Here is a 135,739-nt window from a genome sequence, read left to right on the forward strand (position 1 = left end):
CATCACAACATGATGGCCTGTATTGCAGGAGATTGCAACAGCAGTGTACGGACTCGTATCGTTCTGTTGTTTATCACTGCTTTTACAGCAGCTATGGAGACTTCTACATACTGCCATGTGCCTTACAGAGAGGGCAATGCACTCCTGCTAATACAGTTTAGGATCTTAGAGTTGTTTTTAGTTTTGTAAAAGAAGAAAAAAAAAAAAAAGAGTGCTTTTGTTCTTTTTTTGGACCCATTTTGGACTGATCTGCTGCTAGCTACGTGATGTGTTTCTGTGGTCATTCAGGGACTTGTTTTTGTTCTCTACTTGTGTCTCATGACGAATGACAATCCCTAGTCAGAGACCATATTTTACTATTTGTTCTGAAGACCACAGATCCCTTCTGACATTAAAAACCCTTTGTACAAACTTCATTGCAGTGTGTGAGCAGAAAGTTATCTTTGTTGGTTGACTGAATTGTGATATTAATAGCAGGTAGCTTTTAAAAGAGACACTGCGACGCATATAATTTAACATGTGTGATGAGTGCTTGTGTTATTGTGAACACAGATCTAAAAGGTCATGGTACACAAGTCCTAACTACAGTGAATCAGTAAAGTAGAGGTTTTCCATACTGTTTTTGACATGAACTGGGATAGAAAACAATAACACAATATCAAAATCTTTATCGATTTTGATATTGTGGCTGACTAAGAAGATGCCAGAGTAGTTAGTGTCATTTGAAGAAAAGTGGGATTCAAGTTTTTACAATCAAACTGGTGAAAAATGCTGAATAAATTGTTTGTCTTGTTAAGCCATGTCCCATGTTCAGATAATGAACTGCAGAGGGAGACAGAGTTCCAAGTTGCCATACGTCCATTGTCACTCCTGAGGAAATAGTGTTCGCTGTAAAACAATGCAAGAACTCTCTAAATGTGAAGTAACTGGGGTTAAGAGCCGTGTAGAATATGACCCATGAATACTTAACAGGCTGATCGACAGTGTTAAAGGAACTGAGATAACATGCTCTCTACTGACACACTGCTGTTGACTATATCAGCGCATGGCCATGGTGACGTCCAAACATGTTTATCTGATGTAACCCTCCTTTGGATGAGGAAACCATTAAGAGTGCCAACACAGAAATGAGGTTTTCATGATGGAAAATGGGTGTGTGTAGGGTGGAGGCACAACTCATTGTACTCATCAATTGGGGACAGATGTTCTTAGAAAAGTAGGACCAGGAAACCTCCAGTACACACTTATATTTTTCCTGACTTTGACTGTGGAGTATGTAAAGTGGTGACACTTGAGAAAGGAAAGAAGACCTTCTACCCTTTCCTTCTGATGAGCAAAAGAGTCGTCATATCGACTGAATTTGTGAGCAAGAAGACAATGAGAGGTCTACAACTGAGGAGACACATGTTTATTAACATTATATAATCTAATATAAGCAGCATAACTTTACATTCAGTACTAGAAATAAAGAGAGGGCCTCAGAAAAGGCACTCGTGACTATTGTTCTTCAGTAAAAGTGTTTTATTGGATTGATTAGCAGATAACATAAAAATACATATAACAAAGACAAGCCATCCAGTGCTGTTTACCTTGATTAATATCTAAATATGCTGGAGTATTTGAGAACAGGAGTTTATTGAATGTATGCAACATGCTTAGCTTACACAATGACATACTGTATCCCAGAGCATCCATGCACATCTCATGGGTCAAGAGCTTAAGAAAAGATGCAGCACGTACGCAAGCATTGCATACATTTACCTGATACTCTACATGTTTCATTGTTCTCTGCAAAAAGTATTCAACGTTCACATGAGTGTTTATCTTAACGTCAGACACCAGCCCTCAGATGATGTTGAACTCGCACACGGAAGCCTTTTCAGCTCGGCAGCTCTCATCGAACCACTTCCCGTTGGCTGTGGTGGAGAGGATGCCACAGTTCTGGCTGCGGCCTCCGTCCGGCTGCAGGGTGATCTCCGTCTCCCAGTTTTTGAAGCGCACGCTGGAGCCTGATTGGTCCACCCACTGGCCCTCGGTCACCATGTCATTGACGCCCAGCCAGATGTGCTCCTCTGGGCCGATGCTCTGACGTACGTAGTTGTAGAGCTGGTCGTTCTCGTCTCCTATGAGAGGAGTGCTCAGAGTGCCTCCCTTGGCGATGCAGTCCTCGCTGGCTGCGTGGAAGGTCTTCTTCAGCGGGTCAGCCAGGAAACACTTGCCGAGGACCTTGGTGCCTCGCAGACAAACTTAGAGGGAAATGAGGAGAAAGTCAGTGTGGCTCAGGTGTTATTGCTCTCCATCACTGGAAAGATGTTGAATTCTACTATATTTTGGTGCTGTTGTCCTTCTATTCTGATTCATTAACTAAATAGTTAAATATTCTTTCCCATAAAATGTAATTGTGTGATGTTTATGACAAACGTTTTTTCCAGGACAAATACCTGTGTGTAAAGCTTGCTGCTCTTTCAGCAAATTCAGCTCTTGAACAATGTCAGTAATCTGTTTCTTCAGCTCCTCAATTGCAGCACTGTTTGCAGAGTCTGTTGAAGAGGCAAAACAAATGCGAAATGTATTCTAAAGCACAACGCAGTCGGTATCGCTGACGTGCTCTCACATAGTAGTTCAGTGTGGTTATTCTCATTACTGGACATTACTTTCATATCCAACGTCAAGTTAATAACCTACCTCTCTTTCCAGTTCTATTCTTTGATGAAGTCTGCTGCAACGTGCAGCGTGCCAGCAGGAGAAGGCAAAACATCAACATGTGAGCATCCATAACACCTGGAGAAATACTTTAAATCCACCGTAAAGAAACTGTTGTTGCAGCAGCACAGAAAAAGCTCCTCACAGCTCTGAGCTTTGGCCAGACAGAGGATGTGGTGTTTTACAAGCCCGGGGTGGCGGCACAGAGTTGAATGAGGAAATCTAATCTGAGAGAGAACAGATGTTTTACAGATGTTGGTCTTGCTTTTGAAACGCTGAAGGGAGATGGATGGTGAGCAGGGCTTTGCAGAGTTTAACAGACAAGCGTGACTCAGGTTCCATATGTTTGTATTACAGCAGTCTGTGGTTTCACATCTGTTACATAAACATACTTCCATTTGTTCCCTCATCAATTATCTGCGTCTGTCATGTACCACTTTATGAGCAGCAAACAGTTCTGCCTTTTCTTAGTTGCTTGCTAAGTGAACGGTAGGTTTTTCCTGTTGTGACTCTGCTGAGGGCTCCGACAGGCCAGAGGTTGGATGTTTTGGGGGTTTCTCCCACAGCACTACATCTGGATCTCCTCAGTGAGCTGGACGAGGTGCAGCTGACACGTGGCAGAGACTTATATAATGAGACTGTTGTGAATTTGAAATCCGTTTACGTTTCATCCATGTTCTCTGTCAGGCTGGTCTTCACTAGAGAGTTTCAGTGATCTCTGCCAGCACTGTCCTCTAAATGTTTAGCGACCGCATATTTCACTCTGAATACACACCTCACAGCCAAATAACACATTAAAGTGATGCAATAAAGATATGCACTTCCAAACATGAGCAGATACACTCCATAATAACACAGGTTTTTATCTTGTATTCAAAGACAAACCTTGATAAAGAGAGTTTAGACTCCCTCTTTTTCTCCTCAATATTTATTAAGGGTCATTAGGGTCACTTACCTAAATCCATCGGTATTTAAATCATTCAGGGAAAGCCTTGTTACTTATACACAAATGCAAATTACTTCAATAGGTTGAGTCGATATCTTCTGTAAACATGTAATATAATCAAATCTTTAGGATCAAGGCTGAGTGTAGATTCGCAGGCTTGATGGTGTGAGCGATGATCCTGAGACACAGAGATGGTTGTTACAGCCAATTTTGGAGCAAAGATCCAAAATGTGGCAGAGAGACGGGGAAGACCCAGGTTTTATAAACCGAGGTTGATGAGACTGATGAAAGGCAGGTGTGCTGGCTGGGTGGTTGACGAGCTGATGAACCACAGGTGAGTAAAATAGACCTGGAGCTGAGTAAGGAAAACCACTCACTCACACACACACACAGGGAAAATGATGGAACCTTTTTTCTCCAAAACCCCTGATTTAGTTTGTGTGTATATATATATATATTGTATATTACATTTTGTCAATACAAAGAAATTGTATATATCTCTAGAATAGGGCTTTATTTTCCCTCCTGATTTTTCACTTCATACTACTATATAATGATTTGTCTTGCATGTTATTAATATTTCTGTTACAAGGCTTTGATTCCTCATTACCGTGTGTTTATTGTTTGCATGTCTGTTATGAAATAAATGAAGTACATCGAGACAAAGGTGCGATTTCTATCAATATATTTGAAAGAAAATATTTACAAAATAAATTAACAATGGAGCAGGTTTCTGCAAGTAGTCCAGCAATTTGACATTCATTGAAAATAAGTCATTTATAATGTACAAAAATTCAGGCGAAGGCAGTTTGCACATATACAAGGATACATACAGAATAACAAGCTGCCCCGTGCGCAGCAGGCACGTCGACGCTCGAGTCTCTGATTCAGAGATCCAGTCAGCGTCACGAAAGTACAAACAGTGCATGTGTCACAATTCAGTATTCACTCGAATGCATAGTTAGTTAGTTAATTCATTTCAGTCCTAGCTACTTCACTCTGACCATCAACACTTTATCTTCCATAGAATAATAATGATGACGTGTATAATGTTCTGCTGCTACATGGAAGGCTCTGCTTATATGATAGTTTTACATTATGTTTATGCAAACTGGTTTAATTTAACTAACACATGTATTTGTTATTATTACATTATCGTCGATGCATCTGTATCCTGTTCCTTCCCTCTGACCCGTCTCATGCGCTGCTGTTATACTTATTGGTTTCCTCCTGGGGATCAATACAACTTTACTTTACTGCTCATACTTTACAGTTTTGCTGCTTCAAAAGCTCTTCTTATAATTCTCTGTTACTGCAACTTCAACGTGCTTTGTGCATTTGTTCACTGCTCATAGTTAAGAACCACAGATCAATACAAAGCCCTTTGCATTGTAGCGCGGATCTTTTAACCAACAAGCAGAGCTCAGTTCCCAAACAGTGCAGCCTCTACGTTGGGATATATTATCTGGGTATTTTTCCTATATAATTAAAATAAATTAAGAAAAACACTGGAAAAAAAAAAAGGTCAAAATTCACAGGAACACACAGGGTCTGCAAAATCACAACGCTCAACACAAAATAAATACAGCTAAGTGAAGAAGAGAACACAAAAAATAATAATTTTGAGGTAAAAACATGCAAGAATAAATTAAGTGTGCTTCATGTCTTCAAACAATACAATGAGTCCTCTTCATCCTGTTGCCATGGTCCCTCTGGTCTACGTTGGGCAAAGCACTGTAATAATAGTAGAGATGAATATTAGCAGAGATACGAGTTACCAGGGATGAAGCTTCAGCATGAGAGGATCAGAATACATTACAAAGTGGGAGACAAAGAAAGGAAAAACAAAAGAAAAGTCTGAATGTGAGCACATCAGCTATTGCTGATGGCAAACCTATGTGTGAAGTAGGGTGGGTGAGGATAAATAGTTGCAGATTAGAGAGTGCTAATGACTAACGAGCATAAAACTGTGTCTTGAATGTAAACTGCAGGCTAAATAGAGCCTTAGTGTGTGTGGCAGTGAGTCCTGACACTAAACGAGGGATCAACAGTCACCGTGTTGGAGAGAGAGAGAGGTGGTGTGAAGTGAAAAGGAGAACATCAGGGTCTGACTGCACTACAGTTCAGTGGTAGAGAGGGGGCGCTCTCCCAATGTGAGCGGCAACAACCACGACAGTGCACATCACGTGAGAAACAAACCTCTCTGTCCATCGCTCACACCAGAGCTAGTGAGGGTTAGGCAGCGATAAGTCAGATCATAAGAAGTAGAGAAAACAGAACACATGTGAAAGGAGGGACATGAAGAAGAGATGAACGATAGCGAGAGGCCCTGAAGGACCATACAGTACAGTATTTTAATATTATTATCAGGCTGGTTTGCTTCGACCAGCTGATTTCAGAACAGTGTGGAAGTCAATTTGCAGTTCAGACTTGCTTGACGTTGGCATTTTCTGTGTACAATTGTATTTACTGCTGCATTGTATGATGCAGTTACACACAGGAACTGTTTTGAAAGCTTCTCTTGTTGATGCGTTCAAATACGTCTTAAAGACCAGATATACAGTATGTTATGACTTTAAAACTATTAATATTTGATTGTTGTTTCTCCAACAACAAAAACATATAAAAGTGATACTTAACGGCAGCCAACTGTCAAATTTGACATTTTGTAATGTTCGTCAACACACCAACATGAGTTGCTTTCAAAGTAGTTCCTGCTCTCAACTGCAAAGAAAAGCAATGCAAATGTTTATAATGGTATAATAGTGAATATTGTCATGTGAGTGACTTTATAAAGCTGTCTAACCCGCTGTCATGGTACAGAAGTGAAAAATAGAGCCCGGTATTAAAAACACAGGAATTATCATGTAAGAAAGAGCAGACTCACACAATGTTGCTATTCTTTAATTGATTCATCTCTATTTATGCAGGTGGACCTTATGATTTATGATTACCTCATTTAAGATGGTTTGTTTGTTATTTCCTAAAAAAGGATGTTCACTAAAAAAAGATCTGTGGTGCAATAAAAATATTTGTATCTTAACGAAATTAAAGGTAAAGTGATGCCAGTATGTTTTAGTGCCGTTTAAAGTGTCTTTAAGCATTGATGATCATCAGTATAACAACGTGAATCTTATTTTGGCCAGGATAATCGTGACTTTACATTGTCATATCGGGCACCATGCCTAGTGCCGTAACAAAAAGAATAGAAAGGCTCACCTTTGAGAATATAGTCTGTTAAGAGACTGGGCACCTTGTCACTGTCGTCTCTCATGGCTTGTAGGACTGCAAGACAGCAGAAAGGGGAGGAGTGAATGGATCAATCACAGCCACTGAAATACAAGCACTGCTGGTGCAGATGAAGAGACTCACTCTTAGTCAGGATGTGGAGGTCCTCTAGCGACGGAGGGTGTCCCTTTTTCTCATAAGGGATGACTGTGGTCAAATACTGTAAGCCATCATAAAAAACGGAGACAGAGACAGGGGGAGAGAAAGACAGCTGAGATAAATAATAATAATAATAATAATACAATTTATTTATAAAGCGCTTTTCACAGACAAAAGAAATCACAAAGTGCTTTAACAGAGCAGAAATTTAAAAGCATAAAAAACACAATGTGACCATATGGTCAATAAATTACATACACAGAGAAAAAAATAAATAAATAAATAAATAAAAAATTAAAACATTTTAAGAGCAGATCCAGGACATGGGTTGTTACTCAAACGCCAGCCTAAAAAGGTGGGTTTGAACATATGAACATAAAGGCTCTGTCTTGGATGTGTATATTTTTTAGTGCAGAAAACATGAAGATAAAGATCAGCAGCAGAGAGAGAAGTACACAGTAACCTGTCTGTCACTGCACCCGCTTCCAAAAGTGTGCCGGAAGCTGTTCTGAATGACAGAGGAGATGCCCTCCATGCTGAAGCGCTGAGGAGGAAGGAAGTAAAGCGGAGAAACATGAGATGAGAGCGCTCACCAAAGATGGGAAACGATTTCTGGAGAATACAGCGTGTTGGAAAACAAACACAGCGAGAAATACAAGCGTAGTGTGGAAAAGAAAAACCTAAAGATATCACATGATCTCATCAAGAGACCAGAGGTGAAGGAGTAAAGCCCTCACCGATCCGAGCGTCTTCTCCGCGTGGCCCTGCGACGTCCCAGCTCCGCCTTTAAGCTTCTTCTTCTTCTTCAGCAGCTCCCGGTGCTCCTTCTGTCGGTTTTGCACGTCGATGAGCGCAGAGATGAAGCTGTTCTTCACCTCTTTCTCGAAGTCCAGCTCGTCCCTGAGAGCCAGCTGCTGCACCAGCTCCTCTGAGAACATCCTGATGTTCGTCTCAGTCTCCTCCAGACCTTCATTCAGCTCTGCAACACTCAGCGTCCTCACTCCTGGGCCGCACACACACACACAGATGACATTATAAGGGTTCACACTCTTTTCAGTAAAGCTCTAGCTGCTATGACAGACAGGGGTCGCATCATATGATCCTCTATGTGGAAGTCTGATTGAAAAGACGTGCAGTCTATGGCGATAACTTTACTATGACATCATCTCTTACGTGCTTAGAAATGATGACAAACTGATCATAGAATAACATAATGATAAAAACTACCACAGTTACCAGCCAGCAGTGGCTAATATTTACATTTCCTGCACTAAAGTGGGAACCTGCATGAGTTACCATGTGACTTTGTGGGTGTGTTCACAGCGATTCCACGAGATAGCAGTCTGTTCAAAATACTCACGTTCCATAAACTACCGTTTGAATGTTAATATGATCCTGAACATAACTGTTTTATCTGATAGATAGCCTCGTAGTTCTCCTTGGAAAATAGGAAATGTTGATATCATTTTCCAGGACAAGACGAGACTTTCCAGGACATTTGACTTTTGTGTTTTCCTTGACTTGAAAATTGGTTTCCAGGTTTTCCAGGATGCGTGTGAACTGATTAAAAGGGTAAGCCTGCCATTGTTTTAGATTGTTCATATTATCAACAAATCCCATAAAAAGACCAAAACCAATGACTCCAAAAGCTCATTCATTCCTGAAAACATAAACCATCAAACACTGATCATGAATATTTAATTTAAAAAAGGTGAGTAATTTCCTAAAAGGGCCGGGTACTGTAGTTTTTAGAAAACAAACAGAAGTAAATATCATATTTGTTGTGGACTATGTAGGTGCTCTGGTGAGTATTTATGGATGTGGGAAGATGTGTGTGGGATAGAGTCAAAATAAACTACAGCGCCGAGATTCATCGAAATAAAGGAACGTGTCACCCAGTGCAACGGCGTGGCTCATTGGTACGCTTTAGGGCAACAATGGGAGCTACATCAATGAATCACAAGTGATTGTGAGACACTGCAATGAAATCAGTACGGCAAAAACACTGCGATGTGTTGGTACTTTTGTCCCGATAGCATATCACAAGAGCATGTTTGATGATATATTACTGCTTATTGGTTCCTGATCAGTGGACACTCACTGGACTCGTAGCTGGGGCTCCTGGTGGCCCGCTGGATGTCCAGCGAGAGCATCGACAGGTCCGACTGAGAGGGATTTGGCCCTGCCTCCGTGTCAGGAGAGTCCTGCATCATCTCTTCTATCTCCTCGATGACCTGCACGGAGCACCAGCACACGCATCAGAGAGGCAGCACTCAAAATAAATAACCCAACAAGCATCAGTTATTAGGAGGGATTTCAGTTACGTTAAGGTGCCGCACTCATTCATAAGCTTGACGCTGTGTGGCAGCGTCTGGGAAAAACTACACTGGAGACTGATGGCTAACAGTAACTTACCTGCTCTGCTGTGAAGAGGGGCTCCTCTGCGAGGCAGGAGACGATGATGGAGTGCATGTCCAGCTGCTCCCTCAGCTCCTCGTCGTCCGACAGCTCCGCCGTGACATCAGTCTTTCTCTGGCCAGGAACAGGGCCGAGGGAGGGAATTTAATCAAAGCGCTAAACCCTGGCACAATGCATATTTGAGATTTGTGAGATGAGTGGAAAAGAGATTTGGGGGGTGAGGGAGGGACGGGGGCTGGGGATGTAGGGAAAGTGGGACAGCGATGGGGCGGGAGGGGTAAAGTCACTCACGGGTTTCTCCTCCAGGTTGAATGTGAGGACGTGGAGGGCGCACGTTCGAGACTGTTTCCAATCCACCGGCATCACGCGCCCATAGTTACTGGTCAAAACCTTCCAGAGTCTGTGGAGGGACGAACAACATTTCAGTCCAAAATGCTAAATTATACTGAGATTATTTAAATTCAGTTTACTTGTCATAATGAGTACTACTCAGCCGGTAAATACAGTCTGGAGAGAGCTTTCTTGAGTCTGAGAAAATATCCCTCAGACTTCAGGAAAGGGAGGCATGGAGTTTGACATTTACCAGGCAGAGGAAGAATAACAAAAGGTGTTGTTTAACTGCATTATGGGAAATGTAGTATCCAGTGTGAAGGGGGGGGGGGGATTAAATGACTGGGATCAAAACCACGAGAGTATGAGGGCATTTTAATTAAGGGCACTGGTAGTGACTGTTTGTACTAAGACACCACATTAAACACTTTTCGGTATCAAATCCGGAAATGTCACAATCAGATTAAACTGCTTTTATGTGGATGTTTAATCCTCAACAGAGCTTATCAAGTTTGAAATGCCGTAAATGATGACATTTGAAGGCATCACAGAAGCCCAAAGCTAGTGCCAGTGACAATGTTTCATGTTTGTAAAGTGTTTATTTCACTGTGGACACACGGTTTGTTAACTAAACACATTCAATGTCATTGAAATTATTATACTTATATATATTATGTACTTATTTGCAGTTTTTAAACAATATCATCATATTTAAATGTAACATCTGTTATTCTTATTAATTACAGACAATTCATAATCAAAATAGTTGTAGATTAATTTCCGAATGATCAACTAATCAACTAATCATCTGACCGTTTCAGCTCCTAATAATCATCATATAGGATATTTTTGCAATAACAATATTCATGAGGATAACAAGTTGAAACAATTACACATATGGTACAAGTGATTCTTGCATAAAAATCACCAACCAAATTCAAATAAGCAACTAAATAAAAACAAAACTATTACTTTTCAGTCCACATATCGGCCAATATCTGTTTTTAAAAGCAATTTAGGGCCAGACACCGATAGTATGCCGATATCAGTGCACCTGTTTGGTTGCATGTGGCTTATAATTCCAGTCTGTTATTACAGTATAGTAAATCAGACATATGAGTTTTGATACTGGCTTGACAATAGATGGGGGCAGTGCTGTCACTATAAACCCAGCACATCCTAATAGACCATCACGTAACCATTTCTAAAAAAAATGTTATCGATCGAGGAAATTAAATGTCCCATTGCAAATAACATGCCTTTATATGCATTTGAAAATGCAACCTGCAGCAGTGAGTTAAAGCGTCATCATGTAAATAAAGACTAGCCTCCGGACAGGCCGCCGGAAACAAACACAAACTCACTCGTCTTTCTCCAGCAGCGAGTCCTCGGTTATCACAGTCACCGGAGCGATGCTGTCCGTTTTGGCGTTAACATTTCCGAAGCACACCGATAACTTCTCGTCAAAATCGTTCACCAGGTCCTCCATGGACCTGAAAGCGCCGGTGGTTTCCCCCGGGGAGAAGCCGCTGTCTCGTAGCTCGAGGATACCGCCATCATCATCCAAGAGGAGCCGTGGAGCGGCTTCCCCCGCGCGGCCTTTGTGCGGCAGCAGCGTCCGGTCTGAAACCATGCTCAAATCACCCAGAAGCGGCCAGTCGTCGTCGAAATGTGCGACAGGTGCAGCCATAGCCCGGACCAGCCTAGTAGCCCCGGGTTAAGGACGGGTGTGCACCGGGACTGGCAGGCCTCAACATCCTCTCTGAATGCCCCGCTCACTCCCCACAGCGAGCGCGGCTGAACGGGACAGTAGGGCTGCACCGCACCGGGCCGACTAGTGGCTGACCACAGCAACCAGACCGGAGGACCGTGGCAGCACAGCCATTCAGTCCCAATGACAGTTTGGACATCAATATATGTCTAAAGCATAACAAAACTCATAGTGCATCATTATTCATTTCATAAATTGGTCCTATTAAAATATTTGTTTTCATCTTTTTGTTGTTGCTTGTTTCATGCAAAAGAAACAGTCACGAGACAATTCATAAAAACACAAAATAAGAGTTTACACGCATGACAAGTGTGTGTGTGTGAGAGAGACAGACAATGAGTGGTGGTATCAGCGACCCCCTGCAGATGAAGCAGGAACTACAGACCTCGGTCTGCAAGGTCTGTTGCTCGCCCTGGCAACTGACTCCAAACAAAACAAAACAAAACCCTGAGAAGAGGCCTTTACTCGATCCAGATAAGAAAAAACCCGAAGCCTAAATATCTATCTACCTATCCTGTCTCAGGTGAAATGAGCTCGCCTTTGTCGATGCTGAAGAAAACGAGGCGCACTCCTCTGCAGGGCCCTCTGAACGAGCAATGGTAGGTTATTTACTAGCACATCACAGTGTTCCTTAACTTTAGTGTTCAACTGTGAGGAAGTCACACAGGAAGCAGATGCATTCAACTGTGTTTGACCTGCAGGGGCAGACAAAAGGTGCCCATCAGGAGGAACATGTTAAAAGGTAGGTTTCTAGTTCAGCATTATACTAAACATGACGACACTATACTGCACTGACAGGTCACTAAACAGCATCATGGTGGTGGAGGGACTATACAGATTCTATACTCAAGTTAAAGCACATACTATAACAAATACATAGTAAAATGATGTAAAATCAGAGAAAAATGATCACAAGGTATGAAGGTAAGTGACTATTCTACTATAATATATTATATAATCTGATTATCATTATTCATGCATTAGCAGCATTTTACTGGTGTAGTTGGAGCTATTTTTTTTTAAACAGTGTTATGTTAAAGCATGCAACTAGTTATTCCTGGCATTAGTCAGCTTATTGTTTGGTTTTTAAAACATTGGAAAATATAAATGCACATCACATTTACCCAGAGCCCCCAGTGATACCTTCACATTGCTATGTGTGAACAAATAATAATAATAATAATTAAATCCTCACATTTGACAAGCTGGAACCATAAATATTTTGGTACATTTGATGAAAAATTACTTCCTTACATTCATTTTCTGTCATTGACTAACTGAGTTATATAAAATAATTGTTTCAGCTGTTGGATAGTTTAATTTATATCACATCAGCTTATTAGTTATTCATATGTTTGTACGTAAAGTAAAATAGTTATAATGGACTAAAAAAGTAGAATATATCCCTATAAAATGTAGTGAAGTATAAAGATAATACTCAAGTAATGTGCTGTGCAAGTACCACATAAGTACTTAAATACACCAGAGTAAACATGCCACCATTGACTATCACATTACTCTGACAAACAGATTTTTGACTCTCACATATTTGTGTGTTTCTTCCCTCAGAATTTCAGGCTGCGTTGGCTGAGGATGATGATGATGATGAATCCTCTGATCTAACTCCTCCCCCGACCCGTCACACTGCAGCCAATGATGCCGCCACTTCAAAGTCAAAAGCCCCATCAAAGAAAGGTATAAGTTAATACAATGTTTTTTTTATTCCAAAGCAAAGTACAAAAACTTTTAGCTTACCATATCAAAAGATATACATTTGAAGAGTGCAAAGGATGCTTTTACGTACTTTAAGACTCTGATATTTAGGTGCTCCACCGAGCGACTTTGAGCTAATGTCTGCCATGATGCAGCGGGTCAGCCTGCTGGAGCAAAGCGTGAGGAGCCAAGCAAAGGAGATTGAGCGCAAGGTGAAAACACACACCTCCGCCAGATGAGTATTAAACAGTAAAAACAGACATCTTTCAAACATGTCACTTTAAATTCCTTCCAAAAGGATAAAAGGATTTCAGTGTTGGAGGCAAAGCTGAGATTTCCCAAAGAATCAGGTAACATCTACAGACCTCAGTTAGATTTACTCTGAATCTGTAAATACAAGTGTTTGATTGTGTCCACATCGTGGCTGTGTGTGCATTTAGAGAGTACCCATGAGCCGAGTGGCAGAGACAACCTTGAGAGAAGGTGCCAACAACTGCAGGATCAAGTGTCTGAAATGGATGTAAGTTTACTTAATACAACATTTCATTATTATATCTTTATTGTGACGACATCATACTGAATCCTGCCGATCCCTATCTTGCAGAGCTTTCTGAATGACTATGGTCTGATCTGGGTGGGAGATAGTGAGAGCCGTGACTCGGCTGAAAGTGAGCAGCCAGGTATCGTCTCAATCTGCACTCATCTTTACAGGCTGAACACTTACCTTGCACAGAGCTATAACGTCACTGTACTTTCTACATAACTTGTTGGGTATCTTTTCCTTTGCAAAGACGCCTCTGTGGTCAGGAGCTTCTACATGAACTTTGACCTCGTGCTGCAGAGGATCAGGGAGCTGAACATCCTGGCAGGGGAGGGAGAGTGTTTTGTACAGTCGACAGCCACAGGGGCACATTTGGCAAGAAAGGATCCTATTCAACTGGGTCTCTACCGCAACGGCATCGTCATGTTTGAAGGTCCTTTCCGCTCCTATCAGGAGCACAGCACCCAGGTAAGCACAGGAAATCATTTCATATTTTAACTTGGATTCTTATGTGGTTCAAATCAAATCCTCTTTCTTTGGTCTTTGCAGCGGTGCATGCAAGAGCTGATGGACGGGTATTTTCCATCTGAGCTTCAAGAAAGATTTCCAGATGGTGTGCCCTTTGAGGTTTGTTTCTACTTTACTGTAAGCAGATGTGTATACGTGTGACTTTGCTACTTCTTAAAACGTTTTTTGTGCAGGTTCTTGACAGGCGAGATCAGGATTTTATCTCCAGGCTTCCTTGGAATAAGTTTCCCGGCAAAGGACAGGCTACTCGTGGGGAGAAAGATGAATCATCGAATGCCGTCAGCTCTCAATTACCCGGTCTGTCCTGCACACATCACACCGCTACAATGAAAAGTCGGACCCGAGGGGGAGCTTCCTCACTCTTAATTCTCATGTTTTCTTCCGGCCACAGGCAAGAAGTTGAGCACGGATCAGTTCCTGAACAGGTTACCAAAAGTGGTAGTGAAGGCTGGTTGTGTGATTGACGTCAGGGACTCGCTGAGGGCTGTCCTGCAGGTGAGCAGCAAGCAGGGAGGATCTCACCTCATTCCAAGGATGCCTACTTCCCAAAAGCGTTTGTACCTACAGGTCTTGTGTTCTCAGCAGAAAGAAAAAGCCCGTCTGTGCTAGTGCTGAACCTCCACTCACCTCAGTATATGCTCATTATCTTACTTTCACTAGGGTTCGTCTGATGCACAGAGCAGCAACTCTGTGATCCTCGTCGACACACCGGCACGGCAAGTGATACGAGAGAGGTATTCAAAATGTTGTCTTACATTATGTAAGCACACTGATGAAAAGATATATACCATCAGTTTTGTTGCCTAAACCGAGAGGATACGCCAAGGTTTCTAAAGATGTTTTGGAGTAAACTACAAAATGTTGCACAGTTTTAGAATATTTCCATTTGGTAATGTAAAGCATCTTGGGTTTAATAAGTCATTCAGTGTAAGATACAAGACATATTGTACGATGGTGTCAATCTGTGTTCAAATCATTTTCCATCTCTGCAATCATGTAGAAGTTCCAAGTAAAAACAGGGATTATGGGGTTAAAGGAATTACTAGAGCCAAGAACACACTACATGATGTAGAGGCTGATTAGAATACCGATTTGGCCACAGCAGCTGATTGTCAAGACTGTGGAGATTACTGTATGCACTGGTCTGGAATATAGGGCATGTCACCACAGACAGCCAGCACTCCTCAGCTTGTGATGGGGCTCAAATACCAAGTATGTTTTGAATTATATGCCTTACACCGCAGCTGAGTTACACTCCATGTAATGAATATCACATTGGTTGTTTACCGTCACTAGACTGCAGACATCCAGCCCCGACCGGCCTTCATCTGCCCGTGACGTCATCACGCTGAAGGTGAAATCAGAAGACGGGAATCATACTTACATCCTGAAAATGTGCTTCTCAGAAACAATGGGTGACCTGCGACAGCATCTGGACGAACACAGGTGAGGAAGAACTGACAAAGTATCTTTCCGTTAGCTTCCGTCTTTACGACATGTGACACAGGTTGTTTGTGTTGTCCTGCGTCACAGAGGGGGTGGACTCCCTGGTTATGACATCATCAGTGCGTTCCCACAGTGCTGCTTCGATGACGACCGCCAGAAGCTCCAATCGTGCGGACTCACGACTAATGCTACTCTGCTGCTGCGAAAGAGGCAACACCCCCCCCCCCCCCCTTCACTGACTGAAGTCAATAAAATGAACCTATAAAAAGGTTTGGTATCAGTTTCCTTCACAGCGGTCCTTTTTGACTCGTCATAGTAGAAAAGCACAGGTGTTACTAATCACATTAACGATGGCTCAGAACTATTTAAGTGTCCCAAGAAGTCGTGACAGTGAGCCAGCATGCAAAATACCCCGAAACTGACCCCTGACTGGGACTGTTTTTATGTTGCGTAACACGAGTACAGGGATTGCTGTGCCTCTAAATGTGGATCGACAGATCACGTCATGGCTGATACACAATCTGTTTATAGTTGGGATGAAATTAAAAATACATTGTTAGCCCTTTCAGATCACATCCCCGGTCATATTGTGCACCGTAACATTATATTTGTAAAGAATTACAAAAAAAAAGTCTTTGTATTTTTTAAATTTAAATCTTCTCTTCCTGGAAAACAAAATAAGTAAACAACCAATAATATCGTGATATCCATCCATCAATCGGCAGCTTTTAGTAAAGCGGTGTGTGTGTGGAGCCACAGTCCTCTGTAACTCCGTATCAAGATACATTTTAAGACAAATCAAAAGGATTTGATTTAAATCCCTCATGAAACTTTACACCGCTCAAACATTCTGTTCCACTGGGGAACACTCACAGTACAGATGCTAGAAGCTCTGATTTCCGTCTCACTGGGTCTCTAATAAGATCCCTTATTGCAGGAGGAATGGAAATACTGTATTTAAATATCTAAATTAAAATCAAGTTCAATTCAAAACAAAACTAAATGTTGAAAATCTTTATTTCTAAAATATGCAAATACAAACAAGGACAAAAGTATGAAAATATAAACATATTTTTCCCTTTTGCAAAACATTTGAGATGTTAAGGCATGCGGAGCCCGACTTTCCAAAGATACATCTTGTGCTACTCACGTTAAAAAAAAAAAAAAAGGTCCCATGAAATGAAAAATGGCTCGTCTGTCCCTGGGTGTGTTGTTGCATATATTTATATTAAAATCCCTTTCTCTACCTGTAAAGTGTCACCTTTTTTTTTCTTCTTCATTTAAAATGGCTTAAAACTCCATCCAGTACAATGTGATTCAGGGCTGATCCAGCCAGCCCCTCCCACCACCATCACATTGGATTAAAACATGTTCCTCCCTCAATGACTGATGACAATCTTTACACTCATCGGGCCCAACATCGAGTCCAACATGAAACATCAAAGCACGGGAAGAACTTACAATCTAAAAGCCACTTCATGGGACCGCAACACAAGTTAGCTCAAACATTTTTAAGCATATTATTACAGCGACACATTAGGAGGCTTTCACAGAGTTGTCAATGCGAACAATAGAAAATAAATAATACTGAAGATTAATACTGTTTGTCAGTCACACAGTTATCAAACACTTTAACCACTCTGTCAAAATGCGAGTCAGCCATTATCAACCTGAAATGTACAGTAAGCCGTAACGTTATATATTCATCTACACGGAGCAGATTCGACAAGTTTTAACTTTGTTTATCTACCGGGAACAAAAACAGTGTAGGGGCCTCCGGCCAAAGGTTTATCTGCTACATTCAGAGTCAGGGAATGTATGGACTATCCCGCTGGTTAACACGCTGAGACAAAAGGTCGTATTGGAAGAGTCAGCTGCAGCCCTTTGTGGTTCGTCTTGACATGAACTAGCATCGCGGTTGCAAACGTGACAGAAAAAGGCACATGTTGGTGTTCATTCAGAACGAGGCCCGCAGCAGAGAGAAAGAAGCGTTCACAAACACTCACAGACTCGCTGCGTCGACCAGAGTTTCTTTGGTAATCAAACTGTTGTAGGCCCGTTGGTGTGAGAAGCTGATTTGGTATTAACCCCTTCAGTATCAAGTCTTATACTGCACAGCAGAGTCTTCTGTTACAAGTCTTCACCATTTTAAATAATGGTACATTAGTAACATCTACTTGTGGATTCAGTTAAAAGCACAGGTTTAAAAAAAAAAAAGAAAAAAAGTTCCAGTTGATTGTCAACCACTTCTTGGATAATCTCCCTCGAGAAGGAAATTCAGATTTAAATAAATTATATTCGTCGGGACTTCTACACAAATGGTTATCCACGAGAGTGGAACAAACGTATAAGACTGTTTGGTTACTGACAGTATTCATGTCATCATTGGTACAAAATAAAACACACGCACAACGCTTAAGGATCAAGTATTAGAGGTAAGTTATTTTCCGTTAGCCCTTGGACTGAAATAGATGAACTCACCAGGGGAGGGGGGGGGGGGGGGGGGGGGTGCTGAGCTACAGGCAGGCTGGAAAATCAACGTACAGTCAGTCGAGAGAAGTAGAAGCTAAACCATTTGGGCTTTCCTCTGTCCTCATTTTAAGTCATTCTGACATTCAGTAACCGGTCATCAAAGACGAGCCCGTTTTAGACGCTTCAGAGGTGCAGCGGGGGCGGATGCAAGTTTTCCTACGTCACCTGGCTGGCAAGGCTACTGGGTAATGCAGTTTTCTCCCATGTCCTGCGCGTACCGGTCCAGTATTACGTTGCGTAGTTCCTCGACATCCCGACGGAGTTGTTGAGCTTCGACCAGCTTCTTCTGCAGCACCTCTGGACTCATCCAGTCCTCGTCCTGCCCTGCCACTGGTGGAGGCGCTGGGAAAAAAAAACATGACTGATTCATGTTGTACAATTCAATATTTCACAACACTGACTAAAACAAAATCATCACGTTGGAAAAGTTCAATTTAAGCAGTGCTTACATGTGAGGCCGAGCAGCAGGGAGAGGTTGGGATCTTGTCCCTGAGCCCTCTGGGTCAGAATGCTGCACAGCGAGCGCAGGTCACTGAGGCAGGACGCGATCTCTACATGAAGCCCCTGGGTGAGACGAGTCCCGGCGGGCTGCAGGGCAGAGGACGCCTGGTCGGTGCCCCTCTCCTCTGGATCGCTCATTTTCTCCTGCAGGGTCAGATTCTGCTCCATCAGTTCCTGGTTCTGGGCAGACAGCTGAAACGCAGCAATCAGGGACAACGTTATCCGGGGACAGTGTCATTAAGGACTCACCGGCTCTCCTGCCTACCGTACCAACACACGGGAGCTTCTGTTTTTGAATCAGTCTGTTGTCTCACCTCCTTCATGGCTGTGTGGAGCTCCAACACATTCTGCTCTTTGGCCAACACGTCTTCTCTGACAGCCTGAGAGCTGCTCTCCTCCTGGGATATCTGCTCCTCCAAAGTCTGCAGACACCGACGATTAAAGACATCACAAATGTTAAGAGATCGACTATGGAGACTATAAACTGAACAGGAACCACTCAAGTCCTTTAGAGATAAACACCTGGATCTGGGAGCCAAGCTGTTCCATCATTCTGTGCTGCTTCTCAATGACCTGCAAAGAGAAGAATCAGAAACTAATTCACTGGTTGTATTTGTGGTATTTTGGGGCTGCTAGACAGGTCTGTACAGGTGATGCAAGAAGGAACACGATGACATTATTGACAAATGGATCCCCGGGACCAACTAGAAAAGGACACTTTTTGGAAAGGGTGAAGCAAGTAGAAGAGTGTGTGGGACGGATCGTAAAGCTCTGGGTAGCTCTGTACTAAAATGATGAACGTCCCCTACATATATTTACCATTGACCAATGTTTACGGTAGAAAGATATCTGCCCGTTGTGATTGTTGTTCCTTGTCACATGACATGGAACTATTTTCATCTCAGACAAAATCGCTCTCACTTTTGGGCCTAACGCACGTCTACATTGATAACAATGGATTTGTGAACGGCCCCTACTGACGGACCTTTTTGAGTCTCTGCTGCTCCTCTCTCAACATATTGTTCTCTCCTCTGAGCTTCTCCATATCCAGGGAAGGCAGTCTGGCTCCATCCTCCAGGCCCTGCTGTACCCGCTGCTGCATACTGATGAAGACCAAAATAAAAACACTGTTATTACCGCTTGAATTAACATGCCCACTGAGAGGACGGTGCACTGCTGTCGGACTGTATATGTATATGTGTGTGTGTGTGTGTGTGTGTGTGTGTGTGTGTGTGTGTGTGCATACTCGGTGATGGTGGTCAGCAGGTCCCTCTCCCTGCGTTTCTGATCGTCCAGCTGTGTGTCTTTTTCTCGTAGTTGTGAGCGCGTTGTCTCCAGACAAACCTCTAACTCTCGTACCCTCTCTTGTAGCTGAGCTGCCTGCTGTTCAGCCTCCACAAGCTGACAAACAAAAAACACAAACACATGTCCAGGTTTAATGATTTGCACAACTCGGCCCAGTAAGAACGGATGACACTTAAGCAGAAAAGTCCTGACCTGCTTGTTCTGACTCTGGTAATCCTCCAAGGTGGGCAGGTCAGCCAGGTAGCGCTCCAGAGTCTCAATACGCTGCTGGTTCTCTCTCTTCAGCTCCGTCTCTTTTTGACACTTCTTCTTCAGGTTGTTGATGTGCTTGTCTCGACTGCGGATCTGCACAAAGAGGCAAAAGCGGTAAGCGGGACGCTGTAATAACAAGTAATCGATGTTGAACCCATTCATAACTCAAGGGGAGAACATGTGACAAACTGTTGCTCCAAACAGTCACATGTTGGCCTAAAGGAAGCCACTTCAGCTCCTTTCTTTGTTCTTTCTCTAAGAAAATGAGTATGTGAACATCTATTCATCTATTTATCAATAGCATCTCAGATCATGTGGGGAGTGAAGCGTTTTGCTATGTTGTCCTAAAATATCGGCTGTTTGGTACTTTTGTGGCAGAATATGAACCAGAATGTTACAGCGTTACAACATTAACAAAGTACAGAGCCTTATAAGCAGTTTAAAATAGAGAGAAACAGATTTTGCCATTTTAAAAACACCTTCGTGACATTTATTCCCTTCATGTTGCTTTGTGGTCGCTCGCTTGCAACACTGCATGTTAGGAAGATCTGTTAGGCAAGCACACAAACCCTCTCTTCCTGTTTCCTCATCTCCTCCGCATGTCTCTCGCAGGTCTCCTTCAGGCTGTCGGTTAGTCGGCGCGTCTCGGCCTCAACCGCCCCGAGTCTGCGCTCCGCCTCCACTTTCTCCAGGACAACGCAGTCGGTGCGCTCAGTAAACTGGGCCCTCAGGAAGACGTTCTCCCTCTGGGCCTCCTGTGAAGCCGCAGTGCAACAGTTAGGTTTCTGAGGCTCTTGAGGGTAAAATAGTTTGTCGGGATGATGGCGGTGTGACACAGGGGGTTTGTGCCGTCACTAACCTGTAGCCTCAGCATACACATATCCCCGTAAGAGGTTCCTCGACCCAGCAGGGCTCCATGGACCTGCAGCTCGCTTTCTCTCAGGCGCTGCTCCATCTGGGTCATGTGCTGCTTTTGTCTGCATCACGACCAGGTCCAACCATCGCCAACGCAAGAAAAAAACAATAAAGTCATCAATATGGCGGAAAAACAATGTTTAAAAGCACCGTATAGCCCCTGGCTTTAGCGGACAAACTAATATTCAAACACTAAATTTCTCTCCCACCATATTAAATCCTTTAAACGGACTCAATTGCGCAATTTCACAGTATCAAATCAAAATGAAGTGTATCAAAAATGTCATTATTATCAGATAGCCCCAGAATGTCCCCACATGAGCAGTGGAATCATCTAAAAACACTTGCCTCTCAATGATGAGCTCCTTCTCCTTCAGCAGACTCTCACTGGCTTTGACCAGAGCGTCCCACTTGCCAGACTCTGAGTGAGCGGGCGTCGAGTACAGCGACGGGTACTGGCCCACTCCAGAGCTCATGAGCTGGAACAAAAGGACAAACAGCATGCGACTGTTAGAGCTGCATCGTGTGGAGAAAACACGGAGCGCTGATGAGACGCAAAGCTTTAGAAATGTACTGCGTGTGTGTGCTGTTGACACCTTATCTCGGCACAGTATAGATAGTGTATAGTGCATGTAGTACAGGTGTTGACACACACAACTCTAGAAATACGTAAAGCTCTGCTCTGGTGGAAAGATCATCATGACTTAAACCTGCAAGAAGTTCCACAATTTCTTCATTCCATTAAAACCTCCATGAATCGGATTTCAGGTTTGAATATTCTGCCCAGTCTCAGTATTTCAAAATACGTAAAAAGTTTTTTAAAATTGCGTTAAAGTGATAAAGTGAATGCGTCAGCACACAGAACGAGGAAGTCACTCCAGAGTGGCCCTCGGTCAGCAGGTCGTGGGGCAACACTGCTGCAACGTTAAAGAGCTGTTGTGCAAAGAAATGTTACCATTACGAGAGCTTTTTACAAGCTGCAGAGGGAAGCTGGGACAAGCTGTCTAGTGTTGATTAAGCAAAGGATTCCCTAAATTAAACACGTAATAAAATAAACCTGACAACACACCATGCGTTCCTTTGTTACTGTGATGCTGCTTATTGACTGGACAAGTCCTGCCATAGAATAAGACAAGCTGTCTGTATGGCTCCGGGCGTTATTTAATGGAACGTTATTTTTCCAATATACATGTGTCAGAAACTATATTTACGATTTCAATGTCAACAAACAATCGACTCCCCTACATGTCTACTCCAATGGCCTTTACATTATCACAGTGTTTTCCTCAGAGAACATCAAGTTTGTTTTGCCCCCCAGCAGCAGTAAAAAGTGACACTCGATACTATGATCCAAAAAGAGCAGAGAAAGTTATGAAACACATAAAAATAAACCCCCTCTACATTACCCCTGGTGTAGTATACACTATTGTCTTCGTAGGATAAATGCTTACCTGCATTTGTTCCACTTGCATGCGTAAACTCTCCAGTTGCTGCTTATGTTGCTGTTGTTGCTGCCAGCTGGACAGGTCACCACATCTGTCCTGCCGCAGTGGCTCGTAACCTTTGGAGCCGGCGTGCTCCCTCAGCAGAGCCTGTGTCTGCAGGCTGAGAGGGTTTGCGTAAACTCCGGCGGATCCGGCCGCACCGGGCAGACCGCCCCTCTGGTTAGAGGCCTCTGCCGGCCTGGCTTCAGGCAGAACCTTATAGCTGTGCTCCATGCCTCCTCTGTAGGCCTCAGACACACAGTCGGGGGCGTCTCTAATCCCGGTCGTCTGTAATCGGAGTCTGACGTCGGGGCACAGCCCCCCCAACAGGGCCGACTGATTTAGCGTAGGCTCCACGGCGGGAGTGTCAAACCTCTGGCACTCGTCCATGCGCGTGTGATCCGAGGGGAACAGCGAGTGGTCCAGTCCATTGACGAGGCTGAGGTACCGGCTCAGGCAGTCTGGCTTTGGCCCCACGTGATCGCCTCCCACGACGGCCTGAGCGTCCAGGTTGGGCGAAGATGCCGATTTGGAGAGAGAGGAAGACTTTGAAGTGGAGGTTCTGGAGCCAGAGGACAGGGAGTCCTCCTGGACCGAGTACGGAGGCTTAGAGGCCGGGGCTCCGGCCGTGGATGGCATGACATGTGCAGTGGGTATGGGGATCTGACTGCGGATGGGCTGGAAAGGGGGGCTGCTGCTACTGCTGGAACTGCAAAAATCTTGAAAGAAGAAGGAGTCATTGGAAATCACATTAAGAGATAATCCCTCATTTCTCAATCCACAGACAGACCGTGTTAAATGAAATGCAGAATATCTGGAACACTACTGCGGGCTAGTTCCTCTATTCTCAGTCGGTGATGTAAAGTAGATGCAGCCGGTTTATGGGTGGCCTACTTTAATGATGAGGTGTCACCACTGAAAGAATGAACTGGCTCCGAGTGACTGGACCCAGGGAATAGGCTTATAATAGACTTAAACTAAAGCTCTGTATCACATGATTAACTTAAACATATGTTGCTATATAGCATTGAAAAGCTCGTGTTAGTTGCCATATCCGAGTTTACATGTAAAACAATTATAATCCAATGTCTACTCTTGCAATAGAACTTTTTAAGTAGCATAAACTCCCTCAACAACATACAAAGAGAAGACTTCAGAGTATGCACCCAATCCCCTCCATTAAGCATGCACAAAAATGTTAACTGTTAACTGTCTTCATTCAACTTTAGAGACACAGCTAACATCTCCACAAGCCCCAACACCATCAAAAGTTACATAACTCAGATTTGAACTGCATTACAAACCCGAGAGACCGGTTGAAGTCTGGAAACCTTGCATTCACTCGGACGCAACAAGCGTGTTATTGGCTGCGGCATGTTTTCTACAGCTCAACCGCGGTGAGCTCAGCTGAAGAATGCTTGAAATCAAAACCAAAGTCCGTCCTGTGCATTTCTGGACGATACCGAATCGACCTCTAAAAGCCAAAGACTGACGGCGTCGCAGCAGGCGGCACCTGCCCAAAAGGTGTATTGTCCTCCAACAGCCGAACCAGCCCGTACCGAGTTGTGAGCAAAACACACAAACAAGCGCACACAGGAAAGGTTAGGGGTATTTATAGCCCCCCCCTCTCTCATGTTACAGAGTGATCTGTGGGTGCCGCTTATTTAAGCACCTTGCCTCCTCCCACTGTAACATCACACACACGTGTACATCCAAAGTCAATAACCTAGTGGGGCACGTTTTTCCTGCCCAAACCACAACTTTAATGAACTAGAAGTTCTTCGCAACCACAGAAGAAAATAATAAGTAAAGAGGGAAAAATATTATGAAAACAAGATCGAGTTTTCACGAAAGGTAAAACTTCACATATTAAAAAAAAGCCTCCAGTCTCCACTGATTCATCAGGACCGGCTAGAACAAGTCGAAACCATTCGGTAAGAAGAACATTTGCTGAACAGACATTCTTGCCATTAGCCTGCAGCTGTAAATACCCTGCAACTAAAACAAAAACAAACAAAGAGCCTTCTTATTTATACAAACAACTTGTAAAGCTGCTTGATTTACGTCCCAAGTATGCTATATACGGCCCAAGTATGCTATATACGGCATTATGTGCAACAGGTCATTATTGTGGCTAAATGTGGGGCTAATTGTCATGTTGCTAGGCACGGCTGTCGGCTCAAGCGTCAGGACGAAGCTGTACAAGCGCCAGACGCCTGCTTAACAGTAAATAAACAAGGCAGGTGAAGTAAACAGCTATAAATGTAAAGTATCCAAAGAACACATCACGTAAACGTGCAGGATTAGAAAAAGCATGCACACCTGACAATTGATGGATGTTTAGAATTTAATAAGGATCCGACCCACGATTTGCTCCGATGATGCTTCAACCTTGCTTGGCTCCAGACCTTTGAATCTGCCCACTCCACCGAGTTTGAGTGGACAATTCTGTCTGCTGCTTCCACCCTCCTAGGAATGGGTCAACTGACAAGCTGTTCTCTACACCGTCCCTTTACAGGTTTAGGCTACATCCACTCTACTACGTTTCCGTTTTTATAATTTCATTACTGCCGACATGAGGAAGAAGCAAGCCTTTATTGCCGCGATTAGAGAGCGGCGTGTCCAGCGGCACCATCAGCCCTATGGAGCGGACATTTGAAGTCACGGTTGGCTTCTTTTAAGAGGGCGATGTACACAGAACGGAGGACTTTCCTTCTCTTATCAATACTTAGTTTGTTCTGCACAACTATTGTGAAGTTCACAAAGAAACTGTAAACGAACAAAAGCATGAATGCTCTCCAGTGCGACAGAGACTTCAGCCACCGGCAGAGCTACGAGTGAGAGAACAGACGACAACAAAACCGAGAGGAAACGAGTGACCAAATTTATTGACCCATAATTGAGTAAACTTGGATTTGTACGTTAGCATTTTAAAGTAATTTTGATGTGTGTCTGAGAAGGAGATAGAGCAAGACCTGCAGCCTGGTAACTAAGTTTGAAAAATAAAACTTTTGTCTGTTTAAGTACCGTATATAGAGGAAGTTCTTAAGTATCAAGCCCGACCTTTTATTATTTCAGAGTACTATAATACTCATTCTGTAACAAAGAACAAATCTACTTCCTGTTTACACTGGCACAAAAGTGAAGTAATGGACCCATACATATATATATATACACCTTTGCTGTTACACAAGTATTCAGAGTGATTTTGGGTACTACTGACACCAAGGAGATTTTAACCATACCATTATAATCTCCACCACAATGTTTAACAATTGGCAAAAGACAGTATGCGTTAAATGTTCCATTGCATCCTCGGGGAAGCCAACACACAGATGTAACTTGATAAAAATAAACCTTTGACCTGTTAGCAGTTGTTATGAATAGTTTCCAACTGGCAGAATAAATACCAGCTTTGTGAAGTTCAAACCCTACAGTGTTGATGTACTGAAGATGTTTTTTCAGTTTGTGATTGCTGTTGCACAAGGGACCATCCACCCCAGCTGGCCAGTTATTACATGGAACCTCTCCAATACTGCGTGTTGTTGTTTCCACACATTGTACATATGTATTATAGTACAAACACAGGTACGCCCCATCTCCAGTGAGATTTTAAATTCTCTCTGGGGAGACATTCCCATTTAAAATCAATATTTAAAAAAACAAAAAACTTGTTGACTAGATGGGACATTTCACACCACAGGCAAGGTCCAGTTTCCATTTAGCCGTCCAGTCCTGTCATCCCAACACCCCATCCTCCTAATTGCCTATAACTCCAGAGTATTGCAGCAGAGCTTTGGAGCATTTATGGCTGGGACTTTAATCAACCTCCGAAAATCTCCCGAGCAACTATAGTGGATCACCAACACAAACTTGAAGAGAGTCTTTTCAGCCTCAGCACAAATGAGGGGTTGTGGTTGAGTCTGCGGGCCATGCATGGTTTTATCATGCATGGCACAAACTAGGTCTCCACTGACACAGTCTCCAGAACAACGTTACACAACACATGCTGCAGGGAGGGGAAGAACAAGTCAAAGTGATCACCTTCTGTGCTGTCAGATGCCGAGGTGCCAAGACCGGTGTCCCCGCTGTCCGCCGTTCCCGGCCGGTGGCCAAAGCGGCTTTGAAACTTCTCTGACACAGCTGGTGTCTGCCACTCCATGTCAGCAAACCGAGCTGATGTTTATTTGTAAGACAAGACGATGGAAACAGAGGAGTAAATCAACACACGCTGGACTGACATACGGAATACATTTTGACTGCAGAGTGTCAACGTACCGGCTGGTTTTGATTCAATATATCTGTGTGAGGTTGTCATTCCATACAAGACAATGTCACCTGATTGAGATGAGGAAACAAATACATTATATTACAGTACAGATACATTGACAAGACGATTGTTTAAGTTTGCAGTACATAATCTACTTGACAAAAGTATCACTAGCTGAACTCTTGGAATATCTTGATGTAGGTGAGTAAAGCAAATCTCTGACAACCTATTCTTGAGATTCAGTCATCTGAGAAAACAGAGACAGAAGCTGGTGACTGGGACTGTTGAGATGTCCTTGGAGAAAAGGCTCCTTTGTTGCATAATGTATATTATGAACTGAACGTCCGTATTAGCCTTGGACACAACAGCAGTTAGCCATCGACTGATCTGCTCACCTATCAAACCCATCTGCCCCTCATCTCTCTCTCTCTCTCTCTCTCTCTCTCTCTCTCTCTGTTCTGGGTAGCAACAAAAATAACAACATGAGCACATGCTGTAACGTTACATAATGTGTTACACAAACATGTAACGTTAGATCCCAAGAGGCCACAGGAAGTTGTACATTATGTGTAAATATAGGATAAGAGCTGATGCCGACAAGCTGTTTGAGAGGCAGCCTGGCTGTGTACTAATCCTCTTAACTAGCTGACGGTAACTTATAAAGGAAATGACTGCCAAGGCAAGCTATCAGCTAGCTAAACGCAACTAATTGCTAAATTACATTTATTAAAATGTTATGATACGCGCTAAATGCACCAATCGTAGCTACCTAGGTCTAGGCTGCTTTAAATCGTAAACTTCTTTGTGATTTAATCGACATAACATTACATTTAATTGTACTGCGCTGCACCGTTACCCATCTTAGTTATTAACCCATGACAAATCCGTTTCCGTCTAACAAGCTAACAGTTAGCCGGCAGCTAACACAACGTTGCTCGAGTGAACATTAACGTTACAAGTATCTTGTTAGCCTCCGTGCTTACACTACTGCAGCTAAGCTAACTTAGCCGTAGCCGCGGAGTTAAACGCTACTTTACCTTTTGTTTCACATAAATACAGAATGCGGTAACAAATCTCGGTTTGAGGCTGGAAACCGAATCTGTACCATCCGCTGCTGCTGTTGTTCCTCCGCCAACTGAACGGATCCCATCAGAGACACAACGGCCGCTTGTTTCATGTCACCGCGCCGCCCGTTGAGACGCGACGCTTTATGTTGTCTGAGGAACCGTTTGCGGATTTCCTGCCTGCACGGTGTCTGACTCATTACATTACATTTACCGACCACAGCCAACACTCGGGTAGCAGTTTTCGCAAGACTCTTCTTGAAATATTGCTGCTGATGCAGCTAAAGAGATTCTAGTTTTATTCTGCCTTAAAACCACAAACCACTACAGATGCACAAAACGAACGAACCTAACAAAGAGTTGTTGAGTTGGCTGGAAGATCCTAGAAAATAAGACTTTCGAAAGGGTTCAAAGTGTCGTAAATACAATGGTTGAATGCAAAATATGTACTTTTTATTGCGCACGTGCCATATTCGTAAAATAGCAATATAATAACAATATCCAACATAAAATACAACCGGAAATACACATTTCCTATTTATCATTAGCATAATTATCTACCCATAATTTAGACACTTCTGCTTTTCGCTTGAATTGAAGTTCACACCAAACACAACAACTCTGGATGAACGAATATAACCACAAATGCTGACATCCGTTTGTTGTAGGAGGTTGGGTCATTGATGATAACGTTTGAAACACTTAACACTTAGTTTTTTTTATTTACAGTGGAAGAATTACAACTACTTGCAGCATCTGTTTAATTCCGTCCTTTCTTTGTATCATGATATGTTATGCACAACAATTAACTAAGACTAATGCAATGCATTTTGCTTGCAAAAAGGGTGCTGCCTGATGTGTAATTATAACAACTTTGTTGTAACGCCCTATGATTGGTGTGAGAGCACACTTTTTTGGAGGACTTTCTGTACTGCTGTCTGCTGAATCTCTACCACATATATACTTAACCCAGGACACATAAAGTGATAAATAGCAGTCCAAGATGTTTGCCTCATTGATGCTGAAAGGCACACCTTGGAACATGTGTGAACATCATGTGTTTGAGCCCCGGCCTTTATTGAAAATAACAAAGTAAAGAGAGCTGGTGTAGGCTGTGATGAAGAAATATGAGTCATTTTAGAGATTTCTCTTTTGTGTTCAGTATTCACCTTGATGTTTAATCCCCCAAGCTCTGATAAAATGTAAATATATTATTTATCCATCAAGTCTGGTGCTTAATTACTTGCTTTTACACATTTTTGTTCAAAAGTCATTATAATTGATTATCATATAAAATCCTTTCTAGACCGTGTAGTTGTTGTAGCTTAATTGCTTTTGTTTGCCTTCTGTGCTTTTGTATAAATCGTTAATATATGCCTTAGTTTGTAGCGGCTTTTATTCTGAAGTACACACGGACCGGAAATGGTTGATCTGTTTTAGCTCACGTAGCAAAGTTGCGTGATATGCAGTGCGATGAGGGTTGTGCTCATGTCAGAGAAGGTATTATCCTGTCAACAAACTCACATACAGTGCGATTTATCAAGTCGATTAAATGGACATTTCTTGACCGGAGCCTTATGAGTTCAAGGAGAGCGGTGAGATTGCTTTAGCAGTCGTGAATTGCAATTAAAGCGTTGCAAATGTGAACGTTTCATGAAGTGGACGTTTTGTTTAGCTAGCAAGGTATAACGCAAACACGCTAACGGCAGCGACAGGTCTCCAAGGCCCTGCTGCATAGGTAGCTCACGATCCGTGCAGGCTAAAAGCGCCTTAACGGTAAATAATTGTCAGTATTTTGCGAAACAATCAGCCAATTATAATACTGACAGAGATGCAAAGCTAACATTAGCTTATGAACTCGCCTTGTAGGTGTTCGTTGACGGGAGAAGACCCCACTGTGTTTGTGGTCTGTGGTCCAGCTAACCTTATGTGACATGCTTGTGTTGAGCCTGTATTTAAATAACCCAGAATGAGTGTATAATTCAAATTGTTCACCACCTTGTCTTTACCTTTGCTCTATAACTGACATTAACGTAACGTAAAATCACTGTCCTTCCTGTGTTAGTTAACCTTATCATCTCTTCATGTTTTCAAGATATCTTCAGCTTATTCTCGGGGGGAAATAGAGTAAATGTCATCTGAGCTCAGACCCCCTGGAACATCCAGACCCTGATTTATGTTCTGTGGTGTGGCCACCATGACTACTGTCAACATCACCAGAGACATCCTGCACAGGCAGATCCGAGTGAGTAAACAAATGGCAGAACATGTTGTGACGAACTTACAATTTGTCTCTCAGATACAGAAGTGATCGAGGTTGGGCTAACCTGAAAAAAGACTCCTCGACCAAAATTATTGTTTACATTTTTTGTGTGGATAATTTCTTATGCACTGACGGAGACTTTGGCTCGTGTCTTCAGGACAAGAGAGCAGCCGCCTTCCAAAGGTCCTATCATGTGACTGACCCTTTCATCAAAAGACTTGGACTGGAGGCTGAGCTTCAGGTCAGTGTGACAGCAAGTGTGTGTGTGTGTGTGTGTGTGTGTGTGTGTGTGTGTGTGTGTGTGTGTGTGATCAATGTGTCTGTGCATTATCATAACTCACAGTTTATACTGTCTGTCTCAACAGGGCCATACTGGCTGTGTGAACTGTTTGGAATGGAATGAACAAGGAGAGTAAGTCTTGTAAATTGCACCTTAAGTACAATTATAGTCTCTAACCTCGGATCACTGGCTGCTTTACAACATTATACAACTATAGTTTTATCGTTAGGTCTATTACATATCTATAAAGTATTAGGTACACACTGTATATACCACGAAGGCCTATTATGGCTGAGGTGTAGGCCTAAATAAAATGAGTATGCACCACCATGTCTCACTCACTACTCTGTTATGGGATTGGTATTCCTCCCAAAAAATGCTCTTTAAGCAGTTAGTTATTGCCTCACACTTGACACTTCTTTTTTGAAGAAAAAGACAGCCAGCAATGGATTCAGCTCATACATTTCCTGTTGTATTAGACCTAAAGGCTCGTCCCGAGGTCTACAGGTAGTAAGAGTATACAGTGAGGTCTCTGTTGCACATCCTAACATGCTTCACAGTGTACGATTTTAAATGGCATTAGTAATAAAGAGTCTAATCAAATGTAGCTTGACTTGTTCTGGTGATTTTTTTTTTTTCTTTTCAGTTTACTGGCCTCGGGCTCAGATGATCAACATGCCATCATCTGGGATCCATTCAGACACAAGAAGCTTACAACTATGCACACGGGTCATGCAGCAAATATATTCTCTGTAAAGGTAAGCGGGGGCTGATTGAAAGATTGCTGTATTGAATGGGAAGAGGGAAAGTTGGCTTCATTTCCATACACATAGATCATCTAGTCATGATGCGATTCAAATGTATCTGGAAGTAATGTGCTAAAGTTCTCTGCTGGTAAGACACATTGCTCAGCTTCACCCTACTCTTTCTTTAGTCATCAACAATATCTCCCTATAATACAAATGAACGTCCTCTACAATAGGTGGCACTGTTGGCCATTTAATGAGTGTCTTGTTGTTTGATTGAAAGCCGTCTTTGTACACGTTCGACTATGTTGAAGCCGTTCAAGCCGTTGTGAAACATTTTGTCTGTGCTTATCAATTCATTCTCGTGTTTTTTTTGTTTGCCCGTACAGTTCCTCCCTCACTCGGGGGACAGAATTTTGATAACGGGTGCGGCCGACACAAAGGTCCACGTGCACGACCTGAGTGTGAAGGAAACCATCCATATGTTTTCTGATCATACAAACAGAGTGAAACGCATTGCCACAGCGCCCATGTGGCCCAACACCTTCTGGAGTGCTGCGGAGGATGGCATCATCAGGTCAGAATGAAACCACCGCGTTGTGTTTTTTTAACAAAAGTCACAAAGATATCCCGTGCCTAATTTAGCTCCAGGTAAAGTGTTTACTTTCTCCTTGTTTACTGCAGACAATATGACTTGAGGGAGAGCAGTAAGCGCTCGGAGGTGCTGATTGACCTGACGGAGTTCTGCGGTCAGCTGGTTGAGGCCAAGTGTCTGGCGGTCAACCCACGGGACAACAACTACATGGCGGTGGGAGCCAACGGGCCTTTTGTTCGCCTTTATGACATCAGGATGATTAACAACTACAGGTTGGTCAAGTGTCTGATGTCATTCTATGGTAATAAGTATTCAACAACAACTCAAATGTGGCAAATTCCCCATTCCAGGTGTTGACATGCACATGCACACAACTGGGTTTAACCACGTTTTTGTTTTTTTCGTTGCACAGAAAATCTGTAAATCAGAGCACATCAGCAGCTGTGCACACGTTCTGTGAAAGGGAGAAGCCCATCCCAGACGGAGCTGGGCAGTATTATGTTGCAGGTGTGATAAATACATTTGTATTCTAATTATATAGCGATGACATGAGGAAATGGTCAGTTTGAAAGCGACTCTGCAGGATGTGGTTGTATAACATTACGTTCTGTTCATGCTTCAATGCTCCAGGGCACCTGCCCGTGAAACTCCCAGACTACAATAATCGCCTGAGGGTTCTGGTGGCCACCTACGTCACCTTCAGCCCCGACGGCACTGAGCTACTAGTTAACATGGGCGGGGAACAGGTGATGCTTCTCAGAACAAACAAGCAGTGGTGAGAGGAGTTATTTATTTCCGCTTCAGCGTTTAAACATTTGTTTATCTTTATGGTTCTTCTAGGTGTATCTGTTTGACTTGACATTTAAACAGAAGCCATACACCTTCTTACTTCCCAAAAAGTGCCAGTCATCAACAGGTAGGTCTGTGCGTTATACATTCACAGCAGATCTTGAATGGTGCCTCATAAAGATACACAAAGTACCGTATCTCTAGACGTGTTTGTGGTTTCTGAAAACTTTGGCTTCCTTAGCAGACGTACAGAACGGAAAGACAACCAATGGCGTCTCAAACGGAATTTTCTTGCCAACCAGCCATATTCGAATTGCCGGAAGCAAGATGCGTTCGAGGTTTGTCTGTTCACCCTGTCAGTGATCGTTTTTTCTACATCGATTGGGTGTTTGATGGTCTGAGCATGCACACACTTGAGTTATGTTTCCTCTGCTCTCCGTTTCTTTTTAGTTCTACTGAGCTCCCCGCTCACTTGGAGACGATAAAGCAACAAGCTAATGATGCATTTGCACGTCAGCAGTGGACGCAGGCTATCCAGCTGTACAGTTTAGGCATTCATCAGGCCAGCTGCAACGCCATGCTGTACGGGAACCGGGCAGCAGCATACATGAAACGCAAGTGGTAAGCCTCTTTGCATCACTACACGGAGATGATCACCTTCTGAACGCCGTTATCAAAAGCAGTTATCAAGTGTTTGTTGACGTGTGCGATTCGCAGGGACGGAGACCATTATGACGCCCTTAGGGACTGCCTGAAGGCTCTGACTCTAAACCCTGGTCATCTGAAGGCTCATTTCAGGCTGGCACGTTGTCTGTTCGAGCTGAAGTATGTGTCTGAAGCTCTCGAGTGTCTCGATGATTTCAAAGGAAAGTTTCCAGAGCAGGCGCAGAGTAGTGCCTGTGATTCTTTGGATAAAGATATCAAGGCGGCTCTCTTCACCAAGACGGAAACAGGTAGAAAAGAGTGAACTGGTGCTCGGCTGATTTGTTGTTAGTTTTTTTGCATATCAAGAGTAACAGAAAGCTTTTGTTTATTTGTAAAAGTAACTCGACTTTGTGGTAATAAGTCTGATTTATTTTCTTTACGCCCTCACCAGCAGAAGATAAGAAGGCCAACAGCTCCATTCGATTCCACTCCTTCAATCGTAAGGAGTCCATCCCTGAAGATGAGTTGGTGCTGAGAGAGCGCAGCTTTGACTACAAGCACAGATACTGTGGTCACTGCAACACCACCACCGACATCAAAGAGGCCAACTTCTTTGGAAGGTCAGTAGATCTCACTAGGTCACCAGCTCTGTAGCTAAAGACAGAGACCAGTAAAGCTTCCAGTGAAAAGTAGCTTCCATTCATAAATATAGTCTCTAGGAAACTGTAGAGACCAGGTTTTGTTTTTCCAAATGTGATTACGACGACATGTCCCATGAACATGGCTCGTCAGGCAAGTTTGTGTGGTTTCTCTTTCTCTACAGCAAAGGCCAGTACATTGTCAGCGGCTCAGACGACGGCTCCTTCTTCATCTGGGAAAAGGAGACCACCAATCTGGTGAGGATCCTGCAGGGGGATGAGTCCATAGTCAACTGCCTGCAGCCCCACCCCAACTACTGCTTCCTGGCTACGAGTGGTATCGACCCTGTGGTTCGATTGTGGAACCCAAGACCAGAGGTAAACAACTGAAACGGATTCATAAATGCATTTTGACAAAACCTGGGGCACAACCGTGTGTGTGTGTCATGATTTCATTACATAATTCCAAAATCACCATTTACCATTACAGCTGATTCTGTCTCCCTTTCTTACCGTGACACTTTCTCCTCCCCTCTACTGCGCTCTATGACACAGACGGAGACTGAGAACGGGCGAGTGGTGGCGGACATGGAGAGCGCTGCTCAGGCGAACCAGCGGCGCATGAACGCCGATCCCCTGGAGGTGATGCTGCTCAACATGGGCTATCGCATCACAGGCCTGCGTGGCGTCGGCCCGGATGGCTCGGATGACGAAGACAGCTCAGAGGGACAAGTGCAGTGTCGCCCAAGCTAAGCAAACTGTCCGCCATTCTAGAGCATGGATGTAGGAAGCGAAGCTCTCTCCCAGCTCCCGTTTGAATCTTTATTTCCCCCACCCCCCCACCCCCCTCCCCAATCTGACAGAAACATTGAGTGAATGCCATGTCACATCTCTGCACTATGCATCGCCCTCCCCTGTCCAAAGAGAGGACTGGTGGAGACCACTTTGGGGAGAAGAATTCATGGAGGGTGGAGAAGACACCCATCTCGCCCCCTTCAAAGCACCAACCTCAGCCTCTCCCTCCACAGGGGGGGGGGGGGGGGCACCTTTTGAGGAGAGCACCTTCCACGTCACTCCCCAGTTTCTCACGAAGGAGGAGGAGTTCAGCACTTATGCCTCCTCAGGTTTACGTTGGAGAGATGCACAAACACGCCTGCGCTCGGACGACCTGTTTTCAGGTGGGTGTGGCCACACAGTCGCAGCGTCGTCCACGGAGGATCGGATCACAGACTAGAAGACAGTGCTTTGTCGCATCTCCTGTCAGCTGTACAGTCGGAGCTCAGAGTCTTAGGGCCCGCTCACATCAGAAAGGCTGCACACCCCCGAGTCATTAATTCTGAGTTAGACTCTGTCATGTTTTCAGTGTTTATGTTTCGGAGTTTTGTTCACAGGAAGCCTAGAATTAATTGTTGCTCCAGTGAAATGTATTTATAAGCCGGATTTAGTTTATATCTGTCAGAAAGAACAAGTGGTTTCTTCTGCCAAAGGTTGTCATTTCAATGGCCAAGGATTAATGTCTGCTTTCTTTGTTTCCTTGAAACATACTTTTGCCATTCTGTACTCCTTTTAGCCAAAAGGTTTTACTACAATAGATTGTTGACAAGGTCATCAAGATATCTAAAGAGAAAACATTTGTTTAAAAAAATAAAAGAAAAGAGAAAAAAACAACTTTCTAATACATTTTTTTTGTTATAAATAAAGTCCTATTAATTGCAAATGTTGTTTGGCAAATTTATTTTAAATTTTTCGTGGCTAGCTAGCTAGCTGCGTGGCTCTAGCAATAGTCCTCTGCTGCAGTCAGGTGTTGAGTCCTGCTTGCATGAGGCTTCTCTGCCTATAGGTTTAGGCACAAAAGGACACAGAGCCATCTATCTGTTGCTCAGAGAACAGTTCATTGGGTCTTCTTTGCCCCAAAATAGGGTCAAGACTATGTAAAGGGTCCTCAACCACATGCAACACTCGGCTTCCATGTGTTTTACTTTGCTCATTCATTTGAGTTGTTTTTCTTTGAGGAATCTTATGATAACCTTTTGTTGCAAACAAAGTAAAGAATAAAATTATTGAACACCGTGCCTGTATTGTCTTACTTTTCTTTTTCTTGAAATGATCATACAAATGATTAATTGTTTGTCCTTTTATGTGTAACAGTTACACAACAGATACAGCAGTACTGACGCATTATTAACTAGGCTGGAGAGATGTACTGTAGGTGAGACTCTCTAATACCCTGCTCCTTCATCAGTGTCTGCTCTGCTCCCTGCTTTTGCTGACTATTGGGCAACAAATATGAGGACAGTCCATGAGTAGTTAGGAGTGCATCTTCTGCCCCATATACTGCGCAGCAATAAGGTGACCCAGCTTTGGTAGTAGTGGTGGTTACAGTGATAAAGCTCATGGCCGACCGAGCCAAAAGCAACACATGAACACATTCAACACTATAAAGTAGCCATTGTATACTTTGTTCCTTGCAGTAATAACTCATTGCTCTTGTCCTTGGCGCAGTTCATATGTCTTTATGAATAATCATACAACAAATAGCCTAATTAGAAATGCTTAAAACCTCGCTGTACTTCTTAAACCTGCTCACATGGTAAACAAGTACTGCATGCGCACAAATAAACCGTGTTGCGTTCACGGACCGACGGTTGGTGTTGCGTTCACGGACCGACAGCTGGTTCTGCTGCGGAGGCTTCGACTGGCCGCTGCCGCTCCCACGCCGCCTGGCGCCGGCTCCGCGTCACTGCCGTCTCGTGTCACTCTCCAGGCAGTGATGGCGGAGGTGGACGAGACCGAGATCATGATGAACTACCACGGAGACTTCTTGAAAGGCGACAAGAAAGACAGCCGCTACCCGTACTGCATTGTCTGGACGCCTATTCCTATTTTATCGTAAGAAGCTAACACGTGTTATTCTTGCAGGCTTAGCGTGGGATGTTACAGCATTGTTGTTATTTTTGCTAACGTCAAATGAAGTGAAGCAGGTTTATGTTAGCCGCTGGTTGAACCTCATGTTATCTATTTCCTTTCAGTAAATGACTGCATTGAATGTAATGTATTGTATGTGTATTGTGATTCACAATAAAGGGATATCGATGCATTGCTGTCTGTTGGTTGCATCCTGCAGGTGGGTGCTGCCCTTCATCGGTCACATGGGTATATGCACCTCTTCTGGAATCATACGAGATTTTGCAGGATCATACTTTGTCTCGGTGAGTATTGTTTTTTTTGTTTTGTTGCTGTTTTTAAAAACTTAAATGATATGCAATTATTACCTACGATATGTATCAGGCGAGAGATGAGAGAACCTTTAATCTGAGATGTCATGCTGACGTGCAGAGTAAAGCTGCTGAATTGTTAATGAATGGGAGTTGCAGCCATGGCTGAATTCCACAATAACTTCAAGCATAGATGTATGATTTATTGAATAACTCAAAATGTGTTTTTTTTTTTCAGGAAGACAACATGGGCTTTGGTAAACCAACAAAGTAAGTATTGATTAATATATTGTGTAATAATTGTAATTTACACCTCATCACACAGTTAAGTGAATAATATTGCAGGTATTGGAAGCTTGATGTGGACAAAGTTTGTAGCAATGGTGCTGCTACATGGGACAAAGCAGTGCATGACGCCTCTGAGGAGTACAAATGTAGGCCGGTAAGACGATATTTAGCACGGTTGACGCACGTATTTCTGCATTATTAGTCATATTGTAATAATGACTTCTTTTCTGTTTTGTTGAAGCACAATCTGTGCTTAGATAACTGCCATTCCCACGTTGCCATGGCCCTCAACCTTATGCACTACGACAACAGCACGTCTTGGAACATGATGAACCTGTGCGCGCTGTCTCTTATTCGTGGAAAACATGTGAAGTAAGTATTTGTAATACCGTGAAGAACTGTTGACATATAGAACCCAGACACACTTCCAGGTTAGCATCTCATAGAGCATATATTTAATCTGTCTCTCTGTTCACGCATGATAGTGGGCTCTTCTCTTTGGATGGGGACATTTTAGTGTGGAAAGATAGCGACACGGTTAGGGTTCCTCTTCCAGGACAGACAGACATGCAGAAGGTGACGTATACACAAAGAAGAGAGAAGAAGCAGTCGTAGAGGGAAAATATGGTTTGCCGAACAGTTCTGGGCCAAACACACCTGAAGCATCTTGATCACTAACATGTACACATTGGTTTTACATTGCTCTGATGCTGGATGCTAGTGAGCATTAAGAGACATATGGCTTTGAGAACCCCTCATTATTCTCCTCTGACCCACATTGAGACTCCGCTGTTTGTGCTGCCTCTGCACATACACTCCCAGCAGTCTTTTAAACAGAAGGGGAGTCGTGTAATTCATCACTGACAGCGGCGCTCCACCGCTGAAGGTCACCTCACCGGTGGGACTCCCTGCACCGGCTGGGTGGAAAGGACAGTAGGACGCAGGCTGGGGTGCATTCACGGGTGGAGAGAGAGGAGCTGTGGGCCTCGGGGAGTAAAGAGATTGGACCATGTGATACTCCAACACACCTCACATGTCCTGGTCTGTGGTGTTAATGATTACTCCTAACATGTTCCCCTCTCTGTATCCTCCAGCTGGGCTGCGTTCCTCAAGACCTGGCTGCCCTTCTTCATGCTCTGCGGAGTCCTCGGCACGTTCATCCTAACATTCAACCTCCAGTAGTGGAGCGAGAAGTTCAACGGGATGACTCATAGACTTTGGTTATACTCTATATATTATTATTGTCTGTTGACGTGTATTTGTACAGAACATTACAAATGAAGGACTTTGTTGTGTGTTGGTGATGTAGGGAGGGCATTTAAGGACAAACCCTTGTTCAGTTTTGAAATCAAAATGATGTTTTAATGGTGAATAAGCTTCAAAATTCACCATCACTGATTTTCACACAGTGGATTCTGTGCTTCTGTTTTGCTTATTAAGAATTATACGAGTATTACGCCACAGTGGAGCAATACTGTTGAATCCAGAGATGTACTGTTTTTTCCAAGAATAGCAGTGATGAATGTGTTTCCGCGCTGGCTGATGTACATTTCAGTAATTAATCACTACCGAATGGATCAAGATATCTTAATGCTGAAAGTATTCATCAATTATTCGTCCACGAGATATGAGCCGCTACCAAAGATAGAAATGATGTAGGACGCACGTGAAAAATGCCCTCCTTCATTCAATCCTCTCTACTCTGGTGTATAAAGACAAACATGTGCAGTGTTTTCTGTGCATCATTTGTTTCTCTCCAGTCAGTATTTAAATGCGTTGTAACTGTGAATCCCAATGTTGGAATGTTACTAAACCTCTAATTATGAACAATACTACATTACATTATGTATTATTTATTTCACCGGTTTGTTTTTGATGCTATGTACCCAAAAGAGTATTATTAGTTATTGTATCAGTTTGATATTTCTGTTTCTGTAACCTTATTGGTGGCTGTGCTATAAAGCTGAAGTCTCCCCTGGCAGACTGGTGTAGGTCACAGACTGTGGATGCCCTAATCGTCCTCTGCACCTTTAAGGGAACCACGTAACTTTTTCATCCAGCAGACTCTGCGTGATATGAACTACCATCAATTTACGGGAACCTTTATTTCCAGAGAGGAGCAGATGAGGAGGGGTTTCATGCTGGAGCTCTCTTTGTCGCCTCTGCAGCTATTGCTTAGTTAGTAATAAGAAAAGCTCTGTTTAAAATTTGACTTGTTACTTCACATTGAGTGAGTTTGCTTTTTTTCTGCTGTCATTTTAATCTGAATGTTGAATTGAGTATAATTTAGAGATGTGTCTTTTCGCTGTCCGGGTGTTTTTGGGAGTCCTTCTCTGTGCACCGTACCAGTGCTTGGAGTGTCCTTTTGGCTGCCAGTGTTTTGCTGTCACTCGCACAGTAAAATGTGTTTCTAAGGATCTGCTCACAGTGCCACAAAGTATTCCAGGGTATGCTAAGACTGTCATCATCACGGGAAATAATATACACCAGATTGGACCTGATTACTTTACAGATATGGAGAATGTCACCAACATCATTTTAAGCAATAATAGGTGAGAATGTCAATGTTTGTTTTTTTGTTTCATTCATGTATATTGAGCCATATTTGGATAATATGACAAACTTTCTTTATGTGTATCTAATAAATACCCCAAATAATGTAAATTTCTCTGAATGTTTTTTTTTATTTGTTTAATCTGGCAGTACTACAGTGAGTTGTGTCCAAGCATGGAAGTACTGCTAAATGTCTCAGGACAGATGTTACAGTGTTCGTCATCTTCACAGGATTACAGAGATGGCGTCCCACAGCTTCTCTGCCCTCATCAACCTGCGCTTCCTGGACCTCAGTGAGAACCAACTGGCCCTCATTCACCCCGAAGCTCTCAGCATACCTGGTGGTCCCCTTCAGGAGCTCAACCTGAGCCGCTCGCTGCACAACTTCACCGCCCTGACTGACCTCGCCACGGCTCTGCGCTGGGGTGATCTCAGGGGGCTCCTCCGCCTCGACCTCTCTGGGAACCACCTCGCCCTGCTGCCCCCTGGGATGTTCTCCCACCTTCCCGACCTGCAGCAGCTCTTCCTCGCCAACAACTCTCTGGTGGCTGTCTACGGCGGAACCTTCTCTGGTATGAACCGCCTGGAGCTGCTGGACCTTACGCGCAACGTCTTCAGTACATTCGGGGCTGATGCTCTACAAGAGCTGGAGAAGCTTGGGAACATCAGAATCCTTCTTGGGGACAACCCTTACACCTGCTCCTGCGAGATCAGTCATTTTGTGGCCTGGCTGAACGAATCGAGAGCTCAGGTGGACGTGGATGCTGTAAGGTGCGCCTCACCAGGAGGGCTTAGTGACACCCAGCTGCGAGGGCTCGGCGTCCATGCCATTGGATGTGTTGATCCAGTCCAAGCAGAGGTTGCTGACCTCACCCTGCAGACATCCTATGTCTTCCTCGGGCTGGTGCTGGGGTTTGTGGGCATGGTCTTTCTCTTTGTGCTCTACCTGAATCGCAAAGGTATGAAGAAGTGGATCATTGAAATGAGAGACGCATGTCGGGATGTCCTGGAGGGATATCGCTACCGATTCGAGATTGACTCGGACCCTCGGCTGGGGCACAGCTCTGCAGAGAACGGTGGCAGCCGGGCGCGAGGGAATTTAGGATTAGCGCTGCCACGTGACACTTGTATTGTCAAGCTTCCTGCAGACACACAGGTCAAACAGCTGACAATCTCTTCCGCCTGTGAACCTATGATCTCCTAAAACTAGAAGCATTTGAGGAAGATGTATGTGAACATACGGTGTTTTTGAGCTTCCTGTACATCTTGCAGTTATAACAGATACATCCTACCTTAAAAGTGCCTTTGTGTTTTCCAGGCACTAAATTGACTTTAATATTGTATGTTTATCAGACATTTTCTAAAAAATATAATACATAGGCTACATTGAAAATATATATCGACAGTCTATACGTCTCAGTTTTTGTCAACTGTGGTTTCTTAGCTTTTTGGTAGTATCATGACTTTAAATATCTTATACTGAAGAAGACCGCCAGAAACATAAAAGACATAAATGGTAGCTTAATGGCATGACAAATGTATGTAGACCTATACAAATTTAACCCATAGACACCCAGTCAGTTTTATTTAATAAGATTAATCCTTTAATTAAATGTACCATGCATCTTTATTGTGCCAGAATGTGACCTGTCGTACAGTAATATTCAAATCAATAGAAGTTAAATCTACTGTATGACATGCAACTTGTATTTACATGAATTGTAAATAAAATAAACTTTTGATGCATTTAGTTTTCTTGTGCCCCTGCTTTATTGTGACTGCAGTGCAACCACAAGACAACACGCTACACAGACTCGTATTTTTCCCCAGGTAAGGTGGCCCTACTATTTCAGTTCAAAGAGTGGGTGATTAAGTGTTTCCATAGAGGGAAAAATAGGGCAGAATGAAAGATATTGCTTGGAAAACACCTGCTGGCTCTGCAGCTGTGCACCCATGTGTGCATGTCAGACCTAGCGTGTATGTGTGTATGTTCCCTGCATGTGTGTGCAAAGAAAAGACCACGTGTCATATTGCCACGCATAATTTCACCATCAGTTGTTATGTTGCATCACATGGTACCAAATTCCAATCTGACTATGGACAGATTTGCAGCCGTTTTCTTCTTCTTCTTTTTTTCACCTTCTTCTTCTTCTTCTTCTTCTTCTTCTATTTCACTATTTTCATTCCACGTTCCTCATTCCACGGTTTATCCCTCCTTTCCTTCTTCGGTGCTGTTATATCCGCCTCGCGTGACGTCACGACTCACCTGTGGGTGGGTGTAGGATCTGGGATTAGCTGTAGCCGCAGGTATTAGCCAAACATTGGGAGACTCACGGCAACACAAGACTAACACAACAGGAGTTTTATGACAAACTCAAAACGTAGACGACGCGAATGAGCCGTGTCGCGTCGTTCGGTCGAGGCAACCGACTTAAGGTTTTGCAAAGTGTGTTGTTTTGTGGAAGTTAAGTCACCGGGAAGTCTGTGGGCGGTCGAAATCCGTCTTTTCTTTCTCAGTTTGAGGCGCTAGCAGAAGTTTTTCCTCCGTGAGACTTCCGCGGTTTGCTCGCTGAACAAGTTATCTGAGATAAAAGACAACCACCAAGTGTTTCCTCTTATGCGGTAAGTCACATTTAGAAACGTGTAATTGTTGACTGGGTTTTGGTCTGATGTGTTTTTCCCTGCACATGTACTTCAGGCCAAACAAGCTTTCAGAACGCGCGACGAAATGGGCCAAATTAATGCACTCAGGTTTATTTACATTCTCAGACTTCCCGGTGTTTACTCCGTTTCTCTTTAACGCAGGCTGCTTTAATGTGTCATGGTGCGTTTAATACTGCAAGTCTGTGTGGCAAACAAAAAAAGGGGGGGGGAGGTTTACACCTGGTTCACACCTGGTTCTTATTTCTGAACATGCCTCTCCCACACCAGGTCCCAGGTATTCTGAGCCATGCCTGGCCACAGCACAGGGGCTCCCCAGGCGTCCCGCCACCACAAACACCACGTCTCCAGCTCCAGAGCAGACAAGTACCGACCCACTCGGACTATATCCAGAGACATCACGGCCAGCCAAGAGGCCTACAAGGATCCTCACAGGGAGCATCACCACGCTGACCACACCCGGTATTCAGAGAACAAGTATGGACGCAGCAGAGGCCACCCGCGAAACGGCACGGGTCGAGGCTCGGAGACTATAGGATTTATTCCCGGGTCGGCAGACAGCGCGCCTGCCAGCAGACATGCCTGTGGCTCCTGTGCCTCCATGGGCTGGACTGGCTGCAAGGCTCTTATCTGCTGTGTACTGACCTGTGGGTTTTATGGCAGCCGGGAGCCCTGCCTGCCCGTTAACGAGAGCTCCACGGACCACCCCCCTAAAGCAGGCAGTGAGCCTCACCCTCCCAATGGCATAGCTGTGACCAATCCCACGTGTGGCGTCCCTTTGGAGTCCAGCAAGTCTACCAAAGCCTCCAAGTTGCCCGCGAGTGACAGCTTCCGCTACCCGGATGTGCGCATCGCCGGTCAGACGGTGAGGTATCCGGTCGCTGCCCCAAAGCGAACGCGCACGCCCGGCAAGGGGGAAAGCCAGCGGCCTGTCAGCAACACCAGCCTGCTGTCCCGCGAGGACTATGACTTGGATGACCTGAGTGACACGGGCACAGACATTGACTCGCTCATCACCAAGAAGCTGCTGGAGCTTTACGCCCTGCACCAGATCGACCAGCTGGCCAAGTGCACCTCCGACTCCTCGTTCTCCCGCAAGACCAACGAGATCAGCGAGCTCATCTACAGCATCGCGCAAGACTACAACCTGGAGGAGCAGGAGGCCGAGTGCAAGCTCGTGCACGGAGTCATCCGCATCAGCACGCGAAAGGGCAAGAGGAACAAGAGCCATCCGTCGACGGGACAGCGTCCCACTGGGAGGAGCGACGGGACGCTCCCTGACAGTGGCAACGAGACCATGACCAACACTTTATTCAGCAGTGACTGTAAGACTACACTAATCATCACAATTAATTACTGCTGTATGAATATTTATAAGAGGCCACATGACAACCATCTGGCTGCCACATACCAAAACATACCTCTCATCTTGTCTTCCCTAAATGACTCATAGTGTCTGTTGGGATGCTGCTTTTGTCGCACTAATACACCCGGCAGTGACCTAACAATAAATTGGTTAGTCGGAGGCAAGTCGATACATGTAGGCACCATCTCGTAAGACGCGTTGCACAATAGCCGAGGTGACAGTATTAATCTCCAAAATAAGAGTGCATTAGTTGCCCGTTGAAGCTCCTTGTCTGCCCTGCGCTCATCTTCTTGTCTTCTTGTCTCGTGCTCCAGTTCCAGAGGTGAAAGTGTCTGAGCAGACGCCATCGGATGAGCTGGCGAGGAAAATGCGACATTACAGCGGGAGAAGTGAGTCTTTGTTTGGGCTGATGTGAATGCATGCATGAGGTTTTAAGAGTTTGGATGAGGGCCATAATCAGTCAGCACCCAGAGTGCACAAGCGTGTGAGAAATGTTATTATTAGCACAATATTTAAATGTACACAATTAATATTTAGGCACATTTTTATTATTATTTGTATGCATTGTGCAGATGGAGGTCTTTATTTGTCCTCGTCACAGGTGTAATTACTACCCCGGTGAATAAATGGAGCTCAGGTCTTTGCAAAACCATTGTACCCGCTGCAGCTGCAGGCATTTTCTCTGTACTTTCCAGCAACATGCCCCTCTTTTGCCAGAGAAAGCCCCACATTCCTGCCCCCTTTTTCTCTCCATATTACAATCCCTCGCTCATTAGCTGCCGCCTCCTCCTCCCCTCATCTGCCACCTTATACCCACCCATCAATCTGCCTCATTCTCCCCTCCAGCTCAGCGGTCACGCTACACCACCTGCTCCCAGCAGCAGGTCCAGTCACATTAAATACATTGCCACGTTAATGTCCCGTGCTTTCACCGTGTAATTTTCGGGAACGACTTGGGTTACAGGTGGATTAACGTGCAGCAGCCTCTTTTTTTTTTTTTCGTTGTTGTTCTGCGGAGAGAGGCGGTTAAAAGGACGGGGGTGTCCTGTTGCATGTCTTTTGAATGAGGGTACAGCACATTGTGTTTCCACAACTTTCACATGGCGACCTGGGAACGTGTTGGTGTCCCGGGTTCTACATCTGTGCATGAAATAGAACCTCTACTGTATCGTCTTTTTTTGTGTGTTAGGGCTATGTTTTTGTTTTCAGCGTGTTAAATAAAGCTCCTTCTCTCACAGCGTACTCCTCCAACACCGCCACAGCCTACTCGCCCTACCATCATGACCCCGAAACAGACTCTTCGGGTGCTCCTCTTCTGCTCTGAAGGGTGACACAGACACAGAAGCACCTGTACTGACAAATGTAGATGGACAATGATATCCTTCTGCTATTATTTTTTTGTTGCTGTTACTGAGTGGAGCACCTTTTGGCCCCGGGCAGTGGTACTTCTGCTTTTAGTGGTCCTGCTAGTGGACTTTTTTATCTCTCCAGCAAAAAAAAAAAAACACAGAGGAAACAATTGGTCGTTGTTTGTTTTTTTTACACATGGAAAGACATTGCTGGTTGTTTTTTTTAATGTATTTGTATGCACACACATTTTAAAGTAGTTTTCAGAGAAAGAAACGTGACTACACTCCATGTAATCTCAGCAGTGAGGCCAGAGGATAGAGACTGATGGTAACGTAACCGTCCTCATTCTTCTCTGTGGTTGTTTATGCAAGCCATTGTGCATGTACCGTGTGTGTGTGTGTATATATGGGCTTTCTGATGTTTACAGTCCTTGAAAGCTTGTTTTGACCTGAAAACTGCATCGTTAAGCCATATTTTGATGTACATATTTTTGATGTCACTGTTACTCTCTGGGTTTTTACACAATTTGTGGCATTGACCACAGTTTTTTTTTTTATTCACAGATAAGTCCTGTTTTTAACAAAATAAAAAAAGCTTGTTTATGCCTTCATGTGCATTCAATAAGGAAATACCGAACTCGTGTGGTTTTCATTTTAGCTCACAAGAAATGTATGCTAAAGCATCCTACTAGCTACTTTTCCTCTTTATCTCTTTGGATTATTGTTGTCAAGCTCATCTCCCCGAGGTTACTGTGTTGTGCCAGGACGTCTTCTTCCGCCCTCAGCAAAAGAAAGAACCCGTTTGGCTGGTTCTGACAGAAAGGAAATAAAATCCTGGGGTTTGTCTTTGTCATTTATTGCAAAGGGGAGAATCGGTATGCAAAATCAGGAACTTAACCTGAACTTTAAGTCAAATTCATTTTAACTATATGAACCAACAATGTATATTTTAAGATATATTATCGTCTTAAAAGTAGTTTTAATATGTAACAATGTGCATGTAATAAGCACCAAAGATGAAAAACAATGTGAAGACTTCAGCCATGTTTTTAAACGGCACAATAAGGCAGATAGCTGACATCAAGAGAAGGATTCTCCAACACTCTTGAAACCGTGTAATTTATACTCAAAATAGGTGAAAAATGTTCTGCTTATTTGTAGAACATAAAATCTACTCGACTAATCCCAGAAAACAACAAATTCTTCCGTGCCAAATGTTGAGCCTGTGGTGTTTGTGTTGCGCTGCAGTCGCCCTGTGTAACCCCGTTTCCTCTGGCTCTCTGCCCCCGCCAGCACATTCCTGTTTTACCTGTATGAGGTGTCATGCAAAAGCTCACTGTTTCACAACTAGCATACCACAGGCTGGGACGAATCCACAGGGCTTGTTCTATATCAAATATCTAGCCTGCAGATTGTTAACAGTGCGCTGGGATTTGTTTTTAGGATAGTTGATTCAGCGTTCACATATTTCATCCGCTTTAGTGCATGCAAACTGTGTTAATTGTTTTGTGTAGTGCTTTTATTTTGTTAAACGTTTGTGTATGTGACAAATAGATCAGGGCTCAGGTTTAGTTCGCTTGGGAATGCTTCTGTGGGATTATAGTTTCTCAGAGTAAACATGTGACTTTCACTGTTTTCCATGAGAGGGAGACAGAGCACCTACTGAGATAACTCATTTGTGGTCATAATAGAAACATGAAAAGGGGTTTTACTTTCCTACAGTTCTCAGTCTCTCTAGCTTGGTGTGAGGTGATCAAACGTTCACATGATCATGAAATGTAGAGAGAAAAATGATATATCACCGGTGATATGAAATGCAACACTTACCGTTGGTTTCAACACAGGCTGGAAAAACATGAAGGTGATATGCTTTCTCATAATAAGTTGTATCCAACACTAACAATGACAGACTGTCGCTAACTGGGTTTAAAGCAAGCGTTAGCCCTACATTTTAAAAGCTACTTCAAAATTTGTGAAAAAAATACTGTTGGCCCATTACAATGTATTCTCCCTTGTATGCTTCTTTGAAGCTGCAACTCATACTATTGAAACAACTTTTCAAATCACCCATATTTTCATTGTTTTTAGAGACAACTCTGTTAGATCCAGGGAATTCGTTGTGACACATTTGCTAGGTTTGGTAACTCTGGCGCCATTGAAAGGAATTTAAAATACAGAGGCTTGAGCAATACTTGGCTGCACAACATGTCAGTAATGTGGGACCTGCCAAATGAGTTGTCAGAGTGTCTATATCCGGTGCAGCACCTGGTACTTCAAACAAATACTCTGGCTTGCTGTGAGTGTTTTTAAAAGAATGAAACGGGTCTTCACTGTTACGTTCATGTACAAAAATATATTTATTTGAAATGTTCTGGTATTGCAGCATTTATTTACAACATTGAAGCAAACAGAAAAGACCTTCAACATAAGAGACAGTATATTTTAAGTGGGCACAGTCTCTGTTTATGTGTTAAAGGTCAAATCTTTCAAGATTTTCAGACCTGAGCTTCAACGTGAATATAAGTAATTCACAGTCTCTTGTTCACCAATTCCCACAGTTTTTATTGGCTATTGTAAGTGCTTTTTTTCTTTAGCAGTCCACTGTCAGGCATTCCTCCATATCATGAGGAACACATTGCTTGCGTTGGTCAACGATAAGTTCTGCATCACCACAGTGAAAATCATTGGATTCCACCTTCTCCGGGACAGTTATAGCACACAGAGTCCACCGGTCCTCTTCTATCTGCAGAAGAGCATGTCGACCAACAGCTCCAGCAGATCCGCCTGGCCCGTCACGGGCCGGAAGAAGAGTTCAGCAATGAGGCTCGGTGTGATGCTCTGCAGCATGGAGGCTGTGAGCAGGATTCGAGCAAAGCGCCCCTGGTTCCCAGGGTGAAGGAGCTGGACCACCTCGCTGAGGGCGTGCTGAGCCTCCTGTTGCAAGCCTTCAACAAACAGAGCTGCCTTTAAATCTGGGACATCTGTTGGATGTAAAGACAAGGAATTAAATACTGAAACATACATGTACAATGCAGCTTTTGCTGTGTTCTTCCAGCAGGGATTGGAAATTTACTCTGAGAGCCAAGTGTTCTCACTTCTACATCCAACATCAGACGTATACATACCTGGATTAAATATTGTGATCCCTTTGAGGTATGCGTACTCCTTTGGACTCAAATCCAAACTCCAGAACTTTTTGAGGCAGGACTGGAGTTTGCTGACACCGGCCATGGTGGGTGGCTCCCTCTCCATCTCACATCTCTCCTGACGATTTAGGAGAATCTTTTTCAGCATGCTGTCAGCGGGCGTGTCCGTCACCTCGAAGTCCACGTGCTCCTGGGCCAGACCCAAAATAAAGAGCGGCGCCCAGCAGCTTTTGAGGAGTGAGAACTGGTCGTTTGTTGGCATCTGGTTGAAAGCAGGTAAGTTCTTCATGAAATGGACAGTTTTGACCAGAACTGCTGATGCTTCCTTGCAGATCTCAGATGGCCTTTTCAAGCACACGGTCCGTCGCAGCTCACAGTTGCATCTATGAGCCATTGAATTGTAGTTGAAGCCGTTTTGGCTTGGTTTGCTGTTATCCATTTGGCTCAGGATGTTGTAGAGGATTGGATTGGAAAGCATGTCGCTGTTGGTTGCACAATGACACCTGTTATCCATTTTTATAGGCTGTAGAGATCGATGTAGTTACATGTAAGAGACCTCTCGACGGATGGGCTCTGCAAGAGCTTGTGAGTACTGCTGCTTCCTCCAGTGTCCCTGTATTTATAAGACCAACCCACCCTGCTAAGTGGACCTTGACATGTCAATACACTGAAAAACAACCATGCAGTCTGCCAGGTGACTGACGGAATAACCCTGGGAAACTGATAAGCTTTCCTCAATGAAAATGAGCTGGCGGAGTAACGCCTGGAAATCAGGAGGGTTGGGCCTTATCTTGTAGCCGGTGTCATTAACCCAGGCAGTACCAAGCTACCAAGGACTGCAGAGGCAATTAGCCGCACACTGTGTCTCTGCACACTGCCAGCTCACACCTGGAGAGCTGGAAAGAAGCCAAAGCAAGGGCATTAACCTGTAAGTTATGTCCTCAGGAGGTGTAGCAAGTTTTGTTTTGTTTTTGTTTTTAAAATAAATGTATCCGATTGTAATCTCGGAACAGAACTGGAATTTTTAAAACCTAAATTGGTGGTATAACACTGCCCACCCTCTTTTTTTGATTGGTTTGCCTTTGATATTGATAAAATGAATTAAAATGCAGGCTTTTAGAAATACTACAGAGGTCATTAGTCCCTCCAAACACCAGAGACAAAGAAGAAATAACCTTTAATTTAAAAAACAAAAAATTTAATAATTCAGTTAATTGTTAATTTATCCTTTCTGTATTTAACTCATAACAAGTCAACACATTGAGTCTTACAAGTTGATCCCCACGCTAGCAGCTCTTTGAGGCTGTACTTAGACACAGTGCTGCTTTGAACTAAATGTTAACGTCATAATGCTGACATACGATGGAAATGATGCTAAGCAAATACATTTCTTTCAAACCATTTCCACTGTGTTAGTTTAGCATATTAGCTTGCTAACATTTGGTTATCAACACTAAACTCAAAGTACAGCTGATGAGAATGTAATTAGGTATACATCAAAGTTAAGATTGAAAGTTGAAATGTATGATTTGACATTAAATGTTATTACAATTCAGCCTAAGGGGGACGTGAGTGTATGTCCCAAATTGAATTGCAATCCATCCAATTAAAAAAATAACAACCTCGTTGTCGTACTGAAGGAAACTTTATTGGATCCCCAAAGTCATCAGGATTCATCCTCTGGGGAACATGACCAAAAGTGGAACTGGACCAAAGTGGTGGACAAAACTGTATATGGTATGCACATTAATAACAAAACAAAAATGGGGGTGGCTGGCTGGCTGATAAACAGACCGATACCACTGAAGGTCGTCAATTTAGTTAAAATAATGTATAAAGGCCCCATGATTGAAGTGCATTTTACATTGGAAACTCCTCAGTTGTGTTAATGCTACATTTCGTACAGTGATAACATTAGATCGATGGTCATATAAAATAAAGGAATTCCAGTTTATGGCGTCTGTAACAGGCGGTACAATGTTCCGGTTGTCATTTAAACGCGTTTATCCTAATTTGTTATCTTCCCTGTGCCTGGCACGGAGGCTTGAGGCTGATAAGGTAATGAACTTATACTTTATTGTTGTGAGAAATAAACAAACTTCTCATTTTCAATGACAAGTTATTTCGGTTTAGACATTTAGCACCACGAACCAACTAAATGTTTTCCACATTGTACAGTAGACAGGTGACAGGATACATTATCATACTTTTGTGGGGACACCTGCTGCACAAGCCAAGAAGCCTGGAAGCATCATTATTGAAGTTTCAGAGGAAGACCTGAACCACAGAGCAGCAGGGTCAAGGACAGTTCATAGAGTACATGACTGCAATAAAGAAATTACAAGCCAGACATCACTGGCAGCACCAGTCACCGAATGTTTGTTTTACCTCATCGGTCTCTTTACTTATCCCTTCAAAGGATTATCCAGAATCGGTTACATAGCCTCCTTTTCTTTCCTGGAGTGATCTCATTATGATACACGACTACAGTGATTATTCATCATAATGGACCTCTGCTTCGAATGCATGATAAAAAAAAAAAAAAGTTAAGTTATCTTCGAGAATGCGATCCGTTCAGCAAAGTGACTTGTAATACCCTCAGAAAGCTCTCAAGCTTCATGAAGCAGGCAGCCAGTTGTAAATGCTTGCGATAAGACTTGTGTTTATAGACGTTAGGAGCAGGCAGAGACGGACACGGAGGACAGACGCTTATCTCCACCAAGACTGTAAAAATAAATTGGCCTTCAATCTATAAGTGGAACAACTGCTGTATTCTGAGATCAGGCATGGGAAACCGATGAAGCATGGTGTAATGGCTGGCACCTTTAGGAGGTCTTAGTCTTTCAAAAAAAAAATTATTTCAATACATACAACTCTAAAATGTATGAAGACACTTGACTGTAATAGCATTATCAAGTTGAGACTAAAATAATAAATAATAGGACGATCAATACATGAGTTTGAATATAATTGTGTCAGACTGTTTGCTTTTCTGGTAAGGTTTTCTCCCAAATATTGACTTTTGCTCTTCCTCTGGTTCTACTTTTCCCAGGTCGTTGAACTCTTGTGCTTGACACCGTGTCTGGTCCATGACACTTAACCTTGACCAACTGCTAATACAGCAGAGGTTCATTTGCCTGACTCTGTTCTCAGAAGTTCATTAACCCAGAGGGCACAGTTATTCGTTACACCGTGGCGCGGGGTCATTTCAATCATCGGGGGAAAAAATTGTTTGATTTTCCTGGAATTTGAAATGTTCACATCAGTTCACATTTTTAGTTATTTCAGGTTCAAATGATATATTTTATTAACTTACAAGACACCACACATTTAAACAGTATAAGCCAGATCCAATCCAACAAGACAGTTTGAATGATTTTCTAGTCGACAACAATATTCAGAAATTGCTGAAAAAACGTAAACACATCAATATAAAACTGCCATATGTGTACACCACGATATTTCATGGTTTTGAAATGCAATTTCTCTTTCTTCTTTTTTCCCCCTTTATTTATTTTTATTTATTTTTTTGCATTGAGATACTGTACTTCTAGACTGTGCTCTGGTGTTGACTAGGTAGTACTTTGAAAAGCATAAGCTTCATACTGACGAACAAAATGCTAAACTTCAATACTTTTTAGGCACTGACCAAGAAGTGATGCTACTGAAAGTTGGCATTAAATGATTGGTCAGATTCTTATTTAATTTTTAGTTATCCTTTGATTAGATTTTTTACACTATTTTTTTAAAAGTTCTTCTACGGTAGACTTAGACATTGTAGAATGTATTTTGTTCAATAGAGGGAAATATTTTTGTTTTTAATGATTTTTATATTCTATATTCTCCAGCACTGGTATATGAAAAAAAATGTAAACAATACTGAGTGCCACAGTTTAATTGTAAATCTTTATCTCCATTTTATGGATGAGGCCAAAACTCCAGTGCAGTGACCCATGATCTGGTAGGTCTTCTCTTTCTTGCTCAATGTTTTTTTTATTTGTATTTTATTTTCCAGAACAAATCGATATTAGGTGCATCTATTTGTGGGACTCTGAGTGCCTACCTGTACACAGCAGGGCTCTCGTGTGTATGAAATACGTGTTTGAAAGTTGAATTCTTTCAGTATTTTACCTGCACTGATCTTTAATAAACCTAAATTGATATTGAATTTCTGACTTAACTCATACCTTGTAAAGAAGTTAAAAACACAAGTAAAAACACACTTGATAATTAGCATGGACTTCCACAAGCCATATTGGCTATGACTAACGCACAATAAGTGTGTAATATGTGTAAAGTGATGTCAGGGTACAGTTACTCCACTCTGGTTTTACTGCCTATTACTATCAAACACAATGATAAAAGCGGAGGTGAAGGCCAAAGGAAGAGTTAGCCTGGGTTAATGAACTCTGGCTGTATACGTTTATTGATTCTCTCTCTGAAAGAGGTTAAAAATGTACTAATGTGAAAGATTTGTTAACGCTTCTTAAAAGACAGACTCAGCCTTACTGCCTTTTTGCCTAAATCAAATAGATATGTCATTTAAAAACAGAGCCAGAAATGCTGTCTTTTAATTGTCATTTGAGTCTAACAGTTTGATTTCTCCTTTTAGCATTTTAACTTTGAATCGTATCAAGGATACAGGGATCACTATCAATGTTCTGCTCAGTGAGTTGCTTGTTCAAAATTAATGTTCATTTCCACAGCTGACCATTGAGAGGAATCTCTCCTAAAAATGCCTGTACTAAGGATTTGACTATTTCCCCCCTTTGTACAAAGGTTTTTTTGTTGGTTTGTTTTTCCTTGTCAGGGAGCTTTTGGGTCTTACACCACTGATGTGCTCTATAAAGCCTATAGTCAGACATTGTATGGGCTGAACTGCTCTTTGTTTATCCGTGGATGGACATCACTATCACTCTATTTCAATCTCTGCAAAATATAATTTTTTGGGATATCAGGGATGTTTTGACTGGACTGCAACAATTTCATGGTGAAACAACAATGCAACAACAACCCTCAGAGATTATATCCATGTTTCATTATTTGGGATATATGGCTCGATATTAGAGATAGCATACTGTCATGAAAGATAAAGATATAACTAGAAATCGAATCATTATTTTTGAGCATGGAGATAATGTATCTTCTATCGGTAGCCTTTATATTTTAACATGGAACTCTGCTTGTCTTTATTCGTTTTGCTGTAAAATGTATGATAATAACACATACAGTCTACTCTATAATACATGCAATGTCTATTTAAAGATTTTCTATATAACTTCCATATAAAATAAGCGAAATGGTCATACATACAACGATATAATAGTGTAATATAAAGAATATGCTGTGGAGTAGTAAAGAAGTTCCCTGTTAGTAATCGTCGGGTAGTAACGTTTCTCTAACGTCTCAGGAAGCGGAAGTGACGTAATTTCTGAATGTCGTTCTGATGACGTTTGCTGTCCTAAAAAAAAAACAATCATGGCGGACTCTGAAGCCTTGTCCACCGTGTATTTAGCAATAAGCAACATTCCTGTTGCTCTACGCTCCGCGGATTTGAGGAATTATTTCAGTCAGTTCATAGAAAGTGGCGGTTTTCAGTGTTTTCACTACCGACATCGACCGGAGGTTCTCAGGGAGACCGAGGTGTCCGAGGACACCGTGTGTAGCGACGGTGAAGAGGGCAGCTCCAAGTGTTCAGAGGCTGACCGCGTAACGTTACCGGTAAACGGCTCCAAGTCTTCGGAGGCTGACCGAGTAACGTTACCGGTAAACGGCTCCAAGTCTTCGGAGGCTGACGGCGTAACGTTACCGGTAAACAGCTCCAAGTCTTCGGAGGCTGACCGTGTAACGTTACCCGTGAAGAAGCAGGCGGTGAAGACGTGCTGCTGTGTCGCCTCACTTCGTGCTAAAGATGCCGACAGACTCGTCAGGATGTATGCGGGGAATCACTGGATTGACCCGAAGGGGAACTGGCTGGCTAGTCGTTGTGTTATTAAAAGAGTAAAGGTTTCACACGACCACGGTTAGTGAAACTTTACATACCGGTAACGTTATAAATAGAACTGTAGGAAGACTTAACGGGGATAGGGGACACATAGACCGTGTCGTTTTGTCTGGATTTGACATATGTTTGTTGTGCCATGTTAACGATTTTATATCCACCAAATGTTTGATATTTTCCCTTAAAAAGTGAGTTGAAGATTAAATACATTATTATAGTTGCAGCTGTGTAATTTTAAATCAGAAAATTAACTAATTCATAGACCTTTTTTTAAGTCAAAGTGAGAGAATTGTGTCATCTGTATCATGGCTTCCTTCTGTTACAGCTTATTACTACAGATGTGTTGTCTTTGTTGTGTAATTGTGACATGAAGTGTTATTGCTGCTTGTACATCAAATTGTTATTTTTTTTTCTTCCAGATGATGGGTCATTCCCCTACAAATCAAAGCACGAGCAGCGCCACCGGGTGTCCTTAACGGAGCGTTTCACAGAGGCGGACCTCAAAAGTTTGTCCGAGCTGAATCCACCAGCTCTGATGCAGAATGGGAACGTGGGGACACCAGTGAAAGTCTTCCTGCAGCTCATCCAGTCCTGCCGACTGCCTCCTCGTCTCATCCGCAAGTTGGGCCTCACTTTCCCCAAGACCAGCTCCAACCGGCGTTACGGCAATGTGCCTTTCCATTATCGGGACACCTGGACTCTTCCAGCCACAGAAGAGACCGTGTTAACGGCTGCTGGACATGAAATATCAGGACCGGGCACTTTGGCTGCTCCGTTCTCAAGACGGAGGAAGCTGTTTGATCACGCAGCAACAACAGAGACGGATGAGCCACAGAAAGAAGAAGAAGAAGAGGAGGAGGATGCACAGTCAAATGCGGATGATGTGGGTTTGAATCCATTCATATTTATTTGTAAAATGTAAAATATAAATGCACCCCAACATCCCTTCTCTGTGGTTTGATAATCATTCATCTTGTTGGCTGTAGGATGATGATTGGTGTGAGGAGTGGGAGCGCCACGAGGCTTTGCACGAGGATGTAACGAGCCAGGAGCGATGCAAAGAGCGGCTGTTCGAAGAAGAGATTGAGTTGAAGTGGGAGAAGGGCGGCTCGGGCCTGGTGTTCTACACCGACGCCCAATACTGGCAGGAGGAAGAAGGAGGTATGCAACCAAAACAATCGTGCAGTTTTCCACACTGAGCAAAGGAAGCTCTTTATGTGTACCTCTTGACGTGTATAATAACATATGTTTATGCTTTAAAAATCACATATGAAGTTATCTGATTGATGTTAACAACATTACCCAGCATGGTTATAGGAAGTCAAACCAAAACAGCTGTGTTGCGTAGTTTATATCTGACAACATCTTGAATTACAATAATAGATATTAAAAAATATACTTTGAAACACATTTATATGATTTTTTTCCCCGCGACTACTACTTTAAATAACGTGTATTTGCTTGATGATATATTGATAACATTTATGTCTCCTGTACTTTTTTTTTTTCTTAGATTTTGATGAACAAACGACAGACGACTGGGATGTCGACATGAGCGTTTACTATGATAAAGGTATCTCAAGTTTATTTTACATCTGATTAACGAAGGGAACCAGGTTTTCAGGTTTTTCTTTAACCCAGCTCTTCCTCTCACAGATGGAGGTGATATGGATGCCCGTGACTATGTCCGAATGCGGTACGAGAAAAGGCTGAGGGAGGGTCTTGAAGACAGATCTGGACACAGTCAGTTGGACACAGTCATCGGCAGCTTTGAGAGGTTTTCTAAGGTAGCCTAAGCAGATGGGCTATTATTTGACGACATCTTTTCTACCAAAGCCTATATGAGCAATTTTGTAATTCTTTTTTATTTATTTTTTAGGGCTTTGGTCGTCGTTTGATGGAAAGGCAGGGCTGGAAGGACGGTGAAGGGTTGGGACACAGTCAGGTTGGGATCCCTGATGCCCTTGAGGGTGAGGGCCAACATCCCAACTGTAAAAGAGGCTTTGGGTACGTATGAGCACATAAACGACATCACCAAACACTGTTTTAAGTGCCCTCCTGATGCGAATGTATTTCTTCTCTGCAGGTATCATGGCGAGAAGCTTGTCCTACAGCCTGTAAAGAAGGCCAGGACAGATTTTCATATAACCACAGTGTATGACAAACCCAAAGACATCGATGGAGGCGACACCTTGCTGAGACGTCAACCAAACACTAGTATGAAGTACAGAGGCTGGCAGCCAGGTGGCACCATCGGACCACGACGATAACAGCTATATTATTTTTATTCCATAGATTTTGTACTCACAGAATTTTATAACTGTGTTAATAAAGCATTTTTTTTAAACCTTTCATTCCACTTGTGCAGATTTTGTCTTTGTATACAACTTTGTAATATCTCAAATTGCAGACTCACACAAACACTTGTTTTCGTATGTCAATGGTTCGTATTGTTATGGAACTTTATGGTGTTTCTTAATGATAAATAATGACAGAAAATATATTAAGTTCTATCACAGAGGACAGTGTGGTGCCCCTCGTCAAATGAAAAACGGTGCTTTTATTCTGACATCTCGGTTACGTAACCCGGATGTGCTTATTAGCATAAAAGAGATTTTTTAAAGTAAATGTCCATTAAATTAATGGACATAAATTAATTTGTTCCAAGAAATATCCAATAACTGAATATTTGAGGTGCTATAAAAAGAGTTTTCTTTATAATTCCAGATAATGACTGATGCATATCTGTTCAAGACATCTTTGACTCCACCCATACTGAAAATTAAACAATTTTACTGTACCAATTAAGAGATATTTAAAAGTAAATGTCATACATTTGTACCGAGGAACAGGTCATTTCTGAATATTTGAAGTGTTATAAAAAGTATTCCCTCAACAATTCCAAATGATTGATGTATACAGGTGCATCTCAATGAATTAGAATATCATCGAAAGTGTGATATATTTCGAGTGTTTATTTCTTTTAATTTTGATGATTAGGCTATGGCTTACAGCTAATAAAAACCCAAAATTCCGTATGTCAGAAAATTTGATATTACATAAGACCGATTAAAAAAAGGATTTTTAATACAGAAATGTTGCCTACTGAAAAGTATGTACAGTATGCACTCAATACTTGGTCGGGGCTCCTTTTGCATGAATTACTGCATCAATGCGGCGTGGCACGGAGGCAATGAGACTGTGGCACTGCTGAGGTGTTATGGAAGCCCAGGTTGCTTTGATTGGGGCCTTCAGCTTGTCTGCATTGTTTGGTCTGATGTCTCTCATCTTCCTCTTGACAATACCCCATAGATTCAAATGTATGACTTTTAATTTGAATTATCTCCGAATTGGTACTGTAAAAATGTCTAATTGTCATAATGGGTGGAGTCAACGATGTTATCAACACATACATATCAGTCATTGTGTGGAATTATTGAGAAAAACATTTTTATAGCACCTTAAACATTTCAAAAATGTGTCATTTGAAGATACAAATTCAGTTCAGAGTTTTTGCTTCGTAAAATATCTTAATTGACCGTCAGGTATTATTAACTTCCAGCAACCCTCAAATCAAAGAATAAAGACACTTTACACACAATTTAGGTGTATTTTCCCTTTAACTCAGGAGATGCAGGTAGCATGTTTTATACTTAATGTGACTATAATTCATTTAATCTCATTTCATTATGCAATATGTATACTTTGTTGGCATCTTATTCTGAAAACCGGATGTTCGTCTGTAGAAAACCGAAAGTTGTCTCACGTTAATCTTTCCGCTAACTTTGCAAAGTCCTTCGCTCGCTCCCGATCTGTGCCGTTTGGTTGCGTTTACCGTAAGTTTCAGCGTATAGGTGCACCAAAACGTAAGTGTCTGCTGACTTGACCGCAGTGCTGGTGGGTAGGATATAATAAATATGGTGTTTCAAACCCCCGTGCAGTAGGCGATAGGTATGCACCTGCTATCAGTTTGATATCCACTATTCAAACGATTCAAACTGAGGGAAGAAGGAGCCCAATATAAAAAAGCGGAACGAAAAAAAGCAACTCGCTACTTCCTAATGCAACAGTAGACTTTACGTTATTAATTTAAAAAGAACAAGGGTAGAGCGGATCATTTCAATTGGCATACAATACAGGCTCATATCGACAGTTACCACAGTTATATCCAGGTTTTTGCAGATGTATCAAAGAATTTATGAAACAAGGTAGGAGTGGCATTTATTGTCCCAGAATTTAATATTAAAACAGGGAAAATGATCACTGAGGGAGTATCAGTGTACACAGGGGAAATGCTGGCAATAATGTTAGCACTACAGTGGATAGAGGACACAATACCATTGAGGGCAATCATTTGTTCAGATTCAAGTTCGTCATTAGCCAGCTTACAGAACAGCCATTCAGACAGTAGACCAGACATCCTTATAGAAATACAACAAACATTATACAGAATTAAAATGATGGGTCTGACAGTCATATTCCTATGGGTACCAGCACATGTTGGGGTCATAGGAAATGAGATGGCAGATAAAGCTGCAAAAGAGGCCACAAAAAATAGCTGTATTAATGTTGCAGTCAGCTTCAGTAAATCAGAAACAAACAGTATCATTAGACAAAGGTTGAAGGAAAGGTGGCAGAAGCAATGGGAAGAAGACAGGAAAGGACGATGATTTTACCGAGTTCAGAGGAAAGTGGGAGAAATGAGATGTGCAGGAAGGATCAGGGGAGAGGAAACGGTAATATCAAGGCTTAGATTTGGACATACAGGCCTAAACGGTATGCTTAAAAAAAATAGGTAAACATGAAACAGGAAAATGTGACTATTGTGAGCAAGAGGAAACAATAGAGCATGTAATTGTACAATGTCAGAAATATGAGCAGGAAAGAGGGCAGCTGATTGGAGATCTCGGCAAGATGAAGGTACGGTTGGATATAGTGGATATTATGCAAAAGAACTCAAACAGTGAGTGTTACCAAGTATTATTTCAATATCTTAGATTAATTAATATTGTTACGAAAATATGAGCTCGTTGTTTTGTTTTGTTTCTTTTCCTTTTGAATTTAATTTTGTATATAAGTAGCCTATTAGACATCCTGATCCACACTCCATACCAGTTGGTGGCGGTAATGCACTAATTCATTGTTTGCCAACCGCCAATAAATCCCAAACAAGAAGAAGAAGAAGCAACTCGCTTTCACAGTCGGAACTTAACACTGTGACATCCAGCGGAAGTAAACAACACAGCCGCGTCCAGCGTTCGCTGCTCGCACGCGTGGAGTTGGCTGGAGAACGATATCGTCGCGGAGGTAATTATTCCAGTTGAGAGAAAACAACAATGTCGTCAGTTGAGTATTTGAGAGAGTTTGTCAACGAGCGACTATCTGCTGCTGCTGAAGAAATATTTGGAGTTTTTGAGAAAACTATCTTCGAGTACGAGGAAGAGATCGACCGTTACCGCAGACTGTTGGATATCGTTTGGAAACCTGTAATAAAGTTACACAGGATAGGTGAGTACAGCTTCATCATGTTAATACCACTAAACAGAGGAATGCCACTTGATCCAAATTGTTTAAATGTGTACTGGTATTAATCAATGCTGCATTCACGTGGATTCAGGCAGCTGGTAGACAGCAAACCAGATCTTTCTGTCATGATGGAATAAGATATATTTCTTAAATATACAACTATTTAGTGACTATTGTTTTATTTAATTATTCACAGACTGTAGCGTTATATAGCTAAACAATTTGTTTTCTCTTAATAATCTTTTGCAAACTTAAGCACCTATCTCCAGTGTGAGGGAGCTACGTAACATTCGGTTGCAAATTCTATTTAATCAAGAACAGATCCCGGTATTCTCTCCCGGGTTCACCTAATTTTACCGACCTGTCCTCGTCCACTGTCATGATATCCGGTGTGCTGTATGCCTGGTTTCATGTGAATGAACTGTTTGCATTTTCTTCTTTATCATCACAGTCGTATCCTATTTATGTTGCTCTCTGTCCCTCCAGAGCTCCCACAGCAATATGTCTGTAAGGAGGAGGAGGTTCTCTCTGACCAGCAGCTCTGTATTCAGGAGAGGAACTCCAGTCTGGACCAAGAGGACCCAGATCCTCCACAGATCAAAGAGGAACAGGAGGAACTCGAACTGAAGCAGGAGACTGAGACCTTGATGTTGACTCCTATTTATGAGGAAAGTAACCACAGTGAACCAGAACCAACAAGAGACCGCCAGCTCCTCTCCAACAACTCTCATGTAGCTGAGAGCCAAGATCAGAAAGGAAGCGAGCATGAAGACTCAGAATCGACTCGCGATTCAGAGCCAGAACAAAAGAAAAGACATCAGAAAATCAGAAGTCACTGTAACGATATTAACAACTTGTCAAAGTCTTACAGTGATCCTCAAACAGGTAAAGCACTTTTACAATGTGACACGTGTGGAGAAGCTTTCAAGTTCAGGTCGCATTTCGACAAACACCTGAGAACCCACTCAGATGAGAAGTCACATTCTTGCAGCTTCTGTAAGAAAAGATTCAGTAAGATATCCTCATTGAAGGCTCATATAAAAATCCACACAAGTGACAAGCTGCATTCTTGCAAAACATGTGGAAAAGATTTTGGACGTAGTAGTGACTTGATGGTCCACATGAGAACACACACAGGTGAGAAGCCGTATTCTTGCAAAACATGTGGAAAAGATTTTGGACGTAGTAGTCACTTGATGGTCCACATGAGAACACACACAGGTGAGAAGCCGTTTTCTTGCAAAACATGTGGAAAAGATTTTGGATGTAGCAGTCACCTGATGGTCCACATGAGAACACACACAGGTGAGAAGCCGTATTCTTGCAAAACATGTGGAAAAGATTTTGGACGTAGTAGTGACTTGATGGTCCACATGAGAACACACACAGGTGAGAAGCCGTATTCTTGCAAAACATGTGGAAAAGATTTTCGACAAAGTAGTCACTTGGTAGATCACATGAGAACACACACAGGTGAGAAGCTGTATTCTTGCAAAACATGTGGAAAAGATTTTGTACGTAGTAGTCACTTGATGGTCCACATGAGAACACACACAGGTGAGAAGCTGTATTCTTGCAAAGCATGTGGAAAAGAGTTCAGACACAGAGGTGCCATGTTGGTTCACATGACAAGAGCCCACACTGGGGAGGAGCCGTACCTCTGAAAGACCTGCGGGAAGACATACTGTGATTGCCATCAATTGGCAAGGCATAAAAGATTGCATACAGACAAGTAGCCTTGTGTTTGCAAAATACACGGGAGACAATTCAGTTCTTGAGTTCATAGTTCCTGCAAATGTTTGACCAATTTGATTTTCCTTTTGTTTTTAGAATGCATTTACTTCAATAATCTGAGTAGATTGTGAACAGTGATGCTCAGGCTGAGAGCCTCTCTGTATTGGTGAGTCAGTCATTTTGTCATCAGTACAATAGACGACTTTTCTTTTTTGTCTACGTTTCATTTAATTTATATTTTTTATGTATTTTGTAATCGCATCAACTTGATGAAATTGTTTTGGATTTTAGAGGTGGCACACAAACACAAATTGTAGATGGTGTGCTACATGGTGCTGTGAAAGAGTCAGCCTCAGCAATAGTAAGGAAAAGTGAATGAACAGTGAGGATCAGGGCTCAAAGGGAAGTGGGCAACAAAATGCTCTTTTTTGATCTCATGTTTGTATTCTAACAATAAAGCGTTGGGAGGTGATGATGTAAGAATACCAGATTCACACTGAGGTCTTAAGCTTTACGTATATTCTGTTCATCAAGGCTGCAGTTGTGTCTCACTGACCTCGAGAGTAAAAGTAGTCATAGTGAAGAATAGTTATTCTACGAGTGTGTTATACCATGTGAGAGGTGTTTCAATGTTTCATCTCACTGGATGGAGATTGTTAATTTATGATTTAATACCGTAGCTGATGGATCCTGATGGTTTGATCAGTGGAGCTGCCTCATGTTGAACAAGCTGTGGTGGAATGTAACTACATTTACCTAAATACTGTATTGATGTACAACGTTTTGTCCTGAGATGGCGAAGATTTCATGGAAGTTACACATGAAATATTGAACATTAAAACATTTTTTTTTTTTAAGGTATTTGTACTTTGATTCTGCCTACTTTCATTTTATGTTACATATACTTTACAGGCAAACATTGTACTTTTTAGTCCACTACTATTTGGCAGCTACAGTTATTTGCTGATTAAGATTTTTATCAACCAAAATGTATAGTGCATTAAATATGATCCCTTGTTAGATGTCAGTGTGAACCTAGTACAAATGAAATAACTCCACTATAACTATCTGCATGAACAATATAACACTTGTATATAAAAAATATTTGAATAACACTTCCACTCAATCAACAAACTAGGTAATGTTCCTGCAGCCCTTGTATCTATAGGCACATAGCTTTGACTTTTCTCTTATGGTGGATGGTGAGAATTACAGGCTTTCACGTGTTTATCACGTTTTCCTTTTTATACAACACAGGGCTGGTGGGTAGAATATAATAAATATGGTGTTTCAAACCCCCGTGCAGTAGGCGGCGGTGTGCACCTGCTATCAGTTTGATATCCACGATTCAAACCGAGAGAAGAAGGAGAACTCTGTTCTAATCTCACTCAGCGGAAGTAAACACAACACACGCCTTACCTGTATGCGCGTGCAGGGATAGCCGACAGTGTTGTATTCGCGCAGATGCATATTTCATTTGTTTTTACGCAACAATGTCTTCAGTTTAGTATTTGAGAGTTTATCAACGAGCGACTATCTGCTGCTGCTGAAGAAATATTCGGAGTTTTTAAAAATGCGATCTTCGAGTACGAGGAAGAGATCGACCGTATATGTTTGGAAGTGTTCGGAAAGACACCCAAGGGAACCAGTTGTTTCAGTTCACCCTAAACCAAAACGTTCCTTGGACACTGACGAGGTATGACCTAATGGATAAATACCTGAATGACTGATTCATCTCTGTGAGTAAGTGGCGGATTGCGTAACGCGACCGTCTTTGGGTTTATTATTATTTTGCTCGACAGAGTTCGAATCCAGGTTGTTGCGATCTCTCCATAAATATATTTTCTTCAATGTATTTCTTCATACGTGGCTGTGATGTAGTGCTCACTTATACATCGTAATCCGCGTAATAAATATGAGATGTGGTTTATAGATCTCCAGCAACATGTTTGTGAATGTTTGACGAATCTGGCGACATGACAGAAAACAGCTGCTGCGCACGGAGGAGAAACCAGTAGGTTCAGAAACCAGTAGGCATGTAACACCGGTATTCTCTTCCGGGTTCACCTAATTTTACCGTCCTGTCCTCGTCCACTGTCATGATATCCACTGCGGTCAAGTCAGCAGACACTCAGATCTCCGTGGTCAACTCAGCAGACACTTACATTTTAGTGCACCTATACGCTGAAACTTACGGTAAACGCAACCAAACGGCACAGATCGGGAGCGAGCGAAGGATTTTGCAAAGTTAGCGGAGGGATTAACGTGAGACAACTTCCGGTTTTCTACAGACGAACATCCGGTTTTCAGAATAAGATGCCAACAAAGTATACATATTGCATAATGAAATGAGATTAAATGAGTTATATTCACATTAAGTATAAAACATGCTACCTGCATCTCCTGAGTTAAAGGGAAAATATACCTAAATTGTGCGTAAAGTGTCTTTATTCTTTGATTTGAGGGTTGCTGGAAGTTAATATCTGACTGACAGTCAATTAAGATATTTTACGAAGCAAAAACTGAACTGAATTTGTATCTTCAAATGACATATTTTTGAAATGTTTAAGGTGCAATAAAAATGTTTTTCTCAATAATTCCACACAATGACTAATGCATATATGTTCAGGACAAAAATGGGTAGTATCACAATATTTAAGGTGCTACAAAAATATTTGTCTCAATAATTCGAGACAATGACTGATATGTATGTGTTGATGACATCATTGACTCCACCCATTATGGCAATTAGACATTTTACTGTACCAATTAGGAGATAATTCAAATTAAAAGTCATACATTTGAATTGAGAACATATCTAATAAATGGATATTTGAAGTGTAATAAAAGGTATTTTCTCAATAATTCCACACAATGACTAATGCATATAAGTTGAGGAAATCTCTGACTACACATATACAGAAAATTAAACATTTTTACTGTACCAATTAAGAGATATTTCAAATTAAAAGTCATACATTTGTACCCAGAAACGGGTACATTTCTGAATATTTGAGGTGCTATAAAAACTATTTTCTCAATAATTCCAAACAATGACTGATGCATATAAGTTGAGGAAATCTCTGACTACACATATACAGAAAATTAAACATTTTTACTGTACCAATTAAGAGATATTTCAAATTAAAAGTCATACATTTGTACCCAGAAACGGGTACATTTCTGAATATTTGAGGTGCTATAAAAACTATTTTCTCAATAATTCCAAACAATGACTGATGCATATAAGTTGAGGAAATCTCTGACTACACATATACAGAAAACTTTATGGTGTTTCTTAATGATAAATAATGACAGAAAATATATTAAGTTCTATCACAGAGGACAGTGTGGTGCCCCTCGTCAAATGAAAAACGGTGCTTTTATTCTGACATCTCGGTTACGTAACCCGGATGTGCTTAGTAGCGTAGCCAGTTAGCTATCAGCCCATGTACGCATGCAAACATAACGGCGGCAGACGGTAATTATCCATCAGCACTTGTTACATTTGCAAATAAAAGCCTCAAATGTAACAGAACATGTCGCTAACATTAGTCACACTTCTCTATGGCCACACATAAACTTACAAATAGTTACCGAGGTTTTGCTTTGTAAGTAATGTCAACTGTTGAGTAGGCTGAACTTTAATATATATGCTAATATCTGACACTGACTGATGCGACCCTGCCAGGTAACAACCTGGATGCTGATTCCCTGAGGACATCACACGTGGACCCTCTGACATCCTGGTCCCCCGTCTCATGTGATCCTCCACATTGAAACCATGTCCAGTCAGACCGGAGCAGCGTCCCCCCTGCGCTTCGGCCAGGTGGTCATTGGACCCCCGGGCTCAGGGAAGACCACGTACTGTCAGGGGATGCAGGAATTCCTGACTCGACTCGGGCGCAAGGTGGTTGTGGTGAACATGGACCCTGCCAACGAAGGACTGCCGTATCCCTGCGCGGTAGATGTCTCGGAGCTCGTCACTCTGGACGATGTGATGGAGGGCTTGAAGCTCGGCCCCAACGGCGGGCTCCTCTACTGTATGGATTATGTAGAAGCAAACCTGGACTGGTTAGAGAACAAGCTGAAGGAGCACAGCGACTGTTACTTCCTGTTCGACTGTCCTGGACAAGTGGAGCTCTACACCCACCAGAGCTCAGCAAAGAACATCTTCTCACAGCTGGCCAAGTGGAACTTCAGGGTGAGCTTCTGAAACAATCACGGGGATGATGATGTAACACAATGCAGATCACAGGTCTTATAACTCTCCCACCCGTTTCTCCCTCCTCTTTAAGCTGACATCCGTGCACCTTGTGGACTCCCACTACTGCGCTGACCCAGCCAAGTTCATCTCTGTGCTCTGCACCTCGCTGTCCACCATGCTGCACGTGGAGCTCCCCCACGTCAACATCCTCTCCAAGATGGACTTGATTGAGCAGTATGGCAAACTGGGTAAGTTGAGGGCTACTGGCTTTTACCTCACAGACAAAACAAACGTTACCGCTCTCAAAAATATTTCATAAATGAAGAGTCTTACGGTGACGTGTTTCCTTATTCCTTATCCTTGCACAGCCTTCAACCTGGACTTCTACACAGAGGTCATGGATCTGACCTATCTCCTCGATCACCTCGCTGCAGACCCCTTCTTTAAGAAATTCCACCGTCTAAATGAAAAGTTGGCGGAGGTCATACAAGATTACAGCCTCGTCTCCTTTGTGCCTCTCAATGTGCAGGTATCACGGTTTGCTGTTTTTTAAATTAATTTATCGTTATATATATTTCAATAGAATGACCGTCAGGTTTAATATAGTCTACACTGCCGGTGGTACATGCCAGTGAGACCTAATATTACTATTATTCCAATTGAAATAGACTTCAGGGAATTAAAAGTGTCATCGCTGGAGTTCTCCTGATTGTGAAAGGGATTAAGTGGCTCAAGCTAATACACAGTAGAGGCCAGTCGTACATGGCTGTCATCAACCTTCTGAATTTAGAGTAATTGAATGAAAAGTAATTTATATAGGTTGTATGCTGAACCAGCTTTAGTTATTTCAGGTATACAATGTAACATATTTTCTCTCAAAGCTCAGGTTTCATGCTCTGCAGCCATCATTATAACACGAAAACACCATTCCTCTGACCAGCCATTGGTTGTTGTTGTTGCTGCAGGAAGGTTAACACTGATCTACTGTATATTGCACACTGCTACACACAAAGCAAAGCAGGTCATATCTCAGTGATTACCAAATGTCAAGTCTGCTTTGAGCTAAATCCCAAAACTCACAGACCTAGTGTAGCCTGACCAGCTCCATCAAACATGCCATAAATACAGAAGTCCAGCCTTGAAGGCTCAGGTTCAAGCTTTTTATCAGAGAAATACATTTTTGCCGATTAACATATTTGACACCAAATATTCATTAATTATTCTCGTGTTATATTTCCATTCTGTGGACTGATGAAAGGCCACTGAGGGATGATGATGATGTTATTGTAGATGGAGGTGGTGAAGGGGTTTAGTACCCACACAACATCCATACTGAGAACAACTAGCTGAACAAAAAAATCACTCAAAGACAAATTTCATCTCCTCAACAGGTCAATCATAAATCATTGTTAGCATCTTAAATCTAGCTCTGGATCAGTTTTCCGCAGATGGATGGGACCGTTATCGGGGAGCGTTGTGTGTGCACTTTATTCGTTCCTCTGCATTATGTCCTCATGGAGACTGATACGAGCCCGTCTGTGTACCCAGAGAAAGGAGTCTAGACTGCTGTGCCATTACTGCGTATGGGACTATCAATTCATACCAATGGCAGGTTGGCACTCTTGTTTCCATCACGCTGAACGATGAGCCTTGAAGCTGCTATCGTCTTTTCTACCCCCCCCCCCCCTTTAAATTAAGCAGCTGCTGGTTAAACGGCACATTTAAAAGGGCAGAAACCCACAGTTTTGACTTTGAGAAGGACAATATGCTAAACTCTTGAGCATCGGAGGAACTTTTGGATTTCATGGCTTTATATGCACGTGTAGCTGATCTCAAAATACTAAACTTTGATGAACACATTTCAAGGCTGAACGGGCTCATTTCAAAGAGGGTTGAGGACCAATGAATCAAGTCAACACGGACTCTTGATAGGATCACATACTTTATACTGATATTTCAGAAACCAGAAATTATCTTTAAAACTGCATTATCAAGGTTTTATTAAATGGTTTTTTTCGGTGAATTACAGAGAAAACCCCCCAAAATGCTTCTCTTCTCTGTCTCCAGGACAAAGAGAGCATGATTCAGGTCTTGCGAGCCGTGGACAAAGCCAACGGCTACTGCTTTGGAGACCTGGAGGAGAGGAATCTGCAGGTCATGATGTCAGCTGCTGTGGGGGCAGACTTCCAGTTCGACTCGTATCCTTTCCTAATCACTACGGTGACTCACGGTGACTCATCTGGTTTCAAAGCAAACCTTAAGATTTACGGAAAAGTGACTGAAAGACTGAATATTCTGGTGTTTCTAATGACCGAGAATGAATTGTGTTAAAGTAACCTGACTCTTACAATATACTGTACATGTTAAGATGTTATATTTTGTTTCCTTGACTAGTACTTCAGCACTCTCGGAGTGCAAGAGCGATATGTTGAAACCGGGGGAAAGACCGTGGAGGAGGAAATGATGGATCTGTAAAGTTAAAAGCCCAAATAAAAAGGACAAAACTAGTTGCCTTTTTAGCACCAGTATACCAAGGGAGTCTTGGCAACATCCATCTAACTTGGCCTGGATTCTGAGCCTCTCTGCTAAAGTGGCAGTGGAGAGATGGGATCTAAATTTGGGTGTTGTAGATGCTTCAAGGTTGCACCACACCTCATAAAAATCCCAATAAGGAACACTGAAGGGAGTGAATGCAAAGCTTCAGATTCATCGTATTTTGTCACAAGGACGTTTTCAATAAATGCCGTAACATTTTCTTGAAATGTATCAAATGTAAAAGCCCTCATTTAGGATTTGTTTTGTTAAATGAGTATGGTCTCCTCGTTTTATGGAGCACAGAGATATCCCCACAGGTATGCATCATGTGGAGGTCCTATTCATTCTGAAACAAAGACTGCAATTAATATACGCATTGTTTTGGGTCTTCTCCTTTTGGAATGCATTAACTGAAAATAAAAGATTCATGCTGATGCTCCTTGGTGCTTATTATAGATTGCTGTTGCATAAATGTAGTCGTTAAAGAGTGTTGTTTGTTTTAAAATTGGAGAAGTATGGTAAAGATGATACAGAGGATTTGATCTTTCCTCATGCGTGCCCTCCTGCCATGTGCATATATTAGTGAGGAGCACGACTGACAGATGCAGAACAGACCCTTCCCTTGATCGGTAGTGGAAAATAATGGAACTTGACAATCGGCAGTGCCTCAGAGATGCAATCGCGTGTGCGTGCAGTGGATAAGTAAATAACAAACACTTCATATTTTACATTTATGAAACAAATTGTAATATTCTTATCCGTAGGTCAAATACTAAGCAGGCCAAATTTGATTTCCAAATTAAAAAAAAAAAAATAGTTGTGTCTGAACAAATGTAATACCAAATACTATAATACTATGTATAGTGTAAACTATGATTCCAATGTGTTTTATTATAATGATGCAACATTTGCAGAGCTTTCTGTTCTGTACAAATGGATATTTTGCAGCATGCTGGGTAAAATCTAATAAATCTAAATAAATCATGGGATACCTAGTTATAACATAACTGCATAATGTCCAAAGATCAATAAAATCAAAAAACATTGCCAGCACATCAGAAGTAGTGATGACTTTAGCCAGAGCCGAGTCCTTGTATGTTAGGGCCTATCTTTTGTCCAGCAGATGGCACATGCGCTTGCAAATCCTACTCCCAGATCCACAAAAAGTCTGCTCCACCTTTTACCAGCAGCCAGAGCAGAAAAATTAAGTCAGGCGGGGAGAGGAAGCTACATTAAATCTGTTTCTGCACAACTGGCCCTGTGTCTGGTCTCTGGGATGGAGGACCCTCTGTCTTTATAAAAGCAACTAAAACTCACTTCTGAACTTGGGGGGAGATCACTTTTCCCACTGCTGCCGCTGTACTCTGTCCTAACCGTGAAACCCAGTTTAAAAAAAACCAACATCCGCATTATAAATGCACCTCCCAACATCAAAAGCCCTCGTGCACACACGTCGAACACGAGGCGCGTGAGTGCATATACTTCCCATGCATCGCTGTAGCCAGTCTAAAATAAAGCGTGATCCACTTTGCGAGCTCGCACCGACGTGGGAAATCACATTAACCTTGTGTGGTATGATGTGCCTGAGAAATTATATATGCCTGCAACACTTCTCTGCTCTTCGGTGCATTAGGGGGGTGTGTCAGGCAGATTGTTAAATTGTGTTCCAATGTTTGTACATGTGATCAAGTATGCATTCCCACTGGTACTTCCTGCCTTTTTTCAACCCGTATAAGACCCCTAGAGGTGGATGTGTGTGTGTGTGTGTGTGTGTGGGTACGTGTGCATGAGTGTTGAAGAGAGACCGTATATGAGTGTGTGTGTGTGTGTGTGTGGGTACGTGTGCATGAGTGTTGAAGAGTGAGTGTGTGTGCGTGTGTCGATAGTGAGATAAGAATTACACCCAAAATCTAAATTTTAATCGATGCCAAATCTAACTATTAAACGCCTCATACATCTCTACATACACTGACATGTCATTCTTTTAAATTAAGACTCCCCCAGCCTCGCACGCACACACACACACACACGCACACACAATTCTCATTGCTGCTCAATGCTGTGCACACACCCTGTGCGTTTTGTGGATGCCAAAAATGTCTGCTTCATTTGACTGAAGAGAGGAGGGGGACAAATGCTCCATTTTTCTAATTGTTGGGAGACTTTGAAACTGTTCATGCGTCCTCTGTCTGGTAGATAAGGTCTGTTCTTCTCTCTCCCCCCCCCCCCCCCCCCTGTACGGCATAGTTCAATGTTAGTAGGCTGAGAGAGAGAGAGCGCGCGCTGGAGCCTGTGCACCCATCCCCCCACACTCAGCAGAGGAGTGTTTCTGCTGGAGTGAGAGACAGACAGAGAGGAGAGAAGAGGGGGTGGTAGAGGAGAGCACAGCACAGCAGAGCAGAGCAGGCAGGGGAGGGAATAAGAGGGAATGTGCATTGGTAGTCTCGTTTGCTGCAAGGCTTCCTCCTTCTACTCTGGAAAAACCTGTGTGTTGCCTTTGCCTGCCTAAATACCACTCAGAAACACCGGTGGGAATTCAGTAAAACACTATAGTGTGCATAGGCAGATTTCTGAGCTGAATATATTCATATATATATAACAATTACACAAGTAAGAATTATAACTGTGTATGAAGGCTTTATGTGCAAGCCAGGCTAAACCAACTCGGTCCATTTAATACCCATCTTGCAGTGTGCGCAGTACAGCTTCCCACTTGCAGCTGTGGTATCCACACCTGTACTATACATGTGGATATTTGTGTATATATATATATATATATATATATATATATGTGTATATATATATAAAACGAATGAATTACTTCACCTCTGTACTGATCACTAATGAAATGCACCATGCATATTAATATATTTGTAACGCACAGCATCTTGAGTTGGTTTAGTCTATAGTTCTTATGTTGGTAACACAACATTACTCAGTTGTGAGAACATTAGACTGTCTTCGTGTGAAGAAAATATTCCATGTATGAGTGCTAAAGACAATGTGGTTGTATGAAGAAGAAGGGGGAAAAAAAACAGTCCAGTCCGCATTGGAGTGGGCCAGCTCGTGTTTTGCAGCCAACCGTGCGGCTCAGTAAAATGGCTGTATGTAGCGGAGCCTCGTGTTGGTTGGGTTCGCTCCCTGCTTCTACCCGGACTCAGTAACACAACTCCCACAACAATTTCTGTCGCTTTTTTTACGCATTGTATGGAGCGTCCATCCTATTTCTAACCCATTTACGGAACCGGAACCGGGATGGCAGCCGGATTCGGTCCGGTATAAGGGGTGGGAATGAATCGGCACAAGGATAGATGGTTATAAACAATTATTTATATTCAATGCTAGCTTTTGATTGTGACTGACTCGCGAGAGAGCTGGTGGTGGGGTGGGGGGGTATATCATGGCCGCTCAGGTCGCCACTCTTAACACTAGCCCGCCTTCCGAACTCAAAAAGCCCGATCGAGACCCCAAGGACGAGTCGGTACCGGGGGAGAAGCAGTCAGACAAAACGCAGCCCGGCTTGGACAGCGGATCGCCAGGCCGGGGGGATCTGCAGGACGGGGCCGACGGTGGAAATGCAGGGGGAGGAGGGGAACCTGAGATGAAGAACGGGAATGGGAACCCGCCCAGGGCTAACAATAATAACCAGAATGACTCTGTCGGACCGGAGGGAAATAACCACCCCGGTTTGGTGCATCACCACGGCACCGCGTTTCCTCCCTCTTCGTACGGATATAATCAGCACTACGGTCGGGCCCCTTTTCATCAACATGGCGGACAACAAAGCCCTGGCATGGCAGCTGCGGGTCCGGTCGTGCAGTCGAGCAACATGATGGACCCGTATCAACCTAATTCACACGAGCATGGCTTTTCAAACCACCAGTTTAACAATTACAACCCGTTCCCGAACAGGACTCCCTATCCCGGGCAGGCGTACGCCGTGAACTCCCCTCGCAGTACCCAGGCGCCGACAGCTGGGGGGCAGCCAGCTAACGTAAAGCAGCAACCGCCACCAGCGGGAGGACCCACGGCGATGGCCGGATCTTACAGTAACCAGAGATATAACATTGGAAACCCCCAACCTACATCCACACCGACACTCAACAAGCTCCTAACCTCCCCCAGCTCAACGCGGGGATATCCAAACTACCCGACTAACGACTACAGTAGTCAAGAAGGAGCTAGTAAGGGACCAGCAGACATTAGCGGGCTGTATGGAGGGAGCAATCCGGGGTGGCAACAAAGAAGCCATCACCCGTCGCCTTTGAGCCCGGGAAGTGCCGGGCAGACGCTAGTAAGAAGCCAGGTAAAGTCACATTATTACAGGAACATGTTTTGGGCTTTAGCACGTCACCTTTCCTTCCTCCTAGCTAGTTCACAACGTAGCAGGCCAGCCATTGTCTGCTACTAGTTCGCAAAGACTCTAAAATGGCTGCCTCTCGTGTGTGTTTTTTTCTCCTTTACACCAGACCGTTAAATAATGATCGTTTAAAATACGTAGACAAATGTATGTAACACTACACAAGTCTCGCTTGAATAAGATATAAGTTGTTGAAACGATGTAAGGACGTTCAGGGAGCCAAGAAGGCCCGACTTTGAAAAGGGGCGAAAATACTCAACGAAGAGCAACGGCTGGTTTTTTCTCCCTATGATAGCTTCTCTATGCGTGTTATTTATTGAATTTACACCGTATTTTCTCATTACTGTGCGTATACTATACGGTATATATATATATGGAAACTTGTTCTCTCTCTCACACGCACATTAGTTTGTGATAGTTGCTTACAGTCATGATTATATCGTGTTCCTGCTCGAGAAGCTATAATTTAGTGGCTACGACATTAGGAATGTGTTGCCTGTCGAATCAGCCGCTCACGGTTAGTTAAATAGGCTCGCGTGGGTTCAGTTTAAATCACAAAAAAATGTTGTGTAAGATATTATGGAAGGGTGTAAATAGTTACACTTTTATCATATTTTAATTAAATGGGTTTCCCTGTGCTGAAAAGCTGCTCGGCTCCCCCATGCATGTTGCCTGTAAACAGCCAGCTCAGCCATACGAGTGAGTGACTGCAGATTGCAGTTTGCACTGGGATTTGAATTGTGGAGGTAAAATCCTGCTGTCAAAGCCAGGAGATAGTTGGTCTTTGGTTGACATGCTAGCTGAAATCTGATTGGCTGCTCATCCGCTGCTCATGGCCATTTCTAATTACATGTGATTCAAGGCAACAGTAGCTGATAAGAACACGCATAATTAATTCACCCACGGGGTCACCAGAGCTGTCTCTGCTCCATACTTAACCAACACCTCTAGTGTGGGAGCAAGTGGGTCATGGGTAATATTTTTAGTTTTATTTGATCTTTTGGCAAATATTTCCCCGCATGAGAATTATTAGCCGTTTGTTCTAACATGCATGCAGCACGGTTGATGGATAATGTGTGAACTCATAGCTAACTGTGCTCTGCATCATTATATATGATACATAGAGTGTACATGTTATTTGTAACAAATACAAATAAAAAAATGCACACCAGCATTACTACAGTCATTAAATGTTTACAACATAGTGACTTAAGACATCTGCTGATCTTTACTACCATCTTCTATCAATATGGTTATTTATTTACACAGCACTATCTATGTTCACACATTACAGATTATGAGACATCTTTGTTTCATATTATAACTTGCTACACAGTAGCAAAAGGCAGAAATGACTTCTGTCTGTGAGGATGCGTGTGTGTGTGTGCTGCTGCTGTGTCTGGCATGCCACACAAGTTTGACTGTGTGACTGCAAAGAATTCCCCCCAATCCTCCCCCCAAGCCAATCAGAAGGCAGACCTCATCTCTCACTGGCCAAGGGAGTTTCCTCTCTGTCTTATGCAGATTAGCCATGTGCTGCTCTTATTTATTTTACTTCATTATCTTGGATCTGCAAAATGTCAGGTAAGGCCTTTTGCATACTATTTGTAAAGGGCTTTTGTTAAGCTGAGGACGCTCCTCTCGGCAAAGTGCACCAGTGGGAATTCACTTGATGTGAGGGGATACTTTCAGTTTTCAAGTAGACGCTCTCATGTCTAAATGATGATAGAATTCCCCACCTTTCAGTGCCAAATCATTTTGGTGGAGGTGAGGGAATAATTGGATCCGAAATGGAAGTCCCACGTGGACGATTTAGACGCACCTAGTTTTTACCCGAGAAAGAATGTTCGTACTAACGGTTGGCTTATAGACAAGAGTATGCTCCTGTGCATTTTTGCACACTCCTGCTGTTGCGGAAAGTACTTCGTTCAATTCTGGTGTCATTCATTCAGAGCCAGAATGCCTTCTCCGGGGGGAAAAAAACCTACTTGGACCAGACTCAAAACAGGAGCACAGCTGGGATATGTTTAAGATTGGGCAGCCTGCCCTCCATTCGAAAGTAGATATATATAGCTCTGTTGACTTCTGAAACTATGGCAAAGTGAGGTGAAAAAAAATCAGGGTAATGACCGTGGGAATTAAGGTGGGGAAAAAAAAGCACAATTTACCCATTCATTGAAGTTTGTTTTTACACTTTAAGTATTGCAAAAGTTGCACACTGCAGCCAAGTGTTTTGTGGACACACTGTACTGGCCTAATACAGTTGCATAGGAAAGAGGGAGGCTGTGTGTCAGTTGTATCACTTGCCAGAGAGCATAGTTCTCCTATGCTCTCTGGTTGTTGACTTCATGTATTTTCCCCATTTTTCTTTTTACCAGGTCCAGCCACCTGGTCCTATGGACCCAATGGGAAAAATGAGAGGTCAAGCATATGGAGCAGGCAGTCCATACAGTCAACAGCCGCAGCAAGGGCCTCCAGCAGGTCCACAACAGGGGCCTGGTTACCCTGGCCAGGTTTATGGCCCTCCAGGTCCTCAGCGATTCCCAGTGGGAATGCAAGGACGTTCCCCCGGTGGCATGAGTAGCATGCCGTATGGTCCACAGGTATTTCACACGATTTATCTTATTCAGAAATAAGCCCCCAGTGTCTTCATTTTGATCAGTATTTGTGTTTTTTTGGGGTTGGTTTGAAGTCTTTGTTGTTTTTGTGTATTCTGTGTAGATGGGATCTTATGGACAGCAGGGACCAGGAGCCTATGGCTCTCAGGGCCAGGCACCATATTACGGCCAGCCGGGCCAGACTCCTCACCCAAGCCAGCAGCAAACCCCCTACTCCCAGCCCCCAGCTGGGCAACAGGGTGGCCCGACACCTTACCCGGGGCAAACCCACCCTCCGCCGACTTCTGCTCCACACACCCAAGGAGGACAGCCCTATCAGCAGCCCCACATGCCCCCACAGTCTCAGGGGCCACTGGCAGGCCCTCCCCAAGGGCCTCCACAGTCTCAACCCCCCTATTCCCAAGCCCCAGCCCCGCAGTCTGGCCAGTCTCTCTACGCCCAGCAGCAGGGTCCTCCCAGTCAGGCGCCGCAGCCAAGTTCCCAGGAACCCCCTGGATCACAGGGCCAGTCCAACTACCCAGGAGCCACACAGGGGCCTCAGCAGCCCCCCTCACAGCTACAGCAGCCACAGTCTCAGCCTCCACAGCAGCCACCGGGACACAGCCAACATCCACAGGGCCAACCTGCAGCGTACCCGCCGAACGCGCAGCAGCAGCAGCAGCAACAACAACAGCAGCAGCAGCAACAACAGCAGCAGCAGCAACAACAACAACAACAACAACAACAACAACAGCAGCAACAGCAGCAGCAACAACAACAACAACAACAGCAGCAGCAGCAAGCACAGCAATCACCTTATCAGCGCTTTCCTCCTCCACAACAGCAGGTACAACCCTCAGTCTGGGGTTATATTTCTGTGTGTGTGTGTGTGTGTGTGTGTGTGTGTGTGTGTGTGTGTGTGTGTGTTCACATGCATGTGACTCCGGCAGTATATTTAGGCATATGTTCTGATGTCTTTTAGGAGGTATCCCAGGACTCATTTCAGTCAAACACCCCTCCATCCACTCAGCCTAAGTCTGGCACAGAGGACAGTCAAGGCCGCCCCTCCAGCCTCCCGGTCAGTTGCTTGTTATATCACTGCTGGAACATAAAAAGCCTTTTCCCACCGGTTTTTTTCTTTCCCCCCTCGAGTAAGAGAGCTAAGTTTCTATTTATGTCCAGTAGTATTTGTAGTCACAACATAACTATTTGACTACTTATCAAATATATGACGATCTGAGACGCATTACATTCACAATCCCCCCCCCCAGTACGTGTCTGGTATCAATGTTTCGAAAGCGTTCCCTTTGCTGCATGTGTGTGTGTGGCTGCTGTGCTTTCTGTCCCTCGATGGTTTGAGACTCTGTGTGTCTGCAGCACATTGGTGGCTGTTGAGAGATGGCTATTTGGAAAAGGTGCCGTGTGAATAAGTACATCTTAAACGAATACAAGAGAGTTTGTTTGTGTATTGAAATTACATGGCAGGGCTGCTGCAACATGCTGACTCAGCTCGCATCCTACAATCCACGGTAACCATGACAACCCCTGGCACTAATGCACACTCATTTTATTTTTTTCTTTGAAAAAGATAAATATGGACTAGGGCCTCTGTGTGTGTGTGTGTGTGTGTGTGTGTGTGTGTGTAGGTAGTATTTGTATGTGTGCCTCTGTTATCTAAACAATGGAGAAGAAATTGCAACTCGCTAATAATACAGTGTGTGAAATTAACATTATAGTACTATAATAATTGTGCAAAATATTGTCTGTATCAAAATACACAAGAGCTGAATTTGTAAAATTGTAATAATTTTTTTTGAATACCATGTGTGTTGACTCAATTTCTGCTCTTCTTGTGCGTGTTTTCAGGACCTGTCGGGGTCCATTGATGACCTGCCTACAGGCACAGAGGGGGCCCTGAGTCCCGGTGTGAGCACGTCGGGCGTGTCGAGCGGCCAGGGTGAGCAGAGCAACCAGCCACAGTCGCCCTTCTCTCCCCACACGTCTCCCCACCTGCCAGGCATCCGGGGGCCCTCGCCTTCGCCAGCCGGCTCTCCTGCCGGCGCCAGCACACCCCGCACAGGACCGCTGTCGCCCGCCAACATGCCAGGTCACTCTCACACTGGTGCACCTATGATTACTAACAATTTCTGACACTTGTGATCTAGACACCCAATGATTTGTGCTGTAGGTCATGATAACAAAACTATTACTATCATAGTTGAATATCGTTTAACTGATTTAGTATCTGTAAAGTTAGAAAAAAACATAGATCCACTGAAAACGTTTCTCATTTTCATCATCAAACAAACTCCTTTTTGGTTTCTTCCATCATCTCGGGGTCTCAGCTGCACTTAAAATGTATTTAGGTTCTGTTGGTTGCACTGTGGTCATCAACAAAACATGCATTTGTTGGGCCAGCGGGGTTGAAACGTTACATAAAGCTTTGAGAATGGGTAGAAAGTCTGACCAAAACACTGAGCCGAATACTTACAAATACCATATTTGCATCACCTGCCCTGTTTTTATATCCCCAGTGACTTGAAACTCAGTACTTGTATTGAACCCTTTTTGAGCCCTCACTAACTTAATTTGCATATTATTGTTTAGGGCCCCAGATGCCTCCGAGGCCATCAAGTGTGCTGTCAGATGGGAGTCTACATCCTGCAATGAGTCAGTCTCCTATGGCCCAGGACAGAGGTATGCTGCAGCCAAAGTGTTCATTATATGAACATGTCAAGAGTGTTTGCCAAAGCATCCGAGTCTGACCACTATGTCCCTCTTTCTTGGCGACTTCCAGGGTTTATGCAGAGAAACCCTCAGATGCCCCCTTATGGCTCCCCCCAGTCAGCCTCTGCACTGTCTCCTCGCCAGTCCTCCGGGGGACAGATGCACCCTGCGATGGGCCCATATCAGCAGAACAACTCAATGGGTGGCTACGGACAACAGGGAGGACAATATGGCCCCCAAGGTGTGCACTTTCTCATTGTTATGGTTTTACTTGTAGAGAGAGAGATTTAGTAAGTTTATAAATTCTGATCAGATGTGAAAAGATTGATTGTGAAATGGCTTCTATAGGCTACATTTGTACGGCTCAGGTTTTGGTTTCTAAAGGCGTTCCACTTAATTTATTGTCCGTTTGGGATGTTTGCTCTTGTGCATATCCCGTTAGACAAACCTATGGAATATATCTCCCCTGCCTCATAGGAATACCATGCTACCGTTGGTCTCTCCCTCTGACTCTGTGGCAGCTATTTATAGCTGTGAAGCAGAGAGTCAGCTGACGTAGCAGAGCCTCCTGTCAGTAGAGCTGAGACTGTGACGAAGGCTTGTTGCTCAGGGTGCATAGCTCTTCCTGCTAGCACACTGTAGGGAAACAGTCTGCCTCACACGGCTCTAAAGGAAAACACGGCAGCTATAACGATTACATTTTATTGCTCAACACAAATAAGCTCTGTGTTGCAGTGACTTTTATCAGACCCGTTTACAGTGAAAGCCAAGTGATTACTTTACCTGAATATGTTTTACTATAATGTCATCCTTAGGTTATCCCCGACAACCTGGTTATAGCAACATGCCCAACGCAAACTACACAGGGCCGGGCATAGGCCCAATGAACTCCATGGGAGGACAGGGTGGGGGACCGCCATATGCTGGCATGCCCCCGGGAAGGATGCCTCCTAATCAAATGGGAGCACGCCCCTATGGCCCCAATATGGGTCCAAATATGGGCCCCAGCATGGGTCCGAACATGCCTCCGAACATGCCTCCGAACATGGGCAACATGCCACCCCAGGTAGGCTCAGGAATGGGTCCTCCTCCGGGCATGAACAGAAAGCCCCAGGACCCCACTGCCATGCAGCACCCTGCCACCAACTCCATGCACAACAGGTTGGTTAATGATGGATCCTCAAGTGCCAACCTTTTATTTACCTCACACAAGACCTCTGATTCTCACTTATGCTTGAGCAAGAGATACCTGTACCATACTTTGTTTTTTATGACTACTAAATGCTCCTTTTATTTTCTCCTCCGTCCAGGATGCCTGGTTACCCTAACATGACTCCAGGCATGATGGGCTCCGGCCCACCCTATGGCCCGCCCATGAACAACATGCCTGGAATGATGAACACTCAAGGTGGATCACCCTATCCTATGGGGCCAAACATGGCCAATAACTCCAGTGGTAAGTTGTACAGAGATAACCACACCCAGCTTTGTTCTCTTCTCAATGTGGTCATTTCACAGCTGAATCCAATCCCTGTTATTGTGTCTAGGTATGGCCCCCAGTCCAGAGGTGAACAATAAGATGAATAACAAAGTAGATGGGAGTGTAACCCCGAAGCCAGAGCCCAAACCGAAGGTAACCCGTCTACTACATGTTGTAACAACAGTATTTTTGAAAGTCTTTGAAAGTCTGAACACTTTTGAAGTTGCACTTGGGTTCATTTTTTTAAAATCTTGCACAATACAGAAGTCCAACTCTTCCACCACAACCAATGAAAAGATAACACGTTTGTATGAGTTGGGACCAGAGCCTGAAAGGAAGATGTGGGTGGACCGATTTTTGGCCTTCATTGAAGAGAAGGCCATGGGCCTGACCAACCTGCCCGCTGTGGGACGCAAACCCCTCGATCTTTTCCGGCTCTATATGTCAGTCAAAGAGATCGGAAGCATGGCACAGGTTAATATTATAATCTAAGTCCAAAATTCCAAGTCCAAATTCCCCTATTGTAATCTCTATTCTAAAAACAATTGTCTTGTTTGTTCGGCCCCCAGGTGAGTAAGAATAAGAAATGGCGTGATCTGGCCACTTCCCTGAATGTGGGTACATCCAGCAGTGCCGCCAGTTCTTTGAAGAAACAGTACATCCAGTGTCTGTACGCCTTCGAGTGCAAAATCGAGCGTGGTGAGGACCCTCCTCCTGAGATTTTTACAGACAACAAAAAGAGCCAAGCTGCCAAGGTCCAGCCACCCTCTCCAGGTTAGAGCGCTACTCATGTAATCCTTCAACACGTTTTTAAGTAGAGTACCAATTCAGTAAACCACATGCACGCACTTTGAAATCAACAAACATGCACAACTTGCTGTGTTTGAGTGTCATTAAAGTCATGTTCCATGTCTGTCTGCTCCTCTCTTGTTTCAAACTGAAGCGTCCCTCTGCTCCACAGCTGGGTCAGGCTCTCTGCAGGGCCCTCAGACACCCCAGTCCACCAGCAGCTCCATGGCCGAGGGGGGGGACCTAAAGCCTCCCACCCCAGCCTCCACTCCTCATACCCAGATGCCCCCCATGCCACCCGGGTCCAGGTGACTGTCGTTAAACAACCTCTGGTTTTGCCATTTGATTCTGAAAGACATTTTGATTTGATAAACTAATTTTGTTCTTGCCTTTCCGTCTGTCTCTCCCACTTATCTCCTAATTCCCCCTCCCCCTCACCCCTGCTTCTCTCTAGGAGCAGCGTTAACCTGCAGGACCCCTTCTCTGACGGAAGTGACCCTGCTTTCCCTCGGAAGAACGTGACGCCCAACTCCGCCTATCAGCCAGGCATGAACACGCCAGACATGCAGGGGCGCATGGGCACCTACGAACCCAACAAGGACCCCTTTGGTAACATGCGGAAAGGTGGGCACACTGAATGGATTATGTTATCCTAGAATCTAAAGTACTTCCTTAATTACCCGTTCAGTTAGTCAGCTCCTAATGGACTTTAATTCTGAATGCATTTCCAGTCGGGGAGCACTTTCTACCTGCTAACCCGGGCCCTACCAGCGGGGTGGGCGACCAACAACAGCAGCAGCAACCGCCACAACAACAGCAGCAGCAACCGCCACAACAACAGCAGCAGCAGCCGCCACAGCAGCAGCCTCCATTCAACAGAGGACCGCCTGGGGCCATGGGCACGATGCCAATGGGGCCCAGACAGCAGTTTCCCTATGGACCAGGCTACGACAGGAGGTAAGAATCGTCGAATAGGAGACAGCATCTTCAAGGTCATTGAACACTGTTTATTGTATCCGGCAGCTATTCTTATGATCAGTCACACCTCAAAGTGCAGGTCAAGAAAAGGATCTCTAAAGCTGAATTTTTTAAATATTATTTGATTGAAATTGAAATGCATGGGAATTGGTAATTGAGTCGATGATGTACTGCCAGGGATCGACAGTAATGTTACCAAATGGACACCAAAACCAAATACAATCTTCAAATTCAGTCAAACATGTCTGAAAATGTTTTAAAAGATACGTTTAGACTGTGGTACAACCATGTATCCTATTTGTTGTTTCATTTTGTGACAGAAGAAGGGTTGTGCACTGGATTTGTGCTGCTCTGACAAATCCTAACGGAAATAAAAAGTTGTAAACTGACCGATTGCCTGCTTACATGACTGGTAGTAGTCGCAGGCTTATGAGCCAGATAAAAAAATGTATCAATTATATTTTGACGAGTAGCTGATATTTAATTGCAACCAACGTATTCATGTTCATGATCGTAACCTTGGTTTATTCTCTTGTTGTTTATTTTATGAGCTCTAGCATAATTTGTTAATCTGTTCGCAACAAAATGTGGAAAAAAAGCTTACCGGGTGTGTTGTTGTAGTTTAATCAGATCGGAGCAAGGAATGGGCCCAGAGGGCAACATGGGAACCGGTGCTCCTCAGCCAAACCCGATGATACCTGCCAACGCCGACGCTGGGATGTATTCGCCAAATCGCTTCCCACCACAGCAGCCACGGTCAGTTCACGTTGCACTTATCGCTAAGCTTGAAGCTGCTGTCAAAGGGAAACTGTTCATTCTTCATATAAAACATCTAACCTTCAGTTCTGTTCTCTTACTGTACAATGTAGTTGGACACAATGCAATTTTTACGTTATTTCAATATTTATTATTTGTGACAAAATAACACTAACAGTAATAAACATTACAATTTTGTTGCTGTCCTTCACGGGTGAAATATTCACTCAATATCTCTGTCTTCACAGCTCTTTGGTTTGGGCTTATTGTATGTGGGTGTGGTGATGTAAGCACGGTTGAAATGTACTCTCAATTTGAAATTTAGTTAGTTAATTTAATATGATGTAATTAAGTGTTTTGAGTGTGAAGCTGTAAACAAAAAGAAGCCCTGGATGTTTTTCGGTCACAAATTCATCACTATAATGAGCATTGATGTTGACTGTGTGTATGACCATGACTCAATCCAGTGAGTTAGAGATGCATAATGTTTTAATGTTCAAACTGACGAGGCTTAATGTGTGCAGGCATGATTCCTATGGTAATCAGTATGCTGGACAGGGAACGCCCCCTACAGGCTCCTATCCAAATCAGCAGCCTGGAATGTACCCACAACAACAACAGGTCAGGGATCCTTCACCACACTAGCTCTCACTGTATTCGCTTTGTTTATCTTCTCTTCTTTGACTGTTGACACTGTTATGAACATTATGTATTCATTCTTACATTTGTATTAACAATTGTGTTAAATACTTGTCTCTCCCTGTTCCTTTTTGACGTGTAGAGTTACAAGCGTCCTGTGGAAGGGGGTTATCCTCCAGCAAAACGTCATGAGACGGAGTACACTGGGCCCTTCCATGGTGGACAACAACCACCGCAGCCGCAACAGCAAGGAGGGGCCCCTGCACCCTCTTCAGGACAGCAGGAGCCGTACAATCAGTACAGCGGCACTGGGCCCTTCCCCGGCGCTGATCGCCGTCCACCTGGCCCCGGCAATCAGTTTCCCTTCCCCTTCGGCCGTGAACGTATGCAGGTAACGCCGGGGCCCAACGCTCAGCCCAACATGCCCCCTCAGATGATGCAGCCAGGCCCCGAGGGACCTCAGGCAGGTATGTGGCAGGGGCCGCGAGACATGAACTATCAGAACTACCCCAGCCGGCCGGGTGGCCCTGGGGGCCCACCCCAAGGACCCGGTTACCCTGGCATGAACCGCCCAGAGGAGATGATGTCATCAGAACAGCGCATGAATCACGATGGCCAGTGGGGGGGTCAGATGGGCCCGCGGCAGCCTCCTTATGGTCCAGCTGGGCCCGGGCAACCTATGCCTCGTTCAGTACAGTCCACCTACCAGCCCCTTCAGGGAGTACAGAACCACATTCCACAGGTGTCCAGCCCGGCCTCCATGCCCCGCCCCATGGACAGCAGGACATCGCCTAATAAATCTCCCTATATGCAGGGAGTAATGAAGATGCAGAAGGCCGGCCCCCCAGTGCCTGCATCTCACATAGTACCCGCTCCGGTGCAGTCGCCTCTCATAAGGCGAGACATGCCTTTTCCCCCAGGCTCTATAGAAGCGTCCCACCCTGTCCTGAAACCACGTCGGAGACTCACCGTGAAAGAAATCGGTACGACTATAGGTTATAGATGTTTAACTTATTTGCCGCCTAATGCTGCTTCGTCCAGCTATATTGTTTTAAGTTGTTGCTAAGAGGGTATCATTTGTGTTCGTCTTAGGAACCCCGGAGGCCTGGAGAGTCATGATGTCATTAAAGTCTGGTATGTTGGCTGAGAGTACGTGGGCCTTAGATACCATCAACATTCTCCTGTATGACGACAACAGTATTTCCACCTTTGAGCTCAACACGGTGAGACTTAACATTGAGCCCTTAATGACTGTTTATAACGATACACTATGCGTAGTGATGATGTCTAATATTTTTTTAAATATCTGTGTTCTTTCTTCAGTTGCCTGGCCTACTAGAGTTGGTGGTTGAGTATTTCAGACGCTGTCTCATTGAAATCTTTGGCATCCTGCGGGAGTATGAGGTGGGAGACCCTGGCCAGAGGACACTACTCGATCCCGATGCCTTGAAACGAGACTGGGACAGCACGGAGGAAGAGGATCTGGGGGCTGAAGACGTGGAACAAGAGGAAGGGGATGACGAAGAAGACGAGGAACAAGAAACGGAGGGGCCAGCTCATGTAAAAGAGGAGGAAGAGCAACAGCAGTGCTCCGAGTCTCGGGGTCAAGATGAGAAGATGGAGGATGAGGAGAGGAAGAGCAAGGGTTCTTCCTCTGACCAGACCGGCTCATTGCAATCCCTAGCTGCCCATGAGAGACCCAAACAGGCCAGCAAGTTTGACAAGTATCCCCTCAAAGTGGTACGAAAGAAAGACCCATTTGCGACCGGCCAGTCCAATAATCACGGCAAACTGCAAGAGTTTGACAGCGGGTTACTTCATTGGAGCGCTGGAGGGGGAGACTCAACAGACCACATCCAGACTCACTTTGAACCACGCAAAGACTTCTTGGAACCACGAGCGCGGATATCTGTGCCCTCAAGTCTGCTGAAGAGACGAGTCCCAGAAGAAGTGTGTCTGGAAAACTGTTTGCCAACCGAGGGAGAGAAAAAGAAGAATCAAGAGGAAGAAGAGACCTCTTCCTCAGAGAAGGCCAGCCCCTCCCTCAGCAGTGAGGAGGAGAGGAAAACGGATTCTGAGACAAAGACGGTTGATAAAGTCGATGAAAGTCACCAGGAGAGTAACGGACCCATTCCTTCCCTCGACAGTGTTTTAACCCCGCGGGCGCAGCAGACCGGCGTCATCCTGGAGGACGAGCCTCACAGCAAAGATGAAGGGCCGCTCATTGCGCTGGCTAACTGGCAGGATTCTTTAGCCCGCCGCTGCATTTGTGTCTCCAACATTGTCCGCAGCCTCTCCTTTGTGCCGGGCAATGACCACGAGATGTCCAAACATCCAGGGCTGCTGCTGCTACTGGGACGCCTGATCCTGCTCCACCACAGGCACCCCGAGCGCAAACAAGCTCCCCTCACCTACGAGAAAGACGAGGATTCAGAAGAGGGAATGGGCCAAAGGGATGAGTGGTGGTGGGACTGCTTGGAGCTCCTGAGGGAGAACACGCTGGTCACTTTGGCGAACATCTCGGGCCAACTGGACCTCTCCATCTACCCCGAGAGCATCTGCTTGCCTCTGTTGGATGGTCTCCTCCACTGGGCCGTCTGCCCATCAGCGGAGGCCCAGGACCCCTTCCCCACCGTAGGCCCCCACAGTGCTTTGTCACCCCAGAGACTGGTCCTGGAGACGCTAAGCAAACTGAGCATCCAAGACAACAATGTGGACCTCATCTTGGCCACTCCGCCATTCAGTCGGTTGGAGAAGCTATACGGGAACCTGGTGCGGCTGATTGGGGACAGGAAGGTGGCGGTCTGCAGGGAGATGGCTGTGGTCCTGCTGGCCAACCTGGCCCAGGGTGATACCGTGGCGGCCCGAGCGATCGCCGTTCAGAAAGGAAGTGTGGGCAACCTGCTGGGCTTCTTGGAGGATAGCCTGGCTGCCACGCAGCTCCAGCAGAGCCAGAGCTCTCTACTACACCTACAGGGGATGCACTTCGAGCCCACAAGCCCGGACATGATGCGGCGAGCGGCCCGGGCTCTGCACGCCTTAGCCAAGGTGGAGGACAACCACTCAGAGTTCACACTACAAGAGTCCCGACTCCTTGACCTTTCAGTGTCTCCCCTAATGAACTCGCTGGTTTCTCATGTTATCTGTGATGTACTTTTTTTGGTTGGCCAGTCATGACAGCTGTAGGGAGCCGTGGCTCCACATTTTGGGGTTTTTAATCCCCCATTCCCCCTCTTCCCTGGAAAACCCGGCTTGTGTGTAACAGGGCAAGGAAAGTTCAAGTGACTGTGTTTAATTTATGAAAATCCATCGGACTCCCATTCTCTGAGCCCTCCCCAGGCCGTCCCTGCTCGAGGAGGGTAATCGCAGAGCTGTGGTGGATTACAAACCAGAGAGAGACGCCCGCATAGTGACACTACTTGTAACATGAACGCCAACTGGACGACACAGAGTAGAGCGCCACGTTTGGGAGACTGTTCTGCACTTGGGGGGAAAAAGTACTTTTTAAATAAAGATAAATAAATGAATAAATAAATAAATAGCTGAAAAACAAAAACTGTAACCAAAGTTGCTGTCTCGTTTACAGTGAGTTTGGGAGACACAGTGTGCCCTAGCTCTCCCCTCGAGGGCACAATGAGTCTGTAACTGGTTGAAGTTCGGAGGTGAAGCAGACTGACAAGTGGCCTACTGGTTATAGTTGCTGTAGTTGGATTTTCACCAGTCAGCCCGACAGTAGACTAAGTGCTGTCAATAGACACCTTCACCGGGGAGGCCTGTGCAGTGTGCAGTAGATTGTAGGACATTTTCTGTACCGTACTGCTCTTGAGTGTAAGCATTCTGTAAACACACGTTTCACACAGAAGCAGAAGATGCAGCTCTTCTAGAGTTTTGAGGTCATTTTTAGTTTGGTGTTCAACAGAAAATGGCTTTCTTCCCCAAAGTATCAAGAACCTACAACACCCTTACCTCCTCTTATCCCTTGATTGTATGAATACCCTTATGAAAAGAAATCACCTCTTAGGACTGGTTTTCAACTTCAAATACAGCTTTGCTGTGGTGTATATATAATGTTGTACATTACACTTCCTTTCTCTGTGTCTGTCTCTGTCTGTGTCACTATTCTCACACTTGTTATTGGTGAGGGATTGAGGCTGACGCGAGTTTGGTCCCCACCGATTCGACCCACACCTCTGGTCTCTCCACAGATCCGTAGTACGACAGACACGGCTCAAACCTGTTATCTCCTGGTACAACAAAAATAAACTAGATGAAGTACACATTTGACAATTTTTCTTCAGTCATGGATTCTGCATATTTGTATTTCAGACTATGTAGCTAAGACAACATGTAAATTCCTCCCTTTCCGTTTTTTGGCTCAATGAATATCATTTATTCAGTATGAAATCTTTATACTATATGTTCCACGTGGTAAGAATAAATGTACATTAAATCTTCGTAAGCTGTTTGATGGTTTTGTTCTTCTGAAATGCCGACCTCTTCTGGACGAACGAGTCAAACTATTGTGTTCATTCACACACAATTGGGTTCAAACGAATGCTTCTTCATTTCAGTGCTCAGGAAACATGGTCCTAGTAGGTGGACTACACATCAGCTGTTTGCATTAGCTTTATTACCGTTTCTACGTTTCAGTAAGATAACTGCATACATGTAAAATAATTACATAACATAAAAGTCTCAATGATGACTGCGTGGAGGCTTTCTCCCCGCATTAACTTCATATTATAACAGCATTATGCTCCATGACAGCCTAACATTTCATTTTATACCGTCTTCGGGGTCCAAACGGACACAATGAGTTGGAAACCACCTCATGTCCATTTTAATTAACATTGGATCTCAAAGAAACGCATACAAAAAGTCACTATTGAATCCACATTTAGGAGGGTACTTAAAAAGGCACGTGCGAAATATTCACCTTAAATCCCATCAAATTTGAGAGATTAAAACGACAGGCAAATGCAACGTCCTCACATGTTTTGAATGAAGAATAAAATACCTGCACCACTTGAAAAACCAGTCCATGACACAGAGTGGTGTGGAGCTCCGCCTGCTGGGGAGAAAAATATAATCCACCCGTCACCTGACCTAGGGATCTGAGACACGACGTCAAATCAAAACTGATGTACGTTTACAAAAGGCAAGTAAATATAATCTAAACTATGATCGATTATCTTTTGCCACACTCATGCTATTAGAGGGATCATTAATTGCGCGTGTAGCAGAAAACACGCAGGCGTTCTTCTCATCTGGGCTGAGTTTTATTTTGAAATGACTTCGGTTACACCGGAAGTGAAAAGAGCCATTCGAAACGAAGCCGAGCTGCTGGTGCAGGATGAGGATGTGAGGACAAAGATTGCACCTGAGCGAAAACAAACACTGACTGACGAGTAGCTGTCCAACAAAATTACTTGTTTTTTCAACCCTCCACCTTAATATAGTCAAACCAATGAAAACGCAAAACTTCGGAATCTCCGTCGCCGCATATTGTTCTCCTGGCTCCCTATGTTTTATTGAAACTATGACGGATCCAGCAGTGACCGTCTCGTAGCAGCGACAATGCTCAGGCCCGTCACAACCGGCTACTTCAGTGTGTCTCCGTCACAGCAATGACTATGGATGTCAGAGCAGTTCTGGAGTTCGCCACCGTCACCAGGGGCCTGTCACTGTTTTTGCAGGTAAGTTTGAGCCAAGTTGGATGTTTGTGACAATACGCATAGTTATTACAGCAATGTTTTGTTATTAACCTTCATTTCTGAGCGGTGGCTCGGGCAATACACACTGTATGTGTTAAGTAGGTCACAGACAAAGTGGCTGTACACTTGTGTGCTTTTGTTTCTCTGCATAGCAAAACCGCATGATGGCAGGATTTATTTTTAATATTGCTGACTATTTCTCCTCAGGCCGTCTTCAATGCTGTCATCCCTGATCATGATGCTGAGGCGTTCAGGCCCCCAAGGACAGAGGAGCCTCTGTACCTGGACTCTGCAGTGGAGTGGTTGCTGGGCGGCCTCTCTCACTGGGATGCCGAGCACTTCCTCTTCATCGCTGAGAGGGGATACCTTTACGAGCACAACTTTGCTTTCTTCCCCCTCTTGCCCGTCGTCCTGCGAGGCCTGGCGGAGACGCTGCTGTGGCCCCTGAGCAGCTGGCTGAGTGTGCGGGGGCGTCTGCTGGTGGCCGTGGCTCTGGGGAACAGTGCCCTCTTCCTGTTGAGTGTGGTCGCCCTGTATGCGCTGAGTAGGATAGTCCTTCAGGACAGGCGCCTCGCTCTGCTCTCCAGCCTGCTCTACTGCATCACACCAGCCAACGTCTTCATGACCGCCGGATACTCGGAGAGCCTGTTTGCCGCGCTGACATTCGGTGGTCTGTTCCTCCTGGAGAAAGGATTCACCTTCCGAGCTTGCCTGGCCCTCAGTATAGCCACTGCAGCACGATCCAATGGACTTGTCAACATTGGGTTCATCCTGTACCTTCCATCCCTGCACGCTATTTGTCAGATTCGTGTGTATCGAACAACGACAAAAGGCTGCAGTAAAGTCTTCCGCTACATTTGGGCCGTCGTCTGCGTCCTGCTCACCTCCCTCTTGGGAACTGCAATCATTGCCCTTCCCTTCTGTGCTTTCCAGTACTATGGGTACAGGACGTTTTGCACACCGTCCGTCTCCCTGGAGCGGATCCCCCCCGCTCTCCTGTCTCTGGCCGAACTGAAGGGCTATCGGGTTCCAGATGAAAACAGTCCGCCGCCCCTCTGGTGCATGAGACCTCTCCCCCTGCTTTATTCTCATATCCAGGATGTTTATTGGGATGTGGGCTTCCTCCGCTACTTTGAGCTGAAGCAGATACCAAACTTCATCCTGGCTCTACCCATGGCCACTCTCGGCATAATGGCAGCTTATGCGTATTTTCAAGCCAATCCAGAAATGTGTCTGAGACTCGGACTCTGGGAGACGGGTGCAAGTAAAGGACTCGACAAACCCACACCGGGGTTGTTCAACTCCAGAGTGTTTGTTTATATTGTCCATTCAACAGTACTTCTGGTGTTTGGAACATTGTGCATGCATGTGCAGGTAAGTCAATTATACAACCACCTTCTTGTGGGACGTTTGTTCACACATCTGTGTGTGTGTGTGTGTGTGTGTGTGAGGAACAACTGTTAATTTCTACTCCTTCCCTTTTTGAATCTCCATTTCTAGGTTCTAACCAGATTCATGGCCTCCTCGTCTCCCGTGCCTTTCTGGATAAGCGCTCACCTGCTCCTCCTCAATGAGCCACTTCTCCATCGAAGGAAAACATCAAATCCCAATGTTCAGCTACAGGCACATTCCAGAAACGGATGCAAGCACAGACCTCAAAACCCCATTATTGCACTGCTGCCCCACTTTAAAACCTGTTCTCCCACCACACAGAGCATCCTGGGATACTTCCTCTCTTACTGGGTGCTGGGCCTGGCACTGCATTGTAACTTCCTGCCGTGGACATGATTTAGGAGATTACTCTGACCTTTTTAAATGCAATATGTCGATGTATGACTGGGCAATATACATCATATGTTAAATCACACACACAGGTGTTATTAAAGTACATCATCAACAGTCCATTTCTGTTATTCCGGTAATTGTTTATTGCAATAGCATTACAAAGAACATAACTGTATACAGGAATGCAGCATTTATTTAATTACAAAAATATGAATTCACTAACCTCTGTTGAGGTAATTTAATCCAAAGAAAAGAAAAATGACTTGTATTATAATTATCTCGCCCAGTCCTACGTAGAACTCACTGACACAATTACATTACATTTTTTTATGCTGATTTACTCATGCAATAGTCAACCGGTTTGATTTGAACATCTCAGTTAAATGTCTTTGAGAACAAATTAACAACATGTATTATAATATATTTCTGAAACTTAGTTGAACACTGTTTAGTTGTAAATATTGGGAAGACTATATGGTTGTACGTGGAAAAACAAATATTTCAATTTCTTGCCGAGGTCTTGCTGAAGCATAGCATTTGATTTATTCTATAGTTTAATATAGCACTGCATGTTTGGAAGAATTATTCCAAGTTATAGTTTGGGAATATTTGAATGTGAATGACAAAAATAAAGGTTTTGTTGCTGTAAAAGAATCTTCAATATAGTTTTATTTTCATGTAAAAGTAAAACCTTTTCTTAAGGCGTTAATGTAGAACGTCTATATTGTGTTTTGTTGTGTAGAACCAAAGTTAGACCGGCAAGTTTACTCTTCAATTTAAGATGAAACTAATTGGGATAAATCCAAACAACATATGTGAATTTATGTTCATGGTTTATGTTACTGTACAGACATGTCAAGTCTCAAGTTACCCCTGATGCTTACAGATATCTCTTTAAGACCACTAGAGGCTGCTGCCACTCCTAAAACTACTTAGATCACTGCCCAACTCCATCCGAAAAACACCAAATAATATATGGAGGGTGAAATAACTGGTGGCTCTGTGCACTTAACCGTACATCAAAAATGATGCTGATGCTCTCGGAAAACTGGATAAACAGGAAGCAATCCAGGCACTCTACAATCTTAGAACAAGTAACAACGAGGCAGGAATATTTAAAAGCCTTTATTGCAGTGGATACATCCAAGCCAACATGTTTCCACACCTGCAGGTCTTCGTCAGGGCATTTAACAAACAGACAAAAAGTGTTGTGGCCTCACCAATGGGAGGCAATCGCATGACCCGGATAATAACATGTCAGGTGAAACCAGATGAACATTAAAACACGAAACAACATGAGATAAGAGCCACGTTCCAAATCACATACTTTTTCTTTTCACTTTACATTCTACAGCTGCTCTTACAAAGTATGTCCTGTTGCATGCAGTAGCCTATGCATTCAATTGGGAGATATTATTTAGTCATAATATTGCACATTAAACTTTTACCCTCTTGCAAAGGCTGAAGAATTAAAGGTGCAGTGTGTAGGATTTAGTGGCATCTAGTTTTTTAGGCTGCAGATTGCGTCCATCTTAACATCCCTCCGCTCACCCTTCTCTTTACAATCTTGTCGGAGAACTACATTGGCCTAAGGTAGCCTTAAGATTTCAGGTGATTATACACTAATGAAAACATAGTTATGAATATTATATTCCATTTCTGCCAATAAAGCCCCCTAAATCCTACACACTGTTGTTCCTATAAGAGCCTGACTGGTGGCCATCATTTCACATCCCTTACGCAGAGTCTAATACATTATTGTGCTTAAACAAACTCAAATTCAACGGATGAACCCATCCACCCCTTTCCCACTCATGAGTTGCAAAAGTGGCACTAACTCAAGTCTTTCCAGCAGGACACGGTTGGAAACACACGGAATAATGTCACAGCTGACATGCACACAGAACACTGGCCTTGGAGTCAAACCCTTCAAAGAGTGAGACGATCACCTGTTCAGCATCACAGACCCAGAAAGCACTCACCATGGTAAGAAGGGCATTGTGGTTCACTCTCAAGCAGCTGATGGTTGGTAGAAAGCAAACGTTCAGACTGTAGATCTTTACAGAGTTATGAACCAACAATGACATGAATATTAAGAATGAAGTGATGATATACCAGTGGTATGGGTTTGCAGACGTCTTTGCCTATTTGCCAAATGCAATGTAGCAATTTGGGGTCCAGTGTCTTGTCTAAAGATACTCTGACGTGTGGCTTAGTGCAGCTGAGCTTCCTCTTTCTTAACCAACTCAAATGTCGTAATTTATTGGTAAATGTCATGTCAACTTCATCTCTTCCGAGACCTAAACAAAGACCGGAAACAGCAAAAAAATCAACAATAATCAATGATAACCAAGCAAATTATTTAAGAAATGCCAAGCTACATTCTAGATGACACTAAACCGATGACAAAACCCACCTGTCTCAACAACAGTGTGTATCAGAGTGTAGCACCCAGTATGTGTCAGATCTGCTCTGAACCGATGAGCATGATTTATGATTTAAACAATACTGTAAACAGCCTATAAAACACCCACAATGTAAACCCTCCCAGGTCTCTATATACAGAAGTCATTGTGAAGGACAGCCTACAGAATGGCCGCTATGGGCCTGAACAGGAGCACCAAGAGCATGCAATGAATAGTTATATTCTCGATCAGGGCTTGAACTAATCTATGCAGGTAAAACATAGCACCCGGAGCCGCTTATGTCGATCCACACAGATAATTGCTTTGCAGGCGCTGGTGCTCGCCACTGATCTACAAACCATCCGCGTACATACGTGACGCGTTTGGCGGTTATAAACCAGCGTAGAGTCCCCGCCGCGTGCGTACGTCAACATCCACCTCGTGACGTACATTGGCTGTCGGCAAAAAAAAAAAAAAAAGGTAACGTGAACAGCCGCAAGAAGCGTGAGTCGAAGCCCGTGTGTTGAATTTTATGGTAAAGTCGATTTTAATACAACCAAATAAGTACTAATATGTATGAATGGCTTTAATTTAACTATCGAAGATGGTAGTTAAACTTGAGTCAACTTCGGAACCGAGTCAGCTCGTGGAACAAGAAGAAGACAGCCCTTTTTGGTTCGCTAGCTAGCTAGCGTTAGCTTTCAGGATGGGCAAGTGAACGCACCACCGAGCAGACAACATACCAACGTACCATGACTGAATCCCGAGAGTACAGTCTCACTAGGAATGAGAGTGTCGTGAGTGCCTTTTAGCTACCTCCGAAACCGCGTCGATACTTGTTTACGTTACGTGATGAAAAACTGCGAGTACCAGCAGATCGACCCGCGGGCGCTGTCGGTGTCGCCCTCGTCCGCACAACAGAACCACACCGAGAAGAAAGTGCAGCGGTCCCGGAGGAAATGGGAAGTGTTCCCGGGGAAGAACAAGTTTTTCTGCGACGGACGGGTCATCCTGGCCAGACACAGCGGCGTCCTTCCTCTGACACTGGGCCTTATTGTTGTCACGTGTGGCCTTTTCTTCGCATTCGAGTGAGTAACTAGCAAATGCTCTTTTGTATGTTAATGTCCAGTGAGCCCTGAATGCACCATGCAATGTCTATTCTAATGTGTGTGCAATTGGAAATAAACAACAACATGCTGAGGGATTAACGTGGTTTTGACTGAAACGCACTCGTATATTCTTCTTTCTACAGTTGCCCTTTCCTAGTGGAGCATCTGACCGTCTTTATACCTGTGATCGGTGGGGTTCTTTTCTTGTTTGTGGTCATCTCCCTGCTGAGAACCAGCTTTACAGACCCGGGCATCTTACCCAGGGCCACCCCAGATGAAGCAGTGGACATAGAGAAGCAGATCGGTAAGGCCCAACCTCGAGTCACACACTCTCTGTGGAACAGATGGGGTAAAAGAGCTTTGCCATATGGGGGGGGGAGACACACTTGTTTTTGAACTGCCTACCAAATACCTAATCAGCTTACACAAATGCCAGACATAGCTTTTATTTGTGTTTTTAATCATTCCTTTTATTATATCAATATAGTGCTTATTGGGTGAGCATCAACTGTGCAAGGTCTCAGCGAGTCTCTCCCCGTGTACCTCTCTATTTTAAGATACCTCAGGATCCTCTACGTATCGCCCCCCTCCGCGAACCAAGGAGATTCTCATCAACCAGCAGGTGGTGAAGCTCAAATACTGCTTCACTTGTAAAATGTTCCGCCCTCCTCGGACCTCCCACTGCAGCCTCTGTGACAACTGTGTGGGTAAGTATGTGGTGGGAAGTTACCACTTATGCCAACTGCACTAATTCATCTTGACAACTTAATATCTTTGTTAGAGGAACATACCAAACTGCTTGGCTGGTAGGTTTCCAGTTTTCTTCATGCAGGGTACCTTCCTTAATTAATGAGTCTACTGATCTGTCTGGAGACAGCAACTATAAAACATAACTCTTACCTTTAGACTTCAAAATAGTTTACTGCCTGACAACTTTTACCAAATATTAAATTAAGCTTAACGTGTATGAATGCCAGTTTTTTTTAAATTTCTTTTTTTAATTTATTTATTTTTAATTTTTAATTTTTTTTAAGTGAGCAGTTCTGTATGTGCAGGCTCGAGGCAGTTAGTCATTTAGTGGGTGGCCTTAAAGGCATTAGGTCACCATTTGGCAAAACACAGCCAACTGTTGATTACAGCAAGAACACACCGTCTCACTCGTCACACCTCACTGCTGTTTTACGACAGACTTGGAACTAGTGAACCTATCCTTTATCTGGCAAGTCATAATTTGACAAAAAGCTCATATTTATTCCAGGGTAAGAGTGATTGTGTTTTTATAACATTGAATATACATACAATAACATGTTGCGTATTAAATCTTACTATTATTCTTTACAACGAATACAAACATGCCTCTAATCTCTGTGTATTCTGTTTTCCCCCCTCAGAACGATTTGATCACCACTGCCCGTGGGTGGGGAACTGTGTGGGCAAACGCAATTACCGCTTTTTCTACAGCTTCATCATCTCTCTGTCGTTTCTGACGTCGTTCATATTTGGCTGTGTCGTCACGCACATCACCCTGCGTGAGTATGCTCACGACGTATGAAGACACAAATGCACTCGGTAGTTGTACGATGTCCCTGTCGTGTTATCACGAACCACTTTAACGTTCCTTCGATTCTGATTTGTCCTTTTTCTTTCCAGGTTCTCAAGAAGGTAAAAGCCTTATTCAAGCCGTTCAAGAGAGCCCTGCCAGATATCCTTTCTACATATCAAATGTTTACACAATCAACCTGTTTATGTGATCAATATTATTTAAACTTGCGACCCTTTAGTACCAAGAAATGACACAAGTCACTCTGTTGACGAGGTATTTCCTGCTGCTCCTCAGCCTAAGCCCACGCTTAATAGGATCAGAGCGGTAGCATCCAGCAGAGCGGTGCTGTTAGGCACTCGGCTCTCCGGCAGAAGGTTTGCTGCCTCATGTTCTCGTGAGACGATGTCAGTGGCTAGATAAATGTAGACGGCATGACTACAGAGGGGTTCGATGTGTTATTCACAGACGGGGTGTGGGCTAGTTTCCTCATGGTCACATGATGTGCATGACATCATGTCATCTTTTTGGAGTCTGTGTGTGCCTTTCTGAATTCAGAAAGACACACACAGACTGTTATCTTTAAGAGTTATCTCACAGAGCAGATCATCGAGTTAGACCGCTAACCTTTTGAGTCTTCTGTGAGCATTATGCCGTAATGGCATTTTTAGCCAATATACAAATCAAATATAATTTGCAACATGTCCATTGTGATGGATTACATATCGCAAAACAAATATAAAACCAGGAAGTTCAGAAAACAGATACATTCTGTTGTGTAGCAACAGCATGCTGGTGAGGAGTCCCTATTGTGTTGATCTGTGTCACAAGATTGCGGTGGTGGAATGTGACGCACATTTACTTTAGTGTTGACCTCAGTACAGTTTACAAGAACTTCCATTTTTCTCTAATTTAACATTCTTATAATGGCAAAAGGTGTGATGGGAAGTGGTTGTGCGTTATTTGTAGTACCATAGCTTCAGAGTTCATAATAATATCACCCATGTGTTGTGTTTATTTCAGTAAGTCATGACATTGAGACATAAGACGGCTGAAGTACCTCTTGTAGATGTTGTGCTTTGTGCAGAGAAAAAGCACAACAGGGGAAACGATACTTATTTACACACACATTCAGCGTTTCCATTGATTTTAATCATCATTTTTAATTGCCATGTGTCTCAAATACTCTTTGGTAATGGTGGTATTATCATGCCTTGACTCTTCTGTGCGCACTGTTGTGGAGTTGGTGATTTGTTTCTTCTCCATCTGGTCTGTTCTGGGCCTCTCAGGCTTCCATACGTACTTAGTAGCCTCCAACCTCACAACAAATGAAGATGTAAGTACTCATGGCCCCTACATGACACAGTTCCCTTCATGATTATTACAACACACTTCATCCACTGACTGACAGCGCTCTTTTATTTATCCACTGTGCAGATAAAGAGCTCTTGGTCAAGCAAAAGGTGTACAGAGGAGTCTGGGAACCCGTACAGTTACAACAATATCATCACCAACTGCTGTGTGACGTTATGTGGCCCAATGCCCCCGAGGTGAGTCAAGACGTCCTCATCTCATAACTGAGATTTTGTCTTTTCTGTGATGATGGCATCATGTACGGCATCATGTACAGCAGTCCTGACGTAACCCTCTGGTGTGTGTGCTCTCTAGTCTGATTGACAGAAGAGGTTTCCTGTCTATTGTTGAGGCGACGCCTGCTGCTTCGGCCTCGGAGATGGAGCTGCCTCCCTTCCCGGCCAAGAATGACGCGAACATGGTAGGATGAGCCAACTTGTGGTCCCTCCCCCTAATCCTGACTGTCCCATAGATCCTGTGACGTTGTTAGGCCTGTGTGTGTGTCCACTTCTTCATCCTCCCTCCAGTTGAGTGGCCGACATGCGGTACTCGACTGACAAAATACAGTAGAAACTATGACGTTAGCCAATTACTACTACGACTGAAGAGGTAATCTGCAGCATGCTGAAATAACACTGCCGTGGCACTCGTTTAAGCTTCAGAACAAAATGTCCCAGAAGACAGCTGTAACTCTTTTTGGCCTCACTGAGCAGTTAAAAGTGGAGTTTTAGGAGTTTTCACAGGTAGAAATGTAACCACTTGTTGAGGGGGCTGTGGAGTTGCTGAGTCACCCTGCAGATATATCATGGTCAGTCTGTGCTGTGGGACGGTAAACAACTTCTGATGTTTGACTATTTATATTTAGCTTACCCTTTGAGTTCAACGTGTTGCTGTATCCACCTCCTTGTTGCTGTACTACTGGGTTTGCTTGTGTGTTGTGGTGAAGGCGTGTGCACACAAAACACTTCACTACTGCCTTTTTTAGTAGCGCATGCTAATGGTTTTAGATCTTATTTTGATTTATCAGCACTTTATCACAGATCATTTGTCACATGTCTTGAATACATTTGTCATTCAATATGTTCAGCATATCCTGTCTTATATATAGATGTATATTTGCTTTATTTTCTTAAATCCACGTTTACTTCTTTTATTGTTACGTACATTTTTTATTTCCCTAAAAAGTGTTCTTTTATATGTTTAAATAAACAATATTTTTGAGATTTTGGTCTCTGTTTTGAATCTACTTTTCATTTTCTTTGCCTGACTACAGACTTGAAGAAGTTATATTTTTATTTCAGTAGGTATAAATAAGTGAACATATGTATTTATTTATGAGGAGCACTTGTTTTGTACATGCCTGTAACTTGATTGCCAGATGAAAGATGTCCCACTCAAGTGTTGTGCTGTATCCATTCCGCCCTGTCAGGAGGAGAACTGTGAGGACTTTGCTTTGTCCTGCACAGCCTGAAGGGCACTGCTGCATGTAGACGGTCGATGGTAAGAGTAGGGCTCAAACGTTGAACCAATCACAACATCTCTTCACTTGCCATTCGCGGTGTCTTTTTACCAGTTATTTTCTTTTCTAAGATATTGTACTTTTGGCTTGAAGTTGGGGGCAGATCTTGTGATTGGCGTGGAAGGGTTAACGTGCATGCTTCACTTCCATTCGTTCTCGTCTCATTAACACCCGCTCGCTCACTCGGTGTGGAATGGAGCTCGTGTTCGAAGGCTGATGAACATCTCTGTAGTTAGATGAGAGGTGTGTGTGTGTGTGTGTGTGTGTGTGTGTGTGTGTGTGTGTGTGTGTGTGTGTGTGTGTGTGTGTGTGTGTGTGTGTGTGTGTGTGTGTGTGTGTGTGTGTGTGTGTGTGTGGGGGGGGGGGGGGTGTTTGTCCCTGCATGGCGGTCTGCATAAACTGTATCTCCCTCTCTACTCTACTTTCATCAGAGCCAGAAGAAACGGGAATCGGCTTCTCCACATGTCAATCTTTACCCGTGTTGCATTGTCTGCATCTTAACTCACTTCTTCCATGCTTCTCCGTTTTGAGTCTGTTGACAATCTTCACTGTGCTTGAGTTCTCACCGAACGATTGTTAATCGCACACACTGCAGAATTTTCTGGACGGTGTCTGTGCTGTTTTTACATTGCGGCTCACTCTTTTTTCATAACACAAACTTTATTTTCTCCACTCCCCACAGTGCACTCGGAGCACCAAGGGTGTGCTGGAGAGGATGGTTCACTCATTTGACTCTCATGGCCTGTGCCTCCCTGGAGCTCCAAAGACCACCCCTCTGGGCGTAGAGGTGTCCAGCATGGCGACGCCCTACGCTGGCTGCTCGCGCCAGCACGCCCACCAGCCCGGGGTGGCTCCTTGCCCAGCGTTCAGCAGGAGCAGCAAGAGGAGAGACTCTCTTCACTCCAGCAACCCAGCCTTCCGCCTGGCCTCCCCCTCCCCTTCGCTGAGCCGCACTACATTGATTCTGGGCGATACACATGACATTGGCTTCATCCCGCTACCCTGAGGACACCCGGCAGCCACAAGAGAGGAGTCAACGACGGCGCTCAATGTTGCATAGTGGTGGTCATGCTGTGTGTTGACGTTTGGTATCTCGAGATGTCATTCTGATGCGTTGATTAAGCATTACCTCGAGTTTTATCAAAAATGTCCTACTATACTATACTACATGTGTCCTTCAGGATGAAGGGAGATCTTAGTAATACCTGGAAGCACAATAGAGAGATATTTTTTTAACACCTTTTTATTAAGACACCCGGAACATGCCTCCACACCTTCCACTGAACCTCAAGCCATACGTCACAGCCACAGTGTTTAAGTTCCTGCTAATGTATTATGCAAACGGGTCTTTATATCCTGGAACACTTACAGTATACGTGTGGATGCTAGACGTACAAGACAAAAAGTTTAGATTTACTGAACTGGCATGCACTGAATAGTGAGCCATTTCAGATTATCAGCTCCAGAGTTGGCCTTATGTCATGTCCCATCAGTTCTTGTCGTGTTGACCTCCATCGTCCCCACTGTCTCCTGGTGGAACCGGCTGCACGGTGTTCAGATTAATGAGCAGTCAGAGTTTGAAGAGGGAGCGCAAGGTGCAGGTTTTATTTCATTGGTAATGTTTGCATTTCAAGGTCTTGCTGTGTTTTGTAGTCCGTTGTGTGTATCAGATGCTCTTCTTCTAGTGAATCACTTTAGAAGACAATCATTGACTGACGATACTTAAAAACAAATAGGTAAGTGAGTGAAGTTCTCCAGGTACTTTTCTTGTGTGACTGGGTACTTGTGATGACATATTTTATAATTTTCATATTTTGTAATTTCCATATTTTTCTTGCTTTATCTAACTTGTTGGATGTCAAGTCTTAAGTATTTAGATCAAAATCTAATTTGCTGCTGCCCACCAGGACTTGCATTGCAGTATTTATCGCTGACGCACTGTTTGCTGTTAATGTGTGTTGGTGGTTACAGCACAGACGTAATGTTCTAGGAATGTTCATGAGGTCTCTTTACGTGCTCATTTTCACAGCGGTGACCTTTTCGTCGTCTTACTCTATGAAACGTAACCCTCTTCTCTATGTTGGTGGAGTACAATAATAGCAAATGGCAGCAGTTAGTTTGTGCCACTAGGGGGCAGCGTGTGGATACAGATTGCAGCTCAGTCAGAGGACAGTTTAGGAACATGACAACCATTAGACGAAAGGCCTTTTGATGTATTTATTTTTTGTAACTGAGCGTTGAAGCTGTACTTAGGTTGTGAGTTTGTGAAGAACCACGTTGCCATAGTCGGTGGGTCGTTCAGCCATCAGTCTGCATCGAGAGCCATAGGCTGTGTAGACAGTTACGAGCAGTGCTTGTATGAACAAACTTGTTTGTATTTTGTAGGATGTAACAGTGGAACTGTAACACATGGTCAATAAAAATGATCACCTTTTGTTGATTTTGGAGTTTTATTCTGATTCTTTAAAAAATACACACTCAGCATGCAGCGTCTTGTAGAAAAACCCTGTGTTCACTTTATTCAAACTACAGTGACTTTAAACAGACCAATGTCGAACTATAACGTAGTACAATCAGTGATTTTAGGCTTCATCCATTGTGACAGCTCCTTCATGGAAACAATGAAGAGATGCACGTTGACCACATGTGTTCAGAATGAGAAAGGCCTGCAGTGTGGACAGACAGACATGGAGGAGTGGTTAGGAACATGTGCCTGTATTTGTACATGATAGTCACAATTAGGTGACCAGGAGGACAAAACTCCGTCAGTTCAATGTATACAGGTCATGATAGTATTTGCCAACAGGCAAAAACACATCTGCCCAGAGATGCTCTCCCACCTAATAAGATTAAGTCTTTTGGCCTGTGGCTTGGAGAGTATTTTCCCCCTCCTTTTAAGTTGCCATGCAAAGTAAAATGTCATCACAGTGTAGTGAATTGTTTCCTCGGCACTGCTGGCGACCTGATGTTTATTCTCTGCCCAGGGTTATACTTTCTTAAGAAGGCTGTTTGCCTGTAATTATTGAAATTAAAAACCGGAGAAAAAGAGCCTGAAGGCCAGTGATCACAACGGATGCACCGTGGCAGCTGAGGCTGGAGTCTGACTGCTCTCAAACTGTTACTTCTGGGCGAGTAAGAATGTAAGTACAAATGTTGCTTTAAGGTCCTCCAGAAGAACTTTTCCTTTTTTTTTGGAAGTGGTGTCTGCATGTGGCAGCTGGTGTCTCCTGTATGCTGATTCAAGTCACCATTCAAAGAGGACGCTTTAAATGCACAATTGTGTGTTATCTTCTAAATAGTACCAATAGTTGTATTTAGTTGGAGGTACTTTTTAATGTTTTTATTACAAATCTCACTAAAATGTGCACTGTTTTTAGAAGGGGTTAACAGGGGAGAAAAATAAGAAATACAGGAAGAAAAAGATGTGTGAAGACTAATGCTAAGGATCTGGATTCAGACAAAGAATGTCATGGTTGCAAAACAGAACACCACAGTTGTCATGAAGTATGATACCCTTAATGTATTTCCGAACCTTTTTAGGTATCTATTTCATCCTTTCACTTCAAAAGACTCCTTGCTGGGGCAAGTCACCGTACCTGTATATCTTAAGCTAACATGAAACAGATGGTCAGACTTTTGGCTCAGTGTCTCGCAGGAGGCGAAAGCCAAAAAAGCATCACCGCCTCAGCAGCTGTGTTGCATTTCGACCACAGCCTTCCATCGCCAAGAAGGCTAAAACATTGTTTGCACATGAGCAATGTGAAGATGAGTTTAAGTTAACAACACCAGCAAATGTAGGTCTTTAGTGGGAATTAGGTGTATTTGTCAGCATTGTTGACGTGGCTGCAGGTGATTATTCGCTCACTGGAGTGTGTCATGCTCTTTCACCCCAACTGGTGTGGCACAGAGACAGAGATGACCGCCCAGTCACAGAGGATGAGAGGCCTGCTTTACTGCTAGATTTTACAATAAGAGGATGTGTTTTTTATCAGAAAGGTAAATTTATGTTACTTAATAAAAGGGGTTAGATCAGACTCACTCTTTAACATAAGTGGATCACATGAGGCCTAAGCTTCTACTCTTTTCATGAGATAAGTGGTCATTATATAGACTCAGCCCGGACTTCACTGTCTAGTGTGACACTTTTACTTGGCTGGTTCCTTCTCTTTTCTTCGAAACACATGAGCAACACACAGTTATTGATAAGCCGGGAAAAGCCAAGCCTTTCACTTAAAACTAAGAAATTCCAGCTCTTCCAAGAAATAATCCACGCGGCCAATTGAATCCCCGGCTGTCATCCGCTCTGTGATTCATCGTGCTCGTTCCTCTTCAGGGAGCCACGTTTGGCCCCCGCTGGTGTGACCAGAGCAGAAGAAGCGAAGCTCCTCCATGAACAAAACGGGTGACTCACAGTCAGGGTCTGCTGTCAACATCACTTGCTGCAGGGATTTGGGGGGCAGAAAGTGCGTATCCGTGCTGGGCAGTGAAGCTTGAGATAATCAACCCTGTACTGAGCGGAACCAACCAGCTGCCAGGAGGCTGCAGCTGCCGGCAGGCACAGTTTGTTGCCCCAGTGAAACATGAAACAAGTCAATCCTGTAGGCAACTTGCACGTGGTGGTTAAAATTGAAAGTGTAACACATTTAAATAGCCTGCCTTCTTGCATACTCGTGCTTTGCAACACAACTAAGGGTCAGAGCAGATCCACAGTTTGCAACTCATGCATGCTAGCTGACACTACATACAATAAAGGTTTATTCATAGAATATTTATGGCGACATGAGCGCGCCTGTGTGTGGAGTTTGTTCAGTACTTACTTAACCATGTTTGTTTACTGCTTTTCCAGGGATGTCTCTGAGTGTAACAAGGGTGGTTTGTGTGTGAACACCTAACAAGCCCCGAAAGCCTTTTAGCAGATCATGATCCAGCAGTTCAGTGTTATTCATTGGTGGGTTTGAGTACTGAACCAGTTTCTTTAAAGATTATAGGAGAGTCCGTGTAGGGTTACAGACCTGTCTGTAGAGCTCACTGTGCACAGGTTATCTTAGGTTGTGACGGCCAGTGAGGTAATTTCGTGCAACTATTACTGCTGTTATACATTAAAGTCCTGATCTTTATTTGTAGGTCTTGATTATGACCTCATATCTCCCAAATTATCATAGAAACTATTTCCACTATTCCAAGATACCATATCTGCAACATTTTGTATTTGATTTATTTGTATTTTTTTAACGTCCAGATTAGATAAGTGAATAAGTAAGAACATGTGAGATATCCCCGGGTCATGCAGTGGAAAAACATCGGCTATGCGTGGTGGAGTGGAAAGAGCTCCCCATGGAAACCTGAATATGTGCCATGGAGCTGAATTAGTGTACCAGGGTACCACAGGGTCAGACCTTATCACAGCAGCCATTATCATGCAGACTGTTTGATAAGGCCTCAATCAATCTGCTTTGCAGCACATGAAAGAAAAATGTGTTGACTTCTGCAGCAGACAGAAATGCATCAATATGCATGCACATTTCTCTGTAACATGAACCGTGTCAACATTAACTAGTGAGCGTCTAGCTCTCACTCACCTCCTGGCAGTTTCTGATAGTTTAGGAATCATAGTAAGCAACAAGTCTACCATTTTAATCATGTAAATGTGTGCTCTATAGGAGAATTGTAGGGGGAAAGAACAATTAATACAGGAGTCATTGAGAAGGGAGAATAAATACCGCTTTGAATACCTTTTTATCAAAATAGAGCAATTCATTGTAGTTTATAGGCTATGATAGTTAATTTGCAGAAGGTGATTTAAAAAACTACAATGTGTTGTTATATGGGAAATGAAACCACCTAAAAGTATGTGCATTTTTAAAATGAGCTGCAGCTAGTACAGCTACATTTTGTACATTATGTACTTTTGCTGACGTTCATTTTTTGATGTACGATTTTTAGTTCTAATTGATTATTTTTTCAGTGTGGTATGGCTACCCTTAAAGGAATACTTCACTCTTAAAATGACCATTTGTATTTTAATTACTAACCACACGCTATTACCTTGACTTCTTGAATATATACTGTACAAAGAGGCATTTTGTTGGTTAAATATTCCTGTAAGTAAAATATTAGAATACCTCTTCCACCAATGACTTTAATATCATTACTGTGTGGATCTTTAGGCAGCCATAATGTATACAAACATTGTAGGAGTGTGGCTATGTACAGATGATGGTTATGCAAAAACCTGCGGTATGAAAGCCACTGAACTTCATATCGGACTTTGTCACGGTAGCAGCAATAATGTGAGATAGTAAAAGACGTGGTGCAAGGTGACGGACAGATAGATCATGGTGCTGAGTCACTGAAGGCCCTTCAGTGAAGGGACATGACCAAACATATTCCCAGCATGTTTGATCTATAGCAAAGGCCACAGTGCAGTTTGACGAGGAAAGAACAGGCTAAATGCTCCATACTGCTTTTGTTACTTAAAAAGCAGTTAGGTTAACCGGAGAAAGGTAGCAAATACACACAGAGAGATGTGTTTTACAGTAAAACACAAGGTTTTTAAATGTACGGTAAAATGTTTGAGACTGTGGGCTGGGTGTCTAGTGGCCCCTGTTGCTGCCAATAGCTCTACAGTATTCAACTCAGAGCAGCTTGTGACCATGTGTGCAGCATGCCTGCCTCCTGCCTGTTCTCAGTTACAGTACTACATAAATATCAACCCTTCACCTGAAAACCTTGTGTAAATCTGTCAAAACTATGGAAAACAAGCCACGCTTGTTTTTATTCAACAGCTTTTTTTTTTTTTTTTAATCAACATTCACAAACACCTGTCATGGATTTGGAAATGTCTGATCATACATATATTAATCTAATTAGTGTGGCTTCTTCATATCATAAAGTGTTTTTGTTTTGCTCTTGGAACATCCAGCTGGCTCTGTCTGGCCCACTGCATGATGGGATACACTTTTGACCGATCCCGTAATGCTTCCAGGAGGATTAAAGAAATCTGGATGATGATCGGAGAAACGTGCTGCTAACATATTTGTATTACTGACTGTGCTGTTTGCAGAGCAGTATCAGTTACAGCAGTCACGCTGCACTGGTATGATCATGGCCTTAACAGCCATCGTCTTGGAGGGAACTGCTTCATTTTGCGGCTGTGCTTGACCCCAAAGGTGTCCAGTGAATCAACACAATTGCTCCCCAACGTGTTACACTCTTTATCGCCCCTCAAGCTGAGTTATTCTCTCAGCTACTCGATGGGGGGGGGGGGGGGGGGTGATGAGCAGGATTTCTGGGAATGAAATCAGAGCTCGCTGCTAAATAGGGGTTCCCTCTCACTTCTGGTAAATGCTCCAGAGAGAGCAAAGAGCCAGTTCTCTTCTCTGGTTTCTGTTAATATGAAATGTCCACCCCAGGCACATGTGTTTCGAAAATTACAGAACATATTTATTTTATAAGCTTTTATGGTCACATTTTGTGCATCTGCATGTTGTATGCAGCTGTCGACTTGTTCCTATACGTCCCTGTAGTGTAGTTGGTAGTATTTGAGCAGGGGGGGAATCATACCAGATTCATTTGACATTATAGTATGCAACAGGGACCCTAAATGTGGTGCAGTTGCACAACATGATTTAGGCTCCAGTTAACAAAGGATCTTCCAGTCCAAGTTAGGATGTCCCAGACATACAGAATGAGGTGAGGGTGTTTTATTACCAGGGCCATAGCTTCCTTCTGCACATGCTCGTCTATACGCAGGAATAAGTCACATGTGCCATATTCATGTGCTTAGCTGAGAGTTTGAGGAAAAGAGAGAAACATATAATCAGCATCGATGCAGAAGGAAATGTATGCATGACTCCTCCAGTTGTAAGTTATCACATAGATTGAGAATTTATTGGGGAAATATCACCCAAAGGAATTTCATATCTTTCGTGTACCTTTGTATAGATCTATGTTTCTAAACAACAGCTGCTATTTGACTTACATTCTTTCTCTTTCAATAATGTATTTGACATAACACATAACTTCAGCCCCCCCCTTTCCAACCTTAAAGAGAGTAAAGTGAGCTGAGCCTTTCGTACTACGTAGCCTAACACTACAGTTGACCGTTGAGCTTTAGAGTGCTTCGACTACAATAACTTCTCTTTTCTGAAGAAACGGTCACAGCTATGGCATAACTATGGATCTGCAACAGGAAATAGTAGAAAGCATTGCCACAGCTCTCCTATAAAATGAAACCATCTCCGAAATGACTCATTGGATCCAGTTTATTACCTAAACCAGTCGTAACACAACCATAATCTTTTTGGAAATAGTATAAGGTTTGGGTAACAACAATGCAACACAGGTAATGGTTTGATTTTAGGCCAACATTAGTAGCAAAACAACAGATCAACATCAAGCTGTGATTGCTTTTTCTCAACTGAGTATTTTTCCATTTCAGTGTGTGCAGTGGGTGTGGACAGACCTGTGTGGACAGGTATACATCAGCTCAGCTGATGTATACTTGAATCTTAAGTGTATTTTGGTGTGTTTGTTTTTCTTTTCCAGCAGCACACACCGGTCTGCTCTGCCAAGCACTACTGTAATCAATCAGGTAGGCAGCGGAGAGAGTCTGACGTCAGAAGCGTGGCTGCTTGCGTAACCTCGCTCCACTGTCCCATAGATTTGTCATCCGGAGCAATCTAGAGAAGCAAATTCAACCTCTCTTATCACACACTCTGTCTACCGTGTGTTTTGGCCCCCGGGGGTCCAGCCTGACTGGTCAACTCAACCTGGCTGAATATAGATGGCTTATCTGCAGCCATGGCAGACTGAGCCCGACAACACACAACTTTTTATTAATTCACAAAGCCAAAGTAGATTTTCAAAATGAAACATGCAGTGTTAATGTCACCCGTGCTCTGTATTAGCAGCAGCTGCATCACTATTTTAGCTATGGCAATACTGTCCACAATCACCCATGATGCACACTCTAATAATAGCAAAGTATCTTCTAGTACAACATGTCCTCAGTGACAGATGAGGGAAGTCTTCTTGGGCAAATAATTCACTTAGATTGTCGTGGGCTCTGACAGACTAGTGAGAAAAGAGCTTCACAACTCATCCTGTGCGACAGACGGGAGTGTTATCTGTCTTCGCACGATTGGTCATCGTGACACTTGGCTGCTTGTTGTTTGGCTTCATCGATTTTCAGCCAGGCTTTTACAACACGCTGTGACGTCCAAGCATGTCCTCAACTCTTGAGAGAAAAGCCTGTTTCCTCTGCGTTGTTCCTCGTCCTGTCGCTGCCCGTGAGGCAAAGACAAAGAGAAAGATATTTGACAGCAAAACAAACTACTGTCTGATTTATTTTATCCGCCTGTGAGCACAAACGCAGAGAAAGAAAGACTTCAAAGGACTTCCATTGATGGCCGTTAATATAATTTCCTCAAGATTGTTTCAGAATGTTTACATGGTTAAGACCGGAACATACGCCTGTCTAATGCACCATTTGTTAAAGGTGTGTTTAAATACGGGCTATCTCACCGCGCCTACTAGACTCACAGTCTCAGTTGCCATGGCTCCAGCAGGATGTCAACTCAGGGATAAACAGAGGATCCAGTGGCAGTGACATGAAATCACAAAAGGGGAATTAAACACAAAGCAGTGAACCCATTTGAGGAGTTTTTTGTTGTTGTTGTCTCATTTGTGTTAATTGCTTTTGTTCCACTGCACGAATGAATTGACTTCACATCCGTCTGGCCTCCCTCTGACGCGAGGCTGTGAGGGAACCTGAGAATGTCAGGCGGCCTGACATTTACCTCCCGTCGCTTTTCTCTCGTTCCCAAGTGTTTCGCATTCAGGTAAATGCTGGTTCTGCTCCCAGGATGCACAGCTGCTACATGGAGGGTTATTTATAGTCGGATGACGCAGATGTCTGACATCGGCACCTGGCAGGCCCCCTCAGCTGGAGACGCCTCTGCCCAGCTGCCCGACAACCGAAGCGGATGCTGTTGCCGGGGAAACAGGATTATGTTGACATCACTGGATTCGAAGTGGTCTTCTGCGGAGACCGAATCCATACTTACGCCCACCACCCCGATCTCTCGGAGGCTTGTGAGACACCGTCAACGTCCTGCTGTGTGTTGTGGACAACGGTGTGAACTAAATACACAAGCACATGTTCAGGGAAGACAATGTGCGTAAGAGTGCGTGTCTGCCTCTCCGTGTTTTATTGCTGCATCACTAAAACCCCACACAGATCAATCATGACATGAACTTTACTCTGTTGTTAAGATTTTACAGGTGCACTAACATGCTGTGTGCACATGTATGATTTGTTAGGGATTGTATATAAATGATGACATATTTGGGTCATTTTAAAAGAGGAAATTACTGAAGTTTTCACCTGTATTGTTCACTGGCACATCACATACTGGCAAAACATCTTCTCACCACTCAAAGAGTCATGTCTGCTATTGTGTCAGGTCCTTCATTAGAGGATATTCAGTGAATTTAAACATATAGTAGACTGCATGCAGGACAGGATAAGATATGAAGACTCCACTCCTGTAAGAACAGATGCAGAGAAGACTCAAAAGGGTTAAATAAACTGGAGGACACTGAATGCACCTGACAGCAGCTAAACAAATCAATCTAATATGTGTGCATTATTTTACTCAAGTCTCACTGTAATTCATTTTATTGCCTCAGATGGACCATTACCTACAGTTTTAGGCATTAAAAGCTGACATTATGTTCTGTTCAGACCAGAGGAATGTCTCTGTATCTGCAGCAAAAACAAATAAAAAAGCACTCTGCACCAGAGATAAGGAGGCACAGTGGAAAGAGGGGGCAGTGAGGTAAATGAAAACTCAAATGGAAAGCTTAAAGGGCATCACGGGTTATCGGAGCCTTTTCATAAACCCCTGCACAATCATGAGCTAATTGAATAAATGATTGTCCGTGGGGGTTGCAGCCTTTCATTTTCCGTTGGCTGTATAAACACAACTCAAAGGTAAGGCTACTTTAAACAAGACCATTTACCAAAAAAGATAAGGAGCTATAAAAATGTGTGATCAGCAAGCTACATTTTAGAGGTTTAATAGCCTGCTATCATAGTTTAAATACTCTGCGGTTGACAAACGGCTCCTGGATTTCAATGAAATAGATGATGGTGTTCTTGAAGTTTTCTATGGAGTCTGTTTTATGTATCAGATACTGTTAGAGGCTGAGTCTTTTTATTATGAACATAACAGTAAATTTAGAAAAACACATGCATTTGTATTGTGTATATTTTACACTATTTATATTGGGGATAATGGGCCTACAGGGGTTTTTCAAACCCTGTGATGTTGGTGTGGATGGAAATTATACTGCTCTACAACGCCAAATGGTGGAAGCCATGGAAGTACAATTTTTTGGTGAATCGTTAATATATTTTAATTTTAGTCTCGAGTTTCTATACATCTGAGGAAAATGTTGATATTCCCAAAGGCCTTATCTTGTTCCTCTATTATTCCTTTGCATTTCCTGAATAACATAACCCGCTGCTAAATTATTAGCCGCAGCCTGTAGCGTCACGTTGCCTTTGCCATGCAGCAGCACTCTCACGACTTGAACTCCGAGCATATCCTGAACACAACTTTCCAATTCTGCACTCTTAGAATTTACCAACATTTCCTCTTTCCTGTAACGATAATTGCAAAATAAATAGTGATGCTCCAAAATGTTAATAATGAAGTGTTTTTATACCACATGAAGAAGGCAGTATAGCTAAATATAATCATAATGGAGAAAGAAAGTAAGACCAGATAAGCTAGTCCTACTAGAAGCTAACTAGCCTAGCTTAGCAGGCTAAAACTAACTGCCGTCTCTGCAATCTGCAGTTACCTTTACATGACATATTTGAATTAATTTGAATTAAATTAAAGTATGTAATTAGTTAAAATGGACAAGAAAGCGGACACAGATGTTGTTTGTATATAGGCTGCTGTGTTTGTGCCGTTCACACTGTTCAGAGTCGAAATGTATTTTATGTTAAGTCTGTGACAATGAATGATATTAATGTGGCTGAACTGGTCGCAACTGGTTTTGTTTTCTGGATAATCCTGCTTAATTCTGTTGAAGTGCCCTTCAGCAAGGCCTTTAACACCTGCAAACATTCCCTGAGCAAATATACATGTATGTTGTGTTTGCACAGCTGTAATTTATCTGATCGCTGTCATTTTTACTTATGACACGAATTACCAAATTGCAGATCACTAAACGCTCATTTATAATATTGCTGCGGCGGCATTAGACCAACAGACAATTTAATCATAATGATCGTTTGAGGGAAAACCCTGTCAGCATGCATGGTGCACGCGGAGCAGAGCAGAGGGGGGAGGAGGCTGTCAAATGCGTCACGCGAAGGGTGTTTCCTACAGACAGGGCGTCCATAATCAATGGTCAAACACAGCAGCCAATCACAGGGCTCATGCTAATCAGGATGCTTTAAACCCTCTGATGAATCGGTTCTCTGTGCACTGACCGGATTTTAGCTGCACACACCGATGGAAACGGCTGCTCCCACCTCCTGCACCTCTGACTGAAACTTTTTCCACTCCTTCACCTCACCAGTAGTAACAGGACCTCCGCACCGCTGACCTCCTCGGGAATAGCTCACTTGCGTTGAAGACAGAAGAGCTCAGCTGAGAGGAAGCGCTCATTCACCTTCTGCTCGTTTCTTTCGTTTTTCTTCCCAAATTAAAATCGTCATGTCTTGCGGTGATACGTCGGATCAGAGTCGGCGGTTCTGCGTTTTGTCTTGGGATCAGGTGCAGCGCTTGGACTCGATCCTGGGGGAGGCGGTCCCCATCCACGGCCGAGGAAACTTCCCCACTCTGTCCGTGCAGCCACGGGAGATTGTCCAGGTAACGGCACTAACTCACCACGAATATGAAATTGAATTGGATACAGCTGACTGTCTTTCAGGCGGTTAGATGGTGAAACGTGGATCAAACGGTCACTTTTACATAGTCTCTCACTGTGATAACACAAGGGGAATTAAATAGTATCATGAAGTCTGGAACTCCCTTTGAAACCTCTCTAGGACCCCTGGTGGTCTCCAAACCCCACCGACAAAACTCAGGCTTTAACCTACAACCTATATAGGTTATTTGGATCCTTGCTCTAATCTACTTTCATGACACATTACATCCTTCTTTTTGTCTGTTTCTCTACAATGTATTCACTCAGAAATATTTGAAGGCAAACTATGACTCTTCTGTACATCTTGGTGACACTAAATTAAGGTGTTCTTCATTCTAATTTGTCAAACAATTTGGGAAACAGACTGAGGAGTTGCAGCTCCCCTGGTTTGACTTAAAATGTTTGAAACGGAAACGTGCCACGGTGCCTCCACATTTCCAGCCACTTCTACATTGTGGCTGGATCACATTTCACTTCTCCTGGTGTGTCTCTTGATAGTTTGCTATGCATTAATTGCAAAATAAATGGCATGATAGAATGAACATATAGCAGCTTCCTAAATCAAGTCGGGTAATGTTTTCTTTCTCTCTATTTGATTTAAACATTGACATATTCAAGACAAGCTCAACATGCATGCGAAGCCCAGTGCTACATGCTTGTGGTTGTGGAAAGATGACTGCTCCATTGAGCTTGCAAGAGATTTAAATGTGGGGACTCTGTTTCTCCTGGATCTATGGAAACCCCCATACCATATTATTCTGCTCAAATCTGCCATCTAGCCTAAATGTACATGGATTTTGATGATGTAGTTGTGCCTTTTCTGTTTTCCATCACAAGAGGCATGACTGGGAGTGTGGACCTTTGTCCCACTGCAGGGTTGGAGGGATAAACGGGCCGTAAAAACATCCACTGCAGCATCATGAAGTTCTAGAGTCCAAGACGTTACAGGGCCGTAACTGTAGATCTAAGATAACAACTCTCTGTTCTCAACTGCTTCACAGCTTTTGAGTGAGAGAACACTCCGTACCACTCAACTCCTTGCACTCCCCCCCCCCCCCCCCCCCCACTTCCCCACTTACCTTTTTTTTTTTAAATTAATTTATTTTTTTCCCCTCAAGAAATGAGTGACACTTGGCAAGATTTGTAAAGCTAGCAGAGGCATTCCTGCTTCCACAGACAAGTGTGTGCGACTACCTGTCGTCAGAGGCCAGAGGGAGGAAAGGTGTCAAGTGTAGGCCAAACCTTGAATTTGGCTCAGACTGCGCCGACCGACCACAAAAGCACACAAACGGCACAATATTATTACTTCTGATTGGAATTTGAACCTCAGCTGCCCCACTTTATGGATGAATGATTACGATGCTATTACTGCCAAGTTATGCAATTATGATCTTATCCGTTCACACACTCTCCAGTGTGGAGGCTTGACTTGCCTTTAAATGTTTGTCCGTAGCCTGACCCAGTATGTATAAATAGAGCCAGCTTGTTATCTGATCACTATGGGAGAGAGCGTTAACAGACACTAATCTGAGAGGCCAGTGGGGAGATTTAGGATTGAGTTCAAGTGTGTGACAACCCATTTGTACTTCAGGTTTTACATGTTTGAACAGTATGCAAAGTATTATTTGAAGTGTCGCTTGTTGTTTTTCATTAGTCTACTACATGAATTAGTCTTTTAAATGGCTTGTCGGATGTAACAAGGCGACTGTGGCAGAGACGTAGAGCGGGTCTTCCTCTAAACGGAAGATCGGTGGTTCGATCTTCGGCTCCTCCAGTCCGCATGCCGAAGTGTCCTTGGGCAAGATACTGAACCCTAAAGTGCTCTCGAAGGCTGTGAGAGTGTGTGTGAATTAGTTTATCGCCTGGTGAGCAGCCTCTGCCATCAGTGTAGACTGTGTGTGTGTGTGTGTGTGGTCGGATCACTAGAAATGTGCTGTATAAATTCAGTCCAATTGTGTCATCCAGATCCAAGTTTCCACCGAACACTTTCATCGCTTCCAAATGTTTTCAGAACAATAATATCGTTTTTATGGCACAAGTTTAATATTAACTTCCCTTCAGGCAACTTGGCTGAATATGTTTGTCTTATTTCAGACATATTTCCCCTTTGTGACTGCTGGCAATGATGTTGGCACACCGTGTCCAGCTGTAGATCATCCTCTTCTAATGTGGCCGCACTGAGGCGAGACTGTTTAAACGTCTCTCAGGTCACTGGGACAGAGAACGGGAATAACCACTGACCCTTAATGACCTGAGGTTGTGACGTTGAGCCTAAAGACATTTTTTTCTTATGTGGGACATCACTGGTCTTGCCACTGGTGTTCACTCTTTGTTTTGGCAGTTCAGGATTATTTATCGTATCGTTTGTGATAAGATAAGACAATCTGACACAGTGGGAGATGGACCTGGAGCACGGAGTTCTGCTGCTCGTCAGGTTTAATTCAAACTGAGGCTGATGGTGATTAAATGGATTTTTGTAAGCGGCAATATAGATCTGGCCTTTACGAGTTATTGATTTCAACTAGGCCTATGTCGAGCTTATTTGCAACTAAAAGGGCATAGTTTTCAAATGTTTTGATTTATCTTTTTCCTTAAAAGAGAACCTGTATAAATTCATGTATTTCATTAATAATGCGCTGTGTCTCTGTCTCGTTTCTGTTCAGGTGGTGCGGGCGAGGCTGGAAGAGAGGGGTGTGTGCGTTAAAGACGTGAGGCTGAACGGATCAGCTGCCAGTTATGTGCTCCACCAGGACACTGGACTGGGCTACAAGGACCTCGACCTGATCTTTGGGGTGTCTCTGAAAGACGATCAGGCCTTCCGTCTGGTGAAGGACGTCGTGCTGGACTGCCTGTTTGACTTCTTGCCAGCCGGAGTCTCCAAGGAGCGCATCACGGCACTGACCCTCAAAGAGGCCTATGTACAGAAACTGGTGAAAGTCTGTAATGACACGGACCGCTGGAGCCTCATCTCGCTGTCCAACAACACGGGCAAGAATGTGGAGCTAAAATTTGTGGACTCTTTACGGCGGCAGTTTGAATTCAGCGTGGACTCCTTCCAGATTTGCCTCGACTCTCTGCTGTTGTTTGACCGCTGCTCAGAGACGCCCATGTCTGAGAGCTTTCACCCCACTGTGATCGGCGAGAGCGTGTATGGGGACTTCGAGGAGGCCATGGACCACCTGTGTCAGAGGACCATAGCTACACGCAGCCCGGAAGAAATCCGAGGGGGCGGCTTATTGAAGTACTGCCACCTGCTGGTGCGAGGGTTCACGGCCTCTTCGGAGAAGGACATGAAGCACATGCAGCGCTACATGTGCTCGCGCTTCTTCATTGACTTCTCTGACATAGGAGAACAGCAGAGGAAACTGGAGGCCTACCTGCAAAACCACTTTGCTGGGATGGAGCACAAACGGTACGAGTGCCTGATGACTCTTCACCACGTAGTGAACGAGAGCACCGTGTGTCTGATGGGCCACGAGCGGCGCCAGACGCTCAGCCTCATCTCCATGCTGGCGCTGAAGGTGCTGGCTGAGCAGAACGCCATCCCCACTGTAACGAATGTGACGTGTTACTACCAGCCAGCCCCGTACGTGCAGGACATCAACTTCAGTAATTACTACATTGCACATGTGCAGCCGCCACAGCTCTCGCCGTGCAGTAACTTATATCAGACGTGGCTGCCCTGTAGCTGAAGTGGCTGGAGGTGGACTGAAAAAAGAGAGGGGGGAAAAAAAAAAAAAATACAAATAAATGAAACTCATTCATGCCAAATGTGACTTGACTAAAACAATCCTGTACTGCTGGTCATTTCTGAGATGTAGCGATGATGATATCTTCATTAAGTATTAAAGTCTTTCTGAAGCTTTATATATGTCAAAAATACATTTTTGAGGAAACAAACATTGAAGCTGGCGTTATTGTCGAAGTCTGGCTTTATTATTTTTTTTTTGAATTACATACTGGACCAAAGATGTATTTGTTGTTCAGAAAGGGAATGTTGTTATGATTCCAAGTGCCTAAAATGAACCATAAAATGTTCTGAAAAACATCTGTAAAGGGAAAACTGTGCATTCGGTGTTTTCTAGAGTACTCTGTCCCTCTTTTCAGGAACAGAAGCATTCATTTTTGTGACATTAAAAAAAGGGAAAAACTACTTTTCTTTTGTATCGTGGTTATTTTATTTGAACCGTGGCCTACAATGGTTGTTGACATTCTAAACTTTGGTGCTAGGGGCTGCAGTTAGATTAAACTGGTCATTATCTGAACTGCTTCACCATTCACACAGCCAGCTTGTATATTCTCACATGGACATCATAAATAGCAGGTTTTCCTTGAAAAGGAAATTAGCTTTGACTCCCACTTTGTCCTACCTTGCTGTGGATGGATTGGAGGTAGTCTATCCTGTATTTGATAAACTGACGACAACAAGGCGGCTCATTTCCAGTAACCAGGCCCATTGAAATGCATATACTGTCGGCTGGAGTGAGTTGCATTTGTTAAACTGGGCTGAGGATCCATTACGATCTGAGGACATGAACCATAAGGAGGCTTTTTCTAAAGCACAATGGCTTCTCTCTCTCTCCGTTGCAATACTAAAGCTTTTTAACAAAGACTGGCCTGTTCTCCCACCGTGGCGCTTCTGGAAACCCAGCCCTGTTTGCTTGACTGAGTCCACATCCATGTAATTTTGTCTGAGTCACAAAACCTTAAGCTAGAATGGTAAAGCTTATTAAAAGACAGAGATGGTGGAAACGACATAGCTCATATAGATTATTAGCAGACCATGGTTCTTTATGGGCCAATATTTACATCCGCCGTGCAAAGTGGGAACAAAAAGTTTATTTTACCATATGCGAGTCACATTCACTCATTCCGTCTCCACATTGAGCTCTATCTAGATTTTTAAGTTGGGTGTTTAAAGAAAACATTAGAAATGTGGTGTTATTGAAGCTGATACATACACTGCCTTATCTTTTGTATAAATTAAAAACAGGGTTTCTGGGAACAGTCTGGGAAGAGCCAGGCTAAAGTAGTGGACTGTCAACTTTTCCAATATGACATTCTTTTACTTAGTCTTGTATTATCTTGGACAAATAGCCAGGTTAACCGAGGGGGAACCTGCAGGGCAATGCTCTGCTGTTGGGGCCCCTACTGACTCGCCATCTACTTCCCTCCATGCATTGAGCATGTACCCTGTAGCCTCCACCAAGTCTGGTGCAACCAGTGCTCCTATGCTGCAATAATACGTATTTTGTCATTAAACACAGCTTGATTTTAAATATGCATAATGTGAGCACAACATAAATAATAAAAACTCCTACATTTTGGCATTGGATCCTTCTAAAACAGTATAACACCCCTTTTGGTGCTGTCTTGGTGCAAATTTCCAATCAATTTTGGAATTGAAGGGGCACTCCACCAATTGTACATGCAAACATAAGTTCACTTGCCATGAGCAGTGCTACTCGCCCCATAAGCAGCTGTGTTATGTCCTCTGTGGCTCTGAAGGAGCGTTCTAAAGTCTGAGAGAATTTATTTATTTTTATCTTGGCTTGGCGTTGGAGACTACAAATTCTTAACAGAATTACAAACGGAGGGCAGGAGTTTGATTCATTATTTCTTCATAAAGTGCAATATTAGATCAGTGGAGAGCGCCCCTTAAATTAAATGACCAAAACCATCTGCCATGCAGCGACCCTGAGGCCTTTGGAGCGCCTCAGCATCGGCTTGCACAACTTGTGTACTGTTACAAGTTGGAGCAACTTTGCAATCTTCAGTTCACATTAGTCAGTGCTTGACGTTTTGGATTCATACAAAATTCAAAATGACAAGTGCTCTTATGGCTCAGGGGAGTCTTCACATGCCGTCTTCTTCTCTATTTTCAACTCTTTCATTGGATTTGCTAGTTCATTGGTGCCTACATGACACCTTTGCATACAGTGAAAAAACTACATGCGTGTTCAGAGTCATGACCTCTATATGCTGCTCCTACCTAAAAGACAGTATGTTTTCTAATAGGCTTTTCCAATACCTACCTCCACTGAGATATAGTTTATGGAAACCTACAGAGATTAATATCTATTACCTGTTATTCAATGTCTACATCTGCGGTTATCCCTGATCATGCTTATCCTTTCTTCCACTTTATAGAATAACAGCATGTTGCTTCAAAAACATACACATGTTTGGAGAAGACTGAAATATGATGAGCTGAAGGCCACAGTTCAGCAGTAAAGATACTGGAAATGATTTCCTGCTGACTTGAGGCCAACGTTTTGAATCTAACATCCTGGTAATCTGTCATGATCACTGGCTCTGCTTGTTCTGGCACAATGTCCAAGTGTTATGTGCGTCTGTACGTTGTTCCCTTTGTGCTGTGTTTGTTATTCATGAGTGTTTTACATCTCAGGGTGTGTCCCTAGGGTAGCTTTCTTATAATATTTGCACTCAAGTCTAAGTGAAACAACATTTTTATGATCAAATCTTAGGATCGGTGCATATAAGACATGCAAGATAACTTCACTGTCACTGCTAGCTGCAACCCACCATATTATAAAAACCCCAGTGTGATTAAAGAAATGTTGCACTTGGGTTTAACAGAAACACAAGTAGTAGCAGTTGAACTGATACAGTTGATTAAAAACGATTTCTATCAGCTACCATGTCTAGAAGACAGAACAGGATTTTATCCCAGGGATGATATAGTGTAAGATTTCTCAGACATTTAATTTGGGCTTTAATTTGGAGTGTGTGTGTGTGGGCTGAGGTTCTGTGCACACGTCTGTGTGAAAGGAGGGTGATGACAGGACAGAGAAGCAGTAATGACAGAGATTTCACAATTTCTTGCCACAACACAAATCAAACTTGCCCTGGCCCGGTATCTGTGCTATTACCTCTCTTGAGATTTATTCACCCAAGGGAGCGATTATAATGTCCCACTTACCCACTATCCATTACGCTTCTAATGTCGGGCCTGTGTTCGGTGCATTATTTCGCTCTATGTTGTCGCAAGACAAACTTTAAAGGCTCAATCCAGATCAAACTGAGTCAGGAAATGGAGATGTTTTAGATTAAGCTGTACTTGGGGAGCACATGATTCTGTGGATGTGACATCATCCTGAGGGTGCAAAGGGGAAACACATGTCTCAGCTGAACTGAATGATTGGAGCAAGCTGACATTGCAGCCTCAGCTGGAGGAAATGTGTGTGTGTTGCTGTGTTGCTGTGTTGCCGGGGTACGGCTTTGAGAAATGTCCACACGTTCTTCATGAGGAGAAAGAGTCCAAACAACTGTGGCACAGTTATCTCCGGGTGTATTATAAAGAGGAAACCCACACTTTACAATAAGCCACAAAGCCTGCAGGCAGGAATAATTGTACTATAAATCACAAGTTGCTGTTGTCAGGTGAAAACCTTTTATCTCCAACATTTTTAACTTAACTTTAGCACAAATCAATGGGATTTGAAACAGTTGTGACTATAAGAGGTTGGATAGATTTCTTATCTGACAGAAAAGCCTTTAATTCTGAACTTATTTGGAAATATGAAACATGAAAACTTGCCTGAAAACACGAAAATGTGGAGAGGCAGGATTCTCCCTAGATAGCAATGAAAACATGAAAATCTGGAGAGCAACAAAGTAATAAAGATTGTTTCGCCTGCATACACTAAAGTTTTCTTCATGCTGAGTTTTACATGATATCACCAAACTCTAAGATGGATGATAACACTGAACACAGGGTAAGTTGTCGCACCCATGGACAACAAAACCAACAGACGTTTGAAGAGTTGTATTCGGCAACATAAGTAAAACAAATCTGTATGTGGTTGTGCACACAACGATTTCACAAACACAATGTATGATCCTTTCATTAAATGTGACGCATTATTATTATTAATCAAACAATGAAACAGCAAAACAACTAGTTCAACTTTTGCTGCAACTACAACATTGAAAGTCTGCTTATACTTGAATGCATCAGATGTAAGTCAGTGAAATATAAAAACAAACAGTGACAGGGATCACTCTGCATAAGTAGGATTATTTTAACTTTTGATGCACATTTATGAGTGCATGTTTCTGATAATATTCATATTCTTTAAGTAAGAAAAAAATGAATACATTTAAGTGTTTGACTTTTACTTAGTACTTGGTATACTGCTGTATTGCTTCATTTACTTAAGTAATTAATCAAATACTTCTGTAATTTACATCAACTAAAAAGCGTCTTTTACTTAGTGGAACAGTTACAGTAGGCTACATATCTCCAAGTAAAACAACAACTTGTCATGTTTACATTTCTGTTTCAAGCTTTAAATGTGCTGGTAGGAATATTTTAAAATGTCAGAGAAAACCAGGTCTTTGTGCTAAACTAAGCTAAGCTAAACTAAGCTAAGCTAAGCAAAACAGTTCCTTTAAGTTTGCATTAGACTGTTTCATGTTTTGGTTTAGAATAATTGCTGATTAGTAAAGCTTTAATAAATCATGTATTAACCACTAATGCAGCCAATAAAGTAAATGAAATGTAAATGACAAATAAATTGATATAACAAAGTTCTTTTCTTCATTCTCTCTTTCTCTCTTTTAAAACTCCAAACTGACTTGGATCTGAGAGTTGAGCAGGACTCAGATGCAGCTGGACACTGGTTTGACTAAAGCTGTGAATCACCAAACCAAAGTGTGTGTGTGTGTGTGTGTGTGTGTGTGTGTGTGTGTGTGTGTGTGTGTGTGTGTGTGTGTGTGTGTGTGTGTGTGTGTGTGCTCACATCCATGTGTCTGCTCATTTAGAAAGTGATGTCATGATGGCCGGATGGAACATGCTAGAAAACGCCAGTGCATAGAGTATAGACAGGACGGTCTCTACTGGGGGCGTTGGGAGGCAGAGGGTGGGGTAATTTGAGGTGGTGGATGTGTGTGTGTGTGTGTGTGTGTGTTCGTGTGTGTGTGGGTTTCGGGGTACCAAAATAGCCTGAAGGAGAGAAATTTAATCTGTTATTTTACTGCAGAGTTCAGGGAGCGTGAGGGTTTTACCGCAGATCCAAACTGCTGCTGGAGAGGTAAAGTAAAGTGTGAGAGACACTCACACAGAGAGAGCCAGCACTGAGCATTCCTGGCATTACAGCCCGCTGACAAACAATCCTAACTTTATCCAGTGAGCCTCGCCAACTGAATGGCTGCAGTGTGTAGAGTTTACCCACTGAGGGGGGGCAGTGCCCAGCCCGATCCTCCACTCCGTCCCAATCCAAACACTGTAATGTCTGAGGTGCAACTGTCAACTCAGTGTCTGCAATCTCATAGCCTCATCTTTAGTGTTTGCAAGTACACAAGTCATTCTTTTTGTATTATTCATTTGATTGTTATTCTCATTATAAAAGTACCAGATGGCCTTTTTATGGTCCTAACATTTATAAACCAAAAATGTGGTCATAAATTCTGCCAGATACATAAGCACACATGTCTGCTTCTATAAATAATAAAAGATCTGTCAGATGGGACGGGAAAGATTCAAAAGCAAAAAGTAACATCAGCTATAAAAGACATTTTCTGAGAACACAACAGCATGAGAACCCTTCACTCTGTGGCAAAGATCAAGCTATTGTCTGCTATTTTACCATCATACAGCCACACAGCCACACATGTAACTCAGCATTACAGCCACATTATTCATATTGTTCTCTCATGCAAGAACAAAAGGAATTTCACATGATCTTACTTTAGTTGAGCTGCCTGTTGTCATGAAATTGACAGTTTGCTACACCTTACTCCAAACAGCTGTTGTCCAATCACAGCAAAGCAACCATAAAGAGACATAGATATCACGTAAGCTGCAATCTTTGACATGTTTGCCCACCGTACTAGTTGCACACGCGGTTGCCACGTGAAATCCTCCTTTGGATTCTTTAACATCAGTTGGACGTCATGTGGATCCCATCACCAAGGCCCTTTTCACTGATGTCCCGCTCCCTGCATTCCTGAAAGCAGGACAGGAAGTGCAATGTTGAGAGAAGGGCCTGATTGTGCTCTTCATCAACACTGGTGGTGAAGAGAGTATTGTTGAAGATCTCCATGTGGGGTTTTCAAGAGACGGGTGATGGCGGTGACTCATGCGTGAGGACTCGGGTTCCAATCTGATGTGGGTTTGTATACTCGGGGCCGCAGTAAAACTCACTCTTCCACCTTTCAATCTTTCCACTCCTCAGAGCTGCTCTTCACCCGCCGCCGCTGTCGTCGGCTGGCTGCTCAAACCCCCCCACAATCTGCCTCCCGCTGCCAGTGACTGGGCTTATTGGCTACCAACTCACTGATCACATCAGCTCAATCTGGTTATAATAACTCTATGGCTTTGTGTTGATATTAATCTGAGCTAAATCATTAAACACTCCATATCTTGATATTGCTCCAAGGTCATTGGAGAACTTTTGAGGATGGCAATTTCCCCACTCAAAACCAACAACTTCTGTCAAACTGTATTTCTTCTCTGTCTGCAACTGAGATCAGATGGAAAATGAGGCCTCATCAAAACACATAAATCAGAGATTGCTTTTGCCGGTGTATACATTTCACTTCTGAAAAGCTTTTGCTCCAAACTATCAGGGAACTGTCGAAAAAAGTCAGCGTGCTGTTATAAAATTCAAAGCTGCAAACAGAGATTTTTTTTACTTTATTGATGCCACTGCTGGCAGACTGTCTTTTGTGAGGGAAATGAGGTTATAGAAATGCATCTATGTTCAATACATTTCATAGTTGGTAGTGAACGTCAAGAGAAGAATTGATTCCAGTTGCATTTCAAGATTCACATAATTCACATGAATTGAATTTAAAAAGAAACATCAGATTATTGAACCAAACCAAACGTGAGGAAATATATCTCTGATGGCATTCAATAATTACTCCCAATAATATACACTGTTCTGATCCCTAGCACAAAGACAATGGGTTTCCCTATGAATGACTCAAATGCATTTCCAAGCATTAAACTATGCTTGTTGTCACGAGCATGCAGTTACCATGGTGTGTTCCAGCTGTTCTGCTGATTATTTTAATTATTAGTACTGCCAGTCAGTTTTGATGGTGAGGTGAAAAACTGAACAGTTTCCCTTTCTCATGAAATCATTTTGTCTGTCTACCAAAAGGTTTAAAGTTTATTGTTAATAGACGTGGCATAGGCAGGACGACCCCAGGAATAATAATAGAAAAGAGCTATTTTACTTCACGTGATACACCCAGTAACTTATCATTAACTATTATTTCAAATATCCAGCTGAGGTGATATTTCATGGTGTGTTGACTTTGGTCTGTCTTTTGTATGCTTTGGGCTCTATATTTTCCAGTCACTGGTTTTATCCCGACTGGCTGGAAGCGTAGCACCAGAACGTGCAGATTTGGAAAAAAACAGCTTGGTCCATGTGTGTCAACCTCAACATCAAATACAAGCCTCTACTTTTCCCATGGATAAGATTATCAAATTTGGACATCTTACAGTTAGAATATAGAGCACTTGAAGCTTGGGTGTGCTCCAGCCTATTCGGCCTGTTTCCATTGAGCCCACTAGTTTTTCTCTTGCAAGACGTCCTCTAATAGTTTACTTGATATTAAATAAAGCATAAAGCTCGCTGCAAATCAGCAGTCAAAGATGAAGTAAAATGACATCAATAGAACTTTACCTTGATGTTATAACAGCAGAATGAGAAAATACATACATTGCTGTCACGTGATCTGCTCGCAGGAAGTCAGAGGAGATGAAGTAAGGTCTCAGCTGAGACACTTCCTCTGCTCTGAGACCTTGGACCCCACATAGACAGAGACTATCTGTGTGCCGTCAGTGAACTGAACCAGAAACAAATACACACATCATCCTTTTCCCTCCTGCCCCACAAGACACACAAAACACACCCACACATACATTTACTTGCCTGACACACACACACACACACACACACACACACACACACACACACACACACACACACACACACACACACGCACAAGCATTTGTATATATCCTGACATCATCAGTCGATCACCCACGCATTAACATGTCTGCTTGTGTTGACCATGGGGTGACCTCCAAGCTCTTGGACAGAATTCCCCGTTTCCTTTGGGCTGTTGGAGGCTCATGTGGTAATAATAAATCCTCCGCAAACTTGAAACGAACACTGCAGAAAGATGTTTGGATAGCTGCTCATGCATCTTTTTAAAAATGTTTTTTCTTCCCATAATCTGATTTTCTCTCTTTTGTTTATTTTTGTTTTGTGCCTGATGTGGACAACTTGCACTTCAGGACAATCTTCTCTTAGATGAATAAAAGAATAATTCGATGAGTCCCAGTACTTACTTGAATATATAAGTTCATTACAACACAAATATGACATCAGAGGAGGTCTTGGTATGCATGGACACGGACATACCAAAAACCTAAAGTAACATTTCATTCACTCAGCTTTATACAGTATGTCCAACGTCACACAAAGTCATGTATAATTAAAACACCAGAGAGGAGGCAAAACAATGTTGTGTAACACTTTAGAATGTTTATCATGGGACCCAGGAACTTAATCAAGGTCCTCATCTTATCTCTACCTTTAGACACCCAGAGCCTCCTCAAATAACGCAGTGTGAGGGACTCTGAGGCCTCTCAAAATACCAAACTATGACAATTAATTAATCATACATTTTTTCATGTTCTTCATTATTTTTCCAGGACAGTGCCCGATTTCATTGTTGTCGGTTTCTCCCATGGATCCTGAAATGTACGTTAAACGGAAAAAGAGGATACTATGCACTGATCTTTCTTTTTTGGGCCAAGGCCCACAGTTATGCACGCAAAAGGTTATTTGATCCCAGAAAAAAAGGTAATTCATCATGGCTGTGCAACATTTCAATTAAATAAACCTTCTTCAGGCACCAAAAATGACATTTTTTTTATTATTAACAGGTGACCAGACATACAGTAAAAGCCGTTGGCTGCAGCTCAAAGACACTGTGTATGTGTATTCAGTAAAAAACGTGATCATCAGTCAGGTGAAAACAACTGGAACACAAAGCAATAATATGTCAGTCAGACGGGCCCAGAAGAGAAAAAAATATGCAATGCCTGGAGCTACACATAAGCTGTCACACACACTTCAGCATATTGCACATAGCGCAGCTACAGGCCTGAGCTACATCTGAGGGCAGATTCACATAAAGGAAAAAGCATTTTTCTCATCTCTTGAAAGGTTGATATCCGGTGTAAACATTTTGTTAACTTTCTTCATATTCTTACAACAGTCATTCCTAGAGAGCAAAATGTCTCACTATTTTTGATCAGCTACTTTAAAAATATAACTGTGCTATTTTTCTCTTGCTATTTTCAGTTGTTTAAAAGATGTTCACATCTTGTTTGGTCGGTAAACTGAGCTGCAGGATATTTATTTAAAATGTTGGCCACTGGGACTAACAAGATAATCCACCATTTAAATATTGCACTTCCATAAACTTGGGTGAGTTGCGAGAGAGAGAGAGAGAGAGTTCCCCTTTAAAAAGCTGCACAAGTGTTGTCGCAGTCACAAAGCTCCATGGATTGTTAAAATGTACAACACACTTTTAATAAAGCGGATGAACACAGAGATGAGACACCATATTGTCTTCTCACAGGTCTGTTAACCAACTCGCACTTTAGATTGCCAGTCTGACATTAGAGGCCAGAGGAAGTGGGCGTGACAGCAGTGAAGTCACCCAGGTGAACTTTTAATTGTTGTCTAGTGCGTTGGTAAACTGCATCCTTAAGACATTGTGAATACTTTGCTTTATGCTTGTTCGAAACCTGTAAAATGATACACACTTGGACACTTTTCCAAAGGAGGCCAAACAAAGTCTTGATTTAACCTAAATTTGTGACATCTGGGGGTTTAGAGGTTTCACACAATGTCTACGACTAAATGCGTCATTTTGCATCGAGTCCAATTCCTGCTTCTATAAAGTCACTGCAGCCCCTGTGTATAAACATCTAACAGAATCCAATTCCAACAGAAAGCAGTAATAAAACTGCTAATACGGAAAGGAAAAGGAAGATGTTGCAGGTTTTGAACTACGGTGCTCTAATTGGATTAGTGGGCAGTTGAGGAAATGAGAGTAAGAGGGGATTTACACACTAACACAATCTGGGCTGTTGGCGTATGAACTTCACTTCATCAATTAGCACAGCTTGATCTAGAGGCTTTGTGCGATGGGATCTTTGTAAACAGCTAGATTATTTAGCAATGAGTGCAATTATTGAATTCTAGTTACAGTTTTTGATCAGTCGTCTGGCTCGATTGTATCAAAGCACAGAATTGCGGCATTCTTTCGAGCTGCTCTTTCATTCAGGACAGACTCATTTGGTTCTTTATTTTAAAGGATTCCCCCCCCCCTCCTTTCAATGTCAGGCCAAAGGAGTTATGCACTTGTTTGTCAACATAAAGCCGAAGCTCAAACACAAACGAAGGGAGCTCAGAGATCAAATCGCAGCCTTGGGAAAAACCACAGGATATTTTTGCAGACACACTATACATATGACTCAGTGTCTGTCCTGTGTGCCAATGTGTAATTAACGGTCGTGGATAAGTTATAGTACATATTTCACATGTCCTTTTCCAGCTTTCTTCTGCCTTTCAATGCATCTTTGTGTGATAAGGTGAATCAATTTCTTCATGATCTGCAGTTCAGGTGACTTACAGTAAAGGTGCTTTTTATAGTCAGGATTGAGGTTAAACATATCTTGCTCAGGGCATAATTCAGATTAAGTTTGGTTTGTCATTTAGTTATTTTGGTTGGATTGTGTCTAACGGTGGCACCACCAGTTATTCTGGTCAAAAGCGGCCTAAAATAGTGGCACCACCAAAACAGTTCTGGATATGTCAGATTCGGTGTGTGTGTGTGTGTGGCAGTAAATAGAGACTCAAGAGACAGCTGAAGACACAAGGATGTTCTTAAAGTCTTTGGGTGGTCCAACCTCTTCGGGAGATTCAACCTACTTTTTTGCGAGTGCCGCCAAACGGTGGTCATTATTAGCAGCCAAACCAACCCCAGCAGGCTAGGATTACCTTCCAGCCAACTGCAGATGTGAATGTCTAAACAATTCTCCCACTCTGTTTTGACACGCTCTATTACAGGTTCTGCATCCTGCACTAGATCCAGAAAAAAAATGGACAGCTAAATTAAATCATTCATTTTCTGGTCTGATGTCATCCAAAAATTGCCATAATTGCCCAGGCCCGGCGTCTCCAGTCTGTGACTGGGAAAGACACCAGCGCTGGGCGAGGTGCTTGGATAGGAAAGTAGAACTGGTGGATGTTCCCTGTGTTAAGTCTTTGTCTGTTAAAGCACGTGTGATGTACTGTAGAGTATACAGTGAGGGGCGAGGGACTACTTTCCTCTCTCTGCTTGGAAAGCTCGACCAACACAGTAGGCCTTTAACTTTCTAGTGCATTCACAAGCAAAGACAAGATGTTACTTGATGTGGTCAGACCGCGGAGGCTAATGATAGACTGTCAAACCCAGCAGCAGCTGATGTTCAGGGTACTTCAGTGCATTGTATGGGCATGCACACAGATGCAGTTAGGTAACCATGTAGAGCCACCAGAGAGAGGGGAGATTCACCGAGCGCACAAAACGTCATGGACCTATATTCCTTTTGTCCGTCTCAAGGAATACGAATCTTTTTCTAATTTGGTTTTCTATGTGCACATCTCCTTTGACATGGTGGCAGAAGTATTCAGATCCTTTAGTAAAAGAATGCAAAAATACTGGGTTACAAGTAAAAGTCCTGCACTCACAATTTTAAAAAGTAACTTAAATTCATCTGGTTGACACAAAACGTGACTCCAAATGAAAGCTAATGTTGCCCTGCACACTGCTGAGTGTGTACATACGCAACTGTTAACAGGCTTACTGTTAAGATGTTTGCTATATCCACTTTATAAAGTGTCAAGTCAATTAATATGTCAATGTTGTGACTGCAGCTTGTTTCTGCTGCTGTTTTGCAGGTTTAAAAGTATTATAATAGTTTGTGCATTATAGCCTGAGAGTCTATCTAGTCCGGTCGCAGGGAAAGAGGTCAAAGCGCAGAAGGGCGAGCAGCTCTCTTTCTTCAGCCGAAGGGTTTAGTACACAGTGTTGAAAGGAGGTTGATCTTGATCACTGGTACTTCCTCTTGGCCTGCTTGCTCTCTTACCACAGGTAGCTGTCCCACTTCTCTAGTTGGCTGGCACTATCTCTCTGCCAGTCACAGGGTTATACGCTCAGCCTGTTGTGTAAGAGCGTTGTAAAGAGCTAATACTCTTTGCGCCTGACAAGCTTTCAGACTGTACTTTCACCTGCGGTCATTAACGCAGTTATCTTAAAATCCCCGCACCACAAACAAGAGTGTTACAGTTTGCTCTTAGATTAATGGCACATGTTTCATGTTTCAGAGTTTAAGATATGAACACAGTTACACTTCACCTTGAGGGCAGAGGTTTAAGTTTTCGGGCCAATACTGGTCTGTAATGATATACAATTATGTTAGAGAGCCCTGCTGTGTACATTAACTGTCCATTTACAATAAGTATGTTCCAGACAGAGAAATACAAACCAATTAAAACCTCAAAACTTTCATCCCACTGATATTTGTTGCCGAGTGTTGCGACTTGCATCTCCCATGCCCTCGCTTCCCACAACGATGGAGACTTCCAGCAGCAGGGACGTCTCTGATCTGAACTGTAGCGGGCCTCCATTCCCAGCAGACTGTGGGAGTAAGCCTTCATGCCTTTGAGTAAAGGGAGCGTGTTTCCCCTGGAAGAGATTTGGAATGAAAACAGTCTGTAAGTGATTGCTTCCAAGAAGTTGTCAAAGATTACATGTAAACACTTTTTCCCCCACATTGGATACAAAGGACCTCGTAGAAAGCACTTGCTCAGGTCATTTCATTTTCTAAATGTTTGTTAGCTGACCTCAGCTAACTAAAGCAGCACATTCTCGTGCAATTACAGGCTCGTGTTATTTTAAATTATATTATTCCAGTTCATTATTAAGATCACTTCGACGGGTGGTTTCTGCACTTTTTGGAAAACAGCCCCACAGTCTCAACAGACATGTATCAGTAAATATTCCTCCTTGAAAAGCAGAAGAATATACTATTGAAAAGGCTTAATCTTTATATAATCTCAATGTGAGCTCAGAGATTATAGCCTGCTGCAAAATGTTTCACATTTGCAAGAAGTGAATGTCAGCAAATCGAGATAAACGTGATAGTTTGTGTGCAAGCTCAGCGTTTTGAGTTAAACAGGGAAACAAAGTTAATTCTCATCAATGGGCCTGTGAAGTTGTTTGAGGTAAAAGACTTACGTCACAGCACCCTCTGGTGGCAAACACGTATAAACAAAAATACCAGTCACAACAGGCACACTTTTTTTTTTAACATTAACAAAAGTGAAAACGTTGCCCGAAGTACACGAACCATCTGCAAACAGACTACAAACGCCTTGAAAATACTGGATTCATCTGTGTTATCTAGTGCTTGAGTAATACTCTAAACTGTGACCCAGAGTCAAGCTGAACTTTGGCACGGCAGCAACTGGCACTGTAGTAGACATAACATGGAGCCAGTAAGATCACAGATTTGACCGTACAGATATGTTAAAGCATTGAAAGAGTTTGACTTTAAACGAATCCCCCTGAAAATTAGACATTTGTTCTGTGCAATGTGTGCATTCCAGCGTCTATATTTAGTTGTTGTCATGTGTCGCGCAGGTCAGCTGCGATCCTGCAGGACACGCCTCTGGACTGAATGGAGCCTGCGCTGTGCGTAAAGTCCGACCTGCAGCGGATCCACACTTGTTTTGAGCTAATTTCACGGTTTTTAATAAGCAGATCTAATCGACATCGTTGACTCGTTGTTAGTCGAGTAAATGCAGCGATGACGCAAGAGGAAGATCTCATTCGGATTGCTAAAAAACTGGACAAGATGGTGTCTCGAAATAACACGGTGAGTCCTTATTTTGACACCCACAGGTGGCGCGTTGTCCTGCCACCTCGTGCTGTGCAGAAGGCCCGTAAGGTCTCTTCTGAAAACGGTTTCCTCCAGATTTACGTTGGCGATGAGTCTGAATCGGTGTATTCGCCAAAGTGTGCACATTTGTAATATGAGCCCCGGCTGTAACAAATGTTCAACAGGTGTTTGCATGCATTTCAGGACGTTTCGGTGTGCAGCGCTATATGAGCCAAGTTTTACCTACTTGTCGACAACTCTTTGCAAACTTTCTGCTCGTTGTCGTTTCGAACAGTGACTCATGCAACAGAAAGTAAACAACGCGGCCTGTGGGCAAGGTCGTGTGTGTGTGTGTGTGTGTGTGTGTGTGTGTGTGTGTGTGTGTGGTGTTAGGCGGGGTGTGGGTGTTGTGACTGACTGGCAAACACCAGAGCAACAGTTGTTTCATGGCGCTCTTTTATTAAGAGTAGCAACTGTAAACGACAGTATAGCAGTCAATAAACACTGTTAACATTCCTAGAATAAAGCAAACAGTAACAGAAATGCTTAGTGCATGATGGGATATATTTGAATTGATGGAATCAATATGCGTTTGTCTAAAAAACGGTTACTGTTTACTTATCAGTTTGTGTGTTTTTTTAAAATTAATGTTTACATTTGCATGCGAGCCCATCTGCATTTTACATTGTCATATTTCTAGATTTATAGTTTAAAATGAAGTTAGATGTTGACTGCTGTTTGTGTGCAGGAAGGCGCCATGGACCTGCTGAGGGAACTGAAAAGTTTCAATGTGACTCTCAAACTTCTCCAGGTAGGCTCCAGTATATATGTCCGGTCTACATTAGAGCACAGTTTTACTTTTGCTTTTCGACTGTTAGTTTGACTGTCATTAACATTACAAATGCGGTAACTGCATGTTTATTAAGGCTCACAATGTATACTTAAGTGTGTGTGTGTGTTTTGTTTAAGGAAACAAGAATCGGCATGTCTGTGAACGGTATCAGGAAGCACTCGGCAGACGAGGAAGTTATTTTTTTGGCAAAGTTCCTCATTAAAGACTGGAAAAGACTTCTGGGTACTTGAATTTGATACATGATTTATTGAGCAGTTAGATAGTTGTTTTTTGCAATAAATACATCAATGCACTGAATGCTTTACTAATATGATATCCCCCCCCTCCCACACACACACATACACCGCAGACTCCGAGAAAGCAGCTGAAATGAATAACGGTTTGGACTCCAGCAACACAGCAGTGTCTCCAAACAGCTCCCCCTCTGAGACACAGAGCAGGTCAGTACTGTCACAGCTGCTGCACAGAAACGCCACAGCTAACATGATATTCAACACAGAAGCAGAGGCGATATCAAATAAATGTGTTCAATAAAATGTTGAGAATCTTAACTGACGTGGAATCATGATGGAAGTGCAGATGCTCGGTGAAATGGTGAGATGTTTGTCATGCACTGCGCTGGACCTACAGTATTTGTTCTTGTTTATGTATTACCACACAGTAATAGTGAACAACTACTGCGTGTGTATACAAATACCTTGAAAGCAGCTTCACCCAAGCAGCTCTGTCAAAAAGCACTCAAGAAATGAACAGCTGATAGAAAGTGTCGGGAGTTACACTGTAGCAGCCGACACTTGTTTGTTTTGCTTTGCCAAGGAGGCTGTTGAATCACTCTATTTTCCCAGAACAGTTTTCTACCCACTGACAGCTGTAAGTGGATTCACGTCATCCAAGTGTTCAAAGACAATATGCAGCACCAAGGACAGTGCTTTATGATCATAATTCAAAAGAATCCAAATAAAGCGATAAAAGAAGGCGCATTTCATGTCATATTTTCTAGTAACGCACCATTAAAATGTTTCCATCTGTTCAGTTGAGGACCTTAGAAATGCTTAAAGTGTGGGCACACATGATGATGCACGCTCCTGTTACTGAGGCTGTAATTTGGTTATACGTCACGGTTGTCATGTTTGCAAGTGCAAATATAGGACATTTCTAAAGGGGCTATGGAAGTTGTGATGTCTTCCTATTTGTTTTTTCATGACATTTTCATCTGAATCACTGAATTCTCTTCTAATGTCCCATTCGGACTGGATTCATTCCTCCGGGGAAGGTAGGGTGGATGTCAATATTACCAGTGCTGTTCACTGGTCCTGTAATTTAAGTCTTTTCTGTAGTGGTGTGTGTGCATTTAAAAATGTATTTCTGAGTTTTTACACAGAGCTGTGTTTACTGTTAGTTTCATCAGCTCAGCGCACAGTCTGACAACTGAAGAAGTAGAATAAGATCACCTGTCAAGATCAGTCAACTCATACAATGAAGGACAAAGTAAAGACACTGCTAGCTCATCAAAGGGCATGTTGGTTTATTTTTCATCCTTGTCCAAATGGGGCCTAAGTTACATTACAACAACAAAGCTGACGTAAATGAAACTGGTAAATGTGTGCGGGCTCTTGAACAGAGGTAAAGATGATACTTCCTTTGTTTCTGTTAGTCACAGAAGACTTGATGTCAAACCGAAACACGACTCGGATCCTGACAAGAAACACCCCGACAAAAGCGGAAAAGAAAAACATAATGACGAACACAAAGAGAGACACACAGATGACCCCAGTGATGAAAAGCACCTGGAGGAGCCCCAAAATGAGAAACATCCCCAAGAAATCGGAAAAGAGAAGCATTTAGAAGAACCCAAAAAACAAGGACACGGAGAAGATACTCTACTGGTAATGGATAACAAGAAACAGAAGAATGTACAGGATCTGCAGAGTGAGCGATACAAGCCAGAACCAAAGAAAGAAAGGTCGTTAGGAGAACCAAAGAAGAGACGCATGGAAGAAGTCAGAAAGGAGAAACAGCCTAAAGAGCCCAAGAGGCACATCTACGCAGATGACATGAAGAAGAAGAAGAAACGCAAAGAAGAAAACAGACACAAGAGGCCGATAAGCTCACCACAATGGGAGAGACCTCTGAGGGAACCCCAGAGAGAGAAACGTGCTGTTCACAAACCACTATTTGAAAGGTGAGAGGGAGGTGGCTCAAAAACTGATTATTACACACCCAAAACATGCCAGCAGCGCTTCAGATTGAATTATTTATTTCAGGAGGGGAGTGATGGACGGCAGTCTTCTTTATCCCACCCGGTTCCCCTCTCCCCCTCGACCTGCTCGGCCTCCTCTCCTGATCAAACGCCCCTCTGTGGACCTGAAAAAGGACAGGTCAGGGCACTCGCATCGCCCGAGCTGAAGAGCATGATGGACTGAAACATTACTGCATGACTTAACCATTTCTGAGTCACTCGTATGCACTGGCAGTATGCCTCCAGTTTCAAACCCAGACTCATGGCCTAACAGGTTACCTGCTGTGCTTGGTGCATGCTGTAATGGGTCAGGTATGTCTTTATTAAACAGATTCTGCATTTAGCTTGAGCAGCATTGGGGACTCTCTGATCTGTGCTCTTGTGGCATTTGTTCAGGAAGGACAGTAAAGACTCTTCCTCCCGACATCCTCGTCCTGATGCTCCTGAACCCGCCTCTCTGCCGACTAAGCGACCTTCACTGGAAGTAAAGAAAGAGAGGTCAGGCGTGCTTTGGTGCATGTTTGAGTGACTTTAGTGCAGACAGAATTTCTGTAGAAACTCAAAACAAATATTGATTTTTCACATCAGGAAAGTTCCACCGGACCCAAATGCTCCAATTGCTCCTCTTCCTCTTCACCTTCATCCTCCTCCACCCAGGTCAGGGTCTGCATACCCACTGCATTGCCTGACATTAATAACTGCTGCATTATGAAGCGACTCAGGTCAGCTCAAAGGTGTTTTCTCATTTAGAAAAGAGCCTCCTGACCCAAACGCTCCTCTTCCTCCACTTCCTCTTCACCTTCACCCCCCACCTCCTCCCCCCTTGAAGCGTCCCTCACTGGACGGGAAAAAGGAGATGTCTGGATCAGATGAGTTCTCATTATGGTCCGCATGTAGTCAGCGCCTTGGACGCGTCTGGAATGATTATTTTGGAAAAAATAACTTGATTTCATTCGGAGCTTTCTTCTCTGCATTGAATCCTTGTGTTGTTTGTCACAGCAGGAAGGAGTTGTCAGACTCTCAACCTCCCCCACAGAAGAAGACGTCAGATCCCATAAAGAGAGACAGGTCTGGGATCTGGAAATGATTCTGTCTCTCATTCATCCTTGAAATATTACTGTATCTGTAGGATCAGTAACCTCAGACTGCAATCTCTGTTTCTCGCTAATTTTAGACAAAATATAGACTCGATAAATGACTTTTTATGAGCTTTGAATCAGCGATGAAGCTTTTTCTTTGTAAGTGGCTGCAGAAGAAATATTGAACGATAATACTTAAGACTGTTTTAGATTCAGATAAGTCTTGAATTTGAAGTTTATTGAACAGTTTTGTGAGATTAACAGAATTTCAAAGGAAAAACTTTGTCAGATATTGCTTAAATATCCTGATATATTAGGAAACCATTCAAATCTTTACTTCAAGCTGGTGTACAGTAAGTCACTGTAAAAAGAGCAACATGTCTAGATGGAGATATTTTGTTGGCTCAAAGACTGTTTGTTTCTTTTTGCAGGAAAGACTCATCGGATGGCAAAGTACCTAAAAAACACTCAGACGAAGCCAAGAGTGAAAGGTTGGCCAGTCATTGGTGTGAAAGGGCTTGTTAAGCTGTGAAACATGCTGGTTGTCTGTTCTTCAAATGGCTCTAATTGGTTTTTAGTACATTAGGCGCTTACCCTTTTATACTTGTACTGTGTGTGGATTTGTTTGAGAATCAAACAAATGTTTCCTTTTGTCAGGAAAGATTCATCAGACTCTAAACTGCCGCTTCTGAAAAAGCCCAGTTTGGATGTCAAAAAAGAAAAACACAGGTGTGCAGGAGCAGGAAAATACATTCCACTGTACATTGCATTTGAATCCACGGCAGTTCATGTCCGACATAATCCCAAGTGTGTATTTTATTGGTGTCAGTGTCTTAACTCTTTCTCTTTTGTTACAGGAAGGATTCCTGCGACTCCAAGGCTGGCCAGCCTGTGAAACGTCAACCAACTGACTCCAAACCTGACAGGTAGGACTGGTACGCACCCCTTTAAATCTCACTCGTACTTGGAAATGAAATTGAAATAAACATTGCCAATAAAACCAGATTTACTGAAACTGTCTCATTATTTACTGTAGACGAGAATCCACTGATTCAAAGACAAGCAGCTCGCCACCAGCGAAGAAGCTAACAGTTGAAAGGTGAAATTATTTTCATTAAAGTTTTGCAGGTTTGTTTCAATGGAAACCATAAAAATGACGTTACTGACTTTATGTCATAGAAGAGAGTCTCAAGGCTCGAAGACGTCTCAGCCTGGACCTCCACAGAGGAAGCCCTCTACCGACAGCATAGACAGGTATTACAATACGATTCTTTTTGTTCTAATGTATGCTGATGATACTCTTGATTATTTTATATTCAATCTAGCCTTTTCTTAAGTTTGCATGTAATATAAGACTGATGCCAATGAACTTGGTGTTGCTGTTTGCAGAGAAATATCACATCACTCTGCAGTTTCCCTTCAGCTTATTTTGGCATCTTTCAGTCTGTTTTTTTTGGTTTTACATTCCATGAATTTACTGTTTGGTTCGTTCTCAAGACTCTCACCAGCCTTGTTTTCCAGCAGCAGATTGATGTTTTTGGTGAGAATATAGGTGGCCAAAAGCACAAAACTAAATCAATGCTGCTGGTATGCCTGATGGATGTGTAAATTGGCAATCGTCTGCTAACACGTCAGCCATGTCAACTTTGTGAGGTGTTGATATGCCGATGTGTTCCGCTCTCCCCAAATGGACAAAAAATAGCTGCTTGAACAGCGATGAATGGGATTCAGTTGACATGTGGAAAAGGCCTCAGTTTTGTCTTATACATCTATTAAGTAAGATTTAATGTCAAAAATGGTCCTGAGAAGGTTAAAAAAATGTTTAAAAACCCACTAGCTCAAACCCCAGGCCCAGTTTGGAAACGGTAACTTCTCTCCAAATCAGTCAAATCAGGTCAGAAGCACCAGGTGTGAGGCTTCACACACTCTGCTCTGTTGTGCTTTGATGTGTCCTTTTTCTGCAGGAAGAGCAAAGCCGATGCCCCTAAATCTCCCACCACGCCGACCAGCCCCATGTCACCCAGCTTCAATTCTGCCGGGGGTCCACTGCCTCCTCACCTCGCTACCGGAGACTCCGTCAGAGACAAGTGCATCGACTTGCTGGCAGCTGCCCTGCGCACAGACAGTGAGGCTAAGAATACACTTCTTAACTGAGAGCACTTACTACTGCAGCTGATGCGCTCTAAATATATGGACAATGTAGTAACACGTATACAAATTGTGGACCTTAGCAGCAA

General features: G+C 43.2%; 17 protein-coding genes across 33 annotated transcripts in view; 13 read left to right on the forward strand and 4 right to left on the reverse strand.

The window, feature by feature from the left end:
• Nucleotides 1-1,542: 1,542 nt before the first annotated feature.
• clec3ba (C-type lectin domain family 3, member Ba) lies at nt 1,543-2,776 on the reverse strand. Its single transcript, XM_076109637.1, has 3 exons — nt 2,686-2,776; nt 2,442-2,540; nt 1,543-2,246 (listed from the first exon to the last, which is right to left on the reverse strand). The coding sequence occupies exons 1-3, from the start codon at nt 2,774-2,776 to the stop codon at nt 1,846-1,848; spliced, it is 591 nt and encodes a 196-aa protein (XP_075965752.1). The 3' UTR covers nt 1,543-1,845.
• A 1,541-nt stretch (nt 2,777-4,317) lies between these two features.
• fez2a (fasciculation and elongation protein zeta 2a) lies at nt 4,318-12,225 on the reverse strand. The gene is made up of 8 exons (XM_076109200.1): nt 11,149-12,225; nt 9,746-9,854; nt 9,452-9,568; nt 9,138-9,270; nt 7,774-8,039; nt 7,022-7,097; nt 6,869-6,934; nt 4,318-5,383 (listed from the first exon to the last, which is right to left on the reverse strand). Exons 1-8 carry the CDS (start codon nt 11,472-11,474, stop codon nt 5,367-5,369), a joined length of 1,110 nt encoding a protein of 369 aa, XP_075965315.1. The 5' UTR covers nt 11,475-12,225; the 3' UTR covers nt 4,318-5,366.
• ubxn11 (UBX domain protein 11) lies at nt 11,916-16,068 on the forward strand. Of its 2 annotated transcripts, none has more exons than XM_076109198.1 (14): nt 11,916-12,154; nt 12,257-12,297; nt 13,125-13,250; nt 13,380-13,480; nt 13,567-13,618; nt 13,709-13,788; nt 13,873-13,948; nt 14,060-14,277; nt 14,359-14,436; nt 14,511-14,634; nt 14,729-14,832; nt 14,998-15,071; nt 15,634-15,783; nt 15,871-16,068. In XM_076109198.1, exons 1-14 carry the CDS (start codon nt 12,084-12,086, stop codon nt 16,046-16,048), a joined length of 1,473 nt encoding a protein of 490 aa, XP_075965313.1. In that variant the 5' UTR covers nt 11,916-12,083; the 3' UTR covers nt 16,049-16,068. The 2 variants fall into 2 exon arrangements, with proteins under 2 accessions (XP_075965313.1, XP_075965314.1); XM_076109199.1 differs by having other exon boundaries at nt 14,998-15,053.
• Nucleotides 16,069-16,782: 714 nt separating this feature from the next.
• cep85 (centrosomal protein 85) lies at nt 16,783-28,211 on the reverse strand. Its single transcript, XM_076109197.1, has 14 exons — nt 28,080-28,211; nt 27,051-27,110; nt 26,817-26,948; nt 22,740-23,491; nt 21,637-21,767; nt 21,233-21,350; nt 20,943-21,128; nt 20,314-20,466; nt 20,063-20,217; nt 19,802-19,919; nt 19,339-19,389; nt 19,131-19,238; nt 18,765-19,008; nt 16,783-18,657 (listed from the first exon to the last, which is right to left on the reverse strand). Exons 2-14 carry the CDS (start codon nt 27,088-27,090, stop codon nt 18,494-18,496), a joined length of 2,352 nt encoding a protein of 783 aa, XP_075965312.1. The 5' UTR covers nt 27,091-27,110; nt 28,080-28,211; the 3' UTR covers nt 16,783-18,493.
• A 1,342-nt stretch (nt 28,212-29,553) lies between these two features.
• Nucleotides 29,554-36,134, forward strand: wdtc1 (WD and tetratricopeptide repeats 1). 5 transcript variants are annotated; one of them, XM_076109140.1, is made up of 16 exons: nt 29,554-29,606; nt 30,202-30,351; nt 30,527-30,610; nt 30,735-30,781; nt 31,296-31,407; nt 31,785-31,972; nt 32,080-32,262; nt 32,403-32,497; nt 32,621-32,736; nt 32,831-32,906; nt 33,021-33,117; nt 33,230-33,400; nt 33,497-33,732; nt 33,876-34,044; nt 34,248-34,440; nt 34,618-36,134. In XM_076109140.1, the coding sequence occupies exons 2-16, from the start codon at nt 30,283-30,285 to the stop codon at nt 34,813-34,815; spliced, it is 2,034 nt and encodes a 677-aa protein (XP_075965255.1). In that variant the 5' UTR covers nt 29,554-29,606; nt 30,202-30,282; the 3' UTR covers nt 34,816-36,134. The 5 variants fall into 5 exon arrangements, with proteins under 5 accessions (XP_075965255.1, XP_075965254.1, XP_075965257.1 ...); XM_076109139.1 differs by having other exon boundaries at nt 29,560-29,701; XM_076109142.1 differs by having other exon boundaries at nt 29,560-29,701; nt 33,879-34,044.
• A 686-nt stretch (nt 36,135-36,820) lies between these two features.
• LOC142969414 (transmembrane protein 222-like) lies at nt 36,821-38,780 on the forward strand. The gene is made up of 6 exons (XM_076109293.1): nt 36,821-36,951; nt 37,187-37,271; nt 37,516-37,547; nt 37,623-37,719; nt 37,807-37,937; nt 38,660-38,780. The coding sequence occupies exons 1-6, from the start codon at nt 36,833-36,835 to the stop codon at nt 38,745-38,747; spliced, it is 552 nt and encodes a 183-aa protein (XP_075965408.1). The 5' UTR covers nt 36,821-36,832; the 3' UTR covers nt 38,748-38,780.
• A 1,068-nt stretch (nt 38,781-39,848) lies between these two features.
• LOC142969657 (trophoblast glycoprotein-like) lies at nt 39,849-41,322 on the forward strand. Its single transcript, XM_076109661.1, has 2 exons — nt 39,849-40,117; nt 40,350-41,322. The coding sequence occupies exons 1-2, from the start codon at nt 39,858-39,860 to the stop codon at nt 41,320-41,322; spliced, it is 1,233 nt and encodes a 410-aa protein (XP_075965776.1). The 5' UTR covers nt 39,849-39,857.
• Nucleotides 41,323-43,068: 1,746 nt separating this feature from the next.
• Nucleotides 43,069-45,469, forward strand: kdf1a (keratinocyte differentiation factor 1a). The gene is made up of 3 exons (XM_076109627.1): nt 43,069-44,104; nt 44,460-44,534; nt 45,384-45,469. Exons 1-3 carry the CDS (start codon nt 43,069-43,071, stop codon nt 45,467-45,469), a joined length of 1,197 nt encoding a protein of 398 aa, XP_075965742.1.
• Nucleotides 45,470-48,092: 2,623 nt separating this feature from the next.
• nr0b2a (nuclear receptor subfamily 0, group B, member 2a) lies at nt 48,093-49,154 on the reverse strand. Its single transcript, XM_076109534.1, has 2 exons — nt 48,620-49,154; nt 48,093-48,475 (listed from the first exon to the last, which is right to left on the reverse strand). Exons 1-2 carry the CDS (start codon nt 49,152-49,154, stop codon nt 48,234-48,236), a joined length of 777 nt encoding a protein of 258 aa, XP_075965649.1. The 3' UTR covers nt 48,093-48,233.
• A 4,934-nt stretch (nt 49,155-54,088) lies between these two features.
• gpatch3 (G patch domain containing 3) lies at nt 54,089-56,995 on the forward strand. The gene is made up of 7 exons (XM_076109264.1): nt 54,089-54,662; nt 55,061-55,524; nt 55,628-55,802; nt 56,155-56,214; nt 56,298-56,428; nt 56,521-56,648; nt 56,728-56,995. Exons 1-7 carry the CDS (start codon nt 54,119-54,121, stop codon nt 56,909-56,911), a joined length of 1,686 nt encoding a protein of 561 aa, XP_075965379.1. The 5' UTR covers nt 54,089-54,118; the 3' UTR covers nt 56,912-56,995.
• A 2,848-nt stretch (nt 56,996-59,843) lies between these two features.
• LOC142969392 (uncharacterized) lies at nt 59,844-62,762 on the forward strand. Its single transcript, XM_076109265.1, has 2 exons — nt 59,844-60,149; nt 60,654-62,762. Exons 1-2 carry the CDS (start codon nt 59,978-59,980, stop codon nt 61,829-61,831), a joined length of 1,350 nt encoding a protein of 449 aa, XP_075965380.1. The 5' UTR covers nt 59,844-59,977; the 3' UTR covers nt 61,832-62,762.
• Nucleotides 62,763-63,009: 247 nt separating this feature from the next.
• Nucleotides 63,010-69,077, forward strand: gpn2 (GPN-loop GTPase 2). Of its 2 annotated transcripts, none has more exons than XM_076109267.1 (6): nt 63,010-63,597; nt 65,593-66,105; nt 66,200-66,356; nt 66,477-66,637; nt 68,176-68,306; nt 68,511-69,077. In XM_076109267.1, exons 2-6 carry the CDS (start codon nt 65,686-65,688, stop codon nt 68,581-68,583), a joined length of 942 nt encoding a protein of 313 aa, XP_075965382.1. In that variant the 5' UTR covers nt 63,010-63,597; nt 65,593-65,685; the 3' UTR covers nt 68,584-69,077. The 2 variants fall into 2 exon arrangements, with proteins under 2 accessions (XP_075965382.1, XP_075965381.1); XM_076109266.1 differs by lacking the exon at nt 63,010-63,597 and adding an exon at nt 65,295-65,382.
• Nucleotides 69,078-71,765: 2,688 nt separating this feature from the next.
• Nucleotides 71,766-87,423, forward strand: arid1aa (AT-rich interaction domain 1Aa). Of its 4 annotated transcripts, none has more exons than XM_076109260.1 (20): nt 71,766-72,949; nt 75,382-75,606; nt 75,725-76,447; nt 76,583-76,678; nt 77,467-77,707; nt 78,208-78,297; nt 78,398-78,568; nt 79,143-79,488; nt 79,638-79,783; nt 79,875-79,960; nt 80,072-80,281; nt 80,377-80,581; nt 80,751-80,904; nt 81,051-81,220; nt 81,328-81,553; nt 82,196-82,330; nt 82,855-82,951; nt 83,112-83,952; nt 84,062-84,192; nt 84,293-87,423. In XM_076109260.1, the coding sequence occupies exons 1-20, from the start codon at nt 72,044-72,046 to the stop codon at nt 86,144-86,146; spliced, it is 7,053 nt and encodes a 2,350-aa protein (XP_075965375.1). In that variant the 5' UTR covers nt 71,766-72,043; the 3' UTR covers nt 86,147-87,423. The 4 variants fall into 4 exon arrangements, with proteins under 4 accessions (XP_075965375.1, XP_075965376.1, XP_075965377.1 ...); XM_076109261.1 differs by having other exon boundaries at nt 81,057-81,220; XM_076109262.1 differs by having other exon boundaries at nt 80,769-80,904.
• An 846-nt stretch (nt 87,424-88,269) lies between these two features.
• On the forward strand, nt 88,270-91,122 carry pigv (phosphatidylinositol glycan anchor biosynthesis, class V). Its single transcript, XM_076108859.1, has 3 exons — nt 88,270-88,665; nt 88,891-90,057; nt 90,184-91,122. Exons 1-3 carry the CDS (start codon nt 88,597-88,599, stop codon nt 90,469-90,471), a joined length of 1,524 nt encoding a protein of 507 aa, XP_075964974.1. The 5' UTR covers nt 88,270-88,596; the 3' UTR covers nt 90,472-91,122.
• Nucleotides 91,123-93,325: 2,203 nt separating this feature from the next.
• Nucleotides 93,326-100,834, forward strand: zdhhc18a (zDHHC palmitoyltransferase 18a). 3 transcript variants are annotated; one of them, XM_076108861.1, is made up of 10 exons: nt 93,326-93,961; nt 94,126-94,286; nt 94,540-94,689; nt 95,374-95,511; nt 95,633-95,684; nt 96,756-96,858; nt 96,960-97,072; nt 97,191-97,296; nt 98,254-98,375; nt 99,077-99,217. In XM_076108861.1, exons 1-9 carry the CDS (start codon nt 93,726-93,728, stop codon nt 98,344-98,346), a joined length of 1,152 nt encoding a protein of 383 aa, XP_075964976.1. In that variant the 5' UTR covers nt 93,326-93,725; the 3' UTR covers nt 98,347-98,375; nt 99,077-99,217. The 3 variants fall into 3 exon arrangements, with proteins under 3 accessions (XP_075964976.1, XP_075964975.1, XP_075964977.1); XM_076108862.1 differs by having other exon boundaries at nt 93,327-93,961; nt 98,305-98,375; XM_076108860.1 differs by lacking the exon at nt 98,254-98,375 and having other exon boundaries at nt 99,077-100,834.
• A 10,096-nt stretch (nt 100,835-110,930) lies between these two features.
• Nucleotides 110,931-115,498, forward strand: tent5ba (terminal nucleotidyltransferase 5ba). Its single transcript, XM_076109269.1, has 2 exons — nt 110,931-111,287; nt 114,009-115,498. The coding sequence occupies exons 1-2, from the start codon at nt 111,132-111,134 to the stop codon at nt 115,035-115,037; spliced, it is 1,185 nt and encodes a 394-aa protein (XP_075965384.1). The 5' UTR covers nt 110,931-111,131; the 3' UTR covers nt 115,038-115,498.
• A 13,608-nt stretch (nt 115,499-129,106) lies between these two features.
• The window catches only part of tcea3 (transcription elongation factor A (SII), 3), an 8,159-nt gene continuing 1,526 nt past the window's right edge, over nt 129,107-135,739 (forward strand). The window contains exons 1-14 of one of the 6 annotated variants that reach the window (XM_076108959.1): nt 129,110-129,328; nt 130,080-130,142; nt 130,301-130,406; nt 130,534-130,624; nt 132,820-132,921; nt 133,012-133,080; nt 133,174-133,308; nt 133,423-133,491; nt 133,934-133,993; nt 134,160-134,231; nt 134,360-134,428; nt 134,539-134,601; nt 134,682-134,756; nt 135,467-135,627. In XM_076108959.1, coding sequence (XP_075965074.1) covers nt 129,260-129,328; nt 130,080-130,142; nt 130,301-130,406; nt 130,534-130,624; nt 132,820-132,921; nt 133,012-133,080; nt 133,174-133,308; nt 133,423-133,491; nt 133,934-133,993; nt 134,160-134,231; nt 134,360-134,428; nt 134,539-134,601; nt 134,682-134,756; nt 135,467-135,627 — 1,204 coding nt within the window. In that variant the 5' untranslated portion in view covers nt 129,110-129,259. Of the gene's footprint in view, nt 129,329-130,079; nt 130,143-130,300; nt 130,407-130,533; nt 130,625-132,819; nt 132,922-133,011; nt 133,081-133,173; nt 133,492-133,933; nt 133,994-134,159; nt 134,232-134,359; nt 134,429-134,538; nt 134,602-134,681; nt 134,757-135,466; nt 135,628-135,739 lie in introns of all 6 variants that reach the window. The other 5 variants (XM_076108960.1, XM_076108961.1, XM_076108957.1 and 2 more) reach the window with 5 other exon arrangements.

This window comes from Anarhichas minor, unplaced genomic scaffold (genome assembly GCF_050575085.1).
Source record: "Anarhichas minor isolate MPS153535 unplaced genomic scaffold, ASM5057508v1 ptg000041l, whole genome shotgun sequence".
NCBI classification, from domain to species: Eukaryota; Metazoa; Chordata; class Actinopteri; order Perciformes; family Anarhichadidae; genus Anarhichas; species Anarhichas minor.

What these genes read in the sequence shown, in the direction of transcription:
- clec3ba (XM_076109637.1), bottom strand. Translation starts at nt 2,776, where the DNA reads ATGGATGCTCACATGTTGATGTTTTGCCTTCTCCTGCTGGCACGCTGC. An exon ending in GAATAGAACTGGAAAGAGAG is followed by an intron (nt 2,541 to 2,685) that starts GTAGGTTATTAA and finishes CCTCTTCAACAG; the next exon opens with ACTCTGCAAACAGTGCTGCA. An exon ending in GCAGCAAGCTTTACACACAG is followed by an intron (nt 2,247 to 2,441) that starts GTATTTGTCCTG and finishes TTTCCCTCTAAG; the next exon opens with TTTGTCTGCGAGGCACCAAG.
- fez2a (XM_076109200.1), bottom strand. Translation starts at nt 11,474, where the DNA reads ATGGCTGCACCTGTCGCACATTTCGACGACGACTGGCCGCTTCTGGGT. An exon ending in CCCTCTTCACAGCAGAGCAG is followed by an intron (nt 9,271 to 9,451) that starts GTAAGTTACTGT and finishes TGCTCCGTGCAG; the next exon opens with GTCATCGAGGAGATAGAAGA. An exon ending in GAGCCCCAGCTACGAGTCCA is followed by an intron (nt 8,040 to 9,137) that starts GTGAGTGTCCAC and finishes TGTGCGGCCCAG; the next exon opens with GAGTGAGGACGCTGAGTGTT.
- ubxn11 (XM_076109198.1), top strand. Translation starts at nt 12,084, where the DNA reads ATGAGCTCGCCTTTGTCGATGCTGAAGAAAACGAGGCGCACTCCTCTG. An exon ending in GAGATTTCCCAAAGAATCAG is followed by an intron (nt 13,619 to 13,708) that starts GTAACATCTACA and finishes GTGTGCATTTAG; the next exon opens with AGAGTACCCATGAGCCGAGT. An exon ending in CGCTGAGGGCTGTCCTGCAG is followed by an intron (nt 14,833 to 14,997) that starts GTGAGCAGCAAG and finishes TACTTTCACTAG; the next exon opens with GGTTCGTCTGATGCACAGAG.
- cep85 (XM_076109197.1), bottom strand. Translation starts at nt 27,090, where the DNA reads ATGACAACCTCACACAGATATATTGAATCAAAACCAGCCG. An exon ending in TGCAAGTGGAACAAATGCAG is followed by an intron (nt 21,768 to 22,739) that starts GTAAGCATTTAT and finishes CTTTTGTTCCAG; the next exon opens with CTCATGAGCTCTGGAGTGGG. An exon ending in ACCAGAGTCAGAACAAGCAG is followed by an intron (nt 20,218 to 20,313) that starts GTCAGGACTTTT and finishes TTTGTTTGTCAG; the next exon opens with CTTGTGGAGGCTGAACAGCA.
- wdtc1 (XM_076109140.1), top strand. Translation starts at nt 30,283, where the DNA reads ATGTTCTGTGGTGTGGCCACCATGACTACTGTCAACATCACCAGAGAC. An exon ending in GACTGGAGGCTGAGCTTCAG is followed by an intron (nt 30,611 to 30,734) that starts GTCAGTGTGACA and finishes CTGTCTCAACAG; the next exon opens with GGCCATACTGGCTGTGTGAA. An exon ending in TGTGGAACCCAAGACCAGAG is followed by an intron (nt 34,441 to 34,617) that starts GTAAACAACTGA and finishes TCTATGACACAG; the next exon opens with ACGGAGACTGAGAACGGGCG.
- LOC142969414 (XM_076109293.1), top strand. Translation starts at nt 36,833, where the DNA reads ATGGCGGAGGTGGACGAGACCGAGATCATGATGAACTACCACGGAGAC. An exon ending in ACGCCTATTCCTATTTTATC is followed by an intron (nt 36,952 to 37,186) that starts GTAAGAAGCTAA and finishes TGCATCCTGCAG; the next exon opens with GTGGGTGCTGCCCTTCATCG. An exon ending in AGGAGTACAAATGTAGGCCG is followed by an intron (nt 37,720 to 37,806) that starts GTAAGACGATAT and finishes GTTTTGTTGAAG; the next exon opens with CACAATCTGTGCTTAGATAA.
- LOC142969657 (XM_076109661.1), top strand. Translation starts at nt 39,858, where the DNA reads ATGTGTCTTTTCGCTGTCCGGGTGTTTTTGGGAGTCCTTCTCTGTGCA. An exon ending in ATCATTTTAAGCAATAATAG is followed by an intron (nt 40,118 to 40,349) that starts GTGAGAATGTCA and finishes TCATCTTCACAG; the next exon opens with GATTACAGAGATGGCGTCCC.
- kdf1a (XM_076109627.1), top strand. Translation starts at nt 43,069, where the DNA reads ATGCCTGGCCACAGCACAGGGGCTCCCCAGGCGTCCCGCCACCACAAA. An exon ending in CACTTTATTCAGCAGTGACT is followed by an intron (nt 44,105 to 44,459) that starts GTAAGACTACAC and finishes CTCGTGCTCCAG; the next exon opens with TTCCAGAGGTGAAAGTGTCT. An exon ending in GCGACATTACAGCGGGAGAA is followed by an intron (nt 44,535 to 45,383) that starts GTGAGTCTTTGT and finishes CTTCTCTCACAG; the next exon opens with CGTACTCCTCCAACACCGCC.
- nr0b2a (XM_076109534.1), bottom strand. Translation starts at nt 49,154, where the DNA reads ATGGATAACAGGTGTCATTGTGCAACCAACAGCGACATGCTTTCCAAT. An exon ending in GATCACAATATTTAATCCAG is followed by an intron (nt 48,476 to 48,619) that starts GTATGTATACGT and finishes TACATCCAACAG; the next exon opens with ATGTCCCAGATTTAAAGGCA.
- gpatch3 (XM_076109264.1), top strand. Translation starts at nt 54,119, where the DNA reads ATGGCGGACTCTGAAGCCTTGTCCACCGTGTATTTAGCAATAAGCAAC. An exon ending in GAGCGTTTACTATGATAAAG is followed by an intron (nt 56,215 to 56,297) that starts GTATCTCAAGTT and finishes TTCCTCTCACAG; the next exon opens with ATGGAGGTGATATGGATGCC. An exon ending in AACTGTAAAAGAGGCTTTGG is followed by an intron (nt 56,649 to 56,727) that starts GTACGTATGAGC and finishes TCTTCTCTGCAG; the next exon opens with GTATCATGGCGAGAAGCTTG.
- LOC142969392 (XM_076109265.1), top strand. Translation starts at nt 59,978, where the DNA reads ATGTCGTCAGTTGAGTATTTGAGAGAGTTTGTCAACGAGCGACTATCT. An exon ending in AATAAAGTTACACAGGATAG is followed by an intron (nt 60,150 to 60,653) that starts GTGAGTACAGCT and finishes CTGTCCCTCCAG; the next exon opens with AGCTCCCACAGCAATATGTC.
- gpn2 (XM_076109267.1), top strand. Translation starts at nt 65,686, where the DNA reads ATGTCCAGTCAGACCGGAGCAGCGTCCCCCCTGCGCTTCGGCCAGGTG. An exon ending in TTGTGCCTCTCAATGTGCAG is followed by an intron (nt 66,638 to 68,175) that starts GTATCACGGTTT and finishes CTCTGTCTCCAG; the next exon opens with GACAAAGAGAGCATGATTCA. An exon ending in GCAGACTTCCAGTTCGACTC is followed by an intron (nt 68,307 to 68,510) that starts GTATCCTTTCCT and finishes CTAGTACTTCAG; the next exon opens with CACTCTCGGAGTGCAAGAGC.
- arid1aa (XM_076109260.1), top strand. Translation starts at nt 72,044, where the DNA reads ATGGCCGCTCAGGTCGCCACTCTTAACACTAGCCCGCCTTCCGAACTC. An exon ending in ACCAACTCCATGCACAACAG is followed by an intron (nt 79,489 to 79,637) that starts GTTGGTTAATGA and finishes TCCTCCGTCCAG; the next exon opens with GATGCCTGGTTACCCTAACA. An exon ending in CTTTGGTAACATGCGGAAAG is followed by an intron (nt 81,221 to 81,327) that starts GTGGGCACACTG and finishes ATGCATTTCCAG; the next exon opens with TCGGGGAGCACTTTCTACCT.
- pigv (XM_076108859.1), top strand. Translation starts at nt 88,597, where the DNA reads ATGACTATGGATGTCAGAGCAGTTCTGGAGTTCGCCACCGTCACCAGG. An exon ending in GCCTGTCACTGTTTTTGCAG is followed by an intron (nt 88,666 to 88,890) that starts GTAAGTTTGAGC and finishes ATTTCTCCTCAG; the next exon opens with GCCGTCTTCAATGCTGTCAT. An exon ending in CATTGTGCATGCATGTGCAG is followed by an intron (nt 90,058 to 90,183) that starts GTAAGTCAATTA and finishes CTCCATTTCTAG; the next exon opens with GTTCTAACCAGATTCATGGC.
- zdhhc18a (XM_076108860.1), top strand. Translation starts at nt 93,726, where the DNA reads ATGAAAAACTGCGAGTACCAGCAGATCGACCCGCGGGCGCTGTCGGTG. An exon ending in GGCCTTTTCTTCGCATTCGA is followed by an intron (nt 93,962 to 94,125) that starts GTGAGTAACTAG and finishes TTCTTTCTACAG; the next exon opens with TTGCCCTTTCCTAGTGGAGC. An exon ending in TGTGGCCCAATGCCCCCGAG is followed by an intron (nt 97,073 to 97,190) that starts GTGAGTCAAGAC and finishes TGTGCTCTCTAG; the next exon opens with TCTGATTGACAGAAGAGGTT.
- tent5ba (XM_076109269.1), top strand. Translation starts at nt 111,132, where the DNA reads ATGTCTTGCGGTGATACGTCGGATCAGAGTCGGCGGTTCTGCGTTTTG. An exon ending in AGCCACGGGAGATTGTCCAG is followed by an intron (nt 111,288 to 114,008) that starts GTAACGGCACTA and finishes GTTTCTGTTCAG; the next exon opens with GTGGTGCGGGCGAGGCTGGA.